This window comes from Oncorhynchus gorbuscha, linkage group LG16, assembly GCF_021184085.1.
Source record: "Oncorhynchus gorbuscha isolate QuinsamMale2020 ecotype Even-year linkage group LG16, OgorEven_v1.0, whole genome shotgun sequence".
NCBI classification, from domain to species: Eukaryota; Metazoa; Chordata; class Actinopteri; order Salmoniformes; family Salmonidae; genus Oncorhynchus; species Oncorhynchus gorbuscha.
In genome coordinates, this window is record NC_060188.1 from 21,050,685 (window position 1) to 21,184,982 (window position 134,298).

General features: G+C 47.2%; 1 protein-coding gene and 2 pseudogenes across 3 annotated transcripts; all 3 read right to left on the bottom strand.

The window, feature by feature from the left end:
• Positions 1-7,088: 7,088 nt before the first annotated feature.
• On the bottom strand, positions 7,089-12,685 carry LOC124000609 (shiftless antiviral inhibitor of ribosomal frameshifting protein homolog). Of its 3 annotated transcripts, none has more exons than XM_046307116.1 (9): positions 11,210-12,685; positions 10,134-10,269; positions 9,425-9,474; positions 9,183-9,260; positions 8,851-8,892; positions 8,544-8,699; positions 8,223-8,326; positions 7,972-8,132; positions 7,089-7,803 (listed from the first exon to the last, which is right to left on the bottom strand). In XM_046307116.1, exons 2-9 carry the CDS (start codon positions 10,195-10,197, stop codon positions 7,586-7,588), a joined length of 873 nt encoding a protein of 290 aa, XP_046163072.1. In that variant the 5' UTR covers positions 10,198-10,269; positions 11,210-12,685; the 3' UTR covers positions 7,089-7,585. The 3 variants fall into 3 exon arrangements, with proteins under 3 accessions (XP_046163072.1, XP_046163070.1, XP_046163071.1); XM_046307114.1 differs by lacking the exon at positions 11,210-12,685 and adding an exon at positions 10,742-11,149; XM_046307115.1 differs by lacking the exon at positions 11,210-12,685 and adding an exon at positions 10,742-11,147 and having other exon boundaries at positions 9,201-9,260.
• A 10,259-nt stretch (positions 12,686-22,944) lies between these two features.
• LOC123999066 lies at positions 22,945-24,245 on the bottom strand (annotated as a pseudogene).
• Positions 24,246-24,737: 492 nt separating this feature from the next.
• On the bottom strand, positions 24,738-79,167 carry LOC124000588 (annotated as a pseudogene).
• Between the last annotated feature and the right edge of the window lie 55,131 nt (positions 79,168-134,298).

Below are 134,298 nucleotides of genomic sequence, written 5' to 3' on the forward strand. Positions count from 1 at the left end.
ATGACACAAACTGAACAACTAAAAAGCACCCTAAAAAGCAAAGCTAAAACATGTGTTTTAACATCTCTTTTAAATATGTCCACAGTTCCGGCCCCCCCTCGGGTTCTATTGGAGGCTATTCCAGAGTCTGGGGGCATAATAACTAAAGGCTGCATAATAACTTTGGGATAGTAAAAAGGACAGTGCCAGGGGACCTGAGGGACCTACTGGGTACATAACATGTCTGACATGTATTGGGGTGCACAATAGAATAATTTAAATGAATTCTAAAACTCACAGGCAGCCAGTGCAGAGACCTTAAAACCGGTGTAATGTGTGCTCTCTGTCTGGTCTTGGTCAGTACCCATGCTGCAGCATTCTGTATGTTTTACAGTACAGAGACCTTAAAACCGGTGTCATGTGTGCTCTCTGTCTGGTCTTGGTCAGTACCCGTGCTGCAGCATTCTGTATGTTTTACAGTACAGAGACCTTTAAACCGGTGTCATGTGTGCTCTCTATCTGGTCTTGGTCAGTACCCGTACTGCAGCATTCTGTATGTTTTGCAGTTGACCAATGGCTTTCTTGGGTAGACCAGACAGGAGAACATTACAGTAGTCAAGCCTGCTTGTAATAAAAGCATGGATGTTTCTCTTTGTATCAGCCTGAGAGAGAAACGTTGGCAATGTTCCTGTCACGTTCTGACCTTAGTTCCTTTGTTTTGTCTTTGTTTTAGTTGGTCAAGGCGTGAGTTGGGATGGGCAGTCTATGCTTGTTTTTCTATGTTGGTTTTTGAGTTTGGCCTGGTATGGTTCTCAATCAGAGGCAGGTTTCGTTAGTTGTCTCTGATTGAAAATCATACTTAGGTAGACTTTTTCCACCTGGGTTTCGTGGGTGTTTATTTTCTATTTTGTGTGTATTCACTAGACAGGACTGTTTCGGTTGTTCGTTCTTCCTAGTTATTATTTTGTTTAGTGTTCAGTATTGATTATATTAAAAATCATGAACACTTACCACGCTGTACCTTGGTCCTCACCTTCTTCCACCGACGACAGCCGTTACAGTTCCTCAGGTGGTAAAAAGCTATTTTGGTCACATTCCTAACTTGTGATTTGATATTCTGTACAGAATCTAAAATGAAACCTGGGGTTTTTACCTTTTGTTTTATCTTTATGGCCCGTGAATTAGAATGTGCAGCTAGATTATCTCTCTGTGCTTTGGCTCCAACAATAAATACCCCAGTATTGTCTTGATTTAGCTGGAGGAAGTTGTGAGCCATCCAATAATTTAAATCATATATATATAATATATATATAAACTGAGCAGTAAAGGACCCAATATCTAACCTTGTGGGACGCCACATGTGATATGTATTTGATGGGTGACAAAAAAGTATTGACCGGTTAAATCAGTCCGAAACCAATTTATGGACCAATGGCTTTCACATAACTCTCTAACTCTCTGGACAATGTCAATAATAAAGTTATCCAGTCCACCATCAACTATCAAGGTATTCATTTTATGTTAACAAATGTAAGACATCAATCTCATTTAACTGCAGACAAAGACATTCCACTTAATTGGTAATCATCTTTGTGCTTTTAGCACAACTCTCCCAGATGCCAACATTTCGTCAAGGCACACAACTACAGAAAGGAACCTTTAGTTGAGGTAAGACATTTCTCGCTGACACTTTGTGGTGATTGAATGTAGTCAGACATCTCTGGCCATGTTTAGGCGTGGAGTGATGTGGGAAGGGTCAGAGGATGCAGAGAGATGAGATGAGTTAGACCAGACCAAACCAGACCAAGGCTGATTGAGGATGTGATCTAAGGAGTGTCCTCAGATGATCTGAGTGTCCTGAGGAGAAACACTGTCACCACTCTCAAAACGGACAGGGAATAAATTAGACTGCTTCTGTCCATATGAATTCTAGACAAACTAGACGCACTCATTCTATTCTAATCTAGACACACTCATTCTATAACCTAATAACCAACGTTTTTGACAGACAAGCTGTCTTCATCAGGGTATAGTCGTGGTGCTATATCATATTTATGCACATACAGTACCAGTCAAAAAAGTTTGGACACACCTACTCATTCAAGGATTTATCTTTATTTTTAATGTCTGTGTGTGGAATTGTTTTCTGTAAATGTATGTGTACTCCAGGCTGGTTTGCGCCGCGTTATTGTAACCCGTGTGTGTTTAGTTTTCATAGTACCGTGTTCTGTTCGCCTCAATAAAGGGCTCCGTTTGCTACCCATTTGTGCTCTCCTGCGCCTGACTTCCCTGCAGCCAGTTACACACTCCTTTACAGAACTCCACACCCAGACATGGGGGGAAACAGAGGGTTATATGCAAGACGAGTAATGAGGGAATGCAAACCAGGTGTGTGGGCAAACAAGACAAAACAAATGGAAAATTAAAGTTGGATCGGCGATGGCTAGAAGACCGGAGACGTCGACCGCCGAACGCGACCGCCGAACGCCGCCCGAACAAGGAGGGACCAACCTCGGCGGAAGTCGTGACAACATCATTCATATGACTGGGCATTTCCCTCAATGATGGATTGACTCAATAATTTGCCTGAGAGACCAGCATGGGTCTTTGAGGCATGTTTCCTCTAAAGTCCCCGACTGATTGGAAAGCAGTTAAACTAAAATCAAACATCAGTCAGTTAGTTGGTGTGTTGCCTTATGGTACACACTCACTCTCCACTGCAACGTGTGTGTGTGTGTCACAGATGGGCTAGATTTCACTACCTGCCAGACTGAGCTGTGAGGTACACCCTGTTAAGAAATTGATTTTTAAAGAGCGAGTCACTGAGAGGCATCTGCCTTCATCTCCTCTCCACACCACTAGCTACTGTGTGGTAAACTACTGACGCACTGTGGGCTTTATAATCAAGTCAACCCCTTTTCACTAAACTATAACTGTCACATCGGAAGATAAGCAATGTTAAATCACACATGGGATGGCAAGCCACTGTATTGAGTCAATGAATGAGTTGTGTATTCAATACACAGCAGGATCTTGCCATTTAGTCCGACCTGTTTATTATATGAAGATATCAGGGTAACACATAATGTGATGCCATTTAAATGAAAGTAATAACGATATAACTACGTTATTCTGTTGATCATTTATAAATCATCAATAAACTTTTACTCCTTCCTCAGGGAAAGATAACCTTGTAAAGAGATTCATCCCGAGGCATTTCCAAGCTCCTAACTGCTTTCCATATGCTTCAATTTGGCAAACAAATATTATTTTCCAGGGACAAAGAGTGTGTATTGCGGGTCTGAAATAATTGACACCCTTGATAAAGATGAGGAATAATGACTGTATAAAATGAATTATTCAAATACTGGGCTATATTGTACGCTCAAAAACAAGTGGGAAATGATAACATTTTACAGCAATACAATTGCTAAAGAAAAATAGATTTTCTTAACAAGTAATACCATTTTTCTCAAAAAGGTAGGAGTCCAAATGATTGACACCCTTAAAGATTTGTAAAAATAAAGTAGTCAAAAGTTTAGTATTTGGTCCCATATTCCTAACAAACAATGAATACATCAAGCTTGTGACTCTACAAACTTGGATGCATTTGCAGTTAGTTTTGGTTGTGATTCAGATGATTTTGTGCCCAATAGAAATGAATGGTAATTAATGTATTGTGTCAGAAAATCCTGAAAGACTATTGGTTTTATTGGTTTATTAGAATCCCTATTAGCTTTTTCTGAAGCAGCAGCTACTCTTCCTGGGGTCCACACATACAACACGACAAGTAACAAAACACTGATAGACAAGAACCGCCACACAAATATAAAATACAACGAAATACAAACAATACAACTAAAGAATGTATTTAAAAAAATATATATATATATTACCTTTATTTAACTAGGCAAGTCAGTTAAGAACAAATAATTATTTACAATGACGGCTTACACCGGCCAATCCCGAACAACGCTGGGCCAATTGTGCGCCTCCAAATGGGATCGTGGCCGGTTGTGATACATCATGGAATCGAACCAGGGTGTCTGTAGTAACGCCTCAAGCACTGAGATGCAGCGCCTTAAACTTTGTTAGAGTGTGTCATTTCACAGCTCCTATTGTGCCGTGAGATGTTGTTTCATAAAACATTTTTAGGTCATTTTGATATTTGCTTGAGTAATTGGAGATAGAAGGGGGGTTCCATGTGATCATGGCTCTGTATAGTACTATGGCGAGTCCCCTGTCTTGTGGGGTATGTATGTGTGTCTGAGATGTATGTTATTTGATTATGCAGACAATCTGGAATTCTCATCAAAGTAATATTTCTTATAAAAACTACAAGATAAGTATTTAATCTCTCTTTAACCCTCAACAAGGAAAGATTGGCATGCATGTTGTTGATGTTATGCAGTTACTGTGCATTCGGAAGGTATTCAGACCCCTTCACCTTTTCCACATTTTGTTAAGTTATAGCCTTATTCTAAAAATGTTTATTTTTCATTATCCTTATTAATCTGCACACAATATCCCATAATGACAAAGCAAAAACAGTTTTTGGAAATTGTTGCAAGTTTGTTAAAAGTAAAAAACAGAAATACCTTATTTACATAAGTATTCAGACCCTTTGCTATGAGACATGAAATTGAGCTCAAGTGCATCCTGTTTCCATTGATCATCCTTGAGATGTTTCTACAACTTGATTGGAGTCCACCTGTGGTAAATTAAATTGATTGGACATGATTTGGTACCACAGTTAACAGTGCATGTCTGAGCAAAACCAAGCTATGAGGTCAAAGGAATTGTCCGAGGAGCTCCAAGACAGAATTGTGTCGAGGCACAGATCTGGGGAAGGTACCAAAACATTTCTGCAGCATTGAAGGTCCCCAAGAACACAGTGGCCTCCATCCTAAATGGAAGAAGCTTAGAACCACCAAGACTCTTCCCAGAGCTGGCCACCCAGCCAAACTGAGCAATCGGGGAAAAACGGCCTTGGTCAGGGAGGTGACCAAGAACCTGATGGTGACTCTGACAGAGCTCCAGAGTTCCTCTGTGGATACCGGGGAAGCTTCCAGAGGTCAACCATCTCTGCAGGACTTCACCAATCAGGCTTTTATGCTAGACCTCACTTACCCTCTGGAGAGCCTTTTGGTTATGGGCGGTGCAGCTGCCGTCCCAGGCGGTGATACAGCCCGACAGGATGCTCTCGATTGTGCATCTGTAAAAGTGTGTGAGTGTTTTTGGTGACAAGCCGAATTTCTTCAGCCTACTGAGGTTGAAGAGGCGCTGCTGCGCCTTCTTCACCACGCTGTCTGTGTTTCAGTTTGTCCGTGATGTGTACGCCGAGGAACTTAAAACTCGAACATCTCTGGAGAGACCTGAAAATAGCTGTGCAGCAACGCTCCCCATCCAACCTGACAGAGCTCGAGAAGATCTGCAGAGAAGAATGTGAGAAACTTCCCAAATACAGGTGTGCCAAGCTTGTAGTGTCATACCCAAGAAGAATCGAGGCTGTAATTGCTGCCAAAAGGTGCTTAAACAAAGTACAGAATAAAGGGTCTGAATACTTATGTACATGTGATATCAATTTTTCTTTTTTATAAATTAGATTTTTTTTTCTAAAAACCAGTTTTTGCTTTGTCATTATGGGGTACTGTGTGTATAGATTGATGAGAAAAAAACTATTGAATCAATTTTAGAATAAGGCTGTAACGTAACAAAATGTGGAAAAAGTTAAGGGGTCTGAATACTTTTCGAATGCACTGTAAAGGCAAGGCGTGCTGTCGTTTTCAACCAGCTGCAGATTTGCTAGGTTTTTCTTTGCTTCATTTGGCCATATTACCGGACAGTAATCAAGATGGGACATATCCCTCCCCATCTTCACAACAACTTAGTCAATATGATAATTGACCATCCAATGTTATACCCAGGAGCTTAGTCCCTCTGTAACTTTCTCACTCATCATTATTTACGATTCATTAAAGATTATACGCAATCAAGGTAGCACCCACATTAATGTAGAAGTGTTTAGAAACATTATATTCTTATTTACAATAAAAGTGATTCCAAAAAAACACAATACATGATTTACCATTCATTTCTATTGGGCACAAAATGAAACACAACTTAAACTAACTACAAATGCATCCAAAACGTTTGTAGTCACAATCTTGATGTAGTCATTGTGTCCTAGGAACATGGGACCAAATACAACATTTTTGACTATTTTATTTATAAGAATATTAAGGGGTGTAAAAAAGTTTGACCACTACCTTTTTGAGAGAAAAATAATATTATCTGTTAAACAACATCTCTTCGTCTGAGGAATTGTATATCCCAAAATGTTTCCGCTTACAATATAGCTCAGTGTTTGAATTCTTTATTTTATGAAGTCAATATTGCTTATCTTTATCAATAACTTTGAACCTCACTGTAAAGGTTTTTCTCAGGTTATTCTGAAACAAACAGAATAAATGGTCCTTTATTGGTTTTTCAGGTATGTTCTAAATTATTTACAGTGATATATTAAAATCCATGGTGGCATGTCTGTGATTTTTCCTCCTGAAAATTGTGAAAGAATCCAGCCACCCATATCAGACTGTTCTCTCTGATACCGCACGGCGAGCGACCCCAGAGCGCCAAGTCTAGATCCAAAAGGCTCCTTAACAGCTTCTATCCCCGAGCCACAAGACTCCTGAACACTTCATCAAATGGCCACCCGGACTATTTGCATTGACACCCTTTTTTTTTTTACCCTGCTTCTACTTGCTGTTTATTATCTATGCATAGTCACTTTACCCCTATCTACATGTACATATTACCTCAATTAACCTGTACCCTGCACATTGACTCTGTATTGGGAACCCCTATATATATAGCCTCGTTATTGTTATTTTATTGTGTTACGTTTTTGAATATTTTCTTATATTCATACTTTTTTAAAACTCTGCATTGCTGGTTAAGGGCATGTAAGTAACATTTCACGGTAAGTCTTCAACATTTCACCTGTTGTATTCAGTGCATGTCACAAATACAATTTGATTTGAACCCGAGTCGTATTGAAAATGAATAATAGTAAGATTTCATAATGCATTATTAGGTTTTTTTTGGGGGGGGGGGGGGGGGGGGGGACAAAATGCATTATTTGTGTTTTATGATATATTCTTGTTCAAGTTGATATGACAAATCTATTTAAACACACACATTACTAGAAAGGTATCTCCTGAATAGGTAACCAAAAGTAAAGTCAGGATTATGGGCAGTAGCCAGTGCGGTCAATCTCCCCTTATCATTCAAACATTAACAAAGCAGCAGCAACAACACGTGGCAACACTTCAAGAAGCATGAACAAAGACAAAAGCAAAACATGAAACTAGTTATATCATCTCACTTATATCATCTGACTGTTGTGAATATTGAGCGGTATTTTCATGGTTTTTAAAAATGAAAGGAAAGTACAACCAATACTATGTCAGCAGGCCTATGAGATGCCATCCTTACACTGAATGTGAACCTAAGAAAAGTGATCATATCCTGATCGTTGGAAGCACAATTGGGGAAGCATGGAAGGTGCTCACGACTGTTGGTCACTGGTAACATCAGTGCTGCTCTAGCTGCTGCTGCTACCACTACGGTTGTCCTCTTCACTCTCCTCTCTGATGTCATCCATGATGAGGTCGTACAGGTTCTCCAGGCTTCCTTGGCTCAGGCAGGTGTTGACGGTGGAGCCGGAGCTGATGTGGACGGAGCTGGGATTGACCACGCGAGGCTTCCTGTTCCTCTGGCGACTGCGGGGGTGGACACACTCTGTCCCAGGAACATGGGGCTCTGGCATGGAAGTACAAGGCCAGTTAGTTGGCTGGAGCCAACAGCCAGACAGACATGTAAAAGGCCGCCATCTTGTGGTACTTGTTTGTAGTAACACACTCTACAAACCACAGTACATTGCACTGTACAGCGCAATGTGTGTGTGTGTGTATGTGTGTGTAGTTTAACCTTGTCTGTTGTAACAGTCCTCAGCGAGGCAGCTGTGTGGGATAGGTTTTCTGTGTCCTGCTCCTCCTACCCCTCCCTTGCGTGGAGGAAGAATCTCTGTTGGGATCACCAGAGTTCGGCAGGAGTAGCAGGGGGAGCCCAAATCCATCCTCCCAAAGCCCCTGATGGACAAATCAAACCAAGTGCATAGAGATTAAATCACATGTATAATGTCTTATAATCACACATGTACAGGACGGTCCAGTTTTTACCTGAAGGAGCGTGTGCATTTGGTGCAGCAGAACTCTCCAATACCCCACATTTTGTCATAAGGGACAGGGTCATATTTCTTCTTGCACAGGTGACAGCGAGATACCTAGGAGAGATGACAGTCAGTGGAGTCCCCAGTTAGTAGATGAACTGGCCATGTGAAATACACATTCTAAGACAAAGTAGCAAGGTAACAGGAACACAGTTACAGACACAGGCATGGAGAAATACGTTTGAACTATTATGAATGGGTTTGGCATATCAAACAGAGATGTGTGAAGACCACGGTGGATACCAGGTGGGTATGTATGGAAGAGCATTACCCTCTTCCTCTGGGGTACCCGACGCCACCAGTCCTTGTCACAGGTCTGGCAGGCAAACTGGTGCAGGACAGAGGGGGTGAGGTGGCGCTGGGCATTATCAAACATTCTCTTGTTCTTCTCAGTGAGAGGCAGGACCCGCAGACGCTCTCCCAGCTCCTGAAGACTCAACACACACACGAGCCACACACATGATGACAGGGACACACCGATGCGCACACACACCTTTCAGTTAGCCATCCACTTAACCATTAACCCTTCATCTCTTTCCCCACCAGTAAAGTCGGTAAATAGTCTGTGGATGACTGACCTTGATATCATTATCGTCTTCAGGCTGTCTGCTACCTCGGGGCTGTAGGGAAGACAATGTAAGTCATAGAATTAGAAATAGTCAAGGCAACCAATTTACCAACCTGATCATCAGATTGGTTATAGGACCAATGTAATATGATAGGAGTTTTATTCTCTCTTCCAGCCCTTAATAGCTCACAAATCTATTCCCAATGTGTTATTACCCATTACCAATATGGTTATGGAATATGGAACTTCAAAATCAACAGAGATTATGCTGAAATGCCTGATATCCAGATGTCTTCTGATGAACATTGATTCTTTAACCCAATGAAAGACGGACTAACTAACACTGTGACTGTGTTGTACCGGTTGTGCAGGAGGGACCTGAGGTTCCCTGTCCTCAGCTGTGAGTCTCTGCACCACATTCTGAAAGAAAGAGAGGTGGGTCAAGGGTCAAGGTACAACTGAACTGTCATGGTTATGACCACAAAGATCACATTTTCAAAGAAATACAGACCCACCTGGATACACCCCTAATCCAAATACACACACAAAGCGACAGAGAATAGTATGGAATGTATTAATGTAACCTTGACTGCCTGATCCGTCTGTAAGCATTTTCTGTCCTCATCATCCAGCTCTGCACGGCAAGAGTAGAGAAAGAGGAAGAGTCCGAGATTAGATTGTCAACATGGCCAACCCTTTAAAGCAAATAAAATGGGTCTGGTTGTTAAACCACCCGAGACCATGTCTGAAGAGAGGTTAAAGAGGCCATCAAGCAGCTGAAACAATAACAGTCTTCCTCGCCCATGTTTCTGTAAAAAAAAATGTAGGGACTTTTAAATGTATACACAGAGCTACGGATGCAAGGCTGACCATCCATGATATAAAAATGATAGTTTACACCATGTTTTGAGGCTATATAGTGTTTGTTTTTCATTTACTTTGTTTACAAACAATGAAGTAAAACAAGCTTATATTTGGGGTTCTGATGGGTTACGACAGTTGAACTAAGCTCACGAGGCATTTATAAGTTATATTCTTCAAGAATCAATGGGTACATATCATAAATGCATAAGTCCAACAAACAGATGTAGCAACTGCAGATTGCCCCTTTAATGGATAGTTTCCAGGACAGATGAATCCTAGTTCTGTTCCTGGACTAAAGGTTACATTTAACGGAGGACCCCCATTGAACAAGCTTTTTAGTACAGGACCCGGTGTCTTGGAACAACCCTCCATAGGGTTTCCTATGGTGGTATGACTGGGGTTTGCATCTACTGTCAACCATTTCTTTACCGTTGCCTTTCTTCAGTATAACTGCCCAGGTGACCATTTGATGTTTGTTGGCATAGCGTCTCATCAGTAAGGTTGCCTTTTCCACCGCTATCTTTCCATGGAATGTCTCCCTGAACCGCCGGACACTTTTCTCCAGCTGAGTTAACAGACAATTAAGAAAAGGACAATACGAATCTAAAATAAACAGGCTGGTGTCAATCATGTTGTAAATAAAGTAGAAGATCAGGCACATTCAACAGGAAGATCGATAGAACATTGCAACAAATGCAAATGCAGCCTGAGGACATGGTTTATTCAAAAACAGATCACAACACAGCGCACAATGAAACACACTGCTCTTGCCCTGTCCTCTCTAACCACACAGGCCTATTTATAAAGTGTAATTACTCTATAGTGTTTGATGACGTTATTTAGGTTTAGGCTAAACGTATGAGAAATGTGAGAGAAAAAACATAATTATTATCCAGCGTTAAAAGTTTCACATCGACCAAAACACAAATTGGACATTTGATCCGTAGGACTACAATACAAACAAGAAAGGCGCATACAAATCGACCATGTAAAACAGTGTTACTGGCCAAATGAAAACTAAGTTTACCGTAGCCTACCTCAAATTCATCTTGCAGACAGCTCATTTTGTTATCGTCTAGGCTTTTTCTACCCTTGCATATGTCGTTCTATAGCAACATATTTTTGCAACAATCGATATATTTCCTTGTAGCGCTGCAGTTGCAGTGTGTTGACTAACGTTAACAACTTTCACTTTGATAAGATGGCGCGTTCAAAACCACTGGGATCTTGGGACAATACAATGTCAGATCATTACGTTAGGGTGAAAAGTCGGAGCTCTGGAAAGAGGCCCGAGTTCACGAGTTGAAATTCCGAGTTGGATGACCGTTCAAATTATTAGTTTTTTTCCAGTCAGAGCCCCTTTTGTTGTGCGAGTTCCCATTTCTATTTAACACACTGAAGTCGGATTTCGGGATTCCCAGTTCCGAGTTGTTTTGAACGTATCATACGTACCACGCGTCCACGCACGCCCACGCACGCCACACACAGTAAAAACAAATACTCACCAACCAATGAACACACAACCAGCCCCCGCTACCTCTTCTTCTTCTTATTTGGCATCATGGCGTTGCACATTTTGTTTGTGCATTTCGCCACCTACTGTGCGGCAGTGTATGTTCAATCACATTATACAAAAATAAAAAGGGGTAATATATATATATGTACATATACATTTCACCACCAACCAACCCTACAACTATATACCAATATTTCATTAAAAAAACATCTAAAAAATCTCACACCCATCTGCCAGCTACACTCCTGCTCCTACACCATGCCAACGGCCTCAACACATCCTGTAACTCTTCTGAATTCAAATCTCATATACCCAAATACTTCTCTGCAGCTGCCACCACAACATCTATTTATAATAATATATAATATTATTATATTATTATATCTATTTTCTGTGATTTACGTTCCCTTTCTGCGATACAGCTGACAACCATTGCTATGAACGCTGAGAAGGCAGCCTCACTCCCTCTGTGCTGACACAGATCTACGACTCACTGGGCTCCTCTCAGGATTCCTCACCTTTGACCCATCTGCCTCTACTTTCTTCACTGCCTCGGAATACAACACCTTCTGCGCTACGCTCTGACCACTTCAACTTGCCACTCTCATACCGGACACTTCCGATCCCCAGCAACATGGGCACCACTACAGTTGACACACACAACTTTACCAAAACTACACAATCCTCTGTCCAATGCCCTCCTGCACACTTCTCACATCTTGGAATGTCCCTCCTGCACACTGCTGCAACATGACCATAAACATTGTACCTGAAACAGAGCAGTGGATTCACCACAAACACTCTAAGAGGATGATATATCCTAACATGACTTTGTCTGGTAAAGACTCTGTTTCACCACGCTCACCACCAGGTCTGTGTCGCGCCAAACGGAGGGTATCAAGAGCAAAGCATGAAACAGATCTTGACCCAAGTTGCGTGACACGGAGCGCCTGCTTCCTTGGGTCAGAAGAAACATAAACAAAAAGAAAAAGTCCACTTCAGGTTACCTTCACGGATTCTACTGTAAACAACTCCTTTCCCACCCATCCTGAAACCACAAATGGATCTGCCAAAAGGCAAGGGTCCACTTTCTCCAAAAATGTCACTCCTATTGAACTAGATTATTTTGTATTTTGTTCAATGATGTCAAGCTCTTCACCACACCTTCCACCTCACATTACTCGCCCTCATACACTTCAATTTCTCCTCTAGAACTCAGTCTGGCTCATGGCTCACTCTGTTTGAGACCAATCATTTTTCAACACCCCAGCTCCATTTTTATCTCCATCTTCCTCCAGATTCAAATCCAACCTCTGCTTTCCTCATTCTCTTCAACCGTCTCTTCCTCTTTTTCCACCTCCATTCCTCCTCAGAAATCCACATTTCTGTGTCCCTGTCCCAATATCCCTGTTCTTGCTCCAGGATTCCTCTTCAGAACCCCTTTTCAAGTGAACCGTTCCAACCAGCCCGCTCTGCTCCTTCTTCTTTGGGATTGGATTGGTGGATCGCATCCAACTTTTAAGGTGCATACACCACCACCTACTGTACTGGAGTGTAAGGCCAGTCACAGCCCACCAAAAAGTAATTATCGTCATTAGGCCTGTTCATCTAAGAAAGTGAAATACCACCTCCCTCCCATTTACTCCCCCCACTACACCACCCAAACCCCAACCCTGTCCAGTCTCTCTAACCTTTTCACACAATCTCTCTCTATGTACATTACCAGTCAAAAGTTTATACACACCTACTCAGTCAAGGGGTTTTCTTTATTTTTACTATTTTCTACATTGTAGAATAATAGTGAAGACATCAAAACTATTAAATGACACATGGAATCATGTATTAACCACAAAAGTGTTAAACAACAAAATATATTTTAGATTGTAGATTCTTCAAAGTAGCCACCCTTTGCCTTGATTACAGCTTTGCACACTTGGCATTCTCGCAACCAGCTTCATGATGTAGTCAACTGGAATGCATTTCAATTAACAGGTGTGCCTTGTTAAAAGTTAATTTGTCAAATGTCTTTCCTTCTTAATGCGTTTAAACCAATCAACTGTGTTTTGACAAGATATGGGTGGTATACAGAAGATAAACCCTATTTGGTAAAATCTTGCCATATTATGGCAAGAACAGCTCAAATAAGCAAAGAGAAACAACATTCCATCATTACTTTAAAGACATGAAGGTCAGCCAATCCGGAAAAGTTTCTTCAAGTGCAGTCGCAAAAAACGTCAAGCGCCATGATGAAACTGTTTCTCATGAGGACCGCCACAGGAAAGGAAGACCCAGAGTTACCTCTGCTTTAGAGGACAAGTTCATTAGAGTTACTAGCCTCAGAAATTGCAGCCAAAATAAATGCTTCACAGAGTTCAAGTAACAGACACATCTCAACATCAACTGTTCAGAGGAAACTGCATGAATCAGGCCTTCATGGTCGATTTGCTGCACAGAAACCACTGCTAAAGGACAGCAATAATAAGAAGAGACTTGCTTGGGCCAAGAAACACGAGCAATGGACATTAGACTTGTGGAAATCTGTCCTTTGGTCTGATGAGCCCAAATGTGAGATTTTTGGTTACAATGCAGAGTAGGTGAACGGATGATCTCTGCATGTGTGGCTTCCACTGTGAAGCATGGAGGAGGTGGTGTGATGGTGTGGGGGTGCTTTGCTTGTGACACTGTCTGTGATTTATTTTGAATTCAAGGCACATTTGACCAACATGGCTACCACAGTATTCTGCTATGATACGCCATCCCATCTGGTTTGCGCTTAGTGGGACTATCATTCTTTTTTCAACAGGACAACGACCCAACACCCAATCAATCAACGACCCAATCAAATTTATCAACCCATGGAGGTCTGGATTTGGAGTCACACTCAAAATTAAAGTGGAAAACCACATTACAGGCTGATCCAACTTTGATTTAATGTCCTTAAAACAAGTCAAAATTAGGCTCAGTAGTGTGTGTGGCCTCCACGTGCCTGTATGACCTCCCTACAACGCCTGGGTATGCTCCTGATGAGGTGGCGAATGGTCTCCTGAGGGATCTCCTCCCAGACCTGGACTAAAGCCTCCGCAAACTCCTGAACAGTCTGTGGTGCAACGTGGCGTTGGTGGATGGAGCGAGACATGATGTCCCAGATGTGCTCAATTGGATTCAGGTCTGGGGAACGGGCAGGCCAGTCCATAGCATCAATGCCTTCCTCTTGCAGGAACTACTGACACACTCCAGCCACATGAGGTCTAGCATTGTCTTGCATTAGGAGGAACCCAGGGCCAACCGCACCAGCATATGGTCTCACAAGGGGTCTGAGGATTTCATCTCGGTACCTAATGGTAGTCACGCTACCTCTGGCGAGCACATGGAGGGCTGTGCGGCCCCCCAAAGAAATGCCTCCCCACACCATGACTGACCTACCGCCAAACCGGTCATGCTGGAGGATGTTGCAGGCAGCAGAACGTTCTCCACGTCTGTCACATGTGCTCAGTGTGTGAACCTGCTTTCATCTGTGAAGAGCACAGGGCGCCTTTTGGTTCAAGTCAGAAGCCCTTTGGGTTCCATACACAGTGCATTCGGAAAGTATTCAGACCCCTTGACCATTCCACATTTTGTTACATTACAGCCTTATTCAAATATGTATTAAATTGTTATTTTTTTCTCATCAATCCACACACAATACCCCATAATGACAAAGCAAAAAAAGTTTTTTTCAATTTTTTTTGCAAATGTATCAAAACTAAAAAACTGATATTACAACTACATAAGTATTCAGACCCTTTACTCAGTACTTTGTTAAAGCACCTTTGGGATCTGGCTGTGCCACTCAAGGACATTCAGAGACTTGTCCCGAAGACACTCCAGCGTTGTCTTGGGTGTGTGCCTAGGGTCTTTATCATGTTGGAAGGTGAACCTTCGCCCCAGCCTGAGGTCCTGAGCGCTCTGGAGCAGATTTTCATAAAGGATCTCTCTGTACTTTGCTCCATTCATCTTTCCCTTTGATCCTGACTAGTCTTCTCGTCCCTGCCGCTGAAAAACATCTCACAGCATGATGCTGCCACCACCATGCTTCACCGTAGGGAAGGTGCTAGGTTTGTCCAGATGTGATGCTTCGTATTCAGGACAAATAGCTCAATCTTGGTTTCATCCGACCAGAGAATCTTGTTTCTCATGGTCTGAGAGTCTTTTAGAGGCCTTTTGGCAAACTCCAAGCGGGATGTCATACGCCTTTTCCTGAGGAGTGGCTTCCGTCTGTCCACTACCATAAAGGCCTGATTGGTGGAGTGCTGCAGAGATGGTTGTCCTTCCGGAAGGTTCTCCCATCTCCACGGAGGAAATCTGGAGCTCTTTCAGAGTCACCATCAGGTTCTTAATCACCTCCCTGACCAAGGCCCTTCTCCCCCAATTGCTCAGTTTGGCTGGGTGACAAGCTCTGGGAAGAGTATTGGTGATTCCAAACGTCTTCCATTTAAGAATGGTGCAGGCCACTGTGTTCTTGGGGATCTTCAATGCTGCAGACATTTTGGTACCCTGCCCCAGATCTGTGCCTCGACACAATCCTTTCTCAGAGGTCTACAGACAATTCCTTCGAACTCATGGATTGTTTTTTGCTCTGACATGCACGATCAACTGTGGGACCTTATATAGACAGGTGTATGCCTTTCCATATCATGACCATTTGAGATTGTCTATGTTGATTGCTTGTGTCATCACAGTTCTCATTTAGCTTCACGGTCGTTATTTGTTTATTGTTTTGTATAGTGTGTTTCAGTGTTCAGTGTTTTCTTTATCAAATTTCATCATGAACACATACCACGCCGCATTTTGGTCCTCCGATCCTTCTCGCCTCTCCTCTTCAGATGAAGGGGAGGACGCCCGTGACAACGGGTCTGAATACTTTCCAAATGCACTATAGAAACCATTCCACCGAGGGTTCTACATGGCACCCAAAAGGGTTATCCTATGGGAACAGCCGAATAACCCTTTTGGAACCCTTTTCTTTAAGAGTGTACCTATATCCTGACGTTTTTAGCCTTCCTCCTAGAATATACCATAAACCAGGGCTTGGCCACAGACATTCTAAACCCTCATGTTAGATACCAATCTTCCACTACTCCCACAACTTCCTGTAACTTCCTCATCACATATTTCACATGTCGTTCTGCCCCTGAACAGGCAGTTAACCCACTGTTCCTAGGCCGTCATTGAAAATAAGAATGTGTTCTTAACTGACTTGCCTGGTTAAATAAAGGTAAAATAAATAAAAAATATTTTTTTTTAAATAAAAAATAATTCCCACCTCTCTTCCACACAGCCCAATCATCAGCATACAAGGCCACACCCACTCCCTGTCTCAGCTCCTTAAATATGTCATCTATCATCAGGGTGAACAACACCAGACTAACCACACTTCCCTGAGGAGTACCATTGTCCACTTCAAACCCCATTGACAATTCTGACCCCACCCTCACCCGTATGACTCAATCGAACAGGAAGTCCATGATCCAGTTATACAGATGTCCCTCAGTGCCCAATGCACGCAACTTGATCAACAACCCTTCCCTCCACATGGTATCATAAGCTTTCTCAATGTCAAAATACACAACACTCATCACCTCTTTAATTGTCAGAGCCTTGGCCATCTCTGTACTAACTGTCAACAGGGCATCCATGGCAGACCGCGCTCTCCTGAACCCACTCTGTGCCACTCTCATCAAACCCTTAACTTCCAAGAGATACATCATCCTACTCACAATGATCTTTTCCATCAATTAACACATGCTGGATGACAGCGCAATAGGCCTATAACTGCCCGCACTAGCGGTATCTTTACCTGGTTTTACAAAGGGCAACACCAGCTCACGTTTCCACCCAGCACGTATCACCCCAGTCCGCCACACCTTATTATACAACCCTAACACTGCTTCCAACACACTGTCTGGTGCATGCTTAAACATCACATAACACACCCTATCTTCAGGAGCAGTCTGCCCGCAGCCCTCCCAACACCCTTGGCATCTCAAACATCCATAGCTTCTCCTGACTCCCCTTTCCTCTCTAAGACATTGCCATGCTCCTTTAAATTTTCCCTACGTCTCCTCGTACTCTCATCACACAGGTGCTCACATCTATGAACCGCTGCAAACACATCCTAGGACATTTGCCTTTTCTTCACTCGATACAGCTGTGACGTTTCCTTCTACCAACACTGGAATTTCAGCAGTTTAACCCTTCCCAATCATTTTTAAATTTTTCTTCCAAACCTCACCAATTTTGGCCCCGATACCAATAGTGGAGCAAAATTCACACCATTGCCCCCGCTTTCACTGTCTTAATCATTCTTCTGGCCATCACTCTCTTTCTTTGACACTTCATGATACACACTGGAACAGTCACATCGGCAGCTGATATAATCACAGACATTACTGCCTCGGTGCACTCCTTCACAGACCCCTCCATTGATCATGTTTGTCCCACACGGTCACACTGGTACTAACATCTTCCAGTTAGCTTTCTCAAAGCACCACCTTATGTTATTTTTTTTTATTTTACCCGGTAAGTTGACTGAGAATACATTCTCATTTACAGCAACAACCTGGGGAATAGTTACGAGAGAGGAGAGGGGGATGAATGAGCCAATTGTAAGCTGGGGATGATTAGATGACCATGATGGTATCAGAGCCAGATTGTGAATTTAGCCAAGACACCAGTGTGTCACCACACATCTACTCTTACAATAAATGCCATGAGATCTTTAAGTGACCACAGAGAGTCAGGACACCAGTGTTAACACATCTACTCTTACAATAAATGCCATGAGATCTTTAAGTGACCACAGAGAGTCAGGACACCAGTGTTAACACATCTACTCTTACAATAAATGCCATGAGATCTTTAAGTGACTACAGAGAGTCAGGACACCAGTGTTAACACATCTACTCTTACAATAAATGCCATGAGATCTTTAAGTGACCACAGAGAGTCAGGACACCAGTGTTAACACATCTACTCTTACAATAAATGCCATGAGATCTTTAAGTGACCACAGAGAGTCAGGACAGCCATTTAACGTCCCATCCGAAAGACAGCACCATACACAAGGCAATGGCCTTGAGGCATTGGGATATTTGTTGAGACCAGAGGAAAGGGTGCCTCCTACTGGCCCTCCAACACCACTTCCCGCACGCGCACACACACACACACATGCACACACACATGCACACACACATGCACACACCCACACACCCACACGCGGAAAACGATAACTCCCTACCGTGGTTTCTCTCATCACTTCCCATTCATTCACACTTCCCTGTCACCGCTGCAGATACCAATGCCAAGTCCGAGCATTGACTCTCACCACATTGATTCTCGTCTCCCTCCCGTCAATAACACACACTAATCCCCTGTTATCCATACATTGTTCAAATGTACTCCCATTGTCATCTTCATTATGATTATTAAAATCACACCATATTAGCTTCTACCCCTACAGGTCCTATCAATCCCTTTAACTTTGCTAACCAGAGAGGTTTGCAGGGGTTATAGAAGTGAACTATTACAATATTACCCCTATTCCTACATACAGTTGAAGTCGGAAGTTTACATACACCTTAGCCAAATGCATTTAAAGTCAGTTTCACAATATCTGACATTTAATCCTAGTAAAAAGTTAGGATCGTGATAAAATAATTCCACTCTGAACCCTTATAACTGTGTGAAATTGATTAGAATCATAAAATTATAATCTGATGATGTGTGTAGTTTTAGTCGGAATTAGGTTAAGCAATGTATCTGTATAGTGGAAAAACACAGACTGTCTGAGCAAGGAGTAGTTTAGGATTAGAACTTGCGTGTGTGTGCCTAGTAAAATACCGAAGAACAATTAAAACTGTGTTTGAACTGACCTGGCTAGGCCTCTGAGAAACTTGGGAGAGGACAGGGAGTACTTCTCAAGGTCTCCCTAATCTCGGGGGAATGGAACTGTCGGCTAGGTAGTGATACACAGTGGTGAGAACTATGGAGAAGGATAAAACTCACCTACTGTTTATGTGTATGTATGTGCGTAGGATACCTACTGTTTGTGTGGAAGTACATGCGCAGCTATAAAATTGATGTTTTTGTATTCTTGACTTTGGAACGTTCTCTGAATAAACAGTACTATCTTTTTGCATAAGCTGAGTCTTTGACTAATTATTATTAAACCCATGGTCTTACAGATCTCGGGGATTGGTCAGAGCTATTGACTGATAGTTATTATCATTGGGATTGAAAATTCTCGTGACAGATCGCCACTTTATTTTAAGAATGTGAAATGTCAGAATACTAGTCGAGAGAATTATTTATCTCAGCTTTTATTTCTTTCTTCACATTCCCAGTGGGTCAGAAGTTTACATACACGCAATTCGTTTTTGGTAGCATTGCCTTTAAATTGTTTTTCTTGGGTCAAATGTTTCAGGTAGCCTTCCACAAGCTTCCCATAATAAGTTGGGTGAATTTTGGCCCATTACTACTGACAGAGCTGGTGTAAATGAGTCAGGTTTCTAGGTCTCCTTGCTCGCACATGCTTTTTCAGTTCAGCCCACAAATTTTCTATGAGGTTAAGCCTTTGTGATGGCCACTCCAATACCTTACATTTGTTGTCCTTGAGTCATTTTGCAACAGCTTTGGAAGTATGCTTGGGGTCATTGTCCATTTAGAAGACGCATTTGCAACCAAGCTTTAACTTCCTGACTGATGTCTTGAGATGTTGCTTCAATATATTCACATAATTTTTCTTCCACATGATGTCATCTATTTTGTGAAGTGCACCAGTCCCTCCTGCAGCAAAGCACCCCCACAACATGATGCTGCCACCCCCGTGCTTCACGGTTGGGATGGTGTTCTTCATAAATTGTGGAGTAGTTGAAAAACAAGTTTTAATGACAAAGTGTATGTAAACTTCAGACTTCAACTTTATTTCTATTCCTCCTACACATTCCAATTCCTGTATCTCCAATACTCTGTATGCCATCCTCTCTTTAACGAATGAAGCACAACCCCCACCGGCCCCACCACTCTGTCACACCTAAGAGAACTGAGTCACGGAATCACCAGCCCAATCTCCTAAACCAACGGTTTAAAACTTATGTAAATCGCTCTACTCTACTCTCTTGCAGCAAACACTTTGTCTGATGACAGCGGATGAGCCTCCGTTTCGCCACCAGACCAACTGTGCGTACATGCCCATGACTGCCCTGAAGCACGCAGACCCTACCGGTCGTCTACCCCTGGACACCTTTTATAAGCTGCTATTCAAGCACGACAATCTATTCACTGCCAGTCTGGGGCTGCTGCGCATGTTGCAGAAGAGGACTGGGAAGAGTTCCAATTGAGCAGAAGGTTGGAGAGACAGAGTGATTAACCTAGAGAGGAGAGATAGGGGGATAGAGAGAGCAGAAGGTTGGAGAGGGTGAATAACCTATTGAGGAGAGATAGGGGGATAGAGAGAGCAGAAGGTTGGAGAGGGTGAATAACCTATTGAGGAGAGATAGGGGGATAGAGAGAGCAGAAGGTTGGAGAGACAGAGTGAATAACCTAGTGAGGAGAGATAGGGGGATAGAGAGAGCAGAAGGTTGGAGAGACAGAGTGAATAACCTAGTGAGGAGAGATAGGGGGATAGAGAGAGCAGAAGGTTGGAGAGACAGAGTGAATAACCTAGTGAGGAGAGATAGGGGGATAGAGAGAGCAGAAGGTTGGAGAGACAGAGTGAATAACCTAGTGAGGAGAGATAGGGGGATAGAGAGAGCAGAAGGTTGGAGAGACAGAGTGAATAACCTAGTGAGGAGAGATAGGGGGATAGAGAGAGCAGAAGGTTGGAGAGACAGAGTGAATAACCTAGTGAGGAGAGATAGGGGTATAGAGAGAGCAGAAGGTTGGAGAGACAGAGTGAATAACCTAGTGAGGAGAGATAGGGGGATAGAGAGAGCAGAAGGTTGGAGAGACAGAGTGAATAACCCTGTGAGGAGAGATAGGGGGATAGAGAGAGCAGAAGGTTGGTGAGACAGAGTGAATAACCTAGTGAGGAGAGATAGGGGGATAGAGAGAGCAGAAGGTTGGAGAGACAGAGTGAATAACCTAGTGAGGAGAGATAGGGGGATAGAGAGAGCAGAAGGTTGGAGAGACAGAGTGAATAACCCTGTGAGGAGAGATAGGGGGATAGAGAGAGCAGAAGGTTGGAGAGACAGAGTGAATAACCTAGTGAGGAGAGATAGGGGGATAGAGAGAGCAGAAGGTTGGAGAGACAGAGTGAATAACCTAGTGAGGAGAGATAGGGGGATAGAGAGAGCAGAAGGTTGGAGAGACAGAGTGAATAACCCTGTGAGGAGAGATAGGGGGATAGAGAGAGCAGAAGGCGTGAGTCATTGAGTGACTACAGTCTGCAGTGGACAAGCCGCCTTCTCTTCTCTGCTAGTCATTTTCTTTTCTTTTTCCCACCTTTATTTAAACAGGTAGCCTAGTTGAGAACAAGTTCTCATTTACAACTGCGACCTGGCCAATATAAAGCGTAGCAATTCAGCAATTCAACACATACAACAACACAGACTTACACATGGAATAAACATACAGTCAATAATACAGTAGAACAAAAGAAAACAGGCTTTACCTAGCGAAGACTTGTAGATAACCTGTAGCCAGTGGATTTGGCGACGAGTATGAAGCGAGGGCCAACCAACGAGAGCGTACAGGTCGCAATGGTGGGTAGTGTATGGGGCTTTGGTGACAAAACGGATGGCACTGTGATAGACCGCATCCAGTTTGTTGAGTAGAGTGTTGGGGGCTATTTTATAGATGACATCACCGAAGTCGAGGATCGGTAGGATGGTCAGTTTTACGAGGGTATGTTTGGCAGCATGAGTGAAGGATGCTTTGTTGCGATATAGGAAGCCGATTCTAGATTTAATTTTGGATTGGAGATGCTTAATGTGAGTCTGGAAGGAGAGTTTACAGTCTAACCAGACACCCCGGTATTTGTAGTTGTCCACGTATTCTAAGTCAGAGCCGTCCAGAGTAGTGATGCTGGACGGGCGAGCAGGTGCGGGCAGTGATCGGTTGAATAGCATGCATTTAGTTTTACTTGTGTTTAAGAGCAGTTGGAGGCCACAGAAGGAGAGTTGTAATGGCATTGAAGCTCGTCTGGAGGTTAGTTAACACAGTGTCCAAGGAGGGGCCAGACGTATACAGAATGGTGTCGTCTGCGTAGAGGTGGATCAGAGAATCACCAGCAGCAAGATCAACATCATTGAGGTATACAGAAAAGAGAGCGTTTGTGCATAGACACAACAAAAGAGTACTGTTGAGACCTTCCTGATAAATCCTTAGTAAAAGACCCACGCCTCAGACCAGAAACTTTCCTTATGAACATCCATAACCACTTCTTAAACTATCAATGACTGTGCAACAAAGATGAGACTGAGATGAGACAAGTTAAGGACTGATGTTTGTGGGCCTCTAATCAAACATGGTAACCTAGCCGTACGGACTAAGGGCTCAGTGTGTCTCAGACCAATCGGGACTCCTTCAACCGTTCCTTCAGCTTTTAGAGGATATTAGTGTGTTACTACTGTATTTTAACAGTGTAATGGTTTACGGTAAGACTGGCAACACTTCAATAAAACGAGACAAAGCTTTTTTCCCTTCAATTTATTAGCTTTAAAATGTTTAAACTTCAGTGGCTTTCCAAATATTTTAATAATTTGAAAGGTAATATTTGAATGCAAAGTGGGAGTGTGAGAGGTTCTGAACTTATACCACAGGCCTTATCTTCATTTCAATGGCGTTTAAAGAGTATTTATAACCTTTCCAATACATCCAGTTGATATCAATACAATAGATTGAGTCGCCCCACAGATATACCTCGTTGGGATTGACACTGTGGCATTCTCCATACCACCATCCTCCTAGATATGATTTATCACCGTTTGAAGTGTGAGTGCCCTGGTCTTTGTCGAAGATGGAGAACTTCTGCCCATTGTGTTCATCCATAGATTTTCCTGAAATGCAGAAGGGATTGTTCAACATTTCCATTTACAGTGTAGCTTTCTTCAGACTGTATCGACCAAGTTTCAGATTGGTAATACTGTTGTTTCACGGGAAAGGAGGAGAAATGGAAATGTTCTTTAGACTCACCAGCACCTCCATCTTTGAAGCCACTTAAATGCAGCTTGTATCCTTCATGCTCAGAGTCGACAGAGAACGAGGAGTACTGCACGTGGACTTTAGCCCCTTCGAAGTCCTCCAGGTCCACCCTCAACTCATACTTCTTCCTCTGAGTGAGGAGATGGATGTTTTCTAGGCCTGAGGGAGAGCACAAGGTGTTGGGGGAGAACATATAACACGAGGTGAGTACTAAAGATAGTAATAATACACATGAACAGACATTTAATGCATTTCGTATCTCAGCATAGACATTTCAAATGTGTCCAGTGAGTCATGCTCTTACCTAACCAGTACTCTCCAGATGACTGCCCAAACCCACTCCTGTATTGGTCCCATCCATGGTAAAACTTCACTGTCCCATCCTTTCTCTCCTGGATCACCTGGAATGGAGGGGCATTTTGAGATTTTCCACAGAAATATGAGATGTTCCACACAAGGGGAATTCTCTACTTCAAATGTTAATTGAGCAAACAACAACATGGATTTGAGCCCTGAGGTAGTGGTAGTGAAACAAACTTTGATGAAGCTCAAAAGACTATAAACAAAAGGTCTAGTCACTGTACACAAGGTCCATTTCCCCCCTCAGGTTGGTCCTCACAGCTTGTTCCTGCAGGGTAGATGGTGTACCCGCCACTGTGTCCAAAGCCCCTTCTATACACATCAACACAATACACTGGCATGATATCATATGGCATTGATTGCCACTGGGAGTAGTAGAATGAGCACATCCAAAGCCTGCAATTAATGTCAACTTTAACTTAAAGACATTATTATAGAATAATAAACCCCCATCCCCTATTCAAGGCAACCAATCTCACCTTCATTATTTCTCTGATAGGATAAAATGACCTGAGGAAAGTTGTCCAAAGTTGTGATCCTTCCTCGCTCCCAGAGTAACGTTGAAATGGAGGATAATTATGAATAGCAAGGTCTTTGGAAGTTCAGTTTTATACCATTTAAAGAACATGCCTGTCCCTGGTAGACTCATTTACTTTTGTGCAATTGTGACAGAGTGGAAATCCACTGGGCATGGGCACGAACTCACAACTCTCAGCGCCGTAACAACGTACTCAAGAGGTCAATACCACTGACCCAGAAATGCTAAGGCATTTCTAAACCCAGGGAGACAGTACTTCTAGGTCTCAGGAAGGCCGTAGCGCGATGCCTTTAACCATCCACTAAAATGGCAATCAACATCATATTCTACATTTGAAACGATTTGCTCTATTCACATGCAATACTTAATAATTAGTACATTATTATAAGTCAAATATAAATGTGTGAAAATACGATGAATGCAAAAAGATACACAGAAATGTAGTTCCCTACAGTTTTTATTAGAAGTGACTTATTTTACAACTTTTGTCTGTAGAAAGAAACATTGTGGAACAGTTTTTTTTTTTATGTACAATGATTTTTAAACTACTTTTAAACAAGTATAGGAATTAATAATAATGATAGAAAATATCTATGACTTCTAATAATACAAGACCGATAAAATATCAGTCACATCCTCAATTTTCACAATAATCCTAAAAGGAAGTACATTTTCTTTTTGTCCTTTTTAGTACATAATCATTTTTTAGAAACACAAGATGCATCATAAACAAGTAGATCTACCCAGGACAAACATTATTTACAGACAGAAGTTGGGATATCTGAAATGTACAGACAGAGCATAGTAGTGTCGCCAGGAAAGGAAATCAAAGGACAACAAATAAACACTTCACTAAATGAACCCTGAACTGGAATCTGAACCTAGTATCAGTCCAACCCAGAAACCTCCCAGGTCTGACTGTACTGTAGTAGCTGGTTATAGTGAACAGGCTTGGACCAGTGAAGGAAACATAGTAATGAAATCGAACAGGGGAGGAGGATCTGATTGGCTTTCCCAGTAGTAAGTATCCTATCCAGGGAGCAGCAGTGGTCTAGTGAGGGTTAGTTGGATCCCTGGGGAGTGACATCCATAGTAAATAGCTACAGTAGGGGGGTGCAGCACTACATAGTAGTGTTTTCTCCTTCCACGTCTTCTAACAAGTCATATGTAACTGTCCTCTCCGTGGCTAATGGGGTGCAAGCTGCTAAAGATGCAGGGGAACGCTCCTCAGCATGCTGCAAGCCAGGCCCTCACACTGACCGACTGACCGACCACTGACTGACCACGACTGGAGCTCACCAGAGTTGGAATCAGTCCACAGACTTATCCATAACTGAACCGCTGGAGAACATACCAACACCTCCATTACCAATGGAACCGCAAGAGAATGTGCTTCTATTGGACAACGCGACAGCTAGCCTGAGTCCCAGATCTATGTGTGCGGTCTTACACGCATAACAATGACAGCAACGGAGTCGGCAAGAGAGCACAAATAGATGTGGGACTCAGGCTACACAAAAACAGGACCAGGGGTCAAAGAATAGAATAGAAGCAGTCAAAAACATGCTTTCACACTGACAGGCAACATGCAGGAATGTTTGCAGGGGAGTGGTAAAGGAATAGCAGCTGATAAACATAGCTTAGTACACCGAGGAGATGTTCAAAAAAGTAACCATGGTGTCAACACATATACAGTATGTAAAAAAACAACAACAACACATAACTGAGTTAAAACCAAAACTAAAGGGCAGTGACAGGCTGATTTTAGAATTGGCATAATAATGCCCTCATCTGAATGAATGTTCAGAATGAGTGAAAACAAGCTGCATGACTATAGTGATGGCAGACTGGGGGGGGCAAGCCCTTTAGACCAGGACCAATGAGACTAATGACTAGGATGACTCCAGCCATGCCTGGGACTGACACGCAGACGGCCTGGGACTGACACGCAGACGGCCTGGGACTGACACGCAGACGGCCTGGGACTGACACGCAGACGGCCTGGGACTGTCACGCAGATGGCCTGGGACTGACACGCAGACGGCCTGGGACTGACACGCAGACGGCCTGGGACTGACACGCAGACGGCCTGGGACTGACACGCAGACGGCCTGGGACTGTCACGCAGACGGCCTGGGACTGACACGCAGACGGCCTGGGACTGACACGCAGACGGCCTGGGACTGACACGCAGACGGCCTGGGACTGACACGCAGACGGCCTGGGGGAGAACGTGGCTTAAGTCAATGGGAAGTTTAAACTTTTAACACATCAATGTTTCTGTTGAGTTGTCTGTCTGACTGAACACTGGCCAATGTACGTACTGTAATGAATGTTTAAAAGATCACGATCGCCCTCCCTGATCACCCTCCCTGATCACCCTCCCTGATCCCTGATCACTCTCCCTCCCATCGCTTTGTCCCGTCAAGTGCTTCAGAGACGCCCATCATTCTACATTCTTACACATAATACTTCTACGGAATGTAGTCAGTCCTTTTTTCCCTAGTTTGTCAAATCAGAACATAATATCACTAATGACAGCCAACTTAAAAGAGTACATATTTGTTCCCAAGCCAATCTGATCGTTTTACCTGTTGGCCTAAATAAATAACATCAGTCAAGAGAGGCGAGACCTCTTCCTCTTCCTGTCTGAACTCCATGTTGATCTGCCTACAGAGTGTTAGACACCGGTGGTGGTGGTGGGCTGGGTGGAGAGAGACTGAATCACTAGTTGTTTTCCTTGTAACACCACTGGACTCAGGTGAGCCCAAGACATGTGTTCCATGTAAAAGGTGAGTGTGAAACACTGTGAGAGGACAGGACAGAAAGAGGCTGAGAAAACACCTGAAAAGGCAGTTCTGAGAAACACAAAAAAAACAATAAATAAAAATAAAGGAATTCCCTTCAACATTGTTGCTTTTTTCTTTCCTTGATCTACTTTTTAAAAGGTTTGTTAGTTTTTCAGGAGAGCATCCCTAAGTCTTTGAAATGAAAGACTTCGATTTCTTCATATACTTTTTATAATAATAAAAAAACAAGTCCATCTGTGACAGAATAAGTCTTACTTCATTAAATTGTCTGTTCTTTTATATCCAGACAACACATTTTTCCCTTTACTCTTTCTCTGCAAACAACACTAGCAGACGGTCCTCGTGATAAAACACAGTCAATCCAAAACCAATGGAAATCTTGGAACCAGGCTGACGCATAAACTCCAGACACACAGGCCTTTACAGCCAGTCGTCTCCTCTCTCCTCTCCCCCAGGCAGGTCTCTGTTAACCAGGTGCCTTGGGGGTTCATGCAAACACCTGCATCTTGCCGTTGGACTCCTGGACATGTGGGATCTGGGTTTGGGCAGGACCGGCCACCGCCGGGCTGGGGGTGGAGTCTGACCAATCAGACACACAGTGGGGGGGAGGGACTGGACCAGGGCTCGGGCGACTCTGGGGAGGGGGTCAGGTAGGGATGCTCGCTGGACAGGCGGAGGTAATGCTTGGGGGTGGCATCCAGGGTGGAGGAATAGCTGTGCTGGGAGGGCGGGGTGGGGTAGTCCTCCAAGCCTGCAGTGCTGCCACTGGCCTGGGGAGGAGGGGCCTGGGAGGCCTGTGGAGAGGTGGGCTGAGTGGCTGGCTGGGGCTGAGGAGGCTGCTGCTGCTGCTGCTGGAAGAAGGCTGGAGGGGGCTGTGTCGTCTGGGGGGGTGGATGGGGAGGAGGTGCCCATGCGGAGGCTCTGCTGGCTGGCCATGGAGTGGTTGTGGAGCTGCTGCTCTGCGATGGAGGGCAGCTTGACGGGGCTGAGGGAGATGGGCGTGCTGGCAATGACAGGCGTGGGCTGCAGCATGGCCTGCTGGGCGCTGCGGTACAGGTGCTGCTGATGCTGCTGGTGCTGCTGCATCATGAGGCTGTTCTGCTGCTGCTGCATGGGGCTCTGAGGGTGCATGCCCGCCTGGCTGCTGTGGACCAGGTTCACCACCTGTCCCCCGCACTGAGAGGAGGAGGGCATGCGGCTGTGCCAGTCGAAGGGCACGCTGACAGGGCTCACCAGGCCCATGTTGAGTCCCAGCTGGCCGGCGTTGAGCACGTAGCCGTGGGGTCCCTGGTTGACCTGGCTGGCCATGGACACGCGGCCCTGCATGGACATGCCTCCATCTCCCAGGTCGTTGAGCTGGGCCAGAGACACAGCAAATGGACCAGAGCCGTCCATCATGCTGCTGTGCACCATGGGAGTGCTGGGCACCGACATGGAGGAGTGGAAGAGCCCTGAGGAGGGCATGGCAACCGGGGAGCAGGGGTTGGTGATGTAGCCGGCGTTGTTGGCCCCTACGCGGGGGGAGTCCAGGGAGTCGACGGGGGACAGGGTGACAGAGCTCTCCAGCAGGGCGCTCTGCATGTCCAGGGTCAGCTTCTTGTTGCGGGCCTTAGCTGAATCCTTCAGGTTCTGGGCATGCTGCCCTCCCAGACCTGAACCCTTTGCCCCGGGGCGGCGACTCTTCTTCCCCTGGGGGGTGTTCTTCAGGCCGGGCATGAAGGCGCTGGGGGGGCACATGAGGGGGGACAGGGTGTGTCCCCCGGCCAGGTGGTGTGGGGCCCCTCCGTGGCCCTGGGGGCTCCTCACTGTGTTGTACTCATCCAGCAGCTGAACGATGTCATGGTGCATTCTCTCCTGGGCGATGTCCCGAGGCAGACGGTCCATATGGTCGGTTATCTCCCTGTTGGCGAAGTGGGCCAGGAGGACCTTGACCGCCTCACAACTACCCTCACGCGCCGCCAGGAAGAGAGGCGTCTCCTCCTGATATACAGAGAGAGAGAGAGAGAGAGATAGACATGTTGGCTCCTCAATATCTCTATATATTCCAGACTGTATGACTGTGGGGAGCTGACAGTTGTAGATATAGGTGGAGGGCTGTGTGTACCTTGAGGTCCTGCATGTCTTTGTTGGCTCCGTTCTTCAGCAGGGCCATGGTGGCCTCCACGTTGTTGACAGCAGCTGCCCAGTGCAGAGCAGATTTACCTGGGATGGGAGGAACACACACTGTTGTTACTCATCCTACCGCTTACCACGAAACACAGCATCACCATTCAACTGCATCAAGTCTCTCTTCAACACACACACACTCACACACTAGTTTAGCCAATCACGTACCCAGTTCGTCGACAGCGTTGATGTCTGCGTGGCAGGTGATGAGTTCCTCCACCATGCCCTCTACGGCCAGGCGGGCAGCCAGGATCAGGGCGGTGGAGCCGTCGTACATACGAGAGTCCAGGTCTGTAGCCCGGGTTCGGATCAGAATCTAACCAGGACAGACAGGGAGAAATAACATGTCAGTCTGGCAGATGACACAACAGTCTACTCAGCAAGTGGGCAACTGTAAGAAGTAGCAAAGGCAAGTCTTACATGTGTAATGCTGCGTATAGAAAGACTGAGGAATACATTGAGTAAGTGTGAAGATATAACTTAAACATTAAGCATCTGAACAGTGTGTGTTTACCTGGAAGACCCCCTGGGCATCGGCGGCCACGGCGGCGTGTAGCGGCGTGCGCCCTGTGTTGTCCTGCGCGTTGGCGTCGGCCCCGGCGTCCAACAGCCGCTTGGCGGCATCAGCGCGGGCATAGCGGGCAGCCAGGTGAAGGGCGGTCTCTCCAGTGCGGTCCGTCTGGGCGGCCAATGTGGCGCCCTGGTAGATGAGGTCAGAGATGATGTTGGCGGAACACTCCTCTGACTCCTCCTCCTCGGGGAGCTCGGGCTCCAGACCGCCTCCGCAGAACGACGCCAGCATCAGAGGGGTGAAACCGTCTGGAGAGGCGAAGGGTCAGTCAATGTGTCAATCAAAACACAATAGACAGGAACAGATCAAAGAGATCAAACGTAGCAACTAACAATAAACACCGGGAATACGAATCAGGAGGAGCGGTTTTTAAAGGATATACTACAGCCTCAAGGATTCTGGTCCAGACACATACAACACTGCACAAGACACATACAACACTGCACATGACACATACAACACTGCACCTGACACATACAACACTGCACATGACACATACAACACTGCACAAGACACATACAACACTGCACATGACACATACAACACTGCACATGACACATACAACACTGCACATGACACATACAACACTGCACATGACACATACAACACTGCACAAGACACATACAACACTGCACATGACACATACAACACTGCACCTGACACATACAACACTGCACATGACACATACAACACTGCACAAGACACATACAACACTGCACATGACACATACAACACTGCACATGACACATACAACACTGCACCTGACACATACAACACTGCACATGACACATACAACACTGCACATGACACATACAACACTGCACCTGACACATACAATACTGCACATGACACATACAACACTGCACATGACACATACAACACTGCACATGACACATACAACACTGCACATGACACATACAAGACTGCACCTGACACATACAACACTGCACATGACACATACAACACTGCACATGACACATACAACACTGCACATGACACATACAACACTGCACCTGACACATACAACACTGCACATGACACATACAACACTGCACCTGACACATACAACACTGCACATGACACATACAACACTGCACATGACACATACAACACTGCACATGACACATACAACACTGCACATGACACATACAACACTGCACATGACACATACAACACTGCACATGACACATACAACACTGCACATGACACATACAACACTGCACATGACACATACAACACTGCACATGACACATACATACCACACTGCACATGACACATACCACACTGCACATGACACAACAACGCTCCATGTGGTTCATTTGAATACTGACCAGGTCCTCGGACGTTGACGTCCATGCAGTCCTGGTCGAACTCTCCCTGGGGCGGGGTGAGGGCCATGGAGGGGGGCATGCGGATGTCTGCAGCCGCTAGGTGGTGCTGGGTCCACTGTCTACAGTCTACAGTGTCTTCACTGTCTGACAGGATGCTGGGCTCCTCAACCTTCAGTCTCTTGGCCTCGGGGCAGTCTGTGTCGATCCACGAGTCACTGTGGTCGCCAAGCAGAGACTCCTCCACCGTCTTGGGCATGTATCTGGAGAGAGACCGGTAACACACAGTCACAATACCATAGTGGAGCAGATACATTGATTTGGAATCACCATAGGAGTGCTGTAAGTGAGGACACAACAGTGTGGTTACTCACTTCATGCCCAGTGCGTCCTGGCCTAAGGGTTCCCTGCGGTTCTTGTTGCTGCTGGGTTCCTTCTTGGGGAAGAAGCCTTCGGGGAACCACAGGGTGCTGTGTTCTCTCTTCCTGCGGCCAATCAGCACACCCACCACCAGGATGACCAATAGGAACAGGGCTGCCACGCCCACCAGCATCAGCTTGCCCCACTCTGGCATGTCTACAGGGTCTGGGATCTTCTCACCTACATGTTATTACAAGGACTTTAGTATACGAGCTGTGGTTACAGTATTTGATGGAGAAATGACATATATATATAAATGTTTGTAACGTTATTCTGTATCCTGGTATAGTGTCCGTGGGTTTCTACTCACCGCGGACTTCTTTGATGGGGTAGGGGAAGCGGAGCATCTCCATGGCTGACAGAGCTCCCAGGTAGTCTGCTGCGCTGTCTGCCGACGGGAAACAGTCGTCAGACCGCTGGGAACACAGACGGTTGTCTATCTCCAGGTACACTATGGACCCAATCACCTCCTGGTGGGGCTGCAGCTCTCGTTTGAGGCGAGCCTCTCGACGGGTGTAGGGTCGGATCATGGGCTCTCCGTTGTGGTCCAGGCGGAAGCGCAGGGTGGTTCTCAGGATGGCGCTGAGCTTCTGCAGGAAGGCAGGGGCCGTATTCACGAGTTCGTCCGGGGGTAGCAGGACCACCAGGACCAGCACCCCGTCAGCCAGGTTCTCTGGAACATTCCCTGCACAGTCCAGCCCGTCCCAGCCACACTCCTCTGAGTTACAGCCCTGGTCACAGCGGCCGTCAGCGTAGTGGTCGATGCAGTACGCCTCGTAGATGGGACTGGTGGAGACAGAGAGTTACAGAGATCAGCTTAGAGGGTCTAAGGTGAAAGAATGAGAGTCCAGAACAGAATGCTGGCGGTGGAGTACTTACTTGCAGATTTTCTCCTTGCTCTTGCAGTCAAAGTTGTCGTAGAGGCAGTCGGCATGTTTGCATGACTCGTCACACTGGCTGTTGTTGAAAACACGCCAGCAGCGCGGGTCGGTGCAGCGCGCCCACGGGTTCACCGCCAGTGAGCAGTCGCCCCCGTCCCAGTGGCAGGGGAATGTTTTGCACTCCTTGTCGCAGACACCATCGTTGGCCTTGCCGTGGCAGTCGGCCAGGGGGCAGGCGGGCGGCAGAAGGGCCTCTACCAGCCTGGTGCTGCCCTGTTCGCAGCGCTTGCCCGTCCAGCCTTGGGCACACTGGCAGAGGAAGAAGGGGAAGCTGGTCTCCTCAGTGCAGATGCCTCCGTTGCGGCACGGCTGGGAGGAGCAGCCCTCGTTACTACGGTGCTGGCACTGGGGCCCGGCATAGCCTGTCAGGCAGGTACAGCGGGCGCCCCGCGTGGTCAGAGCACAACTACCTCCATTATAGCAAGACAACTCCCGACACGACATGCTCCTCTCACAGTTGTTCCCAGCATAGCCCTGAGGAGGGAGAACAATCACATACAACGTCAGTGTGGGTAAGAAACAGATGTGGTCAACTACAGGACGTTAGCATTGTAATAAATCCAGGGGGCTTTGACATATGGTTCTAGGTTATGCTCTGTGAGCAGGGAAGTTCAGGGAGACAGAGATGGATGTAGAAATATCAGCTGTTTCCACAGGCGGACTAGACACGGGGTAAAAGTGTGCCACAGTGACATGTTGATACTTACCAGCTGACAGGTACAGGCGTATCCCAGGGCTGAGCTGCTGGAGACAGAACAGGCCCCTCCGTTCTGACAGGGCTGAGACTCACACACACTGAACCTGCTCTGGCACCGCCGACCTGCACACAATAACACACACACGTTAGAGTGGCACAAACAGAGACAAACACACACACACGTTAGAGTGGCACAAACAGAGACAAACACACACACACGTTAGAGTGGCACAAACAGAGACAAACACACACACACACGTTAGAGTGGCACAAACAGAGACAAACACACACACACGTTAGAGTGGCACAAACAGAGACAAACACACACACACGTTAGAGTGGCACAAACAGAGACAAACACACACACACGTTAGAGTGGCACAAACAGAGACAAACACACACACACGTTAGAGTGGCACAAACAGAGACAAACACACACACACACACGTTAGAGTGGCACAAACAGAGACAAACACACACACACGTTAGAGTGGCACAAACAGATACACACACACACACACACACGTTAGAGTGGCACAAACAGAGACAAACACACACACACGTTAGAGTGGCACAAACAGAGACAAACACACACACACACGTTAGAGTGGCACAAACAGAGACAAACACACACACACGTTAGAGTGGCACAAACAGATACACACACACACACGTTAGAGTGGCACAAACAGAGACAAACACACACACACGTTAGAGTGGCACAAACAGATACACACACACACACACGTTAGAGTGGCACAAACAGAGACAAACACACACACACACGTTAGAGTGGCACAAACAGATACACACACACACACACGTTAGAGTGGCACAAACAGAGACAAACACACACACACACACGTTAGAGTGGCACAAACAGAGACAAACACACACACACGTTAGAGTGGCACAAACAGAGACACACACACACACACGTTAGAGTGGCACAAACAGAGACAAACACACACACACACGTTAGAGTGGCACAAACAGATACACACACACACACACGTTAGAGTGGCACAAACAGAGACAAACACACACACACACGTTAGAGTGGCACAAACAGATACACACACACACACACACACACACGTTAGAGTGGCACAAACAGAGACAAACACACACACACGTTAGAGTGGCACAAACAGAGACAAACACACACACACGTTAGAGTGGCACAAACAGAGACAAACACACACACACGTTAGAGTGGCACAAACAGAGACAAACACACACACACGTTAGAGTGGCACAAACAGAGACAAACACACACACACGTTAGAGTGGCACAAACAGAGACAAACACACACACACGTTAGAGTGGCACAAACAGAGACAAACACACACACACGTTAGAGTGGCACAAACAGAGACAAACACACACACACGTTAGAGTGGCACAAACAGAGACAAACACACACACACGTTAGAGTGGCACAAACAGAGACAAACACACACACACGTTAGAGTGGCACAAACAGAGACAAACACACACACACACGTTAGAGTGGCACAAACAGAGACAAACACACACACACGTTAGAGTGGCACAAACAGAGACAAACACACACACACGTTAGAGTGGCACAAACAGAGAAAAACACACACACACGTTAGAGTGGCACAAACAGAGACAAACACACACACATGTTAGAGTGGCACAAACAGAGACAAACACACACACACGTTAGAGTGGCACAAACAGAGACAAACACACACACACGTTAGAGTGGCACAAACAGAGACAAACACACACACACGTTAGAGTGGCACAAACAGAGACAAACACACACACACGTTAGAGTGGCACAAACAGAGACAAACACACACACATGTTAGAGTGGCACAACACACACACACACACACACACGTTAGAGTGGCACAAACAGAGACAAACACACACACACACACGTTAGAGTGGCACAAACAGAGACAAACACACACACACGTTAGAGTGGCACAAACAGAGACAAACACACACACACGTTAGAGTGGCACAAACAGATACACACACACACACACGTTAGAGTGGCACAAACAGAGACAAACACACACACACGTTAGAGTGGCACAAACAGAGACAAACACACACACACGTTAGAGTGGCACAAACAGATACACACACACACACACACACGTTAGAGTGGCACAAACAGAGACAAACACACACATTTATTACACAGCAATACGACTATACACACAAGCGCACCATCCTTACCTGTGAAGCCGGGCATGCAGACACACTGGTAGTCGTTGGGGAGCTGGATGCAGTCCAGACTGTTGGCGGGGCTGCAGGGGTTGGAGTGACACTCGTTGATGTCCCCCTCACACCTCTCTCCAGTGAAGCCAGGGGGACAGTTACAGCGGTAGCCCCCCACTCTGTCCACACAGGTACCGTTGTTCAGACACTTAGGAGGAGTCCCGCGCAGCCGCAGAGGAGGAGCACAGTCATCCTCGTTGATCTCACACAGAACACCTGTAGGAGAGATGGACAGGTATCAACATTGAGTATGTTTACAGGCACACTAGTACTGAAATATCAAACTGAGTATGTCATTAGTAATGTAAACACCTTGCTCTTCTTATCTTAATCAGCGTAAAGTTATAATGGTCGTAAGCATACGCCGATTAAAACACTTGGTTGCCTGAGCAATCATCTCTAATTATTAGGACATGTTAATGGCTTAATCTGACTTCCAGCAGTGTATTTGATCTGTACATGTACCAGGCAGCACCAGCAGTGTATTTGATATGTACATGTACCAGGCAGCACCAGCAGTGTATTTGATATGTACATGTACCAGGCAGCGCCAGCAGTGTATTTGATATGTACATGTACCAGGCAGCGCCAGCAGTGTATTTGATATGTACATGTACCAGGCAGCGCCAGCAGTGTATTTGATATGTACATGTACCAGGCAGCGCCAGCAGTGTATTTGATATGTACATGTACCAGGCAGCGCCAGCAGTGTATTTGATATGTAAATGTACCAGGCAGCGCCAGCAGTGTATTTGATATGTACATGTACCAGGCAGCGCCAGCAGTGTATTTGATATGTAAATGTACCAGGCAGCGCCAGCAGTGTATTTGATATGTAAATGTACCAGGCAGCGCCAGCAGTGTATTTGATATGTAAATGTACCAGGCAGCGCCAGCAGTGTATTTGATATGTACATGTACCAGGCAGCGCCAGCAGTGTATTTGATATGTAAATGTACCAGGCAGCGCCAGCAGTGTATTTGATATGTAAATGTACCAGGCAGCGCCAGCAGTGTAATTGATCTGTACATGTACCAGGCAGCGCCAGGAGTGTAATTGATCTGTACATGTACCAGGCAGCACCAGCAGTGTATTTGATATGTAAATGTACCAGGCAGCACCAGCAGTGTATTTGATATGTAAATGTACCAGGCAGCACCAGCAGTGTAATTGATCTATACATGTATACTCACAACGTGTACCAGCAGTGCTGCCTGGTACACGTTGTGAGTACAGAAGAGGACATGGGTGAGTATGGAAGAGGACATGCTGTGAGTATGGAAGAGGACACATTGTGAGTACAGAAGAGGACATGGGTGAGTATGGAAGAGGACATGCTGTGAGTATGGAAGAGGACACATTGTGAGTACAGAAGAGGACATGGGTGATTATGGAAGAGGACATGCTGTGAGTATGGAAGAGGACACATTGTGAGTATGGAAGTGGATATGTTGTGAATATGGAAGAGGACATGTTGTGAGTATGGAAGAGGACATGTTGTGAGTATGGAAGAGGATATGTTGTGAGTATGGAAGAGGATATGTTGTGAGTATGGAAGAGGATATGTTGTGAATATGGAAGAGGACATGTTGTGAGTATGGAAGAGGACATGTTGTGAGTATGGAAGAGGATATGTTGTGAGTATGGAAGAAGACATGTTGTGAATATGGAAGAGGACATGTTGTGAGTATGGAAGAGGATATGTTGTGAATATGGAAGAGGACATGTTGTGAGTATGGAAGAGGACATGTTGTGAGTATGGAAGAGGATATGTTGTGAGTATGGAAGAGGATATGTTGTGAGTATGGAAGAGGACACATTGTGAGTATGGAAGAGGATATGTTGTGAATATGGAAGAGGATATGTTGTGAGTATGGAAGAGGACACATTGTGAGTATGGAAGAGGACATGTTGTGAATATGGAAGAGGATATGTTGTGAATATGGAAGAGGACATGTTGTGAGTATGGAAGAGGACATGTTGTGAATATGGAAGAGGATATGTTGTGAGTATGGAAGAGGACACATTGTGAGTATGGAAGAGGACATGTTGTGAATATGGAAGAGGATATGTTGTGAGTATGGAAGAGGACACATTGTGAGTATGGAAGAGGACACGTTGTGAGTATGGAAGAAGACATGTTGTGAGTATGGAAGAGGATATGTTGTGAATATGGAAGAGGACATGTTGTGAGTATGGAAGAGGATATGTTGTGAATATGGAAGAGGACATGTTGTGAGTATGGAAGAGGATATGTTGTGAGTATGGAAGAGGACATGTTGTGAGTATGGAAGAGGATATGTTGTGAATATGGAAGAGGATATGTTGTGAATATGGAAGAGGACATGTTGTGAGTATGGAAGAGGATATGTTGTGAGTATGGAAGAGGATATGTTGTGAGTATGGAAGAGGATATGTTGTGAGTATGGAAGAGGACACATTGTGAGTATGGAAGAGGATATGTTGTGAATATGGAAGAGGATATGTTGTGAGTATGGAAGAGGACATGTTGTGAGTATGGAAGAGGATATGTTGTGAATATGGAAGAGGATATGTTGTGAGTATGGAAGAGGACACATTGTGAGTATGGAAGAGGATATGTTGTGAGTATGGAAGAGGATATGTTGTGAATATGGAAGAGGATATGTTGTGAGTATGGAAGAGGACATGTTGTGAGTATGGAAGAGGATATGTTGTGAGTATGGAAGAGGATATGTTGTGAGTATGGAAGAGGACACATTGTGAGTATGGAAGAGGATATGTTGTGAATATGGAAGAGGATATGTTGTGAGTATGGAAGAGGACATGTTGTGAGTATGGAAGAGGACATGTTGTGAATATGGAAGAGGATATGTTGTGAATATGGAAGAGGACACATTGTGAGTATGGAAGAGGATATGTTGTGAGTATGGAAGAGGATATGTTGTGAGTATGGAAGAGGATATGTTGTGAGTATGGAAGAGGACATGTTGTGAATATGGAAGAGGACATGTTGTGAATATGGAAGAGGACATGTTGTGAGTATGGAAGAGGACATGTTGTGAGTATGGAAGAGGATATGTTGTGAGTATGGAAGAAGATATGTTGTGAGTATGGGAGAGGATATGTTGTGAATATGGAAGAGGACATGTTGTGAGTATGGAAGAGGACATGTTGTGAATATGGAAGAGGACATGTTGTGAGTATGGAAGAGGACATGTTGTGAGTATGGAAGAGGACATGTTGTGAGTATGGAAGAGGACATGTTGTGAGTATGGAAGAGGACATGTTGTGAATATGGAAGAGGACATGTTGTGAGTATGGAAGAGGACATGTTGTGAGTATGGAAGAGGATATGTTGTGAGTATGGAAGAGGACATGTTGTGAATATGGGAGAGGATATGTTGTGAGTATGGAAGAGGACATGTTGTGAATATGGAAGAGGATATGTTGTGAGTATGGAAGAGGACATGTTGTGAGTATGGAAGAGGACATGTTGTGAGTATGGAAGAGGATATGTTGTGAGTATGGAAGAAGATATGTTGTGAGTATGGGAGAGGATATGTTGTGAATATGGAAGAGGATATGTTGTGAGTATGGAAGAGGACATGTTGTGAGTATGGAAGAGGACATGTTGTGAGTATGGAAGAGGATATGTTGTGAATATGGAAGAGGATATGTTGTGAGTATGGAAGAGGATATGTTGTGAGTATGGAAGAGGACATGTTGTGAGTATGGAAGAGGACATGTTGTGAGTATGGAAGAGGATATGTTGTGAGTATGGAAGAAGATATGTTGTGAGTATGGGAGAGGATATGTTGTGAATATGGAAGAGGATATGTTGTGAGTATGGAAGAGGACACATTGTGAGTATGGAAGAGGATATGTTGTGAGTATGGAAGAGGACACATTGTGAATATGGAAGAGGATATGTTGTGAATATGGAAGAGGATATGTTGTGAGTATGGAAGAGGACATGTTGTGAGTATGGAAGAGGATATGTTGTGAGTATGGAAGAGGACATGTTGTGAGTATGGAAGAGGACATGTTGTGAGTATGGGAGAGGATATGTTGTGAGTATGGAAGAGGACATGTTGTGAGTATGGGAGAGGATATGTTGTGAGTATGGAAGAGGACATGTTGTCAGTATGGGAGAGGATATGTTGTGAGTATGGAAGAGGACATGTTGTGAGTACGGAAGAGGATATGTTGTGAATATGGAAGAGGATATGTTGTGAGTATGGAAGAGGACATGTTGTGAGTACGGAAGAGGACATGTTGTGAGTACGGAAGAGGACATGTTGTGAGTACGGAAGAGGACATGTTGTGAGTACAGAAGAGGACATGTTGTGAGTACGGAAGAGGACATGTTGTGAGTACGGAAGAGGACATGTTGTGAGTACAGAAGAGGACATGTTGTGAGTACGGAAGAGGACATGGGTGAGTACAGAGGACATAGGTGAGGACAGAAGAGGACATACCCAAGGTGCCAGGTGGGCAGGAGCAGATGTAGTGTCCCACCAGGTCAATGCAGGTGCCACCGTTCTGACATGGGTGAGACTGGCACTCGTTGACCTCCATCTCACAGTTCTCTCCGGTGTAGCCTGGCATACACTGCAGGGCCATAGACACATAACATTAACATCATATCTAGAACCATATTACAACAACATTAAGACAATCACTTCAGAGTTATTAGACAAACTGTAGTTTATACAGAATTCTGACTTGACTAATCCGACTCACGTCACACTGGTATCCTCCCACGTAGCCCCTGCAGGTGGCGCCGTTGCGACAGTGTTTGTCCTCACAGTGGTCCACCTGGCTCTCACAGTAGCTGTCTGTGTAGTCTGTGGGACACTTACAGTAGTGGGTGTTGCCTGTGTTGACACAGTGACCTCCGTGATGACACAGCTCGTCTGTCTGGAGGCCTGGGAGCAGACAAGAGATCGGGGACGGTTATACCATGGTATAAATACAAACACATACTGCATACATGCCCTAAACCAGGGTTGTCAAACAGGGCCTGTGGGTGGTTTGAGTAATACAAAATATATATGTGATAGGTGAGATTGATAGGTGAGTATTGTCTGTTAATTGAATGATTAGAATATTCCGCCCTGAAACATATAATTGTATGGAATTGATTAGAATGTATTAAATCCTAATCAATAAATGTGTAGTCCCAGTCAGAATTAGGGTAAAACAATATGTCTTTATGATATTTTAAACACAGACTGTCTGAGCTTGGTGCCGACCTGACTAGAGATTTGGGAGAGAACGGGGAGTACGTCTCAAGGACAAGGTCACTATCTCTGTCGGCTGGGTAGTGAGACCGACAGTGTGTGCTTAGCAGGACAAGGTCACTATCTCTGTCGGCTGGGTAGTGAGACCGACAGTGTGTGCTTAGCAGGACAAGGTCACTATCTCTGTCGGCTGGGTAGTGAGACCGACAGTGTGTGCTTAGCAGGACAAGGTCACTATCTCTGTCGGCTGGGTAGTGAGACAGACAGTGTGTGCTTAGCAGGACATGGTCACTATCTCTGTCGGCTGGGTAGTGAGACAGACAGTGTGTGCTTAGCAGGACAAGGTCACTATCTCTGTCGGCTGGGTAGTGAGACAGACAGTGTGTGCTTAGCAGGACAAGGTCACTATCTCTGTCGGCTGGGTAGTGAGACAGACAGTGTGTGCTTAGCAGGACAAGGTCACTATCTCTGTCGGCTGGGTAGTGAGACCGACAGTGTGTGCTTAGCAGGACAAGGTCACTATCTCTGTCGGCTGGGTAGTGAGACAGACAGTGTGTGCTTAGCAGGACAAGGTCACTATCTCTGTCGGCTGGGTAGTGAGACAGACAGTGTGTGCTTAGCAGGACGTGTGTGCGTATGTGTGTGTGTATGTGTGTGTTTGAGAAGTCAGTATAAAATGAATTGTTTTGTATTCTTGACTTTAGAACGTTCTCTGAATAAACTGTACTAACCTTTTGCATAAACTGAGTCTTTGACTAATTATTATTATACCCATGGTCTTACAAACCTCGGGGATTGGTCAGAGCTATTGATTGATTGTTATTATCATTGGGATTGGAAATTCTCTTATCAATATGTACGAACTCAATATACTTTAAAATGACTAAAACCAAATGGAAACAGTGTAGTAATGATAATGGACCTACATTCATACAGTTTGTTGACTGTTTCCAGCTCTCTAATAATCACCAAAATGAAGCTAGACCGTCAGGGAGCATCAGAAAATCCCACAACTATGGGTAGAGGACAATTCTCTGCTCACTGATGGAGAGGAAATATAAAGATGTTTGTGTGGGGCCCTCTGGACCTGGTTGAAGACCGAATGCGGCCCTCGGGGTAAAATGAGCTAAACACTTAAAGTAAACACAAACACACACAAAAATAACAAGAACAGAGCATGCCTCCGTACCTCTCTTGAGCGCGGCAACCTCACAGGAAACCCCAGTGATGTCACAGTAGCGTCCAGACCAGCCTCCCAGACACTCACAGGAGAAGGAGGCGTCCTTCTGACGACAGCGTCCTCCGTTCTGACAGGGAGACGAGCGTCTGCACCAGTCCACTGGCATCTGGAGAGACAGAACCAGCTTAACACCACAGTATCTGAACATACAGTATGTTTGTGTTCATGCTTTCTGGATTGGTATAGAATAGAATAGTATAGCATAGAAAATAATAGTATAGAATATAAAAGTATAGAATGTAATAGTATAGAATATAATTGTATAGAAAATAATAGTATAGAATAGAAAAGAATAGTATAGAATATAATACTATTGTGTAGCAAAAATAGTATAGAATCGTATAGAATATAATAGTATAGTATAGAATAGAACAGAATAGTATAAAATAGTATAGAAAATATTGTATAGAATATAATTGTATAGTCTATAATAGTATAGTGTTGTATATGCTGTGTGTGTACCTGGCAGCGGTTGCCTGTGTATCCCTTGGGACAGGAACAGCGGAAGGACTCCAGAGCGTCCTGGCAGACCCCTCCGTTGAGGCAGGGCTGGGAGTCACACTCATTCACCTCATACTGGCAGTGGGAGCCTGTGAAGCCTGAGCGACAGGTACAGGAGTAGCCGTTGATCTTGTCTGTACAGGTACCTCCGTTGAAGCATGAGCTGTGGGTGTAGGGTAAGAGATAGTTCGATCATCACTGCTGATCCATTCTGCACACATCAGAACACGCACCGTTTCAAAGGTCACAAAGGGCAGACGTGCACGCACACAAACACAGCGGGCTATGAGACTCACCTTTCAGTGCAGTCTGGGATGTTGGTCTCACAGTTAATGCCAGTGAAGCCAGGTCTGCAGGTGCAGGTGTAGCTGTTGACGTAGTCTGTGCAGGTGCCTCCACTCTTACAGGGGGCGCTCTGACACTCGTTGACCTCCACGGCACAGCGAGGCCCCGTGAAGCCTGGCAGACAGCTGCAGTGGAACGAGTTCACACCGTCCATACAGGAACCCCCACTCAGACACGGGTCTGCAGGAAGTCAGAGAGAGAGCGAGAGAGGGGGGGTGGAGGGAGGGAGGGAGGGAGGATGATATGATATGTCTATACAGTACTATAGTTCTATGGATAATGTTATAAACTGGAGTTGGAGGAAGTAGAAGCAGATATAGAGGCCAGTATTGTACAGCAGCAGCAGAGACTGTGGTCCTATGGATAATGAAGTACAGTAATAGAATATTGCTAGTCTCTCATTGGTCACTCACTAGGGGCACAGTCATTGATGTCCGTCTCACAGTTGGGCCCGGTGAAGCCGCCGCGGCAGGAGCACACGAACCCTCCCAGTGTGTTGGTGCAGGTACCACGGTTCTTACATGGGTTGGCGATGCACTCGTTCACGTCAATGTTGCACAGCTGACCTTGCCATCCTTGCTGGCAGTTGCACTGGTAGCCCAGGTAGTCAGGTGTGTTGGTGCACAGGGCATGGTTGGCGCAGGGGTTGGGGGAGCAGGGGGTGAGCACGTCGGCACAGGTGGGCCCGCTGTAGGGCAGCTCACACAGACAGGTGAAACTGGCCACGCCGTCCACACACGTGCCCTGGTTCAGACACGGACTGGACGAACACTCGTTGATGTTGACCTGGCACAGGTTACCTAGGCAATGCAGGACAGAGCGAACACAAGGGAGATGTGTTAGATTACGATACAGAGTAGAGTCATTGAGTAGGTTAATTTAACATGGGGACAAACCTTGTCTGTCAACCACTGCAGTTCTTTTAGATATACACTAGGGGGCATTATGAGCCAATATATTAGATGGGACCTTTTATGGATGATCTGGAAACCAAACAAGGCCTAGGATAGAAATAGGGTTTGGGGTAGAGTTAGGGTTCGGGATAGAGATAGGGTTTGGGGTAGAGTCAGGGTTCGAGATAGAGATAGGGTTTGGGGTAGAGTCGGGGTTCGGGATAGAGATAGGGTTTGGGGTAGAGTCAGGGTTTGGGATAGAGATAGAGTTTGGGGTAGAGTCGGGGTTCGGGATAGAGATAGGGTTTGGGGTAGAGTCAGGGTTCGGGATAGAGATAGGGTTTGGGGTAGAGTCAGGGTTCGGGATAGAGATAGGGTTTGGGGTAGAGTCGGGGTTCGGGATAGAGATAGGGTTTGGGGTAGAGTCAGGGTTAGGGATAGAGATAGGGTTTGGGGTAGAGTCAGGGTTCGGGATAGAGATAGGGTTTGGGGTAGAGTCAGGGTTAGGGATATTATTATTATAGAGATAGGGTTTGGGGTAGAGTCAGGGTTCGGGATAGAGATAGGGTTTGGGGTAGAGTCGGGGTTCGGGATAGAGATAGGGTTTGGGGTAGAGTCAGGGTTAGGGATAGAGATAGGGTTTGGGGTAGAGTCAGGGTTCAGGATTGAGATAGGGTTGGAATAGAGATAGGGTTAGGGTTGGGATAGAGATAGGGTTGGGATAGAGATAGGGTTAGTGTTGGGATAGAGATAGAGATAGGGTTCGGGATAGAGATAGGGTTTGGGGTAGAGTCAGGGTTCGGGATAGAGATAGGGTTTGGGGTAGAGTCGGGGTTCGGGATAGAGATAGGGTTTGGGGTAGAGTCAGGGTTAGGGTTAGAGATAGGGTTTGGGGTAGAGTCAGGGTTAGGGATAGAGATAGGGTTGGAATAGAGATAGGGTTAGGGTTGGGATAGAGATAGGGTTGGGATAGAGATAGGGTTAGTGTTGGGATAGAGATAGAGATAGGGTTGGGATAGAGTTAGAGATAGGGTTAGGGTTGGGATAGAGAGGGTTAGGGTTGGGATTGAGTTAGAGGTAGGGTTGGGATAGAGATAGGGTTAGGGTTGGGATAGAGATAGGGTTGGGATAGAGTTAGAGTTAGGGTTAGGGATAGAGATAGGGTTGGGATAGAGATAGGGTTAGGGTTGGGATAGAGTTAGAGATAGGGTTAGGGTTGGGATAGAGTTAGAGATAGGGTTAGGGTTGGGATAGAGATAGGGTTAGGGTTGGGATAGAGTTAGAGATAGGGTTAGGGTTGGGATAGAGATAGAGCTAGGGTTGGGATAGAGATAGAGTTAGGGTTGGGATAGAGATAGGGTTAGGGTTAGGACAGCAGGCTCACCTCTGAAGCCCTGGCGACACTTGCAGGTGAATCCGTTCAGCTGATCGATGCAGGTGCCAGCGTTCCGACAGGGGCTGGGCAGACAGTCATTACGGTCTAGGTCACAGTTCTTCCCCACCCAGCCGGGCTCACAGTCACAACGGTAGCCGTTGATGTCGTCTCTGCAGGCGCCGTGCACACAAGGGTTGCTGCCACACTCGTCCACCTGGGAGTAACAGTAGGGAGGCTGGAAGCCCTCGGGACACTGGCAGTGGAAGCCGTTCTCCTCGTCCACACACGTCCCCCCGTTCCTGCAGGGTCCGGACGAGCACTCGTCCATCTCCACGTTGCACAGAGGGCCGGTGAAGCCTGGTTTGCACACGCAGTCGTAGCGGTTGATGCCGTCCTTGCAGATGCCATAGTCACATGGTTTGCTGGCGCAGTCATCAAAGTTAATCTCACAGTTGGTACCTGTGTATACAAGAGAGAGACCAACCACATTAACAGCAGTACTAAGACAGAGACCCAGCAGAAACTCTGTGTCCATAATCAGAATAAAGTAGAAGATATTTAGTGTTATGTGTTATGTTGGTACTGCTCTCTCACCTGAGGTACCGTGCTGACACTGGCAGATGTACTTGTTGACCAGGTCCACACACTTGCCCCCATTCTGGCAGGGGTTACTGTGGCACTCGTTCAGCTGGTTCTCACAGCGGTAACCCGTGTAGCCCGCTTCACAGTTACACGTGTAGCTGGCGATGCCGTCCACGCAGGTGCCGTGGTGGCACGGGTCGGGCTGGCAGTTGTTGGTGTTGCTCTCGCACAGTGTGCCCTCGTACCCTTGGGGAAGAGACAGCAGGAATTAGAACAGGCCTCCTGGGGTTTCTTTGCGTCTCACCCTTCATCTTTTAGATAGTTATTTGTCTTTAAATCTGCCTGCCACCCAGCCACCTCTCCTCATCCAAACCCCTCCTACCATTTCCCCTCTCCCATTCACTTCTCTCCATCTCCACTTCCCTCTTTATCCCTCTCTATTTCCTCCCCCTATTTCCCACTCTTTCTCTCTCTATGAAAGCTTCTACAGTTTGGAGTTCTGGGCCCCATGGTTTCCATGCCGACGGTGGTGTGTGTGAGACTGAGCAGTGTTAGTTGGTTGGTTAGTGTGCCGAGCCGTGTTGAGAGAGTTGAGTGCTGCTGTGCCGGGTGCTAGGTAGGCACCGTCATGCTGTGGGCCAGGGGACAGGGCCTTGCGGTGTAGAAGGAGTTGGGCCCTTGACAAGGCTCACAGGCCTGGCTTTGTTCCCACCGGGGACAATGGTCCGCGCCACGTCTAACAGGGCCACTTCACTCAACAACGGGAGGGGGGGACACAGGGAATACCAAGCAGCTGGTCACCGCTAAACAATGCAACAGACTCCCCCATACACACACATACACAGAGCCTCCGACAAACACACAAACACACACTAGACCTACTAAGACAAACACACCTGCTCAAGAAACAGCTAAAAACACTGTAGCTGAGCTGTTCACAGTCTTACACATAGATGTTAATATGAATGGGAATGACCTTGAGTGAGCTAAGATATATCGTAAGGCCAGTGCAGCGTGTTGGGGTGTGCGGGGGTATGTATTGTGGGGTACAGAGGAACAGATGTCGGAGGGGATGACCAGCCCTAACCCCCCGCACCCCAGCAGCTGCTGGCCCTGGGTGACCCTGTGTGTGATCCTGAGGTCCGAGGGACCGGCTGGGGAGAAGAGGGAATTTGGGGCCTCAGCCCAGTCTCAACCCCAGCCCAGTCTCAATCCTTGCCCAGCCTCAACCCCAGCCCAGTCTCAACCCCAGTCCAGTCTCAACCCCAGCCCAGTCTCAACCCCAGCCCAGTCTCAACCCCAGTCCAGTCTCAACCCCAGTCCAGTCTCAACCCCCGCCCAGTTTCAACCCAAGTCCAGTCTCAACCCCCGCCCAGTCTCAACCCCAGTCCAGTCTCAACCCCAGTCCAGTCTCAACCCCCGCCCAGTTTCAACCCAAGTCCAGTCTCAACCCCCGCCCAGTCTCAACCCCAGTCCAGTCTCAACCCCCGCCCAGTTTCAACCCAAGTCCAGTCTCAACCCCCGCCCAGTCTCAACCCCAGTCCAGTCTCAAGCCCAGCCCAGTCTCAACCCCAGTCCAGTCTCAACCCCAGTCCAGTCTCAACCCCAGTCCAGTCTCAACCCCAGTCCAGTCTCAACCCCAGCCCAGTCTCAACCCCAGTCCAGTCTCAACCCCAGTCCAGTCTCAACCCCAGCCCAGTCTCAACCCCAGTCCAGTCTCAACCCCAGCCCAGTCTCAACCCCAGTCCAGTCTCAACCCCAGTCCAGTCTCAACCCCAGCCCAGTCTCAACCCCAGCCTAGTCTCAATCCCAGCCCAGTCTCAACCCCAGCCCAGTCTCAATCCAAGCTCAGTCTCAACCCCAGTCCAGTCTCAACCCCAGCACAGTCTCAACCCCAGCCCAGTCTCAACCCAAGCTCAGTCTCAACCCAAGCTCAGCCTCAGTCCATCTCCAGCCCATTTCTAGCAACAGTCTCCCAGGTCCAGTCCAACCAGCAGTCTGAGGCCGCAACAGACACACAACCAGGGAGTCTTCTGGCCCGACTATCACTCACTCTCACTGAGACCATCACCATCTATAACCCCTATAGAGGTGAGGGGATAGACTTGTCTGCTGTAGGGGCTGACTGTCAGTCTAGGACCACTAATATATGTACATACTGGCACACACAAACACAGAACACACACATGGACATAAAGAAATTACCTTCAGCACAGCGGCACTCGTATCCGTTGGGCCGGTCGTAACACTTGGCTCCGTTCTGGCAGGGCGTGCTGGCGCACTCATCAATGTCGATCTGACACATGGTGCCAGTAAACCCTGGGACAGGCAAATACAGAGGTGAAGGGTCAGAGAAAAGCTCCGGTAGACGGGTCCACAGTGAGGTCAGCCAGAGGTCTCCAGGCTAGATTAGGGGTGGGACGTCTGTACAGTGGGATGGTAAGGCTCTAAAGTGTCTGGGTGATCCATGGACTTGAAACGTCTACTGTGATCCACAGTGTAGGACCTAAACATGGTTCTGGAGGGGGTTAGGTTCTGCAATTTCTAGAATCTGCAGTGTTCTGTTACGTCTGGACGATGATGCATTCTGGGATGTGTGTTGAATTTGAGAATGTCTGGACTCTTTAGGAGTGTTCTTTGTTGTGTTCTGGAATGTCTGCTAATGTCAAGTCACGGTTCCAACTTCCAACACGTCTACCAATCGCTTAACCCAGCAACATTTTATCTCCCACATGCTTACCATTTAAATGGATTTCTTGCCCTGACATTAATGTAAATGTCAAACTAGAATAGTGAATATGGTTGATGCCTTGGTCAACTAGCTGAGCCATTTCATCTTGTACATGTTCTTCTACAGTGTCTGAAACCGCTCGTTCTCAATTTGTTGAGATGGAAACACCAAAGTAGGCTTTAAATGAACTTGTATTCCATGTCTAAGAAAAAGCAACAGAAATCTATGGGGAAGGGGCCCATGGAGGAGTCAATTGGTGCGGTCGGTTTAGGAATACCTAGTGGTGATTAACAGTGTGAAGAGGATGGACCTGGTCTATGTGTCTGTGTTGCTGCTTGGGGCAGGAGGTTAGAGGGAGAGAGACAGTGGGATTGTTTTCTCTCTCAGGGACACCCACCCCCCCTGCCTGCATCAGCTACAGGCTCAATAGCTAGATGGGGGGTGAGGGGGATGTCTGCCCCAGATGTAAATTGCCAACCTGAAAAAGAATCTCATTAGTAGGACTGCTGTCCCTTCCACATTCCACCATAGATGAGGAGAGGAAGGGGAGGGGTTGTGGGGGGGGGGTCACAATAGTGTCTTTGTTCAGTGGAAAGGATAGGCAGGCTGCCTCTGGGGCCTGCATGGCTTTTATGACTGGGCTTGGTCGCTCTAAACTCCCATCAGACAAAACCAGCAAGAGGAGCACTGATTCACAGAGACATACATCTCACACCTGTTCGGTTCACACTGACCAACACCGGCACAGGTCAGCTATTTTCATTCATGAAAGGCCGGAGAGGTTCTTTGCTGTACCTCAACAGCTCAGAGAGACTCAGACATGATGGTCTTACCTGGCTGGCAGGTGCATGTGAAGCCGTTGACCATGTCCCGGCAGATACCGTCGTTCACACAAGGGTTGCTCTCACACTCATCCACATCCACCTCACAGTAGGTCCCCATGTAGCCTGGAAAGTAAATATGCATATATATATATATAGTAACATATATTTATTGGATTTTCAAACGGGACAAACAGCATAATTATTAAAGAACACCCCCCTGCATATACATTATTAAAACAAATATCAAAGATCATAGTTATTCATAAAATACAAAAATGTGAAGTGAAAAACGATTCATATGGGCCCTTCTATGTCCAGGAGACATGACTATATAGTTTCCCTATCTATCGAGGGGACTTCTAGCAGTGGAAAGAGTTAACACTCTCAGAGGGCCACAGAAGGTTTTCAATCAACACGGCTCTTGTCAGAGTCCCAAACCACTAGGGGAACGTTAGCTTTTACTCCCAGGATGGGAAACCATCACAAATACACCTAATTGAAGTGCTGTCTGGGCTAAGGCTGCGACCTGTATCACCAAACCCCACCGTGGTTCCACGCGGTATTACCACTCCCTGTCCCTGGGTCATCTTCCCCTTAACAACTGTCCTATATTCAGTGGAACCGTGCTATAGAGTGTTGCAGCGTCCCCTCCATTGAGGTGAAGCTGAGTGTGGAGTGGGCCGCGGTGGCTCTGAAGAGACAGAAGCGGCGTGGAATCAGGAAGAATCGGCCACTCCACATGGCGCTCCACCAGGCTAGCCGATGATGAGGAGGGTGGAGAGAGAGGAAGGGGGCTGCCTGTGGAAAATGAACGGGGAGGTGGAGGGGAAGGGGGAGGGTAGAAGCTCTGGGAAAAAGCCTCTCTCCCTTCTCTTCTCTGTATGTGTATGAGGGGTGTAAAGTGGTGCACAGAGGGGCCCTATTGTCCTGCTCCATTCCCACCACTCCACCGCTCATTATTATTCACAGCACACTCCTCCCCCTCGCCTCGCTTCTCTCTCTCCCTCTCTCTCTCACCATCCAGCCCTATAGACCACGACTCCCATCCCAAATTTGCATAGTCCCCCAAACCAAACCCCCAGCCAGCATGCATGGCCTGAGGACGGTGCCGTGCGTGAGAGTTTCAATGTGTTTGTGAAGGAGGGTCGGGAGCCTTAACTCTGTACCATTCTAACTAACACACTGGCTGGCTGTCTTACTGGGACCACCGGTGTCAAGGTTATGAGCACCTCTCTAGCCCACCACCACCAGCAGCAGCAGTGAGAACGTGTTACATAATAAGATCTAGTGCTGAGGCTTGATGGAGGGTTAGAGCTGTGGGTACTGCTACTCTGGGAAAGTCAAGTGTAAAGCCATCATCGTGTCTGGGGCTCAGAGGGTCTATTGTAAACAAGAGGGATGGGAGAGCAGTGAGAGATGAGATGAGACAGGACTTGGCTGTAGTTCCCTGGTTGTAGGTCCCTGGCTGTAGTTCCCTGGCTGTAGGTCCCTGGCTGTAGTTCCCTGGCTGTAGTTCCCTGGCTGTAGGTCCCTGGCTGTAGTTCCCTGGCTGCAGTTCCCTGGCTGCAGTTCCCTGGCTGTAGTTCCCTGGCTGCAGTTCCCTGGCTGAAGTTCCCTGGCTGAAGTTCCCTGGCTGTAGTTCCCTGGCTGTAGTTCCCTGGTTGTAGGTCCCTGGCTGTAGGTCCCTGACTGTAGTTCCCTGGCTGTAGGTCCCTGACTGTAGTTCCCTGGCTGTAGTTCCCTGGCTGTAGGTCCCTGGCTGTAGTTCCCTGGCTGTAGGTCCCTGGCTGTAGTTCCCTGGCTGTAGTTCCCTGGCTGTAGGTCCCTGGCTGTAGTTCCCTGGCTGCAGTTCCCTGGCTGCAGTTCCCTGGCTGTAGTTCCCTGGCTGCAGTTCCCTGGCTGAAGTTCCCTGGCTGAAGTTCCCTGGCTGTAGTTCCCTGGCTGTAGTTCCCTGGTTGTAGGTCCCTGGCTGTAGTTCCCTGGCTGTAGTTCCCTGGCTGTAGGTCCCTGACTGTAGTTACCTGGCTGTAGTTCCCTGGCTGTAGGTCCCTGACTGTAGTTCCCTGGTTGTAGTTCCCTGGCTGTAGTTCCCTGGCTGTAGTTCCCTGATTGTAGTTCCCTGGTTGTAGTTCCCTGGCTGTAGTTCCCTGGTTGTAGTTCCCTGGCTGTAGTTCCCTGGCTGTAGTTCCCTGGCTGTAGGTCCCTGACTGTAGTTCCCTGGCTGTAGTTCCCTGGCTGTAGTTCCCTGGCTGTAGTTCCCTGGCTGTAGTTCCCTGGCTGTAGGTCCCTGACTGTAGTTCCCTGGTTGTAGTTCCCTGGCTGTAGTTCCCTGGTTGTAGTTCCCTGGTTGTAGTTCCCTGGTTGTAGTTCCCTGGTTGTAGTTCCCTGGCTGTAGTTCCCTGGTTGTAGTTCCCTGGCTGTAGTTCCCTGGCTGTAGGTCCCTGACTGTAGTTCCCTGGCTGAAGTTCCATAGCTGTAGTCCCCTGCTGTAGTTCCATAGCTGTAATTCCCTGTAGTTCCCTGTAGTTCCCTAGCTACACTTCTCTGTAGTTATCTGGCTGTAGTTCCGAAGCTGTAATTCCCTGTAGTTCCCTAGTTGTATTTCTCTGTAGTTCAGTAGCCGTAGTTCCCTGTAGTTCCCTGGCTGTAGTTCTGTGCTGTGAGTTGTCTCCAGGTGGTTGGGGTGTGGTCCTACCTGGCATGCAGATGCAGGTGAACTCTCCGATGCGATCCAGACAGGTGGCATCGTTCTGGCAGGGCATGGACAGACACTCGTTGATGTCGATCTCACAGCGGGGCCCGGCATAGCCTCGGCCACACTGGCACTGGAAGGACCCCTCCGTGTTCACACACTTCCCAAAGTGTTCACAGGGGTTGGCACCTGCAGGCAGAGGGAACAGGGGTCAGTGCACCCGCTCACACACAGTACATATAGGGCGGGGCCAGGTGAGATAGGACCAACACAAAGCAGAGGGCGGTGCTAAATAATATGCCCTCTTACCAATGGAACACTCGTCCATGTCCTGGTTACAGGCTCCACCCACGAAGCCGGCGGGGCCAAGTGAGATAGGACCAACACAAAGCAGAGGGCGGTGCTAAATAATATGCCCTCTTACCAATGGAACACTCGTCCATGTCCTGGTTACAGGCTCCGCCCACGAAGCCGGCGGGACAGGTGCAGATGGCGCGCCCGTTCAGGGGGTTGGTGTCACACACGGCGCCCTCGTTACACGGGTTGCTGACGCAGGCGTCATCCAGGTGACAGAGCAGACCTGAGGGAGGGGACACAGGGACAAACAGAGTCATGTCAGGAACACTGTCCTCCTGTAAGTAAACAAACAAGACCCTGACTAACATACAGCTGACTGCTTTTCCAGACCGGGATTTCGGGAAAACCAGGAAATTTGGGGAAAGTTCTTGGAATTTCACAACCCTAACAGGGACACAGAGAAACAGTGGACCAGTGGACTCACCGGTTTTCCCCACGGGACATTCGCAGAAGAAGGACGCCACGCGGTCGTGGCAGGTGGCGCCGTTGAAGCACACGGCGGTGGCACAGTCGTCGATGTTCTCGCTGCAGTCGTCTCCCGTCCAGCCGTTGACGCACACGCAGGTGTGCCCCCCGATGGTGTTGAAGCAGGTGCCTCCGTTATGGCAGGCGTTGGGCTGCATAAGGCACTCATTGACATCCTCTGCACAGTACTGACCTGTCCACTCAGGTGAGCACTGGCAATTATAGGTGTTGACTCCATCCACACACAGGCCTCCATTCATACACCTATGCCCTGGGCAGTCGTCCATGTTCATCTCACAGTTGTGTCCCTCGAACCCTGACAGAGAGAGAGAGAGAGAGAGCAGAGAGCAGAGAGAGAGAGGTGAACCAAGAAGCTAAGTCTCAGGGATAATAAGCACTCACATTTGAGTTAAGTGCTCACTAACACATCCAATGCCCCCCACTTCCATTCATATGGTCTTCCTAAACATTCCCCTCTGCTTCCCACAGCTGTGGAGGTGAAGGGCAGAGAGGGTCAGTAAAAGTGTTTACATGTTCTCATGGCGTGGTGTTTCCCACAGTAGGTAGCAGCAGCAGAGCACCAGGGAGGCCCCTGACACCACCGGGCTGACACACAGCGCTGTGCTGCGCTACAGAGGTCCACTACTCCCTGCCATGTTTGCTTGTTTTATAATCTCTCACAGTTTCAATGACTTCCTCTCCGGCCCAGAGACATTTCCTGTCAGCTCCCAGGAGGGAAGCCAGAAGGGCCATGAAGTAAATTCCTCCTGAAGGGAGGAAGTTTGGAGTAGAGCAGCGGCCCACTCTCCTCTCCCAACCCCCGTTTGTCCCCCCCATCCCGTCAACAAGCTCACTCTCCTCTCCCAACCCCCGTTTGTCTCCCCCATCCCGTCAACAAGCCCACTCTCCTCTCCCAACCCCCGTTTGTCCCCCCATCCCGTCAACAAGCCCACTCTCCTCTCCCAACCCCGTTTGTCCCCCCATCCCGTCAACAAGCCCACTCACCTCTCCCAACCCCCGTTTGTCCCCCCCATCCCGTCAACAAGCCCACTCTCCTCTCCCAACCCCGTTTGTCCCCCATCCCGTCAACAAGCCCACTCTCCTCTCCCAACCCCCGTTTGTCCCCCCATCCCGTCAACAAGCCCACTCTCCTCTCCCAACCCCCGTTTGTCCCCCCATCCCGTCAACAAGCCCACTCTCCTCTCCCAACCCCGTTTGTCCCCCCATCCCGTCAACAAGCCCACTCTCCTCTCCCAACCCCCGTTTGTCCCCCCATCCCGTCAACAAGCTATTAATAGAGAGTGAGAGAGAATAATAGAGAGAGAAAGGCATGGGAACCTGGGAAAGACAGGGGAGTAGATCCACATCCCACCAGACAGCACTAGCAGCTACGTCAGACAGCCTGCCTGGGGAACCTGGGAAAGACAGGGGAGTAGATCCACATCCCACCAGACAGCACTAGCAGCTACGTCAGACAGCCTGCCTGGGGAACCTGGGAAAGACAGGGGAGTAGATCCACATCCCACCAGACAGCACTAGCAGCTACGTCAGACAGCCTGCCTGGGGAACCTGGGAAAGACAGGGGAGTAGATCCACATCCCACCAGACAGCTCTAGCAACTACGTCAGACAGCCTGCCTGGGGAACCTGGGAAAGACAGGGGAGTAGATCCACATCCCACCAGACAGCACTAGCAGCTACGTCAGACAGCCTGCCTGGGGAACCTGGGAAAGACAGGGGAGTAGATCCACATCCCACCAGACAGCTCTAGCAACTACGTCAGACAGCCTGCCTGGGGAACCTGGGAAAGACAGGGGAGTAGATCCACATCCCACCAGACAGCTCTAGCAGCTACGTCAGACAGCCTGCCTGGGGAACCTGGGAAAGACAGGGGAGTAGATCCACATCCCACCAGACAGCTCTAGCAGCTACGTCAGACAGCCTGCCTGGGGAACCTGGGAAAGACAGGGGAGTAGATCCACATCCCACCAGACAGCTCTAGCAGCTACGTCAGACAGCCTGCCTGGGGAACCTGGGAAAGACAGGGGAGTAGATCCACATCCCACCAGACAACTCTAGCAGCTACGTCAGACAGCTTGCCTGGGGAACCTGGGAAAGACAGGGGAGTAGATCCACATCCCACCAGACAGCACTAGCAGCTACGTCAGACAGCCTGCCTGGGGAACCTGGGAAAGACAGGGGAGTAGATCCACATCCCACCAGACAGCTCTAGTAGCTACGTCAGACTGGGGAACCCTGAGAAATACCTGGGGTTTACAGTGGCTGGCGGGGCTCTGGGGTCTGTGTTGAGGCAATGTGTGTGTGTGTCTGTGTGTCTGTGTCTGTGTGTGTGTGTGTGTGTGTGTGTGTGTGTGTGTGTGTGTGTGTGTGTGTGTGTGTGTGTGTGTGTGTGTGTGTGTGTGTGTGTGTGTGTGTGTGTGTGTGTGTGTGTGTGTGTGTGTGTGGTCCGGTTTATGAGCCAAACAGTTTTACCTGGCAGGCAAGCACAGTCGTAGGTGTGATCTCCGGTCGGGCGGCAGGTGCCCCCGTTGATGCACTGGGAGGGGGCGCAGGGCAGGGAGGACACCTCGCAGGTGCGCCCGCTGTACCCAGGTGGGCACTGGCAGCGGAAGGAACCATGGGTGTTCATGCAGAGGCCTGCGTTGAGACAGACGCCAGACTTGCGGCACTCGTCGATATCGTTGCGGCAGTTCTTCCCCTGGAACCCGGGTGGGCAGGAACAGTTATAGTGGTTATTCCAACTGGCACAGCGGGCACCATTGGCACAGGGGCTGGTGGCACAGGCGTCTATGAGGGAGCAGTCTTGACCTGAGGATAGATAAGGGATGCAATGTCTCATTAGGAACATTTTAGTTAACACCTAAACCTAATATATGCCTTGTTATTAGCATGCATGAGCCTTCAACTGCCTCTCATCAATGTACTTACATACTTACATAAACGTGCACAGATCAGCTCTTTCCCACACCACTCTCTCAGGAAACACTGATCCACACGGACAGACAGACAGACGTACCTCTGAACCCTCTCTGACACACACAGGTGAATTGTGGCATTCCGTTGGCCACCTGGCTCTTGCAGGCGGCTCCGTTGAGGCATGGCGACCGGTGACAGGGGTCCAGGCTTTGGCACAGAGGGCCGATGTACCCCGGCCGACATCTGGACAGAAATACGGAACACAGCATGTTAGACCCTATAGGTTAGACTGACAGACTGACTGGCAGCAGAGCAGCAGGCGCTCAGAGCTGAGCAAGTTGGGAGAGAAGTGAAACTAACTAGAATTACATCAGTGTGATTTTCCAGCCAAAAGCCAGGCAGGCAACCCCGTTCCCAGCTCCCTCCCTGTTCCTGCTCCACCCCCTGACAGACACCTTGGCAGGCGCCCCTGACTCTGACTCAGACCCTGGAAGGAGTCAGTCCCCTTGGCCCTGGGCTGGGTGGGTTCCATTCAGTCTACTGTAAGCACACACACACACATACACATTACACACACTATTTCTAATTCGGAAACAGATGTAAGCTATCAGTCATTGTCTTTCTCTCTTGTCTGTAAAAGACAAGACATGCACTCTTCTCCATTTCCCTCTCCCTCTGTTGTTCCCAGCTGGAAAGCATCACTCTCTCCATGCCAGTTCACATTCCTCCACCATTACTCCTTTTCCGCACTTCAGCTCTCACTTTTCCCCTCGTACGTCGAAACAAGCACGCCCAAAACCAGCAGCTTAGACCACCTGTGACATAGCTGACCTATGAGAGATGCAGACATTAGGAACCAGGACTCCACTAACACAACAACATTTCACTGACTCTGAGAGCTGCTTTGGAACGATTCTAAAGACTAGGTGAGAAATAAATGTCTCTGCTTCCCGGGCCTCTTCCTAGTTGTTGTTTTCCAGTAACGCATCACACCATCTTGATGGACGACTAAAGCCTGAACTAAAAGTGTGCAGGTAGGGTGAGATAAACAACAGGTTTCCTGTGGCCTACTCCAGGGGCCCCAGGGGAGGGAGAGCTCAGCGAAGCAGTACCTATTGGGGTCTGTTTGAGAGGGAGGCCAGTGTGATAGGTAGATAACCCTACATCCACCCAGGGAAAGGGAGCCCCGGTCCGGCGAAAGGGATAGGACCGGGAATTGGCTCCCACTTCAAACAGGTCGTTTGAAGCTGATGACATGGAAGTGATGGCTGGGACCTGGCCCTCCCTCCGGGCCCGCTCTCCTATTTCACTGTAATATAACCCCCAGTCAGAAAACAACCATGGCTTTTCCTCTTCTTGTTTGCAGGAGGGGGTAGATCATCTCTGTTACTTTTTGTGCATCTTTTGTGACCTACTCTCTCTCTCCTCCCGCAATCTGCTTTTCTGACTGTGCTCTCTGACTGGGGGGCCTGAGGCTAGTGCAGGGGGAGGAGGAGCTGTTCCTGACCCGTAGGGGCCACTCTTCTTGTGGGTTACCAGGCCCTGTGTGCTGAATACTGAGCCGGTCTGCTCTGTCTCTCTAATACACTGTGTTCCACTGGCTGCTCTGCTCCGCTTCCTAAAAACAAGACTGCTCAGTGTTCTGTGGCCTTTCTTTCTACCTGACATGACAATGGCGAGACCGAGAAGCCACAGGGCTCAGCATGGAGAGGCAGGCACACCCACATGAATGTGCAGCCGTAGAGACACACACACCGGACCTAAAATCCAGAGAAACCCAGGAAAGTCCTCCTCAGACAATTTGTTTCCCCTCTACACTTTCAATGACATGCTGAGAAGAATTACCAGATTATTCAAGTACGCCGCTCTGATTAATTAGATAACCGGTCATTTTGAACAAAACTGCCATTACAGCAAAAACATAATGGTTATTGGCAGTTGGGACAGTGTTGGGGTCAGTTGGGACAGTGTTGGGGTCAGTTGGGACAGTGTTGGGGCCTGGGAGAGTTATGCTCCTCTACATGGAAGAAGAGCTAGAGCAGCAATATGGAGAGAGAGAGGAGCGAGAGAGAGAGAGAGAGAGAGAGAGAGAGAGAGAGAAAGAGGGGGGAGAGGTCCCTCTTAGTTTCCACGGCTACTCCTCCGTGTCCCAAAGCTCCTGCAGCATAGACCTGGTTTTCCCTATGAACCCACTCACACGCTGGGAGGTCAGATGTCAAAGGTCACCAGTCTGATTGTAATGATAATGTCAGTCAGGCTGTGGAAAGGAGGGGGCGGAGCTGGCTGGGGGATGTGGGTGGTTGTGGGAAGGGAAGGCGGGGGTTGGGGGATTCTGTTGGAGAGAGAATGTCTTTGGGAGGGTATGGGTGGGGTATAGAGGGGGTCTGGTCCAGAGAGAATGTCATGTCATATTTCCTGTAATCCCTCGTCCCCTGCTCTGAAAACACTCTCTCTGAATCCCATATCCCTGTTGCCCTGGCAACCTCACAGACGAACGAGCAAGCCTCACCTCCCACCCTGCCCCCTCCCTCCCAAGCCTTCGTCCCCTTTGCTATTTGTCATGGCTTGGCTGAGTTTATTTAGAAGCAAATGAACTTTGTCTGGAATCTAGGGTGTCACCCAGGAAGAAAATGAAACGCGGACAGCGCTGCGTCGGCACAAAGAGAGGACTGGACGGACTGAGAAGGGGAAGGGGAACCGCTTGGAGGTTTTAAAACTAACAACACAGACTGACACTCAAACTCTTCTGAGGCCATTCTGTGCTGTGGCCATTTAAAACGCTGAAGAAAGAACAGCCATCTTTTACAGCCTGTTGTTCTGTTCTAAAGGCCTTCACAACTCTCCTGGACAGACAGACAGGGAATCACAACTCTCCTGGACAGACAGACAGACAGACAGACAGACAGACAGACAGACAGACAGACAGACAGACAGACAGACAGACAGACAGACAGACAGACAGACAGACAGGGAATCACAACTCTCCTGGACAGACAGACAGACAGACAGACAGACAGACAGACAGACAGACAGACAGACAGACAGACAGACAGGGAATCACAACTCTCCTGACAGACAGACAGACAGACAGACAGACAGACAGACAGACAGACAGACAGACAGACAGACAGACAGACAGACAGACAGACAGACAGGGAATCACAACTCTCCTGGACAGACAGACAGACAGGGAATAACAACTCTCCTGGACAGACTGACAGACAGACAGGGAATAACAACTCTCCTGGACAGACAGACAGACAGACAGACAGACAGACAGACAGACAGACAGACAGACAGACAGACAGACAGACAGACAGACAGACAGACAGACAGACAGACAGACAGACAGACAGGGAATCACAACTCTCCTGGACAGACAGACAGACAGGGAATCACAACTCTCCTGGACAGACAGACAGGGAACAACAACTCTCCTGGACAGACAGACAGGGAATCACAACTCTCCTGGACAGACAGACAGACAGGGAATAACAACTCTCCTGGACAGACAGACAGACAGACAGACAGACAGACAGGGAATAACAACTCTCCTGGACAGACAGACAGACAGACAGGGAATAACAACTCTCCTGGACAGACAGACAGACAGACAGACAGACAGACATACAGACAGACAGACAGATAGACAGACAGGGAATAACAACTCTCCTGGACAGACAGACAGACAAGGAATCACAACTATCCTAGACAGACAGACAGACAGACAGACAGACAGACAGACAGACAGACAGACAGACAGACAGACAGACAGACAGACAGACAGACAGACAGACAGGGAATCACAACTCTCCTGGACAGACAGACAGACAGGGAATCACAACTCTCCTGGACAGACAGACAGACAGGGAATAACAACTCTCCTGGACAGACAGACAGGGAATAACAACTCTCCTGGACAGACAGACAGACAGGGAATAACAACTCTCCTGGACAGACAGACAGACAGGGAATAACAACTCTCCTGGACAGACAGACAGACAGGGAATCACAACTCTCCTGGACAGACATACAGACAGGGAATCACAACTCTCCTGGACAGACAGACAGGGAATAACAACTCTCCTGGACAGACAGACAGACAGGGAATCACAACTCTCCTGGACAGACATACAGACAGGGAATAACAACTCTCCTGGACAGACAGACAGGGAATAACAGCTGCTTCTAGAAACTAGCGGATGTGAGACTGTATGTGTGTGTGTTATTTGAGGCACAGTGAATGAGACCCGGGCAGTCACACTCAAATCTTTTTGACTTCTATTCTGTTGTTACGGCAGTTAAAAGTTTAAGGGAGAGAGGAGTGGAGAGAGATGCATAATGTGTGGATAATACTGACTGAGAGATGTTACAATTCAGGAAGTAAGGGTAAAAGAGTATGACTGGAATGTGAGAATAAATGAGGTGTGTGTGTGTGTGTGTGTGTGTGTGTGTGTGTGTGTGTGTGTGTGTGTGTGTGTGTGTGTGTGTGTGTGTGTGTGTGTGTGTGTGTGTGTGTGTGTGTGTGTGTGTGTGTGTGTGTGTGTGTGTGTGTGTGTGTGTGTGTGTGTGTGTGTGTGTGTGTGTGTGTGATTGAGCAGCAGCAGCGGTAGAGTAGGAGGGAATGCAGTGGAGAGATTGTTTGCTTTCCTTTAAAAACACACAGAGTCCAGCAGCCAAAACACACATTCTTTTGTCTAGGGCCTTGGCCATTGTCAACATGCTACTCCCGGAACACATAACTAAACCAGGGTTCTGTCAGTCTCGTTGCTGTGGCGGGCACTATTTTGTCCTGCACCTGTGGTTCAGTCATGCAGCCTTATCAGAATCTGGGAGTTCAGTTCAGACTTTTACAGCCATCTGGATTCCACCACTGTTGTGAAAGTGCTTGTCCACTGAGACTGCTGTAGTGTAGCCTAGCAGAGCAGTAGCTGCTGGACCTTCGACCAGAGCCAGGGGGTGTTAAGTGTTTAGTGGTGGGATGTGGAGAGAGCAGGTGTGTGTGTGTGTGGGGGGGGGGTGTTGTGCAACCTCTGTCAAGATTTACTGAGGGCTGACTCCTGACCTTTGAGGAAGAGAGTGCGCCAGAGCCAGACGAGGGGGAGGTCTGTGGGGTGCAGCGGGGCCCGGGGCCAGAAGAGCAGGGTAATCTCCCCACGTCACAACAGACCTGAGGGTTAACGCCAGCTGCAGCCCCACTCAGCACCATGCATCTGTCCACATCTGTCAGAGAGACAGATGTGGACAGACAGAGTCTGGTGTTGGTCCACTCTGCCAGGGCTTTACTTTACTCTTGCTGGAACAATGGAGCTATTCTGCCTGGCTGGTAGACGAGGCACGAACACCAACACACACACACACGACGTTACTTCACAAACACTCACATGCAATGGAGTTACTTTTTAAACCTTCAACCAAAAGGGCACCAACGACAACAAAAACAATGCAAATATTCACATGGTATAATGTGCGCACACATGCAAAGAAACACCACAGTACACATCCAAACACAGGCAGGAACTTACAACCACTATATCTGCTGGAAGAGGAGGGAGGCAGTATGGTGAGCCCATCACAGGGCTGGGGATCCACTGGGAAATGACAAAACAGGTGACAATGACATTGAGCTACTCCAACGTTCTACACTTTATGGGGGAGACTTCTGAACAACATCAAGGGACCGGGACAGACCTACCGCAAAGACCCATTAGTAACTCCTATGTTTTACATGTTGAAAAGCAGACGTTTGGTGATTTCCCTGTGTTCAGGCTGAGCATGTGTTCCTAAAGGAGACGTGATTTATGTGAGTAAATCAGGACACCTCCGTTCAGCCCGTGTGAGTGACAGTAACCCAGAGACACTTTTTCTGCTCTGTAGGTCATTGTGCAAGGTAACCTGAGCCCACCCTCTCAGACACCCAGCCTGACACAGGGGTCGCAGGCCAGCTCACCTGTGGACGTCACGCAGTAATCTATGACACGGTTCGACACACCACGGTCACGGCTTACAGAGCAACAAGTATGGATGGTATTGTGAACCAACCAAAAGCCCATACAAGACAGATAACAATAACAATAACAGAATAGAAAGCACAGCAGGGCCACCATCTTGTCATCCCCTTCGGCAGGAAGGAAGGAACCTTCAACCTCAACACTTCTGAGGACTGTCATGGACGTTTTTTCCTTCCCTTGTTGTGAGCTTGCTCTGGGAGGAATTTATGAAGGTATGGGAATTTGGTAACCTCCAACAAAAGTCCCTCTTTTTTTGGTTTTTTTTGTTCTGCCCACAGCAAAGCACAGCCCCCGTCAGGCAAACTCCCACCACCATCACCACCACCATCACTACCACCACAACCATCATCATCACCACCACCATCACCACCACCATCATCACCACCACCATCACCACCACCATAACCACCACCATCACCACCACCACCACCACCACCACCATCACCGCCACCATCACCACCACCATCACCACCACCACCACCATCACCATCACCACCATCACCGCCACCATCACCACCACCACCATCACCACCACCATCACCACCACCACCACCACCACCGCCACCACCACCATCACCACCACCACCATCACCACCACCACCACCATCACCACCACAACCCCCATCATCATCACCACCACCATCACCACCATCACCACCACCACCATCACCACCACCATAACCACCACCACCACCATCACCACCACCACCCCATCACTACCACCACAACCACCATCACCACCACCACCACCACCACCACCATCACCACCACCACCACCACCATCACCACCACCATCACCACCATCACCACCACCACCCCCATCACTACCACCACAACCATCATCATCACCACCACCATCACCGCCACCATCATCACCACCACCACCCCCATCACTACCACCACAACCACCATCATCAACACCACCATCACCACCAGCAGGAACCAGCAGCTCCATTTCTTATTTCTTTGTGAGAGTCCATACTGACACCACACTGCCAACAAGAAGAGATCCTCCTCCCCCAACACCCCCTCTCCTCTCTCTCTCCCTGCTCTCCTCTTTCTCAGAGAGGAGCCAACAGGTTGGGGGTAGGGGAGAGTTCTGTGGGCCAAATAAAAGAGCTAAAGTAGTCAGAACTCCATTGTGTGTGTGGGGGGGGGGGGGCTGGAGTTAGGGAGTGGAGGGAGGAGGGGCAGTGACCCAAACAGACAGTCTTTCAGGCCTGAGCTTACACGGACCAACAGATCTCAGCTGTAGCCTGGCAACAGTAACCCATGGTTGTGGAGAGGGTGAGAGGTGAGGGGGGCATTTGTGAGAGACAGAGGGTTCTGTGAAGACAGTTTGTAAAGTTCTGGAGACCATACAGTATGTACAGGTAACGTAGAGCTCAGTTAGTGACCAGATCAAACAGAATGACCATGATGAACTATAAAAGGACCAGTGTACCAGAGTATCCCAGTTTAAAGTCCAACGTTTTATTGAACAATGGTGCTTGGCGACAGACAATGGAGGTATTGAAACGAGCAGAGGGAGGTTTGTGGAGCGCCCCCATGGCATGAATATTAACCATGTGAACATTAAGACAATTAACCTCCTCTTAGAGAAAAGCAAATATGAATCTGAGCAGAAAAAAGCTGTCACTAAACGCTCTTAACCCTCGAGAGGACAAGAACACATGGGCCTATCAGTGTATTTCAAACTCCTGTGGCTTTGCTCGTCTCAATGCTCTTTGTAAGTCCTTGTTTTCTCTGGTCAGAAGACTGCATGGACATGGGGCATTTTTGTACCTTGGCGTGACACATGTCTGCAATTGTGTAAATAAGGGCTCAGTAATGCAGTAAACACACACATTTACCTCACATTAAACTGAAATGAAGACACTAATTCTTTAGGAGACAATGCGACACTAAAGTCGATATCTTAAGAAATACCTCAAATGTCAACACCTTTTCTTCTGGAAAAAAACCTCCCTGAAATAGTTTGAATAGCAAAGCAGACGTCCATAACCGCATCGCATGCATCCCAGGGTCGAGGTCTTCCAAAGCATTCTTCTCAACGTGCTCCACCACAGAACCCCACCCCACCACCTAAACTGAACCAGACTGCTGCAAAGCCTGAGAAAATAAAAGGGAATTCTTCCAGCACAAAAGGCAACTTCAAAAATCAACTTCCTCACAGAGTTTCTCAACAAATGATTCCACATCATGAAATGACAGAACTTCCCTTCCAATATCTTGCCTGTTTCTCACTGTGCTGGTTCCAAGTTCATTCAGGAATAATGTATAGCCAGGCCTAAATGTGACTAATGATGATGAGACAGCATTTGTTCCAATCCAAAGACCAAGTTCATTTGTCATAGTTGGCCATTCTACTCCTCGGTGAACATTTATATCACAAAGACTTTGGGAGAGAGCAATGAATGGATTCCAATATGTTCAAACAAAAGCTTTTATGAAGACAGGTTGATGGATTAGAATGTGGAGTCCAGACCAGCAGACCGTTTTACAGGAGAAACGCTGTGTGAGAATCAGAGTCGTTGGAGGTATGTTTACAAGACAGGGACTATCTTCCACCGTGATAAGAAACCTGGGGGAGAACGCTAGGAAAAGGGCCAAAGAATGTCCGTTATCTCAAGCACTCTCACCAACAAACCGCTGGAGAACGTTAAGATGACGGGTGAGGTCCTCACTTCTATCTCCTCCAACATCTCATAAACACCAAAACAAACACTCGACAACGTGGGATTCGACTTGTATCTTTCTGTAACCGTTTCTGGTTTCTATCTACTTTAAAGATGGACGATGCAGAAATCGCTCCACCATTTCCTGGTTGCTAAAATTTGAATAGTTCGCCAACATTTCAGTTTGTGACAAAACAAGCAAATATAGTGTAGAGAATCATTGTACCATCTAAACCTCTGTGAAATATCCTTTCTATAACCAACATTATTGTATTTTCAGCTGTTTGAAGCTGGTGTGCAAAATCGAAAATAAAACTAGATTTAAGAGTGGGAAGCATAGAAAGAGCACACATAGAACAGATCTACTGCGTCTTTGACTTTCTTTCAATGACAATGACAGATCTATAACTGATCGCCCAGGTCGCCCAAAAAGTTAGATATTGCAGCTTTAATGCACCCTGCTGCTCGGCGGCTACATTAACACATTTCTGTGTTGTGGAAAGTGTGCTTGCCTTTCCCCTGGTTGTCTGGGGGAAGAACTCATCCCTTCCTCTCCTCAGCTAGTCTGGGTCTGAGAGGAGAGGGAGGGGAACACGGGGAGGAATCTCAATCGGCTGGGCTCAACCTCAGCTATTCCAATTACATGTCTCTTTAGAAGCCGTAGTCTCCCAGCAGAAAGAGAAACAAGCAGGGGATGAGACATCAGAGGAAGGACTATCCCTATCTAAGCACGAGATTTAGACATATAGGGACTGAAGCATAATGTAGTAATAATATAGGACTTCATTGCATATTTTCTTCCTCTTTGGGCCACACAATAATGGACAGTCTGACAATGATTATCTCAGTTGAGTGTCTGTGTCTCTGTGTCCCTGTGTCTGAGTGCTGTGTGCATGTGTCTGAGTGCTGTGTGCATGTGTCTGAGTGCTGTGTGCTTGTGAGTCAGTGTTTGTTCTTTCCAAATTCCAAATACAAAACATGAAGGGTTCACATGAGAAAAACAAGCAGGCAAGTTGTACCACAATCCCTGATGATGAGTTGTGGCAGTAACATGATTGCATAGGGGGCGTTGTTGGTGGTATTGTGGTCAGTGTGGATGGAGGGATCAAGGAGGAGGGCAGAGAGCAGTGAGGAAGCTGCTTTAAGCTGCACAGACAGACAGGATGTGCGTATGAGAGCGGGTCAGAAGGCACCACTTCCTCTGATAGGGCCTGGGAACCACAGCCCCCAGTTCTCCTCCAGCCCCCATGACCCAGGAGCAGTGGGGACAAACCCCCTTCTACCCGCTACCTCCTCTCTCTGCTCAGACCCAACCACCACTGTCTCAGATAGATACAGGTCATCTTCCCTTAGATATACAACCACCTCGAATCTTATCTACAGGTCCAACAAGCTGAATCCACAGGTTCCTTGGGAGTGAATCTCAATTGTGTTTACTTGACTCCATGGATCCTCTCTCATGGATGCGTTCTGAGGAGGTGAGGGAAGAGGATGCAAGGAATCAAGAAACACAATTGAGATTCACCCATGGAGTCAGTGGTCTCCTCCCGACATGACGGACTGGGGATGGCTCAATCTGCCTGTCAACCAGACAGGAGTGATCTGTGGTCTCCTCCTGACATGACGGACTGGGGATGGCTCAATCTGCCTGTCAACCAGACAGGAGTGATCTGTGGTCTCCTCCTGACATGACGGACTGGGGATGGCTCAATCTGCCTGTCAACCAGACAGGAGTGATCTGTGGTCTCCTCCTGACATGACGGACTGGGGATGGCTCAATCTGCCTGTCAACCAGACAGGAGTGATCTGTGGTCTCCTCCTGACATGACGGACTGGGGATGGCTCAATCTGCCTGTCAACCAGACAGGAGTGATCAGTGGTTCTCTGCCGCTGCATGTTGGCGTGAGAAAACCTAATTGTCTGTCTATCCCACCAGTCATTCCAATCGTGGCATTTTAAATGAGAGCCTGTGGTCATGGTTTTTGAAGCATTCCTGAGATGAGTGCAGGGGTGAACAGGCTGGAGGTGAGCAGGACAATACACTACGATTTTAAGTACCTTGGCATCGTACTTGATTCCAACCTCTCTTTTAAAAAGCATGTGAAAAAGGTAATTCAAATAACTAAATTCAATCTAGCTAATTTCCGATTTATACGAAATTGTTTGACTTACAGAGGTAGAAAAACTGTACTTCAAATCTATGATACTCCCCCACTTAACATACTGCTTGACTAGTTGGGCCCAAGCTTGCTGTACAACATTAAAACCTATTCAGTCTGTCTACAAACAGGCTCTCAAAGTGCTTGATAGGAATCCCAATAGCCATCATCATTGTCACATTCTTAGAAAGCATGAGCTCTTGAGTTGGGAAAATCTTGTGCAATACACCGACGCATGTCTTTTATTCAAGATCCTTAATGGCCTGGCTCCCCCTCCACTCAATATTTTTGTTAAACAGAAAACCCAGACATATGGCAGCAGATCCACAAGGTCTGCCATGAGAGGTGACTGTATAGTTCCCCTAAGGAAAATCACCTTTAGTAAATCTGCATTCTCTGTGAGAGCTTCCCATGTCTGGAATACACTGCCATCAGACACACATAACTGCACCACATATCACACTTTCACAAAATGCTTGAAGACCTGGCTAAAGGTCAATCAGATTTGTGAACATGGTCCCTAGCTGTGTGTTGCCGCTTTCCATGTTGTCTGTTGTCTGTAGCTTGTGAGGTGTGGAAACACTTTGTTGCTTTTATGAATTTTGTCTTGCTGCTTTTTGTTCTATGTTGCTCTGTCTGTATGCTATGTCTTGCTTGTCCTATGTTGCTATGTTTTGCTTGTTCTATGGTGCTATTGTCTATATTGTAATTGTTTTTAATAACCTGCCCAGGGACTGCGGTTGAAAATTAGCCGGCTGGCTAAAACCGGCACCTTTACTGAAACGTTGATTAATGTGCACTGTCCCTGTAAAAATAAACTAAACTAAACTAAACTGAGATGAGTGCAGGGGTGAACGGGCTGGAGGTGAGCAGGACAATACACTGAGATGACTGCAGGGGTGAACGGGCTGGAGGTGAGCAGGACAATACACTGAGATGAGTGCAGGGGTGAACAGGCTGGAGGTGAGCAGGACAATACACTGAGATGAGTGCAGGGGTGAACGGGCTGGAGGTGAGCAGGACAACACACTGAGATGACTGCAGGGGTGAACAGGCTGGAGGTGAGCAGGACAATACACTGAGATGAGTGCAGGGGTGAACGGGCTGGAGGTGAGCAGGACAATACACTGAGATGACTGCAGGGGTGAACGGGCTGGAGGTGAGCAGGACAATACACTGAGATGACTGCAGGGGTGAACGGGCTGGAGGTGAGCAGGACAATACACTGAGATGACTGCAGGGGTGAACGGGCTGGAGGTGAGCAGGACACTACACTGAGATGACTGCAGGGGTGAACAGGCTGGAGGTGAGCAGGACAATACACTGAGATGACTGCAGGGGTGAACGGGCTGGAGGTGAGCAGGACACTACACTGAGATGACTGCAGGGGTGAACGGGCTGGAGGTGAGCAGGACACTACACTGAGATGACTGCAGGGGTGAACAGGCTGGAGGTGAGCAGGACAATACACTGAGATGACTGCAGGGGTGAACAGGCTGGAGGTGAGCAGGACAACACACTGAGAGGACTGCAGGGGTGAACGGGCTGGAGGTGAGCAGGACAATACACTGAGATGACTGCAGGGGTGAACGGGCTGGAGGTGAGCAGGACACTACACTGAGATGACTGCAGGGGTGAACAGGCTGGAGGTGAGCAGGACAATACACTGAGATGACTGCAGGGGTGAACGGGCTGGAGGTGAGCAGGACACTACACTGAGATGACTGCAGGGGTGAACGGGCTGGAGGTGAGCAGGACACTACACTGAGATGACTGCAGGGGTGAACAGGCTGGAGGTGAGCAGGACAATACACTGAGATGACTGCAGGGGTGAACAGGCTGGAGGTGAGCAGGACAATACACTGAGATGACTGCAGGGGTGAACGGGCTGGAGGTGAGCAGGACAATACACTGAGATGAGTGCAGGGGTGAACAGGCTGGAGGTGAGCAGGACAACACACTGAGATGACTGCAGGGGTGAACGGGCTGGAGGTGAGCAGGACAATACACTGAGATGACTGCAGGGGTGAACGGGCTGGAGGTGAGCAGGACAACACACTGAGATGACTGCAGGGGTGAACGGGCTGGAGGTGAGCAGGACAATACACTGAGATGACTGCAGGGGTGAACGGGCTGGAGGTGAGCAGGACAATACACTGAGATGACTGCAGGGGTGAACGGGCTGGAGGTGAGCAGGACAACACACTGAGATGACTGCAGGGGTGAATGGGCTGGAGGTGAGCAGGACAATACACTGAGATGACTGCAGGGGTGAACAGGCTGGAGGTGAGCAGGACAATACACTGAGATGAGTGCAGGGGTGAACGGGCTGGAGGTGAGCAGGACAATACACTGAGATGACTGCAGGGGTGAACAGGCTGGAGGTGAGCAGGACAATACACTGAGATGAGTGCAGGGGTGAACGGGCTGGAGGTGAGCAGGACAATACACTGAGATGACTGCAGGGGTGAACAGGCTGGAGGTGAGCAGGACAATACACTGAGATGAGTGCAGGGGTGAACGGGCTGGAGGTGAGCAGGACAATACACTGAGATGAGTGCAGGGGTGAACGGGCTGGAGGTGAGCAGGACAATACACTGAGATGAGTGCAGGGGTGAACAGGCTGGAGGTGAGCAGGACAATACACTGAGATGAGTGCAGGGGTGAACGGGCTGGAGGTGAGCAGGACAATACACTGAGATGAGTGCAGGGGTGAACAGGCTGGAGGTGAGCAGGACACTACACTGAGATGACTGCAGGGGTGAACGGGCTGGAGGTGAGCAGGACAATACACTGAGATGACTGCAGGGGTGAACGGGCTGGAGGTGAGCAGGACAACACACTGAGATGACTGCAGGGGTGAACGGGCTGGAGGTGAGCAGGACAATACACTGAGATGACTGCAGGGGTGAACGGGCTGGAGGTGAGCAGGACAATACACTGAGATGACTGCAGGGGTGAACGGGCTGGAGGTGAGCAGGACAACACACTGAGATGACTGCAGGGGTGAACGGGCTGGAGGTGAGCAGGACAATACACTGAGATGAGTGCAGGGGTGAACGGGCTGGAGGTGAGCAGGACAATACACTGAGATGAGTGCAGGGGTGAACAGGCTGGAGGTGAGCAGGACAACACACTGAGATGAGTGCAGGGGTGAACGGGCTGGAGGTGAGCAGGACACTACACTGAGATGACTGCAGGGGTGAACAGGCTGGAGGTGAGCAGGACAATACACTGAGATGACTGCAGGGGTGAACAGGCTGGAGGTGAGCAGGACAATACACTGAGATGAGTGCAGGGGTGAACGGGCTGGAGGTGAGCAGGACAATACACTGAGATGAGTGCAGGGGTGAACGGGCTGGAGGTGAGCAGGACAATACACTGAGATGAGTGCAGGGGTGAACAGGCTGGAGGTGAGCAGGACAATACACTGAGATGAGTGCAGGGGTGAACGGGCTGGAGGTGAGCAGGACAATACACTGAGATGAGTGCAGGGGTGAACAGGCTGGAGGTGAGCAGGACAACACACTGAGATGAGTGCAGGGGTGAACAGGCTGGAGGTGAGCAGGACAATACACTGAGATGACTGCAGGGGTGAACAGGCTGGAGGTGAGCAGGACAATACACTGAGATGACTGCAGGGGTGAACAGGCTGGAGGTGAGCAGGACAATACACTGAGATGACTGCAGGGGTGAACAGGCTGGAGGTGAGCAGGACAACACACTGAGAGGACTGCAGGGGTGAACAGGCTGGAGGTGAGCAGGACAACACACTGAGATGACTGCAGGGGTGAACGGGCTGGAGGTGAGCAGGACAACACACTGAGAGGAGCAGCGGAGGGGAAAGGAGGAATCTCACTAAAGCATTCCTCTCTCATTCAGCGTGAAGACGCCAGAGAAAACACTACCAGCCCCAAGGTGTTCCGGGCAAAGACAACAGTAATAACTAACTGTGTTGTCTGCCTGCTTCGCTCTGCCTGTCACCGTGTGACTGCCCACTGGGGTTGTTATTGTTGTTGAGTTAACATTGTTTCCACGTCATTGCAACAAAACAAAATCAGTGTGATGACGTTTAATCAACGTGGAAAACTGATTGGATTTGCAAAAAGTCATCAACGTAAGTGAATTCATCATCTTTTTCTGGACCTAAATCCAATGACATGGTGAACTTTTTTGTTGATTTCATGTTGAATTCATGTTAGTTGACAACTCAACCAAATGTACATCAAAACTGTTGTTGAAATGACATCTGTGCCCAGTGAGTGGGGAATGTGTGTACATCTCTCTTCCAAGGTGAACTGGCTCTGTTCAGGGGTACTGTACAGGATGACATCTCAGGGATGGGCAACTTTAATGGGGATGGGGGTCACAAAACGCTGAACTCGTCATGGGGGGGTCTGCATACCTGCATACATACCCACACATGCAACCTTTTGGGGGCCCTAAGCGAAATTTGACGTTTTAGAGTTCATTTCCTGCAATTCTACTCATTTTGCCATGGGGAGGAGAGAAATGTTTGCAGTTTTTAATATGATATCTGCCTGAGATTGACTAACAAAATCAATGGGGGCCTCCCGGTCGGTAATTCTACCGTGATTACTACATGTTTAGATAGCTGGCCGCAAGACTAACTTACAATCTTAAATATGTTTGCTGACCAGGGCTAATTGAGTGACCGCCAGTTACCCATCCAAATCAAATCAAATCCCTGGTCCATCTGGTTTGGATCCAAATGACAATAATCACATTCAACAGAACCTGATGCATTTTCCATGAGGATACTCGGAATTCTGCTCAGGTCTTTCTTTCCTCATAGCAACTGAAATTAAAGCAAACATTAACACATAACACTCTACTACACAGAGACCCTACTACACAGAGACCCTACTACACAGAGACCCTACTACACAGAGATCCTAGGACACAGAGACCCTACTACACAGAGACCCTACTACACAGAGATCCTACTACACAGAGACCCTACTACACAGAGACCCTACTACACAGAGATCCTACTACACAGAGACCCTACTACACAGAGATCCTAGGACACAGAGACCCTACTACACAGAGACCCTACTACACAGAGACCCTACTACACAGAGACCCTAGGACACAGAGACCCTACTACACAGAGACCCTAGGACACAGAGACCCTACTACACAGAGATCCTAGGACACAGAGACCCTACTACACAGAGATCCTAGGACACAGAGACCCTACTACACAGAGACCCTAGGACACAGAGACCCTACTACACAGAGACCCTACTACACAGAGACCCTAGGACACAGAGACCCTACTACACAGAGACCCTAGGACACAGAGACCCTACTATACAGAGACCCTACTACAGAGAGACCCTACTACACAGAGACCCTAGGACACAGAGACCCTACTACACAGAGATCCTAGGACACAGAGACCCTACTACACAGAGACCCTAGGACACAGAGACCCTACTACACAGAGACCCTACTACACAGAGACCCTAGGACACAGAGACCCTACTATACAGAGACCCTACTACAGAGAGACCCTAGGACACAGAGACCCTGCTATACAGAGACCCTAGAACACAGAGACCCTAGGACACAGAGACCCTAGGACACAGAGACCCTACTACACAGAGACCCTAAGACACAGAGACCCTACTATACAGAGACCCTACTACAGAAAGACCCTAGGACACAGAGACCCTACTACACAGAGACCCTAGGACACAGAGACCCTAGGACACAGAGACCCTACTACAGAGAGACCCTAGAACACAGAGACCCTAGGACACAGAAACCCAAGGACACAGAGACCCTAGGATACAGAGACTCTACTACACAGATCTCCTAGGACACAGAGACCCTACTACACAGAGACTATACACACACACATACACACATACAGGCTGAAGTGGCTGTTCCCTATGAAACTGAACAACTGTCCCTCGTTCATCATGTTCTAAGAGTCCCTGAGCTTCCATGGAGGTCATTAAAACACAACACTTACAATTTATAGACCTCACTCTGCTACTAAGGTCACATCACAGCTATTAATAACACACAGAGCCAGTTTCCATCCCTCCATCCGCCTGGCCTCACAGACAGAGGGGAGAGAGAGAGAGAGAGAGAGAGAGAGAGAGAGAGAGAGAGAGAGAGAGAGAGAGAGAGAGAGAGAGAGAGAGAGAGAAAGAGAGAGAGAGAGAGAGAAAGAGAGAGAGAGAGAGAGAGAGAGAGAGAGAGAGAGAGAGAGAGAGAGAGAGAGAGAGAGAGAGAGAGAGAGAGAGAGAGAGAAGAACATATCTTTCAGATCCATCCATCCCTGCCAGAGGATCTGAAGCCATTGTGCAATCTGCGGTGGGGTCCACTGTGGGCTTTGAGAGACACACCACACAGAGGATAGATAAACCGTTGGAAGAGCTGGGGGAAAAACACACAGAGACAAAGAGCGTTCATCCCCAATAGCAGTGAGAGAGAAAGGGAGCATGTTCAGAGAAGAGGAGGCCTGTGGGCTGGTCCGCCGGCCGGCTCCATTCCTCCACGCACGAGCCCGTCTCTCCCAGCATGCGGCCAGCAGGCCGCTCAATGGCAGCACCTGGCCCTCCGCTTCACCCCCTTTGTCAAAGAACTGACTTCACTGGATTACCATCACAACATCCACCAGCGCCCCCCCCCACACACACACCCAATTCTTCCAGCTGGATCCACTCTGAATGTCACCCTCTCAATCTGCCTAATTATCTCCGACACTCCAGCGGCCCCTCCGTTGCACATTCCATCTACACACAGACATACAGGGGCAGGGAGGAGCAGAGGGGACCCGTGGCCCTGACTGCTCACCTAGAGGGCCACTCTCTCTGTGATAGTCAACCTCTTCACCATCAAGTGCACCACACGTCTGTCTGTCTGTCTCTGGGCTTTGTGCTTCCTTGGCCTTGTGTTCAATTATGGGATTCAGAGAGACAGAATGAGGGACAGAGAGAACAACAACGTTCTGCCCAATGATGTGTGTATGTTTTGTACTTTCCCCAACCATCCAGGATGCTGATGGAAGCAGGTGCATCAAGAGAAGAGAAAAGAATAGCTAAGACTCAAACTATGACTCAACAGGGAGTATCATTCCCTGAAGCCAAAGTACTGGATCCAATATACTGTTATCATGACTCAGAGAAGAAGAAAAAATAACTTGGATCGCTGTAGTGTTACAGGTGCATCAGCATAGTAGTCCCGCCCAGGCCAGACCAGCCAGCCCCTACACCTATCAGAAGTGACCCGTCATGCTGGCTCAGTGAGACGGTGGAACAGGTTCCAGAAGGATTACTCCTGTAATCTGCTATCCACTACACATGTCTGAGACCCTGCTCGTTCACCTTAGACAGGGCCACAGCAGTGAACCATGAGGGGGCCACACAGACAGGGCCACAGCAGTGAACCATGAGGGGGCCACACAGATAGGGCCACAGCAGTGAACCATGAGGGGGCCAGACAGACAGAGCCACAGCAGTGAACCATGAGGGGGCCAGACAGACAGGGCCACAGCAGTGAACCATGAGGGGGCCACACAGACAGGGCCACAGCAGTGAACCATGAGGGGGCCAGACAGACAGGGCCACAGCCGTGAACCATGAGGGGGCCAGACAGACAGGGCTAACAGGGAGAGAGCAAAGCTTCATGGTTCTGGCTTAGAGGAGAGTTTAGTATCATGTCTTTATGTTTGCCAACCAGACAGAGGATACATTGGTATCTGGGACAGTAACAATGACAATAAAAAAATATAGAATATTACTGTCACCTGAGACCAGAGGAAAATAATACTCATGCTGCACAACTTCAGAGAAGGACCTGATCAACAGCTTCTGTTCTGAAACATCAGGTAGGAAAGTCCACAGGTTGATTTCAAACAGAGAGCTAATGGCTAGTTTGCCCTCTGTGATTTTCAGGTAAAATCTCACGTGTCTCACCAGCGCTCTACAATTTCTTCCTAAAGCTACCACTTTTATCTCTATCTTCTATTTCTCTCTCTCTCTCTCTCCATTTCTCCCTCACTCTCCTGTGCCCTTTCCATTTCTCACCCTCTCCCCAGCTCTCAGCTCTCCTGATGGTGTGCGGTTGCAGTCGGGTATCTGGGGGAAGAAAGGATCTTTTCTGCTGTTGTGGTTCTCCAGTTACACTGGGATCCCAGGGGATGGGGTGAGGTGGGTCCTCCAGTCGCCTCTGTCTAGGACTGGTTTGACCACTCCGCTCCCCCGTTGGCCAGGCAGAGGCGACGCTGCCTGTCCCGGTCATGGCCCTGCCGTGGGCGTGTTACCATTTTGTGTGGTACGGCATTTAGATTTCCTATTGGGAATCTCTTCTATGTCTCACTGTTGACACTGACCCAGAGGGGTGATGTACATATACACACACAGCGCCCCAAAACAAATCGGAGGAACACAAATCATGAACACACAACACACTCTCTGAGAAGTGAACACTAACCCAGAGACATGACGCCATTAGAGTTGGGAGACGAATGAACACGCTCGGTCCAAGTTCAAGGGTTTAACTATGTACAATGATACAGCCATGACCCGTAGAAGGTTGAAGCACAGGCCAGTTGGTAGCAGAGTTATGTGAAGACACACAAGTCTTTAGCTCCAGAAAGTCTAAGCAGTTTGAAAACAGAAGAGAGATCAATCCTAGCCTACATGGGGAGCTACTATATAGGCTGGTCGAGAAACTCTACTGAGCATCGGAATGATGCTTGGTGATGTCATATAGCCTTTGGCTCAACTGTAGCATGAAGGTGAGGGTCTTGTGGTCTTGTCACCAACCAAGTCCTAAAAACGACTGTAGTGGAGGGAAGCTGCCTGTCAGCCAATCTCATCGGACAAAAGTACCAACCAAAGGAACCAAGTGTTATTGTTCCGTCCAATTCTCAGCTCTGGTCCAACTTCAAACACTAATGCATTATAGGCTTTGCTTTTCCCAATGGTAAAAAGCCGAATGGCCCCCTCGCCATCATCACACTGTATCTATCCGAACTACTGAGATTGTTTCCCACGTAGCCCCCTCGCCTATTGGAAAAACAAAGAGCCCTAATCACTGTGAATGAGTGTGAGAGCTCACACAGAACATGTCCAAATCAGGCGGGAAAGTAAAAACAGCAGCCCCCGGGCCCTCTCGTGATAACAATCGCGTTGCTTCACCGATATAGAAACCGTGGGAAACTCTCAAAATGAATTCTGCTGGTTACGAAACAATCCATGGAATTGCTTATAAGGAACCCCTTAGTCATGCTATGACCAGTTTAATACTGTAGTTTATGGTCCACAAAGCTCTTCATCTTCAACAGGTGCAACTCCAAGTGAACGGTGTGTCACAAGCGAAACAAGTCCAGACTGGAACACTCCATTCAACCTGTCTGTATGTATCCATGTGTTGTTCATTACACACATTACACCCCATGTGGTGGTTTGACTGCAGACTGGAACACTCCATTCAACTGCAGACTGAAACACTCCATTCTGTCTGTATGTATCCATGTGTTGTTCATTACACACATTACACCCCATGTGGTGGTTTGACTGCAGACTGAAACACTCCATTCAACCTGTCTGTATGTATCCATGTGTTGTTCATTACACACATTACACCCCATGTAGTGGTTTGACTGCAGACTGAAACACTCCATTCAACCTGTCTGTATGTATCCATGTGTTGTTCATTACACACATTACACCCCATGTGGTGGTTTGACTGCAGACTGGAACACTCCATTCAACCTGTCTGTATGTATCCATGTGTTGTTCATTACACACATTACACCCCATGTAGTGGTTTGACTGCAGACTGGAACACTCCATTCAACCTGTCTGTATGTATCCATGTGTTGTTCATTACACACATTACACCCCATGTAGTGGTTTGACTGCAGACTGAAACACTCCATTCAACCTGTCTGTATGTATCCATGTGTTGTTCATTACACACATTACACCCCAAGTGGTGGTTCGACTGCAGACTGAAACATTTCATTCAACGTGTCAATTGTTCACCTTAAACACGTGCCATTGTCCACATTGTATCGATAACCACCAAGCACTTGGCTGAGTTCCAGCCCATTCCGAGCGCAGTGCAGCTCTAGTAGTTTGCAATGCAATGATTTACTAACCAACGCTAAATAATACAAGTTCTGCATACTGATACAAATGACTAAACTTTGCCTACTTGAACTGTTTCTACCCCATAAGTCCTCAACTAATCCTGAGAGCCTACTCATAGGCCTGGGCCTATACTGTTTTCAGAGTTCCTCCTCATCATGTCACCATTTAGATCAATGTAGGCCTGCAGTGATTTCGTACATGTGTGATCCATAAAACATGATGTTGCACTTACATGCATCGCGAGGGTGAGTCTATGCACGTTCCTCCATTGTCACACGGTCTGTATTTATCCACGCAGCGGAATCCTGTGGAAAGGAAGGAGAGATGAAGGGAGTCCGACCCATGGTGATCAGGCCCTTTTCTCAGGGCAGGTTTGAAATATTCATTTAATCCAGACATTTGATAGAGCAGCCTATATTATTTGTGGGAGGGGAAGTGGCCATCTAAAAAAAATATATATATATATATATAATCAAATTACATTTATCCTCCGTTCAGAAACAATCATTCCAACATACCGGTAAGCCATGTGCTGGATTTCAAACATGTTGCTCTTGGCTAGACAGTTCCATTTTCCCACTCGTTAAAATGACACTTTATGGACACACCCGCTTACATGGGTACGCTTATGTTTACTTTCCTGGCAAGAGCTGATAGCGTTATCTGCGACTGAATGCAGATGCATGCTGAGATGGGTGTAGACAGGGAAACGAGATAGGATTCCATTTCTTTTTCATAGATTCAAAATCATCTTGAGTAATAATAGGTTTGATATGGTAATTATTGACTATGTGGGATAACTATATGAGTATCTGCCAACCCGTTTCGTTGAGGGTAGGCATAGCCTATAAGCCAATGAATGGTTTCCATAATTTGTTTAATTACAGTGTAATGTAGCCGACTCAAGTTGATTAATGTTCAGGGTTATTGCAAGATAATGAATTTATTCAGAGTTCAACTATGAGCTTCCATGTATACAACCAATCAAATGTTGCTACCATAAACTTGTATTATACAGGATGTCAACTAAATACACCTATAGGTTACTTTCTCAACAGTAGGCCTAGTTCAAAGGATTTTCGCGCACAAACAGATCTGGAACTCACAACCCCATCAAACATCCATCCAAAAGGTTTGTGAGCCATATGTGGATGCTTATTACCCTGCATAGACAGATGCGTGACCTTTTTAATCATGTTAAATGATATTCTACCACTCATCCCATCCCCCACAACAACAAAGTTCAATTGTTAAAAGCTCTTTGTTCAGATAAGGGGGGGGGGGTAAAGTTGCCTCATCACCCCCCTTCACTCACAAACAAATCTCACCCTTTACCCCCACGAACGAGGATAATAGACTTGACATACAAGACATACATATGGAATTCCGTTTCTATGTGAGTGAACCGTGCTTCTAGCCTACAACTTGTGGACGAATGCCCGAAGTAACTTTCTTTCAATTGTTACATTCCGCGTTCCGTTCTTGCGGGCTTGCTGGCACAGTGCTGCCAGCGGCACTCCATACTATCGCTTGTAATTAAGTTCTCACCGTGGCGATCAGCCTCGCAAAGTTACCCACAGAGACGCATACCAATCCCGCAGAGACAAGCGGATTCTTTGCTGTTATCGGATGCAATCTGTAAACAAAAATCTCACCCACACAATAGAACATGCAACATTTGTATCAACCTCCACAAAACACCTCCCAACTTCCTTCCATTGAACACATTAGGCTTTGTTACTCAAACTCTGCTAGAAGTTACAATAACTTCAGGGGGCAAATATTCCAGGATAGAATCCTCCTTGTTCACTACCAGTCTACAAAGAACATTATGCAAATACAAAGTTTCGTAGCCTATTACTGTAGGCTATACAACAACGAATGCTTGTTATCCAGTTATTAACCCGTTATAATAGCCTTCGTATGTGTTAGAAATCGAACTTTGAACCGCACTAACAACCAACCATGCTTTTGTAAATGAAATGCTTAAAATAAATATGTGTAGCCAAGACTAGAGATCAGCTAGCATGTTGTCTGGCATGTGCTTCAATATGATGCCATTTCAATTGCGCAGCGCACAGGTGACAAAATGTAACGTTAACAATTTGTGAAGGGAAAATAACAGAAAAGGCTAGAATATGTCCAGACTTGTCTGCTAGCCAAATTGAGAAAAAAGCTCACATACACATTAATTGAAATGTATGTGACTGTCATATAAATTAAGTGTCCTTACCTTCACAATTATGGACCAAGAATAACATTGCTAAAAATATCCAAACTTTATAATTCCCCCCCATCTCGGTGGAAATTTGTCCCAAATCTTCTCTTTGAAGTGTTAACTTAGCAGTAATACATCCTTTGAGTTCACCGAGAGATAAAAGTTCCAAGAGGCAGTGTCTGGGATCTTCAAAAAGTTCATTAATCAACTAAAAGTAAAAACAGTGTATAAATCGTATAGGTCCTATCCCGTATTAGCATTCGCAGCTCCGACGCGGCTGCTGTGCGTCTCCTCCTGGAACTTTTGAAAAACTATTTTTTCTTCCCAGCTTGAAGTCTGCGCTGGGAAACAACTTGGTATTACTCCGCCCTCATTTCCTCCCCTTTCCACTTGCAGTAAGGGGTTACACTCCGCTCAAGACAAATAGTCCGCAAGCCACCCCTCAATGGACCGGGTAAAGTTTTTTTTTATATGTCATTAGCAACATTTAGGGAGAAACCAGTCTTGTTGCCTTTCAAGAGTATCACATATAACATTTACATTGACATTTAAGTCATTTAGCAGACGCTCTTATCCAGAGCGACTTACAAATTGGTGCATTCACCTTATGACATCGAGTGGAACAGTCACTTTACAATAGTGCATCTAAATCTTAAAGGGGGGGGGTGAAAGGGATTACTTATCCTATCCTAGGTATTCCTTAAAGAGGTGGGGTTTCAGGTGTCTCCGGAAGGTGGTGATTGACTCCGGTACCATTGAGGTATCTCTCACTTGAAAATAATTTCAAAGAAACAGTAAATTATCTAATTAATATGACAGCACGTTAAGACATAAATGTAGACAGTCAGTTTATACTGGCACTTTATATTGAGTTTTTTCAGCATTGTAATGGATCTGTAATAGCCAATCTAGAGTAGACTTATATTAAAAAGTTGTGATCTCAATGCAACAAATCCGTGAATTAATGTTGACCCACTGTTAGCTATCTAATTTCGGAATTAAGTCATTTTTTTAGTAGCTTACATTTTCCATGGGTCATGTTGAGTGTCAATCAAGTCCATTTTGAAATATCAAAGGCATATATAGAAATGTCAACTTCTACCATAGAACATCTTTGCCATTACTACTTGATATGATCGGCTATTATCAACTTGATAATAACAGATAACAATCTTTGTAGAATCACAACATGTTTACAGTTTAGTGTGATGGACAACTCTTCTCCTGACAATGCGCCTCTTGTTATCCTGACAGGAGTGTGTCTGGGTGCTACTTGTTTGTTTGTTTGTTTACACTTGATGCTTTGCAGACAAGACTGTGAATCATGTTGACATGATGGAAATGAGAGCAGACATCCCTGTTACCACCCTTTATACTGCTACTGTCAGGGCTACAGGCCTCTCTTTCTCTCAGCCTGCCTCTCCAGAGTCCACAGCCCCACGTCAGTGGACTCATTTCATACAGCCGCTGTATAGGGCCTCGGTTGTCCTGTGTGCTCAGAGCGGAGCCGGTCGCTTACAGAGACAATAAGCGTGATTTGAATGAGAAAAGGAGTCCGGCATTATGACACAGTTTCTCTCCGCGGGGGACTGAGGTGAAGGGGGGCAGTAAGCACACTGACATTCTGCTCCTGGCCTTGAATAAATTAGCAAGCGCTAGATAGGGGGTGTGAATGTAGCAGAGCTCGTTTGGAGTGGAGCTCGTTACAGCCAGTGATGTCACTCTATAGGGGTAATTGAAAAGAGCTTGTTAGGGCCCACCAGACACCTGCCTCTTTTGGCACCAACCCTCTAAAACGTGTTCTGCTGTAACCATCCCAGTCAATAGCCGGATTCAGCAACGAATACAATGGTCGATGATGTACACATGGTGGGTGGATGAGTTCATTTCTTCACCAGCACCACCAAATCATTTTGATGTTCTCACACTGATATAGCCACGGGGTGCAAACTGACTCTCAACCCAGACTCTCTGACTATGTGTGAGTGTCTCCATATGTTTGCGAAAGACAGATGTAGAGAAGAAGAGAGGTTGCGAGTGTGTGTGATCGGGTGAGTTTGTGTATCTCACCTGGCTGGCTACAGTTTTGTCTTGCAGCCACATGGCTTGTGGTGTAACCTCTCCATATGGGTCATGGCAGGCTCCCATCTGAGTTGAGTGTCCTTTCCAGCTGGAGGACTTCCCAGAGAGGGTTTTCTCCCTGTGTGCTGTAAGACAGAGAGTCTGTTAGGAGAGTCTATAAACACCCAGGAACTCCATGTCTGACTGTGACCACCTTATCATCCCTCATCCTTCCCTGATGACCTTCACAATAGAGGTCAAAATGGGCAGTTGACCAATCCCAGCTGCAACCTTGTCATACGCTCATATATCTCAGTAGAGATTTCTGTTGAAGATGTTATATTTGGGGGTAATGGACCACTGAGAGGGGCATTCCCCAGTACCACAAAGTAGTTTGGGGACACTTTTGTTTGTGTATGTGCTCTGGTATTTCCGATGTATGTACGGCACGGGTCCGGCACACCCTGCACCTATATCTCTGTCATATCACTGAGTGAAAAAGTGTGTGTGTGTGTGTGTTTCCCTGTGCTTACAACTAGCCGGCTGTTTGGCTCTGTTCCATAGAGGTTGTTCTACTCTGACAGTGCTTTGACAACAGAGCTGTTACCGATCAGTCACATCACTAAATGTGACTGAGTAATGGTGGCACAGGATTGGAAACCTGTAAACTCTCACTATTCATTGTTTTACAGCTGTAAATACAGTGTAACAATACAGTGTAACAATACAGTGTAACAATTTACAATATTCTTGTAATAATGTACTTACTGTAAAACAATAATTTCACTGTTATAACAACACTGTAGTTAAGTGTTACAGTGTGTAAGTGTGTAACGGAGTCCAATAAGCATCACAGACACAGACTTGCTAGTGTAGAGCCTTGACACTATTTGAGGTGTAACAATTTTTGGCGTATTAAAGTTGCACTATGTAACTTTTTGGGTGACCTGACCAAATTCACATAGAAGAGTGTGTTGTAGATCTGTCATTCTTATTGAAAGCAAGTGTAAGAAGCAGTAGATCTGTTCTATGTGCACTATTTATATGCTTCCCGTTCTTAAGTTTTGAGTCTTTTACTTTCGGTTTTGTACATCAGCTTCAAACAGCTGAAAATACAATATTTTTGGTTATGGAAAATATATTTCACAGAGGTTTAGATGGTACAATGATTCTCTACACTATATTTGCTTGTTTGGTCACATGAACTGAAATTAGGATAACTATTAGATTTAGCAACCAGGAAATGGTGGAGTGATATCTGCATTTTGCATCGTTATGGATAATGGATCACAGCCCAGTTAGTTGAATTTTGGAGCACACAGTGGGACCAGAGTGGGAGAGCAGACGGAGTAGTGTGATCAAAAGCATAGTTATTTAGAGTGTTGTAGGCCTACAATACAAAAGTGATGTTGAGGATATTTACAAATGTACAGTCCAGGAACATTTTTTAAAAAGGATTGTCGTAGTAGTCTACAGTGCGGACTGATGGAGTTTACATGGATGTACCTGTACCTGTAGTAAGTGGACCTACTGTCAGACTGATGGAGTTTACATGGATGTACCTGTAGTAAGTGGACCTACTGTCAGACTGATGGAGTTTACATGGATGTACCTGTAGTAAGTGGACCTACTGTCAGACTGATGGAGTTTACATGGATGTACCTGTAGTAAGTGGACCTACTGTCAGACTGATGGAGTTTACATGGATGTACCTGTAGTAAGTGGACCTACTGTCAGACTGATGGATCTGACATGGATGTACCTGTAGTAAGTGGACCTACTGTCAGACTGATGGATCTGACATGGATGTACCTGTAGTAAGTGGACCTACTGTCAGACTGATGGAGTTTACATGGATGTACCTGTAGTAAGTGGACCTACTGTCAGACTGATGGATCTGACATGGACGTACCTGTAGTAAGTGGACCTACTGTCAGACTGATGGAGTTTACATGGATGTACCTGTAGTAAGTGGACCGACTGTCAGACTGATGGAGTTTACATGGATGTACCTGTAGTAAGTGGACCTACTGTCAGACTGATGGATCTGACATGGATGTACCTGTAGTAAGTGGACCTACTGTCAGACTGATGGAGTTTACATGGATGTACCTGTAGTAAGTGGACCTACTGTCAGACTGATGGAGTTTACATGGATGTACCTGTACCTGTAGTAAGTCAACCTACTGTCGGCTGATGGATCTGACATGGATGTACCTGTAGTAAGTGAACCTACTGTCAGACTGATGGAGTTTACATGGATGTACCTGTAGTAAGTGGACCTACTGTCAGACTGATGGATCTGACATGGATGTACCTGTAGTAAGTGGACCTACTGTCAGACTGATGGAGTTTACATGGATGTACCTGTAGTAAGTGAACCTACTGTCAGACTGATGGAGTTTACATGGATGTACCTGTAGTAAGTGGACCTACTGTCAGACTGATGGAGTTTACATGGATGTACCTGTAGTAAGTGGACCTACTGTCAGACTGATGGATCTGACATGGATGTACCTGTAGTAAGTGGACCTACTGTCAGACTGATGGAGTTTACATGGATGTACCTGTAGTAAGTGAACCTACTGTCAGACTGATGGAGTTTACATGGATGTACCTGTACCTGTAGTAAGTGGACCTACTGTCAGACTGATGGAGTTTACATGGATGTACCTGTAGTAAGTGGACCGACTGTCAGACTGATGGTGTTTACATGGATGTACCTGTAGTAAGTGGACCTACTGTCAGACTGATGGAGTTTACATGGATGTACCTGTAGTAAGTGGACCGACTGTCAGACTGATGGAGTTTACATGGATGTACCTGTAGTAAGTGGACCTACTGTCAGACTGATGGTGTTTACATGGATGTACCTGTAGTAAGTGGACCTACTGTCAGACTGATGGAGTTTACATGGATATACCTGTAGTAAGTGGACCTACTGTCAGACTGATGGATCTGACATGGATGTACCTGTAGTAAGTGGACCTACTGTCAGACTGATGGAGTTTACATGGATGTACCTGTACCTGTAGTAAGTGAACCTACTGTCAGACTGATGGAGTTTACATGGATGTACCTGTACCTGTAGTAAGTGAACCTACTGTCAGACTGATGGAGTTTACATGGATGTACCTGTAGTAAGTGAACCTACTGTCGGCTGATGTTTCTGATGGTCCTGACAGGGTTTCGAGGCCTGTTCGGAAAACTTGTGCTCATGAATGTGCAGTGTCAAAGGACACTTTGATAATGAATAAAGTAGACTTCATAGCTTTTATTGGTAAGGTTATCAATGCTACTCAGGTTGTGGAGGGCAGAAATGGCAGGTTAAAGGCTATTGTGACGGCAAAATAGATATTTGGAGAACAGATGTTACTGTTGAAATTGTTCTTGACATGCTGAACAATCCTAAGGGTGGAGTGTTTCAGCAGGATATAGATCAAGTTTAATGGTGTAGGGGGTTGGGGAGTTGTTTTGGGGGGTGGGGTGGGGGGGGGGGGTAGAAGTTAGTAGGGATTAGTAGGGTGGTACAGAATTGAGCAGATCATGATTGATCGTACATTCCAGCACAGTAGGTGGCGGCATGCACTTAAACGTTTGTTTGCGGACCGCCATGATGTAATAGAAGAAGACTTCCCAACACGATTTTCACGCAAGCAGGTGAGTTGCGGTAGATGTTACTATCTAAACAGTGTCTTTTTAGGCAAAATAAGCAACATAATGACTTGGCCTAAGCTTGACTATAAAGAAACACTAACACATACCAATGTGAGCGTTCATTTGAAAATGACAGGCCTAAATAGGCAACTGTAATCACACGTGACAGCGCAAGATACAAATAGGCTTAGGGCCTACTCTGAATAAGCGTTATTACGCGAGCCCGTGTCGTCACAGAGATGCAAAGAAATTGGCTAATATTTCCTATTCATTGACTCAGTTGCCAGGTATTGCAGCAGTGATATGTTTTGCTGTTAGAAGGAATCCTAAATCTCCCATGGGCCATGTTACCCGCTACCTCTTATCGCCAGTGCGATTGAGTCAATGTACGGGGCGCGCATCTTCACCAAACTAGATCTCAGGAGTGCTTACAACCTGGTGTGTATCTCAGAGGGAGACGAGTGGAAGACGGCGTTCAGTACGACCTCAGGGCATTATGAGTACCTCGTCATGTCATACGGGTTGATGAATGTCATAGTCATCATTGTCATCTCTAATGCACTGGTACCGGGGCAGGTTTGACCTTGCCTGAGGACCAGTTGATGAACTTCTAAATACACCGTCTGGAACATGAGTGTTTGATTCTGGAAATGGTCCTCTACAATCCAGAATATTGAAAACAATTATATTTGAACCTGTCCATGGTGTTGGTCCTTCAACTACTCAAAATTTGAGACAAAATATCCAAAGGAAACTATTGTTTACCCATGTTTTTAGAGCACAGGTACTGAAATTGAAATTGGTTTAACCTGGCACACACGCAAAACCATGTAAACATCTCCAAGACTTCGGTTCATATGCATGTGGGCCTAGTCTTTTCTTCACCCTGCAGGCCCAGAGGCCTGCGTTAACCCCCGTAATGTGTGGGAATAATACCAGGTTCATCTGATCTTAACCCAGGAAATAGGAACACAATCACATCAGATTCTGGTTTGACGTGTTTTCTCTGAACTCATCAGTGGAAGAGCCAGCCCCAGCCCTTCACCTCTGGAAATGTGAACTCTCCCTGATTGTTTGGAGAATTAAAGGGAACACCGTGACCAGACTACTTCTGTGGTGGTGAGTGTGCAGTGTACTGTTGTGTTGTTTCGGCTGTGCACAGCAACAATGGTTTGTTTGTGTGATGCGTTTTTGGGACTAGGTGAATTTAGAACTTCATGTTGATTCTGTAGCCAACATTATTGCACATAGTTTCACATACATAAACATGTGTGTGGGTGCGCGCACGCACACACACACACGCACACGCACACGCACGCACGCACGCACGCACGCACGCACGCACACACACACACACACACACACACACACACACACACACACACACACACACACACACACACACACACAAACACAAACACAAACAGAGAGAGGGAACTTAATGTTTGTTTGTGTTAGGGACAGAGAGTGTGAGAGAGGAAATGGCTGGTGACAGAGTTCTCGGGATCTCACATCAGATAAACAACACTGACAGCAGTCAGGATTTATAACCCCTGGCCACTGATGGGAACCCAGTAACACTCCCTGTATTACCCTTTGAACCCTCACTCCTATAGGAGACAGCAATGCACTGAGGAATTCTACAGATATGTGCACCTGTGTCTCTATTAACAGTCTACATACAGTACATACTGTATTGACATGGACATACATCAAATTACCCCTATGGCATTCAGCAATTCTCTGAATTATTTTGATGATATAGATCTATCTGTCCCTATTAAAATTCTATATTTACACTAAGGACATACATACAAGGGCTTGGCTATTCAAAGTAGCTTTTTGTAAGATCTTGTTGTTGACATTTCCCTACATATAGCTAGTTGTATGTTCAGCTGAACTAGCTCGTCCAAATTCTACTATTCCAAATCTGATTACCATGAGTAACCTACAGTATGTGCTTCTGTACTATTGTGACGCAACACCGGCCTGGCCTGCATGCTAGCCTGCTTTTAACCATTCAGCAGCGCATTAGAATGATACTGTATGTTCTGTTTACCGAGAGGAGAGTGAAAGCTTGAGGTGAAAGCCACTTAGTGAGGAGGACCACCCTGGTGTGTGTGTAGGTGTGTGTGTAAAGAGAGAGTAAAGCTGCCTGCATAACCTCCACCACCTCGCACCCAGACCCCAGGGGAGCACGTTGATACCCTGCAGGGGTCACTTGGACAAACATAACAGACACACTGACCACTAAGGTATATCTAACGAGATAGAGTTTTGTTTTGAAGCCCTGATCTGGTGTCTGTTTCTGCCCACCGGCAGTCTGTAGGCTAATCACTACTATGTAGCAGCAGGTAGCCTAGCGATTAAGAGCATTGTTCAAGTAACCCAAAGGTTGCTGGTTAGAATCCCCAAGCCAACGTGGTGAAAAATCTGTCAATGTGCCCTTGAGCAAGGCACTCAATCCTTATTGCTCCTAAATTGCTCTGGATAAGATTGTCTGCTAAATGACTCAAATGTAAATGTACAGTCGACAGTAAGACTGTAGGGTGAAAATGTTGTTGGGGATGTTATCAAAACATTTACTTAAAGTATTGTGACCTGTACTAACCTTACATGCCTCATATGATAGGAAGGGAAGGTGAGTTGTTAACGTGCCGTATGACCTGAGAGAACTAATGCTAAAACGAACTGTGGCAAGCCCCTGTGCTGTGAGTGAGTGCTCTTCTAGCCTAGTCTAGTGGCCTTTGAGATCTAGGCTAGCCTATACTGCTCTGTGATGTCAGTGCTAACAGGCTGTTTGGACTGAGTGAGGGGAGGTGATGACTTTACCACCCAGACCAGACTGATTTATGTGGGAAAAGCCCTCAGAGCGCCTATTCAGTGTGGAGAGGATTAGAGCCCTCTCCACACAACCCCGTCACGGCCAATCAGCAACTCTGACCCCCTACAGACAGACGTCACGGCCAATCAAAACGCAACATTCAGGTCTGCTGTCTTTATTAGCTACTTATAGCTCCTCCCAGTTCCTTTATGATCTTATGATCTCTCTATCATCAGGCTCTGTAGGTTGAATTCATTTAATGCTTTACGTGTCAGCCATGGAATTGTAATTAAGTACATGTACGTTAGATCCCTCTATTGATTAAGTGTGTGTTATGTCCAGGTGGAGAAACAAAAAGCGGCTTACAGGCCCAAGGGTCAAGGGTCTTGTAAAATTGACAACTTTGACTGTTAAAATAATGTTTGGGGTTCGGATTTATTGTTGACACACTGACTTATTATTGTGGTGTTGTGTTCTTATCATTAAGTGAAATATGTTCTACAAGTAGTGCATGAACAGACACTCTCCTCTCACACACTCTCTCTCACACACACACACACACACACACACACACACACACACACACACACACACACACACACACACACACACACACACACACACACACACACACACACACACACACACACACACACACACACACACACACACACACACACACACACACACACACACACACACACACACACACTCATTTTCTCAGGATGATAAGACATCACCTCGCTTGCTCTGCTCTGAATGGAAAGTTGGGATCATCTCTGAGGGCGGGAATGGGAACACCTCTGCCTTTCCCAGGACGATAAGTAAATGGAGAGGAAAAAAAAAGAAGATTTTTCCTTTCTTCCTATCTGAGTGTGGTTTGTTCATTTCCTGTTACCTAATGTATCAAGAAAATCCTATAGAGCAAACATAGCGACTAGAAGGCTAAATAATGTGTTGGTGAAATGTGTGTTCATGTGGTTTGATCTAGTACTTTCTCTGCTGTGTGTATTCATGAACTGTACCGGTGAAGCAGTTTGCTGGAGGCTTAAAAGCGGAAAATACCTTGTCTTTCATATGAATGAATCATAATCTCCCCCATCCTGTCTCCTTCTCTCTCTCTCTCTCTCTCTCTCTCTCTCTCTCTCTCTCTCTCTCTCTCTCTCTCTCTCTCTCTCTCTCTCTCTCTCTCTCTCTCTCTCTCTCTCTCTCTCTCTCTCTCTCTCTCTCTCTCTCTCTCTCTCTACCTACCAACCACACAGGGAAACTGAGGCTTGTTACCTAAAGTAAACAATTGTGAGTGATGGATCTTTTTACGGATTGTGGGAAAAGGTGTTTGACTTTCACACAAGTCCTCTAAACGGGCTATTAAATCTTGCATGTGTGTACGTCTCCCTCAGGGTGGAAGTTTGTGTGTGTGTGTGAGAGAGGGGAACGGTTAGATTATTTTTTTCACTCTCCACCCTCCCTTTTCTCATTTACTCTTTTCTCCTGGTTAGTGATTGTTGCCCCTGGTGTTTCTGTTGGAGTGTTAGATCACATTCCCAGAGGGGAGAGGCACCTAAAGACAACCCCTGTAGTAGACCTGTGCTACAGTGGACCTTTTATCCTCCCACCCTCCAGTCCCCTGGAGAACACAACAGAATCACTCCGCACAAAACAGATCTCTACTCTGATATTCCTGCTATGCAAGAAGTAGCCCCCCACCTATGGGGGTTTACACCCCCCACATGAGAGGAACACCCCGGAGCTCCTGTAAAAGAACCCGGTGGTCCACTCGCCCCTCAGTAGTCAGTCAGTCCGTCCCCAGCAGAGCAAAGAGGCCGCAGAGTACAGCAGGGCAGAGTGGATGGTCTGTGTGAGGGAATGTGTTTCAGATCAGGGCTGGAGACGAGCCAGCTGGAGGAATCCAGAGTGCCATGGCTCTGTTTCCGTGTGAAATAGCTTCTTAAGACCACTGTGAACAGCTGCCGGACAGTGTCCCCTCCCTCCCTTCTCTCTCCCCTCCCCCCTCTCCCCAGGGCTATAAATCTCAGCGGAGGAACGGGAGGTGCTGGCGACTTGTTGAAAGGGCTCCAAAGGGGTTCCTGGGGTTTAGTGTGTGGGGTCAGGTCTGTGTTAGCAGGGTCCCGGTGCCGAGGCTCATGGCCTGATACCCACAGATAACCCAGCACAGTGAGCACACGCCTAAAGGCCAGGGAGCTGCTCCTCACTGCAGCCCTGGAGCACCATGATCCACCACACATCTCCACCCGGCCCCGCCTTGCCTGCCTGCCTGCCTGCTGGGTTTATAGATGTGAGCGCCCCCCAAAACAAGATGGCTTATCTGAAGGAATGTTGAGGGTCATTTAAACCAGTCGTCAAAAACCAAGTCCTGATTCCAAGTAATCTGACAAATAATCACAAAACAAATAAATTGGGGAATGTATTATTCACGGACACTGTTTTGAACTTTGAACCTCGGTTTAGAGAAGCATATGTTCCACAAAATATGTCAAAATAAGAAAAATGACTGAATTACAACTGCAATTGATCCTGCATTTGCCTCTGAAAAAAAAGAGGAGAAAAGAGTTGGAGGGGCCCCGTCTGTGTTGGTCCTCTGTCCCTCCTGAGTCAATTGTTCTGGAGGCATGGTGTCAACCCTGCGCCATCAATCACCTCCTTTCAGAGGAGGGCAGACAGCCCCGGGACCCGCCCCCCAGGACAGGGGGGTGGTGGTTCTCATGCCCTCCCCGCCTCCTGCAGCCCCGCGCCCCTACAGACACAACTCTGACAGCTGGTCTGGCCATTAGGGATAGGCCGAGACCTGAGGGCCCCCTCACAGCACAGCGGCAACAGCTGCCAGCCCACTGCACTGCCCATCCCTGCACCTCCACTCTGTTCTGCTCCTCTCTGTTGGCCCAGACCCAGCTAGCCCCATAGCTCCACAGACCCACCCAGCCCAATAGCTCCACAGACCCACCCAGCCCAATAGCTCCACAGACCCACCCAGCCCAATAGCTCCACAGACCCAGCTAGCCCCATAGCTCCACATACCCACCCAGCCCCATAGCTCCACCCAATAGCTCCACAGACCCACCCAGCCCCATAGCTCCACAGACCCACCCAGCCCCATAGCTCCACAGACCCACCCAGCCCCATAGCTCCACAGACCCACCCAGGCCCATAGCTCCACAGACCCACCCAGCCCCATAGCTCCACAGACCCACCCAGCCCCATAGCTCCACAGACCCACCCAGCCCCATAGCTCCACAGACTCACCCAGCCCAATAGCTCCACAGACCCACCCAGCCCCATAGCTCCACAGACCCACCCAGCCCCATAGCTCCACAGACCCACCCATATAAAATCTGTATCACACCACCCCTCACCACCCATACAGAAGTCCTGATTGTTACATCTTACACGTTTAGTTATGTACACTGGGTTCTGTTTGTGCGTATGTAATTGAGGTGTGGCTGAGCGGGTGGGTGTGTGACCGTGCGTGTGTGTGGCTGAGCGGGTGGGTGTGTGACCGTGCGTGTGTGTGGCTGAGCAGGTGGGTGTGTGACCGTGCGCGGGTCTGTGGAGTATAACTACAGTGTTGTCACAGAGCATGTGAGATCATCTTTTATTTCACCATCACGCAAAGCTGAACAATGTCACTATTGATACAACAGAGAAAGTGGATATGTGTTATGTACATGTTATTTACTGGGGAGAGCGTTCCAGTTTTGTCATAGCACTTGACTAGCAATTATGAAGTTTTACACACCGTGGGTGGTTTGACTGTAGTTGACTTATTACAATTCCCTTATTCACTAGCTTCTGATGTGAAGAATGCCCATGAATATAACATTACAACAGTAGACTGGGTTAGAGTCTGCTGTGTTGAAGTTGATGGACGTGACTAGAAAATATTAAAGACATTTTTCCTATTACACACATGTTGCATACTAAAAGCTCTGTATGGTTGCTCAACCAGCCCTGTCTTGTTGTTTCATATCCAGGTGTGATGCAATTGCGCACCAGTTGTTTTGGCTATTTCTTTTTGTAAATGGTTATTACTCATCTATTCACTAATGGACTTTATTGTGTTTGGGATTATATAGACCTGCATTTGCAGTATCACATACTTACCATACATTGTGTTTATGTGATTATAGAGCGTGTGTATTCATTTGCAGATGTTTGTGAATGTACACTGATTGAGCTGAACGTGTTTGCGTGAGGTTACCTGTTTATTGGAGTGAGTGTGGGTGTCTGTGTGTGTGTTCCTCTTGGGAGCAACCGAGAGAGAAGAAAAGCGTTGGAGGAGATTACGCCACTCTCCCTCAGGGGTCTTGTTTCTCATGCACTACTGACGGCTGAGTGGTTCCCACACCTCCACGCTGAGGTGAGAGGGAGGCCCCACAGCCCACAGCCCCACCTGTACGGGTAGCCTGCCTGTCCCAGCAGAGCCCCACAGATCCCTGCTCTTCCCCAAGAAAAGAAACCGGGAAAACAGGATCAATCTGACCATCAGCCAGAGAGACACAATGCCACAACACCACTCAGGTATAATTATAACAAGCACTACCCAATAGAAGGATAATTAGCCTAGTAGTTACCACACACACACACAGACATAGGCTACACACACACTTACATACTGGCACAGACACAACCCCACACATAGACCTCCATGGCTCATAGCAGAGACATCACCGCAAGGGAGTGTCATTCAGTGCACCAAGCCATCAGACTGGAAGTGGAGGGAAGTCATGCGTTGGATGCTTTCACTAGTACTTACTGCTCTGATGTAGTCAGACTTTGATCCTTTGGTCCCGTGTTGATTGAACTGACTCATAAACACTCGGGCCAGTGGCACCACACTTTCAGTTTGCTTTTTGAAGTATAGTTTTTATGGCATTATGGCTTTGTACTGTGGAGGGGCAGTGCAGTGGTGGCTGTGTCGGTGTGTCAGTAGTGACTGGTCTGGTGTGAACCCTGCCAAGGCTGGTGAATCCTCTGGCTGTCCTCCTGCTGCCAGAATCAACAGGCCTGTTTGTTCTGAGGGCCAATCCGTCTCTGATCGCTAGGATCTGTGACGGGGGCCCCTTGCCTTTTGTCCCAGCCCAGTGAAGCGGTGTCAGATGACATCTCTGGTTATTACCACAGTCTTCCTCTCGTCCTCTTCCTCAGTCAGTTCGGGCCAGGGCTGTGGAGGGAGAGAGGGAGGGAGAAGCTATAGCGCCAGCCTCCGTTAAAGATGTTATCACGCACCACATTGCAGCAGCTGTTCCAGTTCATTACAAAGGATTCCATGACATGCTCTGTGTCAGGCTTAGGGAGAGAAAGTGAGGATCATCAAGTTAAGAAAATGAGGGTGAATTTGAGGAGTGGTGAGCTTTACTGTTACTGGTCTCAGATTCCACAGCGTGCTGCGCTGCACATCACGTTGTTGAGACAGACTGACTAGGCATGACAGGTCTGGAGTGGAGGGACATAGGGAGAGGGTAGTGATGGGAAGAAGGAAGAAGATGGGGGGTTGGTAGACATGGTTGGAATACTTTATGCCTGAAGGCTAACTCACTTTGACAAAGGCAACTTGGAAAGGAACTTTGACCCAGGTCCTCTGCGGGTTACTCGCGTGCGCACGCACGCACGCACGCACGCACGCACGCACGCACGCACACACACACACACACACACACACACACACACACACACACACACACACACACACACACACACACTTTCACCAGAGTACACATCACTCCCACATGAACACCTCTGTACAGACAGTGTGTGAAGATAAGGATTTCCTTAGCCTGCGTCATTGGCTATGGGCTGGACACAACATGACTGGGGGGGGGGGGGGTGAGTAATACCTCTTTTATTAAAGTATATTGAAGAAAAACAGCAAGCTGCGCTGTTGCAGGGGAGGAGGAAGTCAAACATGACAGATCCCCCTTCTCTCTCTCTTCCTCCCTCACTGGAGGCTTGTGCCTCTGCTCTGGCGATGAACCTTCTTCTTCTGTTCAGCCCTCCCTCTCTCTCCCTTTCTCTTCCTTTCTCTTCCTCTGTCCGGTTCCAAACAGCTGTCCGGCCATCTCTTCTCCTTTAATTAATCTCTCTTCTTCCTCCGTTCAACATGCCACTCCCTCTTTCTCGCCCCCTCCTTTTTTCAGTCCTTCACTACTCCACTTCCTCTCTCATGGCAGCCTCTCTGTATCACCATGTGAGTAGTTCCCAGTAGTAAACACATGCTCTGTGTAAGTAGCCTCGTGGTGCTCCTCCTTCCATGCTTGTCTACCCTCTGTTAGCATGGTGTCCTGTGGCTTTCAGTAGGTTGTGGTGCTGTTGGTGGGGTGGGGGGGGGGGGGGAGGGGTTTGCCCTGTTGGCCTAATCTCCTGTGAATGAATACTACACTGTTATTGAGGCGGACGTTATAGTCTGGTGGATTTTACAACCATGCTCCTGGTCCCATTGACCCCGGCGACCCTGGTCACTGTTTCCCCGGTAACTAATGAAGGAACTGTGATAATGCCGCTCGGACAGAGAGGAGCTCCTCCTCTCCTCGCAGACTGGACGACCCGACCCGTGGGTCTCACAGTGGCTGGCTCTATAACCTCGCATAGCAACAGCAAACATGCCATGGTCACTTGTCTTAGACATTAGGCATGGCGGGAATGTCTTCTGCTATTTCCTGTTGGAGAAAATCAAAACATTCCTATATCAATCTCAAAATGATGCCTTTGTGTGGCATTTCACAGTTATTAGCCACTAATTCTATTCAGGCCATCTGGGCAATCCAATGTGTGTTTAGAATACGATTATTAGCCTATAGGAACATACATGACGGGCTGGATTATCCTGCATCCTGGTAGAGCTTCTGCTGCAGTTGCAGCCGTCTTCCCAGGGAGCTTCTGCAGGAGAGAGAGAGAGAGAGGGCTGCTGGGACAATCCTGGCATTCCAGGGCTCTGTCGTGTTGTCTTCTGCTCTCTAATTTGGGAGCAGCTGTCGCTCTGCAAACCCTCAACCATCAAAGCTCCTGACGGGAGGAGGGGGTAGGGGGGGGGCACATAGAGAAGCAGGGGTCTGAGAGGAGAGGAGTTATACTCAGCACACGTTCCTTCTAAATGTGTGCCAGGTCTCCGGACCACAACACCTGCGAAAGGTAAGAGGGAGGATCAATTACAGGATGGAGATAGATAGTCACTGGAGGCCCCGGCAGTAAAAGCACAAAAGTCAGTTATTTTACAGATGGCCATTGATAGAAGTGCCCATCTCTGCCCTCCATCTCTATACTGTGCATTCAGAAAGTATTCAGACCTCTTGACTTTTTACACATTTTGTTACCTTACAGCCTTATTCTAAAGTGGATATATATTCTCAACAATCTACACACAGTACCCCATAATGACTAAATTAAAACAGTTTTAAAGAAATGTTAGCATTTTTTAAATGTCTGCAGCATTTATGGTCCCCAAGAGCACAGTGACCTCCATCATTCTTTAATGGAAGAAGTTTGGAACCATCAAGACTCTTCCTAGAGCTGGCTGCCAAGCCAAACTGAGTAATTGGTGGAGAAGGGCCTTGGTCAGGGAAGTGAACAAGAACCAGAGTTCCTCTATGAGTTCCAGAGTTCCTCTGTGGAGATGGTAGAACCTTCCAAAAGGGCAACCATCTCTGCAGCACTACACCAGTCAGGTCTTTATGGTAGAGGGGCCAGACGGAAGCCACTCCTCAGTAAAAGGCACATGACAGCCCGCTTGGAGTTTGCCAAAAGGCACCTAAAGGACTCATGCCATGAAAAACAAGATTCTATGATCTGATGAAACCAAGACTGAACTTTTTGGCCTGAATGTCAAGTGTCACGTCTGGAGGAAACCTGCTATAGGAAGTCTTGGTTGTTCCAAACTTCTTCCATTTAAGAATAATGGTGACCGATGTGTTCTTGGGGATTTTCAATGCTGCAGATAATTTTTGGTACCCTTCCCCTGATCTGTGGCTAGATTTACAATCCTGTCTCGGAGGTCTACAGACAATTCCTTCAACCTCATGGCTTGGTTTTTGCTCTGACATGCACTGTCAACTGTGGGACCTTATATAGACAGGTGTGGGCCTTTCCAAATCATGTCCAATCAATTGAATTTACCACAGGTGGACTCCAATCAAGTTGTAGAAACATCTCACGGATGATCAATGGAAATAGGATGCAGCTGAGTTAAATTTCGAGTCTCATAGCAAAGGGTCTGAATACTTATGTAAATATGGTATTTCTGTTTAATATTTTTAATACATTTGCAAAAAAACTTTTTTTTGCGCTTTGTTATTATGGAGTATTGTGTGTAGATTGATGAGTGAAAGAAAGATGTCATTCATTCTAGAATAAGGCTGAAACGTAACAAAATGTGGAAAAAGTGAAGGGGTCTGAAAACTTTCTGAATGTACTGTAAGCTACGGACAACGAACAGTATTGCATTTTATCGATGGCAATTGGAATGCACAGAAATACCGTGATGAGATCCTGTGGCCCATTCTGAGGCCCATTCTGAGGCCCATTCTGAGGCCCATTCTGTGGCCCATTCTGAGGCCCATTCTGAGGCCCATTCTGAGGCCCATTCTGAGGCCCATTCTGAGGCCCATTCTGAGGCTCATTTCTTTTAAGGTATCTGTGACCAACAGATGCATGTCTGTATTCCTAGTCATGTGATATCCATAGATTAGGGCCTAATGAATGTATTTCCTCATATGAACTGTAACTCAGTCAAATCTTTGAAATTGTTGCATGTTGCGTTTATATTTTTGTTCACTATTTCTCTCTCTCTCTCTCTCTGCACTCTCTTCTCCAAAGGGGCTGGTCTCAGTGGAACAGCACCTGAAGGCCCCTGCTGGGTTGGCACCTGCTGCTGCTGTGGGTACTGTGGGCTGTTAGCCTCTCTCTCAGTGAAGAGGGAAACAGATCTACAATCCCCTGTTGCTTTATCCGTTCACCAGATCCAGCATTAGTCATTGCAGAGAGGGGAGTGATTTGAGCAGCAGCACATGAGATCCTGAGTCGTGGAGGCTTCTCACAGTACACGTTCCCTTTATAGAAAAGCCTCAAACAGAATATACAGCCTGCAGGAGGAGTGAATAACACTCACAGACCAAACCAGTAATGAGAGGAAATTAAAGGTTTTCAGGAATTTCAAAAACATTTGCAGGAAACAACAACACTGAGAGAAGTCGAAAATAAGTTGTAAATAAGCTAAACTATCACTTAAATGCTCAACACCCACCCAAACGTATACTTTCATATTCAGAGTGATTTTCATTTAATATTGTAGATGTGTGGTAGATAGATCCAATTGCCAATGGAGATAGGTGTCTCCCCAGGTCGAGGAGGCCGGTTCTCACAGTCGGCTGAGCTGCATGTTGGGGCTGGGAGACCCTGGGGGATCCCAGATGTGATCTGCTTTCTGTCCCAGTGTGCTTTCTGTGCTTTCTAACCCCTAATTACCTTATTGGCTCCATTAGGAGACATAATTAGTACTGGGAATTTAAAGCTCTGGGATTCAGGCAAGTGCTGCACCGTTCATTTATCTCCCTTTTTCCTCATCTCTCTTGTGCACATACACACATACATACATACATACATACATACATACATACATACATACATACATACATACATACATACACACATACATACACACATACATACATACATACATACATACATACATACATACATACATACATACATACATACATACATACATACATACATACATACATACATACATACATACATACATACATACATACATACATACATACATACATACATACATACATACATACATACATACATACATACATACATACATACATACATACATACATACATACATACATACATACATACATACATACATACATACATACATACATACATACATACATACATACAACATACATACATACATACATACATACATACATACATACATACATACATACATACATACATACATACATACATACATACATACATACATACATACATACATACATACATACATACATACATACATACATACATACATACATACATACATACATACATACATACATACATACATACATACATACATACATACATACATACATACATACATACACACATACATACATACATACATACATACATACATACATACATACATACATACATACATACATACATACATACATACATACATACATACATACATACATACATACATACATACATACATACATACATACATACATACATACATACATACATACATACATACATACATACATACATACATACATACATACATACATACATACATACATACATATTATACGTGCACACATACTGTCAATACACACACATTACTCAAACACACACAGGTCAAAGAATGGCTCACTGGTGCAATGCCCTCCACAGGTGCAGAAAGTTCAAACTTTTTGGCTTACTCGGAATAAACCAATCAATATAGGTCTTTGCTGAGAATACAAGACTAAATAAATTGGCATGCAGTTTTACATAAAATGTGTCTTTTCATTATCAATTTTCTCTCCTTCCTGCTGTGTAACATTGCTCCGGCATCTCTCTCAAGCAGTTGTTTCCTTAAGCTTTACTTTGAAGCGATGTGCATTGCGCAGGCTCCTTCCTGACCCCAGTGCTCTGAGTTCGTCAACACAACACATGCATGAGAACAGACCAGGAGATCCAGGGGTTCTCCCCACGCTGCTCTCCCATGAAGGTGCTGTTTCAACAGCTTGTTCCAATTCCTCCCTCTCCCCTTAGCCCTTCTCCCGTTGGACAAACACAGGAGGAAGTCTTGAAAGCCCAACAAGTCCACAATAAGAGCAGCCTCATCCTGGGGGCGACAGCAGGAAGAGGGTTAACTGTCATGTTTTGTCATTAATTATCATGTCTTGTCCCTGTGCTTCCCCTTCTATTCGTTTCCCTCTGCTGGTCTTATTAGGTTCTTTCCCTCTTTTATCCCTCTCTCTCCCCCTCCCTCTCTCACTCTCTCGCTCTCTCTTCTCTCTATCGTTCCGTTCCTGCTCCCAGCTGTTCCTATTCCCCTAATCATCATTTAGTCTTCCCACACCTGTTCCCGATCCTTTTCCCTGATTAGAGTCCCTATTTCTCTCCTTGTTTTCCGTACCTGCCCTGTCGGATCCTCATCTATAATTCACCGTGCTGTGTCTATGTTTTGCCCTGTCGTGTCGTGTTTCCCTCAGATGCTGCGTGGTAAGCAGGTGTCTGAGTCTGCTAGGTTCAAGTGCCTTCCCGAGGCAACCTGCAGTTCTCGATCAAGTCTCCAGTCTGTTCTCGTCTTTACGAGTAGTATTATGCTTTTTGTTTTGTAAAGTTTCTTACTGGATTAAAGACTCTGTTTTCGCCAAGTCGCTTTTGGGTCCTCATTCACCTGCATAACAGAAGGATCCGACCAAGGAATGGACCCAGCGACTACAGACGCTCGTAACACTGCCGTCGAGATCCAAGGAGCCATGCTCGGCAGACACGAGCAGGAATTGTCTGCTGCTCGCCATGCCGTGGAGAACCTGGCCGCTCAGGTTTCCGACCTCTCTGGACAGTTCCAGAGTCTTCGTCTCGTGCCACCTGTTACTTCCTGGCCTGCCGAGCCTCCAGAACCTAGGGTTAATAACCCACCTTGCTACTCCGGGCAGCCCACTGAGTGCCGCTCCTTTCTCACCCAGTGTGAGATTGTGTTCTCTCTCCAACCCAACACATACTCTAGAGAGAGAGCTCGGGTTGCTTACGTCATTTCACTCCTTACTGGCCGGGCCCGAGAGTGGGGCACAGCTATCTGGGAGGCAAGGGCTGATTGTTCTAACAATTACCAGAACTTTAAAGAGGAGATGATTCGGGTTTTTGACCATTCAGTTTTTGGTGGGGAGGCTTCTAGGGCCCTGGCTTCCCTATGCCAAGGTGATCGATCCATAACGGATTACTCTATAGAGTTTCGTACTCTTGCTGCTTCTAGTGACTGGAACGAGCCGGCGCTGCTCGCTCGTTTTCTGGAGGGACTCCACACAGTGGTCAAAGATGAGATTCTCTCTCGGGAGGTTCCTTCCAGTGTGGACTCTTTGATTGCTCTCGCCATCCGCATAGCGACGGGTAGATCTTCGTCACCAGGCTCGTGGAAGAGAGCTCGCATCAACGGTGTTTCCCTGCTCCGCATCGCAACCATCTCCTCCTCTGGCTCTGAGACTGAGCCCATGCAGCTGGGAGGGATTCGCATCTCGACTAAGGAGAGGGAACGGAGGATCACCAACCGCCTGTGCCTCTATTGCGGATTTGATGGACATTTTGTTAATTCATGTCCAGTAAGAGGCCAGAGCCCATCAGTAAGCGGAGGGCTACTGGTGAGCGCTACTACTCAGGTCTCTTCATCTAGATCCTGTACTACTATGTCGGTCCATCTACGCTGGACCGGTTCGGGTGCTACATGCAGTGCCTTGATTGACTCTGGGGCTGAGGGTTGTTTCATGGACGAAGCATGGGTTCGGAAACATAACATTCCTTTCAGACAGTTAGACAAGCCTACGCCCATGTTTGCCTTAGATGGTAGTCATCTTCCCAGTATCAGATTTGAGACACTACCTTTAACTCTCACAGTATCTGGTAACCACAGTGAGACTATTTCTTTTTTGATTTTTCGTTCACCTTTCACACCTGTTGTTTTGGGTCATCCCTGGCTAGTATGTCATAATCCTTCTATTAATTGGTCTTGTAATTCTATCCTATCCTGGAACGTATCTTGTCATGTGAAGTGCTTAATGTCTGCCATCCCTCCCATTTCTTCTGTCCCCACTTCTCAGGAGGAACCTGGCGATTTGACAGGAGTGCCGGAGGAATATCATGATCTGCGCACGGTCTTCAGTCGGTCCCGAGCCAACTCCCTTCCTCCTCACCGGTCGTATGATTGTAGTATTGATCTCCTTCCGGGGACCACTCCTCCTCGGGGTAGACTATACTCTCTGTCGGCTCCCGAACGTAAGGCTCTCGAGGATTATTTATCTGTGTCTCTTGACGCCGGTACCATAGTGCCTTCTTCCTCTCCGGCCGGGGCGGGGTTCTTTTTGTTAAGAAGAAGGACGGTACTCTGCGCCCTGCGTGGATTATCGAGGGCTGAATGACATAACGGTTAAGAATCGTTATCCGCTTCCCCTTATGTCATCAGCCTTCGAGATTCTGCAGGGAGCCAGGTGCTTTACTAAGTTGGACCTTCGTAACGCTTACCATCTCGTGCGCATCAGAGAGGGGGACGAGTGGAAAACGGCGTTTAACACTCCGTTAGGGCATTTTGAGTACCGGGTTCTGCCGTTTGGTCTCGCCAATGCGCCAGCTGTTTTTCAGGCATTAGTTAATGATGTTCTGAGAGACATGCTGAACATCTTTGTTTTTGTCTATCTTGACGATATCCTGATTTTTTCACCGTCACTCGAGATTCATGTTCAGCACGTTCGACGTGTTCTACAGCGCCTTTTAGAGAATTGTCTCTACGTAAAGGCTGAGAAGTGCTCTTTTCATGTCTCCTCCGTTACTTTTCTCGGTTCCGTTATTTCCGCTGAAGGCATTCAGATGGATTCCGCTAAGGTCCAAGCTGTCAGTGATTGGCCCGTCCAAGGTCACGTGTCGAGTTGCAGCGCTTTTTAGGTTTCGCTCATTTCTATCGGCGTTTCATTCGTAATTTCGGTCAAGTTGCTGCCCCTCTCACAGCTCTTACTTCTGTCAAGACGTGTTTTAAGTGGTCCGGTTCCGCCCAGGGAGCTTTTGATCTTCTAAAAGAACGTTTTACGTCCGCTCCTATCCTCGTTACTCCTGACGTCACTAGACAATTCATTGTCGAGGTTGACGCTTCAGAGGTAGGCGTGGGAGCCATTCTATCCCAGCGCTTCCAGTCTGACGATAAGGTTCATCCTTGCGCTTATTTTTCTCATCGCCTGTCGCCATCTGAGCGCAACTATGATGTGGGTAACCGTGAACTGCTCGCCATCCGCTTAGCCCTAGGCGAATGGCGACAGTGGTTGGAGGGGGCGACCGTTCCTTTTGTCGTTTGGACAGACCATAAGAACCTTGAGTACATCCGTTCTGCCAAACGACTTAATGCCCGTCAAGCTCGTTGGGCGTTGTTTTTCGCTCGTTTCGAGTTTGTGATTTCTTACCGTCCGGGTAGCAAGAACACCAAGCCTGATGCCTTATCCCGTCTGTTTAGTTCTTCTGTGGCTTCTACTGATCCCGAGGGGATTCTTCCTTATGGGCGTGTTGTCGGGTTGACAGTCTGGGGAATTGAAAGACAGGTTAAGCAAGCACTCACGCACACTGCGTCGCCGCGCGCTTGTCCTAGTAACCTCCTTTTCGTTCCTGTTTCCACTCGTCTGGCTGTTCTTCAGTGGGCTCACTCTGCCAAGTTAGCTGGTCATCCCGGTGTTCGAGGCACTCTTGCGTCTATTCGCCAGCGCTTTTGGTGGCCGACTCAGGAGCGTGACACGCGCCGTTTCGTGGCTGCTTGTTCGGACTGCGCGCAGACTAAGTCGGGTAACTCTCCTCCTGCCGGTCGTCTCAGACCGCTCCCCATTCCTTCTCGACCATGGTCTCACATCGCCCTAGACTTCATTACCGGTCTGCCTTTGTCTGCGGGGAAGACTGTGATTCTTACGGTTGTCGATAGGTTCTCTAAGGCGGCACATTTCATTCCCTCGCTAAACTTCCTTCCGCTAAGGAGACGGCACAAATCATTATCGAGAATGTGTTCAGAATTCATGGCCTCCCGTTAGACGCCGTTTCAGACAGAGGCCCGCAATTCACGTCACAGTTTTGGAGGGAGTTCTGTCGTTTGATTGGTGCGTCCGTCAGTCTCTCTTCCGGGTTTCATCCCCAGTCTAACGGTCAAGCAGAGAGGGCCAATCAGACGATTGGTCGCATACTACGCAGCCTTTCTTTCAGAAACCCTGCGTCTTGGGCAGAACAGCTCCCCTGGGCAGAATACGCTCACAACTCGCTTCCTTCGTCTGCTACCGGGTTATCTCCGTTTCAGAGTAGTCTGGGTTACCAGCCTCCTCTGTTCTCATCCCAGCTTGCCGAGTCCAGCGTTCCCTCCGCTCAAGCGTTTGTCCAACGTTGTGAGCGCACCTGGAGGAGGGTGAGGTCTGCACTTTGCCGCTACAGGGCACAGACTGTGAGAGCCGCCAATAAACGCAGGATTAAGAGTCCAAGGTATTGTTGCGGCCAGAGAGTGTGGCTTTCCACTCGCAACCTTCCTCTTACGACAGCTTCTCGTAAGTTGACTCCGCGGTTCATTGGTCCGTTCCGTGTCTCCCAGGTCGTCAATCCTGTCGCTGTGCGACTGCTTCTTCCGCGACATCTTCGTCGCGTCCATCCTGTCTTCCATGTCTCCTGTGTCAAGCCCTTTCTTCGCACCCCGTTCGTCTTCCCTCCCCCCTCCCGTCCTTGTCGAGAGCGCACCTATTTACAAGGTACATAAGATCATGGACATGCGTTCTCGGGGACGGGGTCACCAATACTTAGTGGATTGGGAGGGTTACGGTCCTGAGGAGAGGAGTTGGGTTCCGTCTCGGGACGTGCTGGACCGTTCACTCATTGATGATTTCCTCCGTTGCCGCCAGGATTCCTCCTCGAGTGCGCCAGGAGGCGCTCGGTGAGTGGGGGGTACTGTCATGTTTTGTCATTAATTATCATGTATTGTCCCTGTGCTTCCCCTTCTATTCGTTTCCCTCTGCTGGTCTTATTAGGTTCTTTCCCTCTTTTTATCCCTCTCTCTCCCCCTCCCTCTCTCACTCTCTCGCTCTCTCTTCTCTCTATCGTTCCGTTCCTGCTCCCAGCTGTTCCTATTCCCCTAATCATCATTTAGTCTTCCCACACCTGTTCCCGATCCTTTTCCCTGATTAGAGTCCCTATTTCTCTCCTTGTTTTCCGTACCTGCCCTGTCGGATCCTCATCTATAATTCACCGTGCTGTGTCTATGTTTTGCCCTGTCGTGTCGTGTTTCCCTCAGATGCTGCGTGGTAAGCAGGTGTCTGAGTCTGCTAGGTTCAAGTGCCTTCCCGAGGCAACCTGCAGTTCTCGATCAAGTCTCCAGTCTGTTCTCGTCTTTACGAGTAGTATTATGCTTTTTGTTTTGTAAAGTTTCTTACTGGATTAAAGACTCTGTTTTCGCCAAGTCGCTTTTGGGTCCTCATTCACCTGCATAACATTAACGCAATCACAGTGGGGCTCGGGGCAAGGGAGGGGAGGGGGTCGCAAATATGGGAATAGGATAGGGGCGTAGCCCACTACCCTACTCCCTCATATTGGGGAATTTCTCTTCATTCCAAGGGGTCCTCTGGTTTTTAGTGGTTTTACAAAGGCTGGTATAGAATAGCCTAAACGCGGCTGGCTCAGACTGTTTGAAGTCCCCATCTGAAACCTGAGTCTGTGTTAAGGATCCTATTCCTCCTCCCTTAAACTTTAAAGGCTGAAGGGAGAGGTGATCCCTCCACCACAGTATTTTAAGAGTGGTTGGTGGACTGGCTGGCCGAGGCAGTAAGAGTTTAAACCCAGATGGAGGGAAGGAGCTGGCCGCAGTGGAAACGGTGATCTGAGCTCCGGATCCTCTTCGGGTGAAACTTTGAAACAGAAAACACATCTCTCACACCACAAGTATGTACAGGCACTCGGACGGTCGGTGAAATCAAGGCTTAATAATCGGATGTGGGGTTCTGTGTAAATAATGATCGGTTGTGACACATTGGAATGGGAGAGAGGGAGGGGAGAGGGAAAGAACAGTATTATAGTCTCCACCAGTTGTTTATTCACCTCACATCATGAAGTGACTTTTTCAGATTGCTCTGGTTCAGGAACTATTAATATACTGACTGAATTTACCTCTCAGCCCGTTTCCTCAGACAGCACATTTCCATCAGGTCATTTGTTGGAGAGGAGTGCAGAGTGGAAAGGTGAATGAGGGGGCGATTCTGAGTATTCAGTATATATGGGGTGATTGACATCAGCCCGTCAGACCCACAGATCTCTCAGAATTTGTCCTTCCAGATTTCTCTGTTCTGAAAAGCTATTCCAATTGAGTGAAGCCATATAAAAGACTGAAGAGACGATGGTAGAACTGGTATTGTCATAAAGTGAGGTAAAGTCGGTCTATTCAAGTCAAGGGCAGGGCTCTTTTGAAAAGGTGAAAGCTGAGTAGTAGGATGTTGGAGTGGCTTTAGGTTGAGTGAAGCGTTAGAGCAGGTGAACTTTCGCTGCGGCGTGACACGGTATTGAGGTATTTGTGGTGTTCTGTCTGTGTGTACCAGTCATTGGTCTGTAAACTCTCTTGGAACGTTTGGTGAACATATTAACTCTTTCCTCTCCTTTTAACCTGACTCATCAAACCTCCTCGCCCTTTTCTACAACCCTATTGCCTGATGGATCCTTCGGTCTGCGCTCTCTGCCTCCTTCCAGAGGCACCAGCTCTCTGCCTCCTTCCAGAGGCTCCAGCTCTCTGCCTCCTTCCAGAGGCACCAGCTCTCTGCCTCCTTCCAGAGGCTCCAGCTCTCTGCCTCCTTCCAGAGGCACCAGCTCTCTGCCTCCTTCCAGAGGCTCCAGCTCTCTGCCTCCTTCCAGAGGCACCAGCTCTCTGCCTCCTTCCAGAGGCTCCAGCTCTTAAACGGGTCCAGCCACCAAGCCTGAGAGGGAGCCTCTGCCAGGGCATCTGATCCTCCTGATGACAGAAACATATGGTCTGTTGTGAACACGGCTGGCTGGCTTTACTACCCCGGCTAAACGCTAAACCCAGCCTGGCAACTAGAACACCCTACCACCCTGCTCTGCCCCGGCTGGAACAATGTTGCCTCTGTCTCCCAAGCTCAATAATATCCAGCTCCTCCTTTCCAAATCCTCCCTGCTCTTCTCTTCTCAGGCGGCTGCATGGCCACTGATACCAGCCAGATACCAGCCCTCTTATCCTTGTCTCATCTGCTTCCCCTGCCACTCCTTCTGCCTCGCCTCCATCACCAGACACTAATGCCCTTTTCAACTATTGCTTCTAGCTTGAATCATACTGTTCTTGCGAGGATATTTCCTTTTTTACGTGGGTCTTTTCCAGCATGGCTCCAGCAACGACGGTGGATGCAGAACCTTGGCCAGCGCAGCTTGGCTGGACTCAGTAGTGTAAAAAGGATACCTGAAGTGCCCTGCCACTCTGCCACCCACCCTCCTGCCACCCAGTAGAGCTGCTCCTGGTGCTGAACACAGGGCAGTGAGCACCAAGCAGTATGTCTGTCCCAGACAGGGTCTCTCCCAGGCCAGACCTTCGGTTAGGGGAGTGTGAGCCGCAGATGGCAGTCGTCTAATTGTTTACACTGTCGAGGAGTTTGTGTGGGAACCGTGTGCTCCCCAGTGGAGATCGATGTGGGAGAGATAAGGGCAGGCGGAGTGGCCTTGGTCGGACATGGACTAGAACCGTTTTGCTGTGAGAACTTCATCCGCCCCATGCTGTCATTTCAACATAACATGGAACCGCAGCAAGGTCGCCCTGAGAAATCTCTCTCTCTCACATTCTCTTTTTCCTTTTTTCTCTGTCTGTGACAAGGCAGGGATAGTTTTTGTACACACCGCAAGCATTCTGGGACCTAATAGTGTGTTTGTCCCTCTATTCTGGAATGTTCCCATCAGACCTGTTGCTTTAGCGTGGGAATCAAGGGCAGAGATATGGGAGAATAAGAACTGTCAATCAGTCATGTGCAGTACGATGAGAAAAACAAAGCACCTCTGGGGATCTAGAACATACTAGCCCCTGTAGGCATAGCTATAGTCATAACTCTCCCATCCTCAGCCTGCTGTGCTCTACATTCGTCTGCTAGGAGAGTGCTGTCAACAGAACTGGTGATGGGAACCAACCTGGAGATGGGAGGATAACAGAGACCTGTCTCTACCTGATCTCCTCCCATCATCACTTATCAGTGCCATCATCATTATAGTCCCCCCACATTTCACTCTCACTCTCTCCCTAACACAGATCAGAGTACACACACACACACACACACACACACACACACACACACACACACACACACACACACACACACACACACACACACACACACACACACACACACACACACACACACACACACACACACACACACACACACACACACACACACACACACACACACACACACACACACACACACACACACACACACACACACACACACACACACACACTTGCTCAGAACTCATTGACTGCTGCTATCATGTTGTAGTACGATTGACCCTCATTGGGTGCAGGATCAGCTACATGCTTCTGCTAGGAGAGTGCTGTCAACAGAACTGGTGATGGGAACCAACCTGGAGATGGGAGGATAACAGAGACCTGTCTCTACCTGATCTCCTTCCATCAACACTTATCAGTGCCATCATCATTATAGTCCCCCCACATTTCACTCTCACTCTCCCCCTAACACTGATCAGAGTACACACACACACACACACACACACACACACACACACACACACACACACACACACACACACACACACACACACACACACACACACACACACACACACACACACACACACACACACACACACACACACACACACACACACACACACACACACACACACACACACACACACACATACTTGCTCAGAACTCATTGACTGCTGCTATCATGTTCAAATCAAATTTATTTAAATAGCCCTTCTTACATCAGCTGATATCTCAAAGTGCTGTACAGAAACCCAGCCTAAAACCCCAAACAGCAAGCAATGCAGGTGTAGGAGCACAGTGGCTAGGAAAAACTCCCTAGAAAGGCCAAAACCTAGGAAGAAACCTAGAGAAGAACCAGGCTATGAGGGGTGGCCAGTCCTCTTCTGGCTGTGCCGGGTGGAGATTATAACAGAACATGGCCAAGATGTTCAAATGTTCATAAATGACCAGCATGGTCAAATAATAATAATCACAGTAGTTGTCGAGGGTGCAGCAATTCAGCACCTCAGGAGTAAATGTCAGTTGGCTTTTCATAGCCGATCATTAAGAGTATCTCTACCGCTCCTGCTGTCTCTAGAGAGTTGAAAACAGCAGGTCTGGGACAGGTAGCACGTCCGGTGAACAGGTCAGGGTTCCATAGCCGCAGGCAGAACAGTTGAAACTGGAGCAGCAGCACGGCCAGGTGGACTGGGGACAGCAAGGATTCATCATGCCAGGTAGTCCTGATGCATGGTCCTAGGGCTCAGGTCCTCCAAGAGAGAGAAAGAAAGAGAGAAAGAGAGAATTAGAGAGAGCATACGTATATTCATACAGGACACGGATAAGACAGGAGAAGTAGATCTCTCCTCTGTGTGCTGGGTGTGCTGGGTGTGTGCTGTGTGAGTGCTGTGTGTATGCTGGGTGTGTGCCCACAGTGAAGGCCGTTGAGTAATGACTGAATGCTTTTGGGACTTCTTACTTAACTCTGTTTTCCCTGTATCTGTATCCGACTGTAATGAAGTTCTCTCCGCCTGACGATGCATATATCACCTTAAGAACACATTCCTATAGCGGCACCATGGGAAAAATACACAGGGGCAACAGAGGCCGCAGGGCATTACTGCAGCAGTAAGAGTAAGTGATGTGGAGAGAGAGAGGGGGAGAGTATGTGTCTCTCCGTGTGTGTGTGTGTGTGGGTGGGTGGGTGTGTGTGTGTGTGTGTGTGTGTGAGAGAGAGAGAGAGAGAGAGAGGGAGTGAGAGAGTATGTGTCTCTCCATGTGTGTGTGTGTGTGTGTGTGTGTGTGTGTGTGTGTGTGTGTGTGTGTGTGTGTGTGTGTGTGTGTGTGTGTGTGTGTGTGTGTGTGTGTGTGTGTGTGTGTGTGTGTGTGTGTGTGTGTGAGAGAGAGAGAGAGAGAGGAAAGCTAAGACCCCTATGCTAAGAGTGAAGTTGAGAGAGATACTAGAAGAAGAGAGAGAGAGAGAGAGAGAGAGAGAGAGAGAGAGAGAGAGAGGAAAGCTAAGACCCCTATGCTAAGAGTGAAGTTGAGAGAGATACTAGAAGAGAGAGAGAGAGAGAGAGAGAGAGAGAGAGAGAGAGAGAGAGAGAGAGAGAGAGGAAAGCTAAGACCCCTATGCTAAGAGTGAAGTTGAGAGAGATACTAGAAGAAGAGAGAGAGAGAGAGAGAGAGAGAGAGAGAGAGAGGATACTAGAAGAAGAGAGAGAGAGAGAGAGAGAGAGAGAGAGAGAGAGGGCCAGGCAAAGGGAGAATGGGAACATATTTACTGTGTGCCTATAAGCTGAGCGACAGTCCCCCTTTGTGGTGGTGTTGAACACCCTGTGTGGTCTCTCTGGTTCCAGTCTCACCGTGTGTGTGAGTTTGTGCTCGAAGTATGTGTGTGTGTGTGAGAGAGTGGCGCTCTCAGACACTTCAGACTGCAGTCTGATACACAGCTCCTAGATGCGAGGGGAGAAGGGCAGGAGACGTCCAATAAACAGAGTCTGTTTGATCCAGCCGCAGCCCCAGCAGCCTGCCAAATTCTCCCTTTGTCTTTGTCTCAACTAGGGCCGACAGCGCAGCCATAGCCACAGTTACAGCCGTCACGCAGCCACTCGTCTTCCCACTGCTAGCTGCTGTGAAGGGCATCATTCAGTCTGGGGTGGTCAATTGCTAAGGGGAGAAGGACAGAAAGAGAAAGGGGGCAGGGAACGAGAGTGAGAAGCAGGGACACAGGGCACGGCAAAGAGAATATGGCAATGAGCAATCATGTCAATCATAGTTGGATCATTAAATCTAGAACATGACCTCACTCTGTCCTCATGTCTAAAATTAGCTTCTCTCTTTTCTTTCCCTGCTTGTTTACCCAATCATCTCCCCCCAAAACCACATCCCATAACATTGCCACAACATTCCCTAATGAAGTTGGGAGGCCTTCCCTCTGCAGGTGATTATAATTGATGCCTCCAGACAGCCCACATGCTACTCATCATTCCCTGGCTGACTGGTTGGGAAAGATTGGAAGCTGGAGTTCACAATCACTCAAAAATGTCCAACGGGAACATGAAGCCAAACCCAGTAAAAGTGATAGAGTAGATAAGTGGGAACAGATTAAAGGTTGTTATTACGTTCACAGGCAATGATTTGCTCCCAACTGTTGAGTTGCTTGAGTGTGTCTTTACAACATACACCGTTAAGGAGAATTGTATATCAACTGCTTAAGAAGGAATGGTGTGTTGGAAGGCTGTTTTTCCAAGTTCTGCTCCACTTGTCGAAAGCTTATGGGCAAAGGAAGACAGGCATATTTTAGGAGCATTGGCTTGCCTGTAAGTGTGTGGCTCCAAAAGAAAAACATAGGATTCCACATTAAAAGATACAACTTTCATGTTGAGGTATAAACCATAAACCCTGTTTGAGCAGCGTATGAACTATAAAGTTATACAACTGTGTCCCAAGTACACAACCTGGCTCTTATTTCCCATTAAACACAAGTTAGACCCTATATAAACCTCTAATAGATACTACCAGGTCTCCTCCAGTCTCTTCCACAGGCTGGGCTAGAGAATGTCCTATTGGTAGAGAATGGCGTGTTGGTAATAGGATTTGGCCGGTTGAGAGTGGAGGAGATCTGATCTGGGGAATGTTTTGTTCTTGGCCTCCTGGCACACAGAAGAGGGTTGGCCAGGCTCCAGCTGTCAGGGGAACTGTGATTATCCCAATCAGATGCCATTTTAGTTGAGTTTTTATTCTAAAGCCAGGTTTAGTCTTCTCTCCCGGATCTCACCGTTCTTCTTCATGTGACGTGCCAGTTGAGGAGAAACTCTAAACTGAGCTCTGGATCAGGTACAACCAGCACCGCCTATTTCCCACAGTCAGGCCCAGGTAGCACAGGCCAGATATCTGACACTAATCAGTCATTAAAAGTCTAACCCTACCACTCCAGTATCCATGCCCATTGTAAATATGGTTTTGGCACAGACCCAGGAACTGACCCTGTATATAGCCTACTTACTTTATTGTTTTCTAATTATTATTTTTTGTGTGTTTTTATTCCACTTTACTTTAGTTTATAGTATAATAGTTTTACTACTGATATTTATTACTGCATTGTTGGGAAAGAGCTTGCAAGAAAGGCATTTCACGGTACTAGTGCATGTGACTAAAACGTGAAACTACAGTAATTCTGCTCTGCCCTTGGCCAGACCGGGTCAGACCGGGCCAGACCGGGCCAGACAGCTGACACTGTGACAGTGAAAACTGCTGTTATGTCTTATGGAGGGATTCCAGGAACACACAGACACTAGAGAGGAGAAACAATAGAGGATTGTAAATGTCACTCCCTTTTTCAATTTCCAGATCTTTCTCTGTGCTTTATTGTTTCAGGGGGGGTAATAAAAACTTAATAGGTAGGAGACATTTTTGAGGGGTCAGATTTGAAGATGGTGGGTGATTTGAGTGAGGTAAATGATGTAGAGCCTGAGTAGGTCTTGCAGAGAGGAGAGACCTGGGAAAGGTGATTGACGCTCAAATCAAAGCTCTCCCTTAGGCTATAACACCCCCCAAAAATAGAGTTATTTTCTATCTCTTCCCACCTTCATTCTCTACTCTATGACCCTTATCTTTTTCCTGCTCATTCCAACCTTTCTCCCACTGCCTCTCTCTCTCTCTCTCTCTCTCTCTCTCTCTCTCTCTCTCTCTCTCTCTCTCTCTCTCTCTCTCTCTCTCTCTCTCTCTCTCTCTCGGTCTCTTTCGCTCTCTCCATCTTTCCTCCTCCATCCTCTTCCTTGTCTTTCCCCTGACCTATACTATTTCCTGCCTTTTCAATTCTCTCTCTCGCACTCTCATTCTCTCTCTGTCCCTCTGTCATCTCCCCCTCTTCCTCCTCTACAGTAATCCCCTTCAGAGGTCCAGCAGTGTTGTGATGTTCCAGGCTTTAGTCTTCATTGGTCTTTGGCCTGTGGTAGAACAGCGTGCATCGTACCCAGGGTAAGAAAAGTACTGTTACCCAGGCGTCTGCATGTGGAGATCAGCTTTAATCCAGGGAGAGGGGTTCAGAGGGGCCGTCTTAAGCAGCACCTGTCATGGCTCAGCTCAGAACCTCAGGCCCATGACCCAGGGGTCTGGATCCAGTGTGGATGTAGGGATGTATGTATGCAGCTGTGCTGTTGTGGCTGAGTCATCTGAAACACAGACGTCAGCAGCACACACAGGGCGTTTGGCCTCTGATCTGACACACCATGATAACAACGAGCCTTCACTGTGAGGGACAGAATATAGGGAGGCTTGTAAATCTTATGATCCAGAATTATGCGGGTGATCTAGTGGCTCCAGGAATGCAGTTTGCGTAACGATGGTTAATTTCAACACTGAAGCGTTGAACGTTGAGACAATCAACAGGAGACAATCAACACACACATACACACAGTCACACACACACACAGAGACATGCTCACACACACACAGAGACATACACACACACACACACACACACACACACACACACACACACACACACACACACACACACACACACACACACACACACACACACACACACACACACACACACACACACACACACACACACACACACACACACACACACACACACACACACACACACACACACACACACACACACACACACACACACACACACACACACACACACACACACACACACACACACACACACACAGTCCCAGAGAACTTAATATTTCAGACTAACTTTCTCTCAGTCTAAACTGCTATTGTAAACATTGGGGGTTAAATGTCGACCCGAAACATGCCAGTGTTTTTTCTGTCTATCTTGAATGGAAAAATGCATGGCCCCCAGCACCTCTCCCTCAGAGCTCTGGCCTCTTGAGATAGCCAGGGATATAAAAGAGGCTGATCTGACTGGCTGATGGTCCTGTGCTCTGGGGCCTGCAGGCCTTGAAGGGCTGTGAAAGTCCATTTATAAACCGATTGGTCCAAATAAGCAGAGGAAGCGGGAGGCCGGGAGCTGCACTTTCCCACAGTTCTCCAGGAGGCCGACGTGACGCTCCTCCTGCTCCTCTGAGCTCTGCTCCATGACTGCATGGAAACTTTCAGCATTCCCACCATTACAGGCAGCAGGACCACTGGACCATGTCAACCCCAGGCAGGGCAGGCATGCAGACCAACCTGACCACTCCTGTTTACCCTGCACCAAATCACCACTCACTCATATAGTACAATGGGAAAGCTATGGGGCATGGCCATGGAGAGGCTCCCGCGGTGTTACATAGATCAGGATCTTATCATATGTACATATAAACATTGTAAGCATCCCAAACAGTCCCAGTTCTGATTAGCTGTGGTTAAGGAAGCTATCGTCCTCTCCAGGGATAAGGAAGTAATATTACATTATTTTAGATTGGAGGTGGTGGCTCTGCAAATACAATATCATATGGTAATTCATCCCTGCTCATTGTGTGCATTTTCAATCCCACTGGACTTTGAAATCATAAGGTCTCTTCATCTCTGTCAGGTAACGCCAGCCTCCAGCCACCTGCTGCTGCCCAGTCCTGCAGGTCAGATCCTAGCAGGTTTACTCTGAACAACAAAGCCTGCTTGACCAACATCAGTCCATTAGTCAAACCCAAAGCCCCAAAGACCCTAATCAACAAGAAACCTCTGAAAATGTTCTCCAAAATACATTTGCCATTTTTTTCATTTGGTTCTAGTCCATTGAGTGCATATCCAATTCCACTGTTTGCATCTTGAGGCTTCAGTGTGACATTCTGTGTTGTGGCCTTTTTAACTGGTTTCTCTGAGGCCTCTGGAGGTCGTTGACCCTGGACGTGTGAGTGACATGAAGGAACAGTCTCCCTCTAAGAAGATTTAATGTGAATTAACGCGCTGATTTGATACTCTGTTTCATCTGCTATGTTCTGGCCTGGGCCAGCAGCACACGCTGGACTCGATGGACCTAGAGCATGGTCCTGTCCTGTACAGATGGTGGATTGCAGATTGGATTTCAGTTTGCTTTCAAAAGGCTGTGCGCTTGCAGGATATATTTCAGCGATGTCATTGGTCAACAGTCACATCTGCCAAAGATGGGCTTTTGAAGAATGCAGCTGAATCGGCCCCAACGTCATCTCACGGCATCACTCTGGTTTTATACTTGACCTCTGTTCGGTTTATTAACCCATGGTTGTCATCCAACCTTCCAGGCAGCATTTACTCAACACTGTCTGGTAGACAGACATAAGATAGTTATAATAGATGTTCTTTGAGTAAAAATATCTTAAGATGAATGCACTAACTGTAGGTTGCTCTGGATAAGAGCGTCTACTAAATGACTTAACTGTAAATATAAATAGAAAATAGCACGAAATGTCTTGATGTTCAGACTGAGTACTAGAACATGATGGTGACCACTGCAGAGTGGCAGCAAGCTCTAATCAGTTAGGAGGGCAGCTGTGCTGCTAGGAGGCCATATCCAGCTGGCCTGGGCTCTGGGAACCAGAGACGGAGCAAGACTCAATTTCAGCACCAACACATACACACAGGCACATGCACACACAGGCGCGTATGAGTACACACACATGCGGTCGCATGTACTATCTCAAGCACACACACACTTGCACGTGTACACACACACACAAACACACACTGAATTTCTCAAACTTCCAACTAACTCTTACCCCCTGGTTAAACTGTAATCTGTAGTTCTGTTCCAGGCCTTGCTCCAGCTTTTACAGCGTCATGTGGTTCTGGATTCCCACATTACAGAGCCTGTGCATGTGGTGTGGCTTGCCTGTTCCGTTTCCTGGAGATTAACTCTGTGTGGCTCTTTCTTTACTCTGACAGAATGAATCAATCTAATGTAAATAAGCATTCCCTCCCAACTTTCAACAAACCTATGGCCTCCCCAAAACCATAGCAGACCCCCGTCCCTCCTCCCCTGAAAGTGAGAACATTTCACCAGGAGATCTAAACTTCCCCCTCTCTCTCTTCCAACAGACGCCCCTGGCTCAATGACTTTGACTTCCCACATAAGAGTGACTAAAAAAAGCATCTGCAAATTGCAACCATACGTGTTTCTGTTCCCCTGTCCTCCCCCTTCCCACACACACACACACACACACACACACACACACACACACACACACACACACACACACACACACACACACACACACACACACACACACACACACACACACACACACACACACACACACACACACTTCTAAGTCTAATAGGGGCCGTAAACTCTGGGAACTGGTACAAACCCTCCACAGCCCCCTCTTTTCCCCTGGAACTCAGAGCCCTCTTGTGAAAGAGCAATTCCTACTCATTTCAGAGTTCACCTACCATTTACCTCTTATAACCATACAGTATTACTAGGAGAGTGAGCAGACATTTCTCTGTTTGAGAACGGGGACCCTGCACAGAGTTGAAGTTTTCAGTTAGAAAACAAACATTTTGGGCAGAGAGGAGAGAAGACGGGGTGAGGGGAGGGGGGGGGGGGCAGAGAGAAAGGGGAAAGAGAGAGGAAGAGAGTTAAGAGAGAGAGCAGAACTGGTCTGATGCAGTCGACTGAGGGATAGCAGTACAGGCAGGCAGAGAGGAGACAGTCCTGGCTGGCAGTCCTGGCTGGCAGGGTTCAAGGGCCTAATCCCTCAGGACATTTGAGCTTCTCTTCAACCCCAGAATGAAATATATCTGCTTAGTGAGATCACTTTCTGTGGAAGCTCTGAGTGGTGAGAACTCCAGGAACGATGTGGTGCAACACAGTTCAGGCAGCAGAGAATGGAGGGAAGTGGAATCAGTTTACTGTATAAAGAGCGGTTGTGTGTGTTGAGTTAAACTGAATGCTGCATTTAGTGGTAGCTGGGGGATAGACTGGCGAAATATGGGTTATTACTCTAAGTTGTGTAAGTCGTAATTGATTTGGGAGTGTGGCTGTGGTTAGGTTCTGTAATGTAACATATCACATGTAGTTTTACTATGTACCGTTACTTGATGGATCAACAGTGCGTATCCCATCTTGCCCCGTATAGCTTTTTTGTTGCCTCTACAAGGTTTTTTCTCATGTCTCCCTCCTCTCCCTCATCAAATAGTGCTCTGGGGAACTTGATCTCTGTGGGACACTCTAACAGATTCTCCCTCATACTCATCCCAGGCCCAGAGAGGGGAACGAGGCGGGAGATGTGTTATTGTTTCACTCCCACAGAAGCCATGCAGGCAGGCAGGCCCATTCACAGAGGCCTGTGTGATAAAAGCTATAGTCCAGAGAGATGAGAGGATGCTGCTCCAGTCTAACGACTCTTATCTCTGCTAGCGTGTTCAGGACCCTCATCAGGGGCCTGGAAGGCGTGTGGGCAGCTCCCTGCTTCCTGCTCTGGACTTTCATGTACAGAGGGAAAGCAGACGACACAGCTGCACGCTAAAAGGTTTGTTTCAGACACTACAGATCCACTGAAAGAGCAGGGCTCCATCTGACAACAACAAAGAGCAGCTGTTCAGTGTGTCTGTAAAGCTCTGTACCTCTGCAAACTTAGCCTAATCAACAACGTAACTCAATAGTACCCCAAATGACTAATGACTTGGGGAAGGAGTTCCTGACAACGAAACCTGCGTGATTTTAGGGCCAGTGTGTGTCTACCACTCTGCAGGCCGAGTGTGTGTGTCGGACTCACTAGAGTATTGGACTGCTAGACCTCAGAGTGAACCACAGAGAGAGGCCATCTAGTCACCAGCATCGGCCATGATGTCTGTCACACCCCAGCGCCGCTGAAAGCCCCTGTCTCGTTCGGCTGGACCTTAAAAGAACACACAATAGTTGAGCGTCGTGCTGAAACAGAAATATTTAATCATTTAAGTCATTTTCGTGAGGCCATCCGTGACCCATTCATCTTTCTGCGCCCAAGTTGTCCACGCACACTACAATAACACACACTACATCAACATGACATCTGAGTCCGTAAGAGGAGAGAAATGATGGCGTATTCAAATATAAAAACGAGGTGAGTTGGGCTGTGGTGTTTCAGACGTGGAGTCCAGTCAAATAAGAATCAGAAGTATTTCTTTTTAAGGGCTTTCTGGGCATGGTTCCATTTGATGTGGAGAGGTGCAGTGAATGTGGCTGACATGTACACATGGAATTGAACCGTACTGTTTTATTGTTGTACAGTTCAGTATCTAAGAGACGAGATTAGCTAATACTCATAAGTACCTTTGGTTTCCCCACTGGAGAAGTCGGTTGACTTGTGCAATAGTCAGGACAGCCGACTAGGAAAACACTGACAGCACCATCGTGGTATAAAGACTAACCGTCTCGGGACCACAGATAAATACAACATCATGCATTGTGAAACGGGGCCTGGAAGAAATAGAAGAACACGGAAACGGGCTTTCACCCGACCCAATGACAGAATGAATCAGTGCTTTCATTGTATTTTTCAGAGGGAGAAGTATCAGCTACAGCATGTCAAGCCATTGAGCTTTTTCTCCCGTCTCCCAGTTCAAGGTTGTCCTACTCGCTGATTCATGTTAACAGACATCATTTACAGTAATACATGAAGTCTGTTCTCTCACAAAATACAAGAGCCAGTGTGATGCTGTGTGTGTGTGTCTCTTTGTGTGTGTGTGTGTGTGTGTGTGTGTGTGTGTGTGTGTGTGTGTGTGTGTGTGTGTGTGTGTGTGTGTGTGTGTGTGTGTGTGTGTGTGTGTGTGTGTGTGTGTGTGTGTGTGTGTGTCTGTGTGTGCGTGCGTGCCCGTACTGTTCTATGTGAGGGTGCACGTATAAAGAGTCAGACCACTTCACCCTGTTGGCCCTGCTGTGCTCCAGAGGCTGGGAGAGCGCTGGCTGTCTCTCTCCCCAGGGTATCTCCCACGCTGCCTGGCCTGGCCTCCCATTCCCCTGTCTGTTATTCCCCTGCTATTCCTCTGAGCGCATGAACAGAGACATAAATCACACAGCCAGGGAAGAAGGGTGGGCCAGCCTGAACAGGCAGGGACAGGTCATGCTCCCATCAGACACCCTGCTGTCTCACTGAGAGAGGTAGGGCCGATACCGACACACCTTCCCCTGGAACAGCCAGGCACAGGGACATAGGGATGACTGGGGTGCGGTCATACCCAGGATGGTCACGTTAGCGATAGCAAAGGGCCTTGCAGTGATTGACAAATGCAGTGACTGTTCAGGCTGCCGACACACACACACACACACACACACACACACACACACACACACACACACACACACACACACACACACACACACACACACACACACACACACACACACACACACACACACACACACACACACACACACACACACCCCTCCTATTCTCATCTGCCTAGAAGGCCAAGAACAACTCCACACGTCCCTCTGGGGCTTCATTAGACGGAATAACATCAAAAGATAATAAATGAACTAACCCCAACATTTTGGTGCCTGCGTGGGAGAGTTCAGAATGCCCCAAAAATAACCTTTAGTAAGGCTGGAGGAATGAGAGGGGACGTCTTTGTCCTTTCACCATACAAGGTCTGTCCCTGATACCCCCATCTCCTCTACACCACACCCACCAAAGGGACCACTTCACTGTAGCTTCTGGACATTTTCTGTCTTGCTTTTGTGTTTCTTCTTAGTGCCGTTCTGTCACACACACATACAGTCTTGTACAGCTAACCTTGTGGGAACCCGTACTCTTCCCCTAACCCTAACATTAATCTTAACCCAAAAACCTAACCTTTAACCCTAAACCTAACCTTAGTTACTAACCTTAACCTAACCCTAGCTCCTAACCTTAACCCTTAATGTAATTATACGCTTAACACTAATTATAACCTTACTTAACCCTAAACCAACTAGAAATAGCATTTGACCTTATGGGAACTAAAAACATGTCCCCAGTTGCTAATAAAAAATATACGGACTTCTGGTCCCCACATGAATAGCTAAACACACACACACACACACACACACACACACACACACACACACACACACACACACACACACACACACACACACACACACACACACACACACACACACACACACACACACACACACACACACACACACACACACACACACACACACACACACACACACACACACTGGGAGGCAGGGAGTTGTGGTGCAGTGCATTAGGGCTGTAGCATAACAGAGACTGTGTGGTGATCATGCTTTTTTTGGGCTCTTTGTTCTGGGTCTCTGTGGATGAAGTGGCTCCTGGTAGTCTGATCATCAGATGGAGAATGGCCCTGCTTCCACATGTTCACAACGTATGACTAACACACACTTGCATGCAGGGACACAGGCACAGAGACCGACAGGCAGACAATCAGTCAGACAGATAGACAGTCACAGATTATAACCAACAATTATAACCAGTTTGTCTTAATAGTAGGTGTATAGTAGCTTTTTTATGCCCCTGGAAATAAACGTGGAGGCATGAAGACAGCATTATCCTCTTAGTAAAGCAGAATGACATCCATACTCACTGGTTAATGGCCAATGGTAAGGCAGCACCCAACATTTCCCACTGACCCCATTCAAACAGAAGAGAGACACGGACACGGAAACACGTTCACACACAGGGACAAGCATCAGACAACCTTGCTTTCATCAGTCAGTGCATAATGTACTTCACTGTAGCCTGGTTAGCACCCCCAACAACATTAAGCAGTGTTTTAGTGCACACAGACACAACACGGAGACTAACAAGGCTGTCTGCAGCAGGCCTAGCCCAGTGTGTGTGTGTGTACATGTATGTGGACAACGCCCACCCAGTCGCCCGCCCTGCTCTCTGTGATTCAGTCAAGACCTAGTAGGCTGTGTGTCTGACGTCAGCGCTGTCACAACCATTACCAGCCTCGCTTAATTCATCTGTTTGTTTGTCACTGCCAAAGCCTGCTAGATACAGGAGACGACGTGAAGAAAAGGAAAGCCAACGGAGAGAGTGTTGAGCACCAACTGAATGAGTTCCCTGGCTGTTGAAGAGAGTCAGGCAGGATAATCCTGTGTTGCTGGCTTTGTGGACCCACGGACATTTGGAAGTGCTGGCACGTAGCACCAGCTGTCAATCTGCAAATCTATGGGAGATCTGTGTTGAATTTGCTTGAGGCGACTCTGCCAGACCAGAAAGAGGGAGAGGAAAATAGAGGGAAGTGAAGAAAAAGAGAGAAAGGGAGGTGAAGCCAGTACTTTTGTCTGTGTGTTTGAGCAGTGAGGAGCGGGGCCTGTGTTTCTGGCCTCTGGTGTGAATGAGGAGGTTGTTTTTGATGTCATGAGATCTCCATGTCCCAGAGTATCAAAGATTCTGTGAGTCAACGCTGTGACAGTAGAGAGAGAGAGAGTGTATCTGTCTGTCTGTGTGAGTCAACGCTGTGACAGTAGAGAGAGAGAGAGTGTATCTGTCTGTCTGTGTGAGTCAACACTGTGACAGTAGAGAGAGAGAGTGTATCTGTCTGTCTGTGTGAGTCAACACTGTGACAGTAGAGAGAGAGAGAGAGAGTGTATCTGTCTGTCTGTGTGAGTCAACGCTGTGACAGTAGAGAGAGTGTGTATCTGTCTGTCTGTGTGAGCCAACACTGTGACAGTAGAGAGAGTGTCTGTCTGTCTGTCTGTCTGTCTGTCTGTCTGTCTGTCTGTCTGTCTGTCTGTCTGTCTGTCTGTCTGTCTGTCTGTCTGTCTGTCTGTCTGTCTGTCTGTCTGTCTGTCTGTCTGTCTGTCTGTCTGTCTGTCTGTCTGTCTGTCTGTCTGTCTGTCTGTCTGTCTGTCTGTCTGTCTGTCTGTGTGTGTGTGTGTGTGTGTGTGTGTGTGTGTGTGTGTGTGTGTGTGTGTGTGTGTGTGTGTGTGTGTGTGTGTGTGTGTGTGTGTGTGTGTGTGTGTGTGTGAACGAGCATACAGTGCATCTAGATCTAATTTTCTATCACCCAGAAGCCTAGTAGATGTTACAGGGTGATGACATATATTGCATTCGGAGAGTATTCAGACCATTTTTTAAATGTTGTTACGTTACAGCCTTATTCTAAAATTGATAAAATATCCCCCCCCCCCACATCAATCTAAACACAATACCCCATACTGACAAAGTGAAAACAGATTTTTAGACATTTTTGCAAATGTATTCGTTTTTTACAATCACTTTGGCACTAATTTCGGAACCTTGATGTCATTTTTCAAAACTCTAGACACAAAACTCACAACCAATGATCAAAATGTACATTTTTCAAAACTCTAACACTTTTTCCAATTGCTTGGATACAATACACATAAAGCTAACATCATTTGTTCATTGAACTAAAATCACCTGTTCAAAATGACACAACTTAACATCAAATTATTACCATTTCAAAATGCAATTCACACATTACATCTGAGATGACTGTCTATTCATTTCATTACAATGATCGAACTATCAATTGATACAACTGCTCAAAATGATAAGTAGCTGTTGCGTCACTCTAAATGCATAGTTTGTGGAAACTGACTAACAATAATCCATGTTTAGATCATGAAAGTTTCAGGATAACGAGTTTCATTGACACCAATTACCGTGGAACATGAACCAATTGGACTACATTATCTATGGATGTAATATTTCATCATCATTCTTTATCAGGCACTGTCTCTATGGTCCCATGTACCACTTTTCCAGACCATATTTTCAGATTTGACATAACTGTACATTCACCGGCCATTTTATTAGGTACACCTATCTAGTACTGGGTAGGACCCCCTTTTGCCTCCACAACAGCCTGAATTATTCACGGTGTTGTACGTTAAGAGATGCCCTTCTGCACACCACTGTTTTAAACAGCTGTTATTTGTGGCCTTTCTGTTAGCTTGAATGGACATTCTCCTCTGACCTCTCTCATGAACAAGGTGTTTTTGCCTGCAGAACTGCTGCTCACTGAATGTGTTTTGTTTATCGCACCGATCTCTGTAAACTCTAGAGACTGTAGTGCATAAAAACCCCCAGGAAGGCAGCTGTTTATGAGATGCTGGAATCACAATGTGTGGCATCAACAATCATACCACGGTCAAAGTTGCTTAGATTACTCATCTTTCCCGTTCTAATGTTAGGTCGAACAACAACTAAAGCTCTCTACTCTATATACTCTATATATTGAAATGCAGGCAGCCACATGTTTCGCTGTTTGAATGTAACCTTCCTTGATGAGCTAAATCAGGTCTGTAGAGCTGATGGCATGACCTCTGTCACTGTGTGGGATAATGTCAGGTTCCACCATGCTCAAATAGTGCAAGCATGGTTTCAGGCCCATCCACAATTTACCACCCTGTACTTACCCCCATACTCTCCTTTCCTAAAAACCCGATTGAGGAAGTTTTTCTCCACATGGAGGTGGAAGGTATATGATAGGTGCCCTCACGAACAAGCCACCCTTCTCCAGGCCATGGATGACGCATGCAATGACATCACGGCAGACCAGTGTCAGGCCTGGATTCGCCCGAAGATTCTTCCCAAGATGTTTGGCTAATGAAAACATCCATTGTGATGTGGATGAGAACCTGTGGACAAATCCACAAGACAGGGTTGAGGGAAATATAGATGTACAGTGATCAGTGATTTACAGTAAACCAGGTGAGGAACACTGCAGTTGAGGTTGCTGTAGTTTTTTTTTTTTGATTCAAAGAAACCTATGAGTGATTTTATTGTATTTCATCAATACATTTCAGATTTTGTTCACTGATTCCACTGTGTCTGTAGTATTCTCTTTACTAGTCCTTTTACATTGATGTTGTCACGCCCTGACCTTAGAGAGCTTTTTATGTCTCTATTTTGGTTTGGTCAGGGTGTGATTTGGGTGGGCATTCTATGTTCTTTTTTCTATGTGTTGTAATTTCTTTGTTTTGGCCGGGTATGGTTCTCAATCCGGGACAGCTGTCTATCGTTGTCTCTGATTGGGAACCATACTTAGGTAACTTTTTCCCACCGGTGTTTTTTGGGTAGTTGTTTTCTGTTTAGTGTTCTGCACCTGACAGGACCGTTTCGGTTTCGGTTCTCACTTTGTTATTTTGTTCAGTGTTCAGTTTGAAATAAAATCATGAACACTTACCACGCTGCGCTTTGGTCCGATCTTTCATGCAACGACGACCGTTACAGATGTATTTACGTGTAGTACCATAATCAAACATGTATCACATATTTTGTACTACAATATTTAATGATTGTATAAACAACTACACAGTGCAACTATCAGTATCATGTGTGTGGGTGATCTAAATGAATGTTCCTATGGTATTTCATGATAAATTAATTATAAATTTAATTAATTTATCATACTTGAGATGTTTCCACAACTTGATTGGAGTCCACCTGTGGTAAATTCATTTGATTGTGTCAAGGCACAGATTTGGGGAAGAGTACCAATTCTGCAGCATTGATGGTCCCCAAGAACACGCTGGCCTCCATCATTCTTAAATGGAATAAATTTGAAACCACCAAGACTCTTCCAAGAGCTGGCCGCCCGGCCAAACTGAGCAATCAGGGGAGAAGGGCCTTAGTCAGGGAGGTAACCAAGAACCCGATGGTCATTCTGATAGAGCTCCAGAGTTCCTCTGTGGAGATGGGAGAACCTTCCAGAAGGACAATCATCTCTGCAGCACTCCACCAATCAGGCTTTTATGGTAGAGTGGCCAGACAGAAGCCACTCCTCAATAAAAGGCACATGACAGCCCGCTTGGAGTATGCCGAAAGGCACCTAAAGGACTCAGACCATGAGAAACAAGATTCTCTGGTCTGATAAAACCAAGATTGAACTCTTTGGCCTGAATGCCAAGCGTCACGTCTGGAGGAAGCATGGCACCATCCCTACGTTGAAGCATGGTGGTGCAGCATCATGCTGTGGGGATGTTTTTCAGCATCAGGGACTGAGAGACAGGTCAGGATCGAGGGAAAAATGAACAGAGCAAAGTACAGAGAGATCCTTGATGAAAACCTACTCCAGAGCATTCAGGACCTCAGACTGGGGCGAAGGTTCACCTTCCAACAGGACAATGACCTGAAGCACACAGCCAAGAAAACACAGAAGTGGCTTCGGGACATGTCTCTGAATGTCCTTGAGTGGTCCAGCCAGAGCCTGGATTTGAACCCGATTGAACATCTCTGGAGAGACCTGAAAATAGCTGTGCAGCGACACTCCCCATCCAACTCGACAGAGCTTGAGAGGATCTGCAGAGACGTCATACCCAAGAAGACTCAGGGCTGTAATCGCTGCCAATCAACAAAGTACTGAGTAAAGGGTCTGAATACTTATGTAAATGCAATATTTCCGATTTTTTTTTTTTTTTTTACATTTGCAAAAGGTTATAGCCAGTTTTTGCTTTGTCATTATAGGGTACTGTGTGTAGATTGATGAGATAATTATTTTTTATTTAATACATTTTAGAATGAGGTTGTAACGTAACAAAATGTGTAAACAGTCAAGGGGTCTGAATACTTTCCGAATGCACTGTATGTGTTCACACGTTTGGATGTGTGTGTGCGCTGTGTGCGTCAGTGTTCGTGCATGTGAATGTGTGTGTGTGTGTGTACGTGTGAGAGAGAGCGCATATACACTGAGTATACAAAACATTAAGAACACCTGCTCTTTCCATGGTTTAGACTGACCAGGTGAATCCAGGTGAAAGCTATGATCCCTTATTGATGTCACATATTAAATCCACTTCAATCAGTGTATGTGAAGGGAGGAGACAGGTGTCACAGATCCCTCTGGAACTTTCATTGCGCACACCTGGCCCCTATTCCAACTGATTGTATTTGTATATATGTGCCCTTTATTCCCCATGGTGCTGTTGATTATTGTGTGCAGATGATTACGGGTCTCGTCCTGTGTGTTAATCATTGAGCGCTAGTGTTATTTATTCGAGGTACTCCTTGCTCTTTTGTTTTGGGTTTCTATCCTGTGTTTTACGTGTTTGTCTAATCTTCATCCCTGTGCCTTTACACTGCATGCTGTAATTTGGGCTTAACAAAATCCCCTATTACACATTCCTGCGCCTGTCTCCCGAATCATTTATGCCAGCGTGACAACAGGTTAAAGAAGTTTTTTTTAAAGCATTGAGACAATTTAGACATGAATTGTGTATGTGTGTCATTCAGAGGGTGAATGGGCAAGACAAACTATTTAAGTGCCTTTGAACAGGGTATTGTAGTAAATGTTTAAAAAATATATATATTTAACTAGGCAAGTCAGTTAAGAACAAATTCTTATTTACAATGGCGGCCTACACCGGCCAAACCCGGATGACGCTGGGCCAATTGTGCGCTTCCTTACGGGACTCCCAATCATGGCCAGTTGTGATGCAGCCTGGAATTGAATCAGGATGTCTGTAGTGATGCCTTGAGCACTGAGATGCAGTGCCTTAGACCACTGTGCCACTTGGGAGCCCTAGTAGGTGGTGCCAGGCAATCTCCGGTTTGAGTTTGTCAAGAACTTCAATGCTGCTGGGTTTTTCACGCTTAACAGTTTCCTGTGTGTATCAAGAATGGTTCACCAAAGGACATCCAGCCAACTTGACACAACTGTGGGAAGCATTGGCGTCAACATGGGCCAGCATACCTTGTTGACTTTCGACATCTTGTAGAGTCCATGCCCCGACGAATTCAGGCTGTTCTAAGGGAAAAGGGGGATTCAACTATATATTAGGAAGGTGTTCCTAACGTTTGGTCTAGAGGGACATTGAACGGGGGATACCTAGTCAGTTGTACAACTGAATGCATTCACCTGAAATGCGTTTTCTGCATTTAGCCAAACCCCTCTGAATCAGAGAGGTGCGGAGGGCTGCCTTACACACATACACTGAGAAGTGGATGCCGATTGTGTGTACATGTATGTGGGTGTAAAAGTCTGGTTAATTGTCTGTGTTCACCTGCAGATTATTCTGGCCCAGGTCTGAGCCCACAAGCCTGGGAGAATACAGCACTTTCCAAGTTGGGTAACTGTGCCAGAGTGCATCCAGGCACAAACAGCTATAGTACTGACCCACAAAAGGGCGTGTTGCACAAGAAAACATAGCTACATTACACAAGGCAGCAATACGACTACCTTATTAAAACTGAATGAAAGCTGTGTGTACGAATATATGACCTCATATCTATTTGCATTTACAGCATACAACTGTACATCATAACGGGACAACGGAGTATGTGTGTGCTTGTCTTGCGTATAGGGTGTGTGTTTGTATGTGTGTATGAATGACAGGTTAACGAACGGTGTGTGCCGGCAGGTTTTTCTGGTTCTGCTGTTGTGGGATTGAATGAGTGTGTGTAGTCAGGCTAGGGCTTGCCCTCTCTCCCTGCTCTTCCCGTTCCAGAGAGAGAGCCTGGGAACCAGAACAGGGATGGGTCTTTCTCTCTCTACCTTGCTGCTGCTGCCTGACACTGGGGCTTGGAGCCTTTCCCATACCATCCAACCTCATCTGTTTATTATTTTCCTGTGTGGGCTTGTGTTGCAAGGGGAGAGGGAGGGAGGGGAGTGTGGAGGTCAAGATAGATGGTTTCATAAACAATACCTTGAGAGACTCAAGGACTGGATTGCTGTGCGTACAGTGTTTAGTCTTTGATTCCAACAGTCATGCTGTAGGTTCTCATAAAAGGAAAGTACTCTTGTCCATGTTGATTTTGAAATGGAATAAAGGCAAAAATGAGTTGTTTGATCTGCCCTGGCTGGTTCAGTGGGTTTTTGGCTTCACGAGAGGTACAAAACGCTGGACGAACAGATACTAAGCTCAGGAAAGAAGAGACAGAACTGTAAGACAAAAGAAAAGGACATAAAAGAGAACATACGTAACAGGACAAGACACATGATAGCTGCTTACATCACATCCTGTGGCCATACATTATCACACTATAGGCAGCATTGTTTTGTTTACATGTTCCTACAAATAGTTTCAGGTGACAGGAAATTGCCATTATAGTCGTCAGGTGTCACACTTCCAGGCAAGATGAATGTAAACATGTCTGAACAATAAAAGTGTGATGACAGATGTCACATGGCCAGATGGACAGACAGAGGCGAGTCCTTGTCACAGCTCAGGATGGAATGCATAGGAACAGTGTTTTGGTGGGGAAGGGGCCGTGAGAGGCTTGTTTAGTAGCAGCCTGCCATGTGTAGCTTCTGTGTCCAGTAGTGGCCTGAGGCCTCTCTTTCTGCTTCCATCAGCTGTGGGTTTTGTTAGACGCGGAGAGAGTGGGCACTGTTGCAGCTCTGACCCTTGACCTTTGGCAGTCTCAAGAGGAGAGCACTTTTGTTGAGAAAACCGAGGACCCCGTACCCATCCCTCTCAAAGTCACATTCCAAGGGATGCTTTTCCCACCGTAGCTAAACTCCAAATACAACTCGATCTATTCTCTCCCTGGCGGATGTCAAGGGAAGTGGGCTGGTCACATGAGTGGTGGGGTCCTGCCCGGTACTCAGGGCACTGCTGACTGCTGACCTCCCTCTCAGGGCACAGCCCAGTCTTTCTACTGCAGCCCAGAGAACAAACCTGGCACAGGGGGAAAGGTCTAGGCTCTCTCATAATACAGCACACACAGCAACAAGTGACTCTGGCTCGCAGATTCCTCAGCACACATACAGTAGGGCTATTATCACGGGCTATCCAACACAATCTGAGTCTCTTGTGTGTTTTTGTCTTTCTCTGCCACCCCCCCCTCTCTCTCTCTTTCTCTCTCACACACACTCACTCACTCACCCTGTCCACAACACACACCCTTCCACCAAAGTCCATACATGTTCCCTGGGTATTGTGCATCTGTTGTCAGAAGTGAGGGGATTGATGAGCAGGATGTGAACACCTCTTATTCAGAGAGAAACTCTGGTCCCACAGGGATTGGCTTTGCTTATTCCCAGCTATAGCTATTCTCTCCAGCAACTGAAATCAGCCTGCTGCCTGCCTGCCCTGTGTGCACTACAGAGAGAGAGAAGCACAGCTAATGTATACCAGCCCTTATGTTGCTGCCCTGGGCAGAGACAGAGACATTCTAAGACTAGATGAGATAGAGAAGGACAGAGGGAAGAAAAGGAAACAGAAGAAGAAACGTGGAAAAGAGAAGAGGATAGGAAAAGATAACCAACTGAATGTCATGACATAATAGAGATGAATGGAGGACAAGGAATGCTGAGGCCGACAGAGAAGAGAAAGTGATAGAAGAGAGAATAAACGAGAGGAGAGGGGGAAAGGAAAATGTGGTGACGAGAGGAGAGAAAGCTGTTCCCGTTATGTTTCACTGTGTGTGTGTGTGTGTGTGTGTGTGTGTGTGTGTGTGTGTGTGTGTGTGTGTGTGTGTGTGTGTGTGTGTGTGTGTGTGTGTGTGTGTGTGTGTGTGTGTGTGTGTGTGTGTGTGTGTGTGTGTGTGTGTGTGTGTGTGTCAGAGAGGGTGAGGGCTGAGAGCCAGATGACAGAGGCGTGTTTGTGTTCTGATTAGCCTGAGCCAAACGGAGGCGTTTCTCCAATGGAGATAACCAACAAAGACATCTCTCTCTCTCTTCACAGGGGACCAAATCTGCGTGCAACTTTTCATGGTCAATAGACGTAGGCATTCTTTTTGTTTTGTGGAAAATGTTTGGGTGAATACATGAATACTACGTGTTATCTGGGGTTGGAGGGGTGCATGTTGCGATGTATGTGTGTTTGTCTTTGCATGTGTCTGTGTGCTTCTATTTATGTCAATGTCATGATTATATATTTATGAAATAACACTGTGAATGGTATTCCTCTTCATCCGGCCGCCAAAACGTGATTGTGCCCAAGCTGAATAAACAATGCTCTGAGGTCTGAGAGTAGCTCTGCTGGCATCACCAGAGCAATACCCCCACCCTCTCCATGGGGATAGGATCAGATGCATTGCAGCACTGAGAGACAGGAAGCCGTGTGTGTGTCCCGTCCAGAGACTTATGGCAGATCCAGTGTATTGGAGGAGCTGGGACATGGCCAGCGTTGCCAGGCAATGACGGACCTCAATGTTCGTACTGAAATACAGACTTAGCCATGAGGTCTCTTACACAAGTCCAGTCTCTCTCTTTGTCTCTGTATCTGTCTGTCTATCTTTCTCTTTCCCCCCTCCTTCCCTCTCCACTCCCTCTATCACCTCCCTCACCCCTCCTGCCTCTCCTTCGCCCCCCCCCATCTCTCTCCAACGTACTTGAGTCATCTGCCTGTGTCTGTGAGTGATGACATCATTGCGACTGGCCCATGCTGAGGTGGTGGTAAAATGGTCTTTAACGATGGCCTCGGACAGACAGCAGACGCACCACACACAGGCAGGGGATTCACAATCTGCTAACTCAATTAAAGACAAACACTGAGTAATCCTGGGAAATTAGCAAAGAGGATAATCATCACTGGGGGCATCGTTTTGACTAAAATCAAACAAAAAACCAAAGCATCCCATCTAATCTGTATATTAGAAATATTATCTGTAAATTAGAAATATAATCTATAAAATATAAATATAAACACATCCTATCTTGGAATTCTAGAAATGTAATTAAAGCATAGAAAACTGTATTCAGGACATCCAGGAAGGATGGAGGAAGCCTCATAGATTTTTAGGGCGGCAGGCAGCCTAGTGTTTATCGTGTTGGACTAGTAACCGAAAGGTTGCAAGTTCAAATCCCCCAGGTGACAAGGTAAAAATCTGTCATTCTGCAGTTAACCCACTGTTCCTAGGCTGTCATTGAAAATAAGAATTTGTTCTTAACTGACTTGCCTAGTTGGATAAAGATCAAATAAATCAGTGAAAACCGAGTGAGGAGATGGAGAGTATGATGCTGTGTGGATTACTGTTAGACAGGGAGAGGGTGGGTGTTAGGGTTGAATATTTTCAGTTATTTTACAAATGTTCCATCCCGAGAATAAATCATTTTTCTCCCGCGTAACCCGGTATTTCCCAGCAAAACCGGAAGTGTAATTCAAAAGCATTATAAAGCATATAAATAGGCCTGTGTCTGGATTTGATTAGAGCTTTGATCGAAAATTCAAGCCTGATGCTACCTGAGCCTGATGAGCCAGACATTAAATACATTTTATGAGCGCTACATGAACAACATGTAATGAGCCCAAGCACTCCAAAAAACCAAATGATTGTGTCATTATCCAATAACCTATATGATATAGGCTACTGCACCTTACGCACAACAGCAAATAATGAAAGCCCATAACTAGCTATATGTTCTCTTTGGTAAATACATTAAACTAACTCCAGTTGTTATGCTGGTGAATGAGGACCCAAAAGCGACTTGGCGAAAACAGAGTCTTTATTCCAGTAAAGGAAATAGGCAATACTCCTAGACAAATCAGAGCAGAAAACAAAACATAAAAAACTAATTCCACTCGTAGTGACGAGGACAGACTGGAGACTCGACCATAAACTGTAGGTTGCCTCGGGAAGGCACCGACCGTAGCAGACTCAGACACCTGCTCACACGCAGCATCTGAGGGAAACAAGACACGACAGGGCGAGACAAAGACACAGCACGGCGAACAATATACAAGGATCCGACAGGACAGAAACGGAAGACAAGGGGAGAAATAGGGACTCTAATCAGAGGGCAAGATACGGAACAGGTGTGAAAAGATTAGATGATTGAGTAGGGGAATAGGAACAGCTGGGAGCAGGGACGGAACGATAGAGAGAAGAGAGAGAGGGAGGGAGAGAGAAAAAGGGAACGAACCTAATAAGACCAGCAGGGGGAAAACGAACAGAAGGGAAAGCAAAATGACAAGACAATATAAGACAAAACATGACAGTACCCCCCCACTCACCGAGCGCCTCCTGGCGCACTCGAGGAGGAATCCTGGCGGCAACGAAGGAAATCATCAATCAGCGAACGGTCCAGCACGTCCCGAGACGGAACCCAACTCCTCTCCTCAGGACCGTAACCCTCCCAATCCACTAAGTATTGGTGACCCCGTCCCCGAGAACGCATGTCCATGATCCTACGTACCTTGTAAATAGGTGCGCTCGACAAGGACGGGGGGAGGGAAGACGAACGGGGGTGCGAAGAAAGGGCTTGACACAGGAGACATGGAAGACAGGATGGACGCGACGAAGATGTCGCGGAAGAAGCAGTCGCACAGCGACAGGATTGACGACCTGGGAGACACGGAACGGACCAATGAACCGCGGAGTCAACTTACGAGAAGCTGTCGTAAGGGGAAGGTTACGAGTGGAAAGCCACACTCTCTGGCCGCAACAATACCTAGGACTCTTAATCCTACGTTTATTGGCGGCTCTCACAGTCTGTGCCCTGTAACTGCAAAGTGCAGACCTCACCCTCCTCCAGGTGCGCTCACAACGTTGGACAAACGCTTGAGCGGAGGGAACGCTGGACTCGGCAAGCTGGGATGAGAACAGAGGAGGCTGGTAACCCAGACTACTCTGAAACGGAGATAACCCGGTAGCAGACGAAGGAAGCGAGTTGTGAGCGTATTCTGCCCAGGGGAGCTGTTCTGCCCAAGACGCAGGGTTTCTAAAAGAAAGGCTGCGTAGTATGCGACCAATCGTCTGATTGGCCCCTTTCTGCTTGACCGTTAGACTGGGGATGAAACCCGGAAGAGAGACTGATGGACGCACCAATCAAACGACAGAACTCCCTCCAAAACTGTGACGTGAATTGCGGACCTCTGTCTGAAACGGCGTCTAACGGGAGGCCATGAATTCTGAACACATTCTCGATGATGATTTGTGCCGTCTCCTTAGCGGAAGGAAGCTTAGCGAGGGGAATGAAATGTGCCGCCTTAGAGAACCTATCGACAACCGTAAGAATCACAGTCTTCCCCGCAGACAAAGGCAGACCGGTAATGAAGTCTAAGGCGATGTGAGACCATGGTCGAGAAGGAATGGGAAGCGGTCTGAGACGACCGGCAGGAGGAGAGTTACCTGACTTAGTCTGCGCGCAGTCCGAACAAGCAGCCACGAAACGGCGCGTGTCACGCTCCTGAGTAGGCCACCAAAAGCGCTGGCGAATAGAAGCAAGAGTACCTCGAACGCCGGGATGACCAGCTAACTTGGCAGAGTGAGCCCACTGAAGAACAGCCAGACGAGTAGAAACAGGAACGAAAAGAAGGTTACTAGGACAAGCGCACGGCGACGCAGTGTGCGTGAGTGCTTGCTTAACCTGTCTTTCAATTCCCCAGACTGTCAACCCGACAACACGCCCATAAGGAAGAATCCCCTCGGGATCAGTAGAAGCCACAGAAGAACTAAAGAGACGGGATAAGGCATCAGGCTTGGTGTTCTTACTACCCGGACGGTAAGAAATCACAAACTCGAAACGAGCGAAAAACAACGCCCAACGAGCTTGACGTGCATTAAATCGTTTGGCAGAACGGATGTACTCAAGGTTCTTATGGTCTGTCCAAACGACAAAAGGAACGGTCGCCCCCTCCAACCACTGTCGCCATTCGCCTAGGGCTAAGCGGATGGCGAGCAGTTCGCGGTTACCCACATCATAGTTGCGTTCCGATGGCGACAGGCGATGAGAAAAATAAGCGCAAGGATGAACCTTATCGTCAGACTGGAAGCGCTGGGATAGAATGGCTCCCACGCCTACCTCTGAAGCGTCAACCTCGACAATGAATTGTTTAGTGACGTCAGGAGTAACGAGGATAGGAGCGGACGTAAAACGTTCTTTGAGAAGATCAAAAGCTCCCTGGGCGGAACCGGACCACTTAAAACACGTCTTGACAGAAGTAAGAGCTGTGAGAGGGGCAGCAACTTGACCGAAATTACGAATGAAACGCCGATAGAAATTAGCGAAACCTAGAAAGCGCTGCAACTCGACACGTGACCTTGGAACGGGCCAATCACTGACAGCTTGGACCTTAGCGGGATCCATCTGAATGCCTTCAGCGGAAATAACAGAACCGAGAAAAGTGACGGAGGAGACATGGAAAGAGCACTTCTCAGCCTTCACGTAGAGACAATTCTCTAAAAGGCGCTGGAGTACACGTCGAACGTGCTGAACATGAATCTCGAGTGACGGTGAAAAAATCAGGATATCGTCAAGGTAGACAAAAACAAAGATGTTCAGCATGTCTCTCAGAACATCATTAACTAATGCCTGAAAAACAGCTGGCGCATTGGCGAGACCAAACGGCAGAACCCGGTACTCAAAATGCCCTAACGGAGTGTTAAACGCCGTTTTCCACTCGTCCCCCTCTCTGATGCGCACGAGATGGTAAGCGTTACGAAGGTCCAACTTAGTAAAGAACCTGGCTCCCTGCAGAATCTCGAAGGCTGATGACATAAGGGGAAGCGGATAATGATTCTTAACCGTTATGTCATTCAGCCCTCGATAATCCACGCAGGGGCGCAGAGTACCGTCCTTCTTCTTAACAAAAAAAAACCCCGCCCCGGCAGGGGAGGAAGAAGGCACTACGGTGCCGGCGTCAAGAGACACAGACAAATAATCCTCGAGAGCCTTACGTTCGGGAGCCGACAGAGAGTATAGTCTACCCCGAGGAGGAGTGGTCCCCGGAAGGAGATCAATACTACAATCATACGACCGGTGAGGAGGAAGGGAGTTGGCTCTGGACCGACTGAAGACCGTGCGCAGATCATGATATTCCTCCGGCACTCCTGTCAAATCGCCAGGTTCCTCCTGAGAAGTGGGGACAGAAGAAACGGGAGGGATAGCAGACATTAAACACTTCACATGACAAGAAACGTTCCAGGATAGGATAGAATTACTAGACCAATTATTTGAAGGATTATGACATACTAGCCAGGGATGACCCAAAACAACAGGTGTAAAAGGAGAATAAAAATCAAAAAGGAAATAGTCTCACTGTGGTTACCAGATACTGTGAGGGTTAAAGGTAGTGTCTCATATCTGATACTGGGGAGATGACTACCATCTAAGGCGAACATGGGCGTAGGCTTCCCTAACTGTCTGAAAGGAATGTCATGTTTCCGAGCCCATGCTTCGTCCATAAAACAACCCTCTGCCCCAGAGTCTATCAAGGCACTGCATGTAGCACCCGAACCGGTCCAGCGTAGATGGACCGACATAGTAGTACAGGATCTTGATGGAGAGACCTGAGTAGTAGCGCTCACCAGTAGCCCTCCGCTTACTGATGAGCTCTGGCTTTTACTGGACATGAATTGACAAAATGTCCAGCAAGTCCGTAATAGAGGCACAGGCGGTTGGTGATCCTCCGTTCCCTCTCCTTAGTCGAGATGCGAATACCTCCCAGTTGCATGGGCTCAGTCTCTGAGCCAGAGGAGGGAGATGGTTGCGATGCGGAGAGGGGAAACACCATTAACGCGAGCTCTCTTCCACGAGCTTGGTGACGAAGATCTACCCGTCGTTCTATGCGGATGGCGAGTGCAATCAAAGAGTCCACACTGGAAGGAACCTCCCGGGAGAGAATCTCATCTTTAACCTCTGCGTGGAGTCCCTCCAGAAAACGAGCGAGCAGCGCCGGCTCGTTCCAGTCACTAGAGGCAGCAAGAGTGCGAAACTCTATAGAGTAATCCGTTATGGATTGATCACCTTGACATAGGGAAGCCAGGGCCCTAGAAGCCTCCCTACCAAAAACTGAACGATCAAAAACCTGAATCATCTCCTCTTTAAAGTTCAGGTAATTGTTAGAACAATCAGCCCTTGCCTCCCAGATAGCTGTGCCCCACTCTCGAGCCCGGCCAGTAAGGAGTGATATGACGTAAGCAACCCGAGCTCTCTCTCTAGAGTATGTGTTGGGTTGGAGAGAGAACACAATATCACACTGGGTGAGAAAGGAGCGGCACTCCGTGGGCTGCCCGGAGTAACAAGGTGGGTTATTAACCCTAGGTTCCGGAGGCTCGGCAGACCAGGAAGTAGCAGCAGGTGGCACGAGACGAAGACTCTGGAACTGTCCAGAGAGGTCGG

What these genes read in the sequence shown, in the direction of transcription:
- LOC124000609 (XM_046307114.1), bottom strand. Translation starts at nt 10,768, where the DNA reads ATGAGCTGTCTGCAAGATGAATTTGAG. An exon ending in AGACGGATCAGGCAGTCAAG is followed by an intron (nt 9,261 to 9,424) that starts GTTACATTAATA and finishes TCTTTCTTTCAG; the next exon opens with AATGTGGTGCAGAGACTCAC. An exon ending in AAATGCACACGCTCCTTCAG is followed by an intron (nt 8,133 to 8,222) that starts GTAAAAACTGGA and finishes TTTGTCCATCAG; the next exon opens with GGGCTTTGGGAGGATGGATT.